The following is a 121,896-nucleotide window of genomic DNA, read 5'->3' as shown; positions in this document are numbered from 1 at the left end:
CCTAGTTTTCTTTTTGATTCCAAAACAGCAAGGCAAGAGTATTTCCATGTTAAGTAATCTAGTTGTTATATCATTTGTTCCGCCTACCTCTCGTGTGAGAACTACGTGTAAAGTATTACTCTCGTCTGTTGTGCCAGTAGAGATATTATTGTTAATGTTTGTAAGCTGTCTGATTTTGGGAGGTCTACAGTAATTATCTAACTGTACAAATTACACTCTTAACTTTATGTTCATCAACTGCAAGGAGAAAAATTAAACGACAAAAAAAATCACAAAATATATTTTTTATTTATTTTTTTGTTCTCTTTACATTTCTCTCGCTCTTTAGTTTTACATTAATACATAATTCTCGCTTTTAACGCACATTCAAACACGCATGCGTCCTTCAACAGCCGCTCTCCATAAACACAAGCACCAATAAGCTCACATACCCCCTTAACTCCTACGCACCTCACACAAAGTTCACACGATTCCCGCTACAGCAGGAGTTGATGAGTACGATGATTACATGGGCGCATGCTCCCTTAACGTGACCAGTCGTTTGAAAATATAATCATTATCATAAAATCTTTATTGGAAATTACAAGTTACAAGAAATATACGCCTTAGATTATAACGCAGTCGCGGTGGCATGTTGAAACTTGAAAAAAAAAAAAAAAATGATAATAATAATATGCATGAAAGCATATTTGACCTTTTTACAAGTTTCAGGATTTGGTCACAGTTCTGTGAGAAAAGAATAGTTTCTGGTACGCCTGATTATATTTGCAGACGGACAAAACCTGATTGAGAGTGCTGTAAATTATATAACACCAAAGACCGACCGCCACACAGAATGGTATCTCCAGACCCGTACTTGATGTGAAATACGTCAATATTTACATTAGCTCTTACATCTCAAGGAGTGGTCTCCCTTTTAACGACTGCCAGGTTACTCCACGTACAGCTATCTGATATACTACGGATTGACAAAAAACCTACTCAGATTCCAGTGTATATATAACTCATTATCAATGGACAAGTCCTTACTTTTTGTTCAGTTAGAATTCACACCAAGAAAGCGTTATTATCCCGTGATGAATTAGATATGGAAACCAGACATAAAGCTGGCGAGTTCATTAAGGTTCAAGCAGTTATTACACTTCTGAAACCTTTCCAGTTGACAGTTTACAAGCAGTTGGAAACCCTGTAAATAAGTATCGGCAGTATCCTTGCCGACATGCTGGGCTAGTCCTTTATGTTTCATACATGTAGTAGATATCCTTGTATCATGTAGTAGATATCCTTGTATCATGTACATGTAGTAAATATCCTTGTATCATGTACATGTAGTAGATATCCTTGTATCATGTACATGTAGTAGATATCCTTGTATCATGTAGTAAATATCCTTGTATCATGTATCATGTAGTAGATATCCATGTATCATGTAGTAAATATCCTTGTATCATGTATCATGTAGTAGATATCCATGTATCATGTAGTAAATATCCTTGTATCACGTACATGCAGTAGATATCCTTGTATCATGTAATATATATCCTTGTATCATGTACATGTAATAGATATCCTTGTATCACGTACATGTAATAGATATCCTTGTATCACGTACATGTAATAGATATCCTTGTATCACGTACATGTAATAGATATCCTTGTATCACGTACATGTAATAGATATCCTTGTATCACGTACATGTAATAGATATCATTGTATCATGTAGTAGATATCATTGTATGATGTACATGTAGTAGATATTCTTGTATCATGTACATGTAATAGATATCCTTGTATCATCTAGTAGATATCCTTGTATCATGTACATGTAGTAGATATCCTTGTATCATGTACATATAGTAGATATCCTTGTAGTACGTACATGTAATAGATATCATTGTATCATGTAATAGATATCATTGTATCATGTACATGTTATAGATATCCTTGTATCATCTAGTAGATATCCTTGTATCGTGTACATGTTATAGATATCCTTGTATCATGTAATAGATATCCTTGTATCATGTACATGTAGTAGATATCCTTGTATCATGTTCATGTAGTAGATATCCTTGTATCATGTACATGTTATAGATATCCTTGTATCATGTACATGTAGTAGATATCTTTGTATCATGTAGTAGATATCCTTGTATCATGTACATGTTATAGATATCCTTATATCATGTACATGTTATAGATATCCTTGTATCATGTACATGTTATAGATATCCTTGTATCATGTACATGTAGTAGATATCCTTGTATCATGTACATGTTGTAGATATCCTTGTATCGTGTAGTAGATATCCTTGTATCATGTACATGTTATAGATATCCTTGTATCATGTACATGTAGTAGATATCCTTGTATCATGTACATGTTATAGATATCCTTGTATCATGTAGTAAATATCCTTGTATCATGTACATGTAGTAGATATCCTTGTATCATGTACATATAGTAGATATCTTTGTATCATGTAGTAGATATCTTTGTATCATGTACATGTTATAGATATCCTTGTATCATGTACATATAGTAGATATCTTTGTATCATGTACATATAGTAGATATCTTTGTATCATGTACATATAGTAGATATCTTTGTATCATGTACATGTAGTAGATATCTTTGTATCATGTACATATAGTAGATATCTTTGTATCATGTAGTAGATATCTTTGTATCATGTACATGTTATAGATATCCTTGTATCAGTACATGTAGTAGACATCCTTGTATAATTTAATAGATATCCCTGTATCACGTACATGTAATAGATATCCTTGTATCATGTACATGTAATAGATATCACTGTATCATGTACATGTAATAGATATCACTGTATCATGTACATGTTGTAGATACAACTCTCTAACTTCACTACTGAAATACCTCCTATCTGTTCATTTGGTCCTAACCTTATTCTTGTAAATCCTGTAAAATTATCCTTGGACAGCTTGAATGCTATTTGTTGAATACCCAGCATTTCTTAAACTATTATTTTCCCCCTTCCCTGCATATCAGTCCTACCTATTTACTGAACAGATGCCATACCTGTCAATTTTTACCTGTGTCCAGCATGGCTGTGTCAGACCTCCAAGCTTTTCAGGGGCTCCCTCCCCACCCAAGCAGAATATACATGATTTGATGATTTGGAATTGATCTAGTCTGGTTGAACAAAAAAATGATTCAAATGTAGTTGTAAGGCCAAAGTATGTAAGATTATTGGCACCTTAATTGATGAAAAAGGACGTTTGCCAAAAGGAAAATGAACCAGTCATTTTTTGGAATCTTTAAGGCCAGGGGAAAACAATTCTACTAGGGATATTTACCCGTGGAAGGTTAGGAAACCCTGACAGTAGTCGATCTCACACATACGTGGCATGATTATATATCCGATATTATAATTAGTTAACTTTCTAATCAATAATTCAGTATAATTAATGACAAGATAACAATAGCTGTACAAACAAAACTTTCTGTGTGAAGACAGATTATGGAATGCCAATATTAAGTGAATTGACAGAGAGGTATGATCTACAAGAATGTATGCCGTAATATTTTCTTCATGAGTAGGAAGGGACCGATTAAAGTGTTTATTGTGATATCGTACAACTGTGGTCCCTTTAGTTGTTATTCTACAGTAGGTCTGAAAACATTCCTACACTTTTGTAAATCTGTAAATTTGAATTAACTGTGAATGGATGTATGGAAAATATTTGGACATGAACTGGATATGCCATTTCTTGAACTGAATGACTTAGTCCATATCTGATAAAAATCTACTACTTTTGAAAATCATCATTGATTTATCAGTGAGATTAACAATTAACTCTAGACAGACAGCACAATTTTACGTGAAGATTTCATTTGTTGTAAGCATATGATCAGTACCTTACGTTCAAGGACTACACTTTGAGAACTTGAGTACCTTGTATTCCTGGAACGTTCGACATATGCATGGTCCCTTGGAGTTAGCGGACTTTAAATGTACTGGGTAGTTACACTTCCTTAAAGTTAAGGATTTGCCACCTTTCTTAGGTAGATAAATTTTAGTATTGACCTCAAAAAATGTCAATAATTTTTTTGGAGTCAAACAGTATTCTTTTCCTCACTGTCGATATCCGCACCAACCCGCATTTAGCCACTGCTATGAGAGGTTAGTAACATCAATATGTGCCAGGCTTTCAGCACAGGATAGGACTGTCTGAAATTTTGTCAGAATTCAGATGTGAATGGACATATTTATATTGTGAGATATGTAAAACATCATTCACTTAAATCCTGACATGTCATTCACTAAATGCACAGATGTAATGTGCCTAATGCGTAAACATGTGTACCATCCGCACATATCCGAAACCTGTCTCTGATACATGTGTAACATATGTATAATACTGTGACATGTGTTAGCTCTCCACTTCATCCTCCGTTGTCTCTTGTTGCTGTTTCCATTTCTTGGCCATGGCCAGCAGTTTGAGGTTTGGCTGTGCTGCTTCCTCGTCTGGGAAGATGTAGTCATAATACTCCTCCCAGCCACCATCGGACTGAAAGACAAAAAAAAAAGTGAAATATTTTGACCGGCTCAAAACTGCAATAGACGAAGGTGGGATTATTACCAGGAATAGGCTTTTACTTATAATCAGAAAAATAAAGCATGAAAAAAGGTTGATCAGATGATTTCACAAGTCAGAAAGATTCCTCATAGTCCTACTCCAGATGAATCACATCATTCAAAATCGATAGATCCAAATTCTTAAATCTAAGGTTGTGTAAAATCTATTCTTAACTGAAATCAAATGCAATTACATATCAAATTAATTTTAAATCAACCCTTTTATAATCAAAGAAAACCTACAAACACCAGACCCCGTGGGTCGTGAACACTCACCCCGTCTTCCAGCTGGATCTTCCTGCGTTTTTTCACTTTCTGTGGCATTAACTTGCTGACCTTGACACGAGATTCGTCATCACCTTCTTCCTCCTGTCAATCAAAACAACAGGAATTGCTTTTTTATATTTTGCTCATATACATGTACAAAATTATGCAGTTCACTTCCAATGTCATATACTTTTTTTTTTACAGAATTTCACCCATGACTGATAATTTTCAAAAAAATAATCTCGAACACTTACAATTGTTAACTTTTTGTTAATTGAGCTGAAATTGCATAAAATTATATGAGCAATTGTTTTCTAATTCTTCAACTGCATTACCTCCCTTTTGGGTTATGTCAGAATGATAAGTGGATAGGATGTCATTTTAATTTTGACATCACTTTTTACCAAATGGACAGACTAAACGAGAAAAAGTCTTATTGTGTGAGATATTACTGTCTCATGAGAGCAAATGTAATCTTATATAACTGTGCACATAAAAAAAATGTTTTGAGCAAATTGAATTGTGAATATCTTCTTTAAAGACTTTTCTCTAGAAAAATCAAAATTTGCACCACATGATACACAGAAATTATTGCTGTTCTGAACATACTCCCTTCAAATCTTAAGCAGAAGAGCAAGGTTTTTCTTCTTTAATGTTTTCAATGAAAATCAGCTTTTTCTCACAAGATTTTAGAAATCTGTTCATAAACCATAACTGTTTAAATGCTTGTGTGTACTTGTCCTTTATTGAAGCACTTTTGTGACTTGGGTGACTAACCAGTAAAACTAACATGCAGACCGATTTTCCAGATTTTATTTTAAGACAGCATCTGGTTATTTTTACAATGAAATCTGCAGCATGCTTAAATGAGAGGCATGCAGTCCTAAGACCTAAGTTATTAGTTGTTTTGACTCACCTCAAATTGTGCCCAAGACTCGAGCAGCATTAGACGTTCCTCCTTCTCCCCAGAAGTTCGGAAGGCATTATTCGCATCTTTATAAACACCTCTAACGTTCTGTAGGCGCTGCTCCACCTCGTTAGTGCGCTCAAACTGGGCAAAGCTGATCCATACCTGGCAAAACATAAGTTGTGATGATATTGAAAGAGAGGTTGCGATAAAAACTGTGTACGATAACTGGACTTTTCTTCTTTTACAAGCATTGGTACAACCCTAAGGAAACTTTTCTGACATTCTTTACTTTGAATCGGATGTAACTTAACACGCTGCACCCTCACCAGCAGACAACGGTACAACACCCAGACATATCCCTACAGTACTTTTGTTTGACCCAGTTTTACCTTAACATGGTGTGTTCTCTCCAGCAAACGACGGTACAATGCCCTGGTACAATCCAGCTCCTCCTGCTCCACCTCAAAGTCTATGTAGGCCTTCCACAGGACTTCAGGCATGTCCAGTTTGGGCTGGTTGATGGCCAGTTCGTATACCGCTCGTGCACGATCAATGTCTCCGAGGATTGTCTCCAGCTCAGCATACTGTCAAAACAAAAAGCCATTAGTATAACTGTTGGACATCATATAAATCTGTTTCTGGTAAACTATGTATAAAATCACTGGTAAATAAACAGTGCATTAATATAACTATGAAATGGAGAAAGGCTATCAAGTAGTAAAAATATAAGTCAATGTGTGACAAAGAGGAGAAGTGGGTTTTGGTTTTGTATTGATAACATCCCATCAACAACAAAGGTCATCAGGAAGGCTTCCCCAGTGTGTGAGATGTATGTAGTGAATATGTGTGTTTGGGAGGCCGAGTTGTGAGATGTATGTAGTGAATATGTGTGTTTGGGAGGCCGAGTTGTGAGATGTATGTAGTGAATGTGTGTGTTTGGGAGGCCGAGTTGTGAGATGTATGTAGTGAATGTGTGTGTTTGGGAGGCCGAGTTGTGAGATGTATGTAGTGAATGTGTGTGTTTGGGAGGCCGAGTTGTGAGATGTATGTAGTGAATGTGTGTGTTTGGGAGGCCGAGTTGTGAGATGTATGTAGTGAATGTGTGTGTTTGGGAGGCCGAGTTGTGAGATGTATGTAGTGAATGTGTGTGTTTGGGAGGCCGAGTTGTGAGATGTATGTAGTGAATGTGTGTGTTTGGGAGGCCGAGTTGTGAGATGTATGTAGTGAATGTGTGTGTTTGGGATGCCGAGTTGTGAGATGTATGTAGTGAATGTGTGTGTTTGGGATGCCGAGTTGTGAGATGTATGTAGTGAATGTGTGTGTTTGGGAGGCCGAGTTGTGAGATGTATGTAGTGAATGTGTGTGTTTTGGAGGCCGAGTTGTGAGATGTATGTAGTGAATGTGTGTGTTTGGGAGGCCGAGTTGTGAGATGTATGTAGTGAATGTGTGTGTTTGGGAGGCCGAGTTCTGAGATGTATGAAGTGAATGTGTGTGTTTGGGAGGCCGAGTTGTGAGATGTATGTAGTGAATGTGTGTGTTTGGGAGGCCGAGTTGTGAGATGTATGTAGTGAATATGTGTGTTTGGGAGGCCGAGTTATGATTGTGTTTGTCTCTTTCTGACAGTATGTAACTGATGCTGGCTTTATAGTGATAAGTGAAACAGGGTGGATGAATAGGTAAAAGATTGGGATAGGTGATCAGTAAGTGGGATGGGTGAGTAAGGGTGGGGATGGGTGAGTAAGGGTGGGGATGGGTGAGTAAGGGTGGGGATGGGTGAGTAAGGGTGGGGATGGGCTAGTAAGGGTGGGGATGGATGAGTAAGGGTGGGGATGGGTGAGTAAGGGTTGGGATGGGTGATCAGTAAGGGTGGGGATAGATGAGTAAGGGTGGGGATGGGTGAGTAAGGGTGGGGATGGGTGAGTAAGGGTGGGGATAGGTGAGTAAGGGTGGGGATGGTTGAGTAAGGGTGGGGATGGGTGAGTAAGGGTGGGGATGGGTGAGTAAGGGTGGGGATAGATGAGTAAGGGTGGGGATGGGTGAGTAAGGGTGGGGATGGGTGAGTAAGGGTGGGGATAGATGAGTAAGGGTGGGGATGGGTGAGTAAGGGTGGGGATGGGTGAGTAAGGGTGGGGATGGGTGAGTAAGGGTGGGGATGGGTGAGTAAGGGTGGGAATGGGTGAGTAAGGGTGGGGATGGGTGAGTGAGTGTAGGGATTGGTGAGTGAGTGTAGGGATGGGTGAGTAAGGGTGGGGATGGGTGAGTGAGGGTAGGGATGGGTGAGTGAGTGTAGGGATTGGTGAGTAAGGGTGGGGATGGGTGAGTGAGGGTAGGGATTGGTTAGTGAGTGTAGGGATGGGTGAGTAAGGGTGGGGATGGGTGAGTGAGGGTAGGGATGGGTGAGTGAGTGTAGGGATTGGTGAGTAAGGGTGGGGATGGGTGAGTGAGGGTAGGGATTGGTGAGTAAGGGTGGGGATGGGTGAGTAAGATTGGGGATGGGCGAGAAGGAATGTAAGGATGGCTTAGGGAGGGAATGTGAAGGTGAGGGATAGGGGACAATGGCGGGGAAGTTGGGGGTTGTGGGGACAGAGAAGAGTTTGGACTGTTGGGATGGCTCAGTGAGGCAATTACAAACATTTTCATTAATACAGCAGATAATCCTTACCTTCATCCACGTTGTACAGTTTTCTGGTCCAAACTCCACAAATTTTTCATACAGAATCCTACATCTCTCAAACTCTCTGAGCTGAAGCTCTAGTTCAATGTAGCCTCGAAACAACTTATTTTTTGGACATTTTCCGATACTTGTACCCTGTAAGCATAAATCGTATTGTTAATTCCGAAAAAGAATTTTCATAAATGTCCTCAGTAGAACCCTTTGGAGAAATCAGAATGAAGCATTCCAATACCTACAGGATAGCCAACTAACATGATCCTGTGTATTAAGTACTGAATTCAAGCTTGTCATATTTTTCTGTTCAAACCTAAAAGTTAGGCTTTTTCTTTGACACAGAAAATCAAAATATGGCCTCTTAAACACTGGATTTGTTACTTACTAATACTCTTCTAGCTCCCTGTAAGTTTTTCTGTCGTATTTCAAACTGTGCGAAGAGAAGCCATATTTTGGCAAAAGTGAATTTTTTATGTGGCATGATGTCGAGACACGCTTTGTAGACTTCCCGCGTGCGGTCAAAGTCCTCCGCCTCCAACTCCTCAAACAGAGCGTAGTTTACCCAGAGATAGATGTACCGGCGCCAGTGACGCTTCTCCTGAAATGTAGAGTTTAAGATTGTGATTGAGAAATCAAACAACAATCTTCAATGACTGTTACACTTTCTCTTATAAGACCAAATAAAGGAAATTTACTGAAATGTTCTCAATATGTTATTTCAAACTCTTCATTTAGCTAATTACAAACTTTGTTTCCAATAATGACTATGAAATTCCAAAAATCTTCTCCATGGAACATGCTATTGTATGAATTCATATTAAATGTACCAAGAAAATATAAAACAATCTGTCTTAATCTTCCTGTACATCTATTAACACAATAATATTGAAAAAAACATTTATTTTTTTAATATCTAAATGCAAAACTCATTGAAGTCTTTTATAAGTTTGAATAAATATGCATGTAGTTCATCACTAGTTCTTTTAAACATTCAAAGAAGTGACTCAGGTAACATAGGTAGTACTACCACTGGAAAGACACCAGTTTATCTCAGGATTACTTCCCACCAGACTGGTACATATTTCTAAAGCTGTGTAGACTGTTTAAATTCTTTGTTTAACAACAAAGACTGTAGAATCACTCATAAACCTCTAACTCGGAGTGCAGTGCCCCCTGAGTAACAGGTTATTCCCTGAGTGCAGTGCCCCCTGAGTAACAGGTTATTCCCTGAGTGCAGTGCCCCCTGAGTAACAGGTTATTCCCTAAATGCAGTGCCCCCTGAGTAACAGCTAACTCTGAGTGCAGTGCCCCCCGAGTAACAGGCTATTCCTAAGGCTGTTTGTGGCGTTTGCTTGCTGACCTGTGAAGGAGGGATGTTGGCGATCGCTCTTTCAAATGTGTCGCGGGTTTGTTCTGTGTTGCCATCTGCCTCCATCAACCGGAGGTAGTCAAACCAGGCATCATAGTTGAGTGGGTTCTCTTTCACCTCCTGTAACAACACAATAGTTAAGTTAAGATTTGGTGGTATTTTCATTTTCAGTTTAACTATGATAAAATCTGTATTTTGAGTTTAATAGCCTTTGCTTGCTGATTTGAGAATGCTTGTATAGATGGAATATCAATTAAATTTTGTCATACAGCAGTGACATATACCGGTAACTTAATTATTTACCTCTTCATATTTGAACCTCCGTTTGCTGACAATAACGTCCTCAATAGCTGCCCGACTCCCAAAGCGTTTCTCGTGTATGGTGTAGCTTTTGTAGATCTCAGTACATAACTCCTTCGGGAGGTGATCAAGGGCATACTTATATATCACTCTCGCTCGCTCATGCTGAAAATCAACAGATCATGAAATATAGATTACCGTAAAAACTCGTGTAATTTGGGCACCAGTGTAATTTGCGCAGGTACTTTTTGGGGCTGAAAATGATGGAAAAAACTTCTATTCGTATATTTGCACATGAAAAATTTTGACCAAAAATGATGTCCAGGAGGTCCCGAAAACGATGTATGAAAATGACACTAACGCAGATTAGCACGAAATAATCTGATTATTTTGTATTTGTAATGAGGAAATAGCAAAATTGTGTCTTGTTTATTTTCTTTAAATCGACTGTATAAGAGGAAAAGCTACATGTACGTACAGTAAACCACTGTACTTTTTAGGTTATTTTAGGATGAATATTCTATGCAAGCATGTGAGTTGAACAGGGGTGATACTTCATGCAAGTGTGACTCTTTTAGTTCACAGGGAGGTGAATATATGAAGCATGTAGGACACATTAATATAGGAATATTCTAAGAGCCAGTCAGACACCTGGAGAGGACTGTCAGTAAAGTTTGTCAATCAAAGAGAATGAATTAATACACTATCGTTTAATAACCAAATCTAACATGACTAGAATTTCTATATTTCAAGAGGTCTTTGTGGAATAACTAATTTACTGGAATAGTCTTAAGACAAGAGGCCCAGGGGCCTTAACGGTCATCTGACTCTAAATTAAAACCCTTATATTATTGTAGTAGGCATTCTCTGTAGCAAGTATATAGTGGCACTGTTGGTCATGGTGGCCATCTTGGATATCTGACCGACCCAATAAATAATAACACTTGGTCTGGACCATCTAAGGATCATTTCTGGTAAGTTAGAGCTGAATCCCACCGGTGGAATTTGAGAAGAAGTTTGAAATAGGTGTTGTTCAGGAAAACCATGATTGCGCAATCATGTTACAAAATGGCCGCCATTGCTGCCATGCCAAAGTTTTTACAAGGCCGAAAAAAATAACAACACTTTGTTGGCACTCCTTCCTTAACATCTTCACCAATTTCGAGCTCAATAATGGCACCAGTGGAACTGGAGAAGAAGTTTAAAATGTGTTTTTTAAGACGGCGGATATGGCGGCCATCTTGCATTTCAGACCAATCTAAAAACTAACAACACTTGGTCGGGATCATCTCAGGAACATTTCAGGCAAGTTTCAGCCCAACAGCACTGGTGGAACTTGAGAAGAAGTTTAAAATGTGTTTATGAAGATGGTGGTTATGGTGGCCATCTTGGATTTCGGACCAACTCGAAAAATAACATCACTTGGTCAGGATCATATCAGGATCATTTCAGGCAAGTTTCAGCTCAATAGCACTGGTGGAACTGGAGAAGAAGTTTAAAATGTGTTTTTCAAGATGGCGGCCATGGTGGCCGTCTTGGATTTCGGACTGACCCGAAAAAAAACAACAGTTGGTCAGGATCATTTCAGGCAAGTTTCAGCTCAATAGCACTGGTGGAACTTGAGAAGAAGTTTAAAATGTGTTTTTCAAGATGGCGGCTATGGCGGCCATCTTGGATTTCAGACCGACCCGAAAAATAACAACACTTGGTCGGCATCATATCAGGATCATTTCAGGCAAGTTTCAGCTTAATAGCACTGGTGGAACTGGAGAAGAAGTTTAAAATGTGTTTTTCAAGATGGCGGCCACGGCGGCCATCTTGGATTTCGGACCGACCCGAAAAATAACAACACTTGGTCGGCATCATATCAGGATCATTTCAGGCAAGTTTCAGCTTAATAGCACTGGTGGAACTTGAGAAGAAGTTTAAAATGTGTTTTTTCAAGATGGCGGCTATGGCGGCCATCTTGGATTTTGGACTGACCCGAAAAATAACAACACTTGGTCAGGATCATATCAGGATCATTTCAGGCAAGTTTCAGCTCAATAGCACTGGTAGAACATGAGAAGAAGTTTAAAATGTGTTTTCAAAATGGCGGCTTTGGCGGCCATCTTGGATTTCGGACTGACCCGAAAAATAACAACACTTGGTCAGGGCCATCTCAGGATCATTTCAGGCAAGTTTCAGCTCAATCCCACTGGTGGAACTTGAGAAGAAGTTTGAAATGTGAAAAGTTAAGGCACGGCGGACGGCGCACGACGATGGACGAAGCATGATGACTATAGGTCATCCTGACCCTTCAGGTCAGATGACCTAAAAAGGCAACCTAATTTATATCACAAATGGCTGAATACTCGAGCTTAATTTTCAAAATGACAGTAACCTTCATGACAATGTCCCATGGGTGCCACAAAGCTAATAAATTGTGAATTCTGATCCTTCTATAGAAAGTGTCTGAAATTGACAGTGATACAATGGGAACTTGTTAACTTACCTCTTTTTGTCCCTCCTCAAATTTTGCAAAAGCAATCAAAAGATTCTCCTCCATGTTGTCTTCGCCAAAATATTCCACACCCCTCTCATAGATCCGCCGGGCACTATTAACGTACTGGTTTTTTTCTTCAAATTTGGCATATTTAATCCAGTTTTTCACTTCAGGGTGAACTATTACAAGTGGTCTCAGTCAAGGAGTTATTTATATTCTGATTGCCAGGTATCCAAGAAAAACTGTTATATCTAAATTTTATCTTCCTAATTTGTAATATTCTAACTAACATTGAGATTTATGAGGAACTGAATATTGTGTGTGGGGAAATACACAATAATCTAGGTAAATAGCAGATAATGTTTCTGAAACATGTATACCCATGTACCAGCTTTTGTTGAAATACAACTGAACACAAAATTTTGCCAAATTGAAAACATGACTAATGTTGAAAAAAATTGACTTCTATTCTGACTGCACATACACTAGTTACATGATTCCAAAACCACTGACATGCCAAATAACAGCATCCTATCATTCTTAACAAGTGCATGGTGAACTCTACAGAACTTCACAACCATTTGTGGGAGGATAAAGAGCCACACTATTTGCATCTGACAACTGGCATAAAAGTCTATTTATAAACATCCTTATGATTAAGTCTTTTCAGAAATATTCGAATGCTTATCGCATTTGACATGACAAGGTATTTCTGCTATACAAGCCTGTTACATATAACCACACAGTTCTCGTTTTCTCTTTTAATAACAGTATTTTTTTTTGTAATTTGTATGGCCAGGATAATCTACATGTATGACTTGTACAGTATGTAAGGATATATCGCTCATAGATCATTCTGGCTCGGTCGAGTTCCTTGTATCGCAGCTCAAAGTTGATGTACGAGTGCCATGCTTGTTCCTCCGGCTCCCACTCCATCCAACGCTCAAACACCTGACGACAACCTAGATGTGACGAACAAATTTTAACAAATCAGTTTTAGTGTTACAGAAATTGCAATTCATCTAATTTTGATTATAAAGGAATAACTTTATAAACCTAAGATTTTTGCGAATCTATTTCATTGCTTTATGTTTTTTTTCAATTCAAGATATGAATGCTATTGTTTTTAAATTATTTGTTTGGTCATTTTGGTACTGATAGCAGGGTTTAAAACAATCGTCAAGACACCAGGTTAATTAAAAGTTAGATTGTAGAAGATGAGAGATCAAGGTTATCACAAAGTAAAATGCCTCGTTTTCCCTGCACAAAGGAGTATTTTACTATATATTATTTTATCAGAATACTAAAATTCAAAATAGATTTATTTGCGATAAGATATAATCAATATTTAATTGTATGTTATAGATTTTTTTTTATCAAAAGACTTTTTTTCTTCAAATTTAAAATGTACTACCTACAGAAGTTTTATACTGTTCAATATTCCTTTACCTGCTACATTGCCCAGCATCTCCTCCATGTAAGTATATTTATACCAGAACTGGTTCATACGAGGTAGAATGATGATAGCACGGTCCCAAATATTCCTAGCATGATTCACTTGTCTTGCTCTGCAATATAATTTTTTAATTCCTAAAAACTTCACTTTTACAAAGTACTGCACTTTTACAAAGTGTTTTTAATCATGAGAAATATTACAAAAAATTGAAGAGTTATTTCTAAAACTCAATTTACATTTTATTTTATAAACAAAAGAGGTCTCATTTATTGAACTGTATTTGTTTAAAACATTATTTCCACTTACCAGTATTTTTAGGTTTTAATATTATTTACTCATTTATAATTCTGAATTTTAGTAATCAAAACTGTCATATCTCCTATTAATAATATTATACACATGCTTCATCATTTTATAAATTTCTCACCTCATTTCCATTTCAGCATATTTCAACCACACGGTAACAGTTCTGTGGTCTACATCCAGTGCTCTTTCCCACACAGAACGAGCCCTGAAAAAAACAGCCGAGATTCCACAATATCTTATCATTCTTGTTGGAACAGATTGATAAACACCATAGAAGGATTCCCTGTAGAAGTCCACGGGCATCTCAAAATTGAAATTATCTCCTCCATTTTATTTAAGTAATAAATTTTACATTAAATGGCAATGGCCTCTTTAATTTGACTTAGGTACACTTTTTGTAATGTGAAAAGACTCAATAGTAAGAATGACAATATGTAAAAACTCTATAATTCAGTGTTAAGTGATACAGAAGTTTAAATAAATGTCTTTTCCAATTCATTTGTTTTTCTTCGTGATTTGTAAAAAGTCTAAAAGATCTCATACGTTTAAAACATTTCATTAACCACCTAAATATGTCTGTGTTAGGGTTGTCTTTGTTACCTTTGTATTTCCTTCTGAGCCTCCTCCCACTGGGCATATTTGATCCAGTTGACCATCACTGATCTGTTCTTTCTGATGTTATCTTCAAACATCTAGTGTTTGAAAATATTAGAAATATTTTGTATGACAATAAACATTTCTAATTTCAAATTTAAAATCACAATTCAAGAACTTGAAAATACATATTTTTAACCATTTACTATTTATCATATATTTACTATTTATCATATTTTTTATCATTAACTGTTTATATCTATATTTGTTTTGTAAGATTTTGTTTTACTTACCTTCCTTTTCCTCATTTTATATGCCTTTAATTCATCTGGATCAGAAATCTTCTGTTTTGGAGGCTGTAAGAAGAAAAGGCTTATACATGGTATTAACTTTTGATTTTATCTATAAAATAATTAAAACATTATTTTTTACAATAAAAACACAAATAAGCATTTTGTTAAATTTCATATTTAGGAACATTAATGCTTCAAGATGTAAAACAAATTAAATGTTATAATTAAAGAACATTATCTTTGCTAGTGTACAGTAGAAGGAAGAATGTGATCACTGATGAGGTCAGTACAGTTTCTAGACGACTGATATGCCTTACCGGTGGGACAAGTTCCAGCTCTCTTTCCTTAGCTTCTCTCAGGAGCTGTTCAGCTGTTATTTGTACTGGTGCCGGCATTTTATTCTTAACCTAAAAATTAAAGAAAAATTCATGTAAAAAAGTTTCTATATTTTGTATACAAATTTTGATGATATAATTGAGTCATTGGATCTTCATACAGAATGAGCAAATAAACATGTTTAAGTCAAGGCCAGATAAGACTGAATATACATGCTACTGGCCATAGGTCCTAAAACCATTCAAATGCTTTGATTACAATATTTGTTTTCAAATTATTAAATATTCAGAGAAAAAATACAGGAATACAACTACACAAATACAAACATTAAACAAAAAAGGATATCAGTAAATGTTTTGTAACTTCTAAGGATTTTTGAGACTAGTTCTAGAGACATATATACAGAGATAAGTAACATCGCTATTTCCCAGTACAAGTGGTGGCTCCCTTTATTCGTGACCACTCAAGCATATCCCTTATCGAGAGCGCCTTGTCCCCTATCAAACACGCGAGCACAGGTAAATCAGGCTTTGCGCATGTGTGTATCGATGTACTGGAACTTATTCGACATGTTCTGGTTAATCCGCCATTACGTCAGACCAAAACATCGTCAATTTTAAATACACACAAAAAGCACATCGTTTTATTTAAGCCGCTATAAAGTTACCACATTAACCAAAAACTATCATACTTATGGGATATAGTCTTATAGTCCGTGCACATTGTTGTCATTTATCCGTATTTTCGAAAATCCACTGGGTCCTATTCGACATGTCCAAGTTTTGTAATTAAGCAGCCATTACGTCAGACCAAAACATCGTCAATTTTAAACGCACACAAAAAGCACCTCGTTTTATTTAAGCCACTACAAAAGTTACCACATTAACCCAAAACTATCATACTTATGGGATATAGTCTTCTTGATCATGCACATTGTTGTCATTTATCCGTATTTTTCGAAAATCCACTGGGTCCTATCGACATGTCCAAGTTTTGTAATTAAGCAGCCATTACGTCAGACCAAAACATCGTCAATTTTAAACGCACACAAAAAGCACATCGTTTTATCTAGGCCACCACAAAAGTTACCACATTAACCAAAAACTATCATACTTATGGAATATGGTCTTGTTTATCATGCACATTGTTGTCATTTATCTGTATTCTCGAAAACCCCATAGGGACTTTTCGAAAATTGGAGATTCCTGCCGTTCTTTCCTGCGGTGTGCTTGACTTTCCCTGCGGTGTGCTTGACTTTCATACTCAAAATACAAACACTTGGACAGCAAATTGTGATATATTTCATATTGATAACACTTCTGCACTTTGATATTAATAAAATTAAAGCACATAATTGGATCTTGGTGATGATTTCAAATAGAAATTATCGATAATTATGTGTGTGGTTTTCACGATTTCTCTAATATGGCCTCAAGTGAAGACTGAACCGAGCGACCGCAAAGGATTGTGGGAAGGTCAGGGGCCACTATGTTAACACAAGAGCAAATAGAGAGTTACCAATCTCTCTGTATATTTCATTTTCATTTCAACAAATTTTATTATACAAGATGTTATAGTACAAAGGGATTTGACAACAGGCTTTGCCTATATCAGTCTTCTCCCACATAAATGACATTTTGATAAAGTAACTGAACAATAGAACTATATAATTAGGGTTATTTGTAACACTTACACATACACTCATACACACATCATTGTAATAATTTAAGTAGTCATTCATAGTTTAATGGAATAATTTATAGTTAAAAAGTATCAAAAGTTCAGGAAATATTTTTATTTATATACATTATATATAGAAAATAGATAATTATACAAGACTTTGTAAAGCAAAAGCGCTTCACCTACCTGACGGTGAGAAAGAAGAGTATTTTATTGAACAATTATAATGATATACTCTGTATATATGTCTCTGCTAGTACTATTAATATAAAAGATGTTATATCAAGATCAACATTTTGAAAAGAACTTCAACTTGTCAATTTGCAGATTACGTGAAAAACACATATCTATAATCACAAATCTTAATTCATAGGTCTCTCTTTTAGAACTATTGAGAAATCACTTTTGGTGACATGATATTAACCGGAATAACACTTGAAGAAAATCGACAGAATAATGAACAAAGGGAGACAACTACAACAGAACAAACGTCAACTAACGTTTTATCAACAATGTTCTACATCGGCACATGGAAACAAAACCCTGAGATGACTGTCCTATTATTGCTTATTGTTGTTAATTTAACAAGTTTACTTCTATGCCATTATAACAATTGCTTTTTTCTTGTAATTAAAGAATTATTTCATCCAGAGTCAACAGAAAGCATTTGTTGCTGTCGTCCTGAATGTTTACCATTATCTGATGACTTTTCGAATAATTACATTTGTCCAGAAAATACGTACCTTTGCCACTTTCGGCATTTTCCTTTTTCCGTCGTCGTCAACCTCCATTGTTATTCTGTACTCTGCTACTTAGTTTTTCAAAAAAAGTAGAACGCCTGATTATTTTCAGCAATAAACCGGAACTGGCAGTACGGAAGTTGATACGGAGTGACGAATATTTTGGTTATAATATATTAAGACATTCTATAAAAAAGTCTCTTACTCAGCTGAATAGAGCATATTATTATAAAACTAAGGTATCTGATAAATTATAGATTTCATAGACAAATTATATTTTTTATACAAACGGAAGTTGTATTGTTGCTATGCAACTAGACTCACTAATGGCGGCAAAGTTGTAGTTTATCGCCGAGTGAGGGAATGTAAGTTCTTTTCAGACTGTTATTTTAATAGAAGGACCGCTGATTTGCATTATTTAAGTTTCATTTCAAATAGTTAGATGATTCATGTTTAAAACAGGCTAAAACGATCCATGATTTGAAATTAGCGGTGTTTTTTTAGGTATTGTTGGTAAACAACCGTCGAAAATTGATGTTTTTGGAACTAAAGATACATGGCATAGCATTGCATAAAATGATTAGTTGTATCAAGTTCTTACAATGAAAACAATTCACGGTATTGCTTATCATATATATGCACTTTTGAAAGCACGCTTCATTTAAACAAACGAGCACCTGTCAACTGTTTTTCTGCGTGATTTCCATGCCTGGAAAATTACACTAACTAAACAAGTTGTTTATAATTTGAAATTTGTAAATACTGATCATGATCGTCACTATTTAAAGAGTCTACTAGCTCCATTTCGCCCTTTTCATGAAAACCGTTTTGTTGTCTAAACAAGGAATATACAAAAGTCATTCATTTTGTTTGAAAACAAATTAATGTATAATAAATATTGATGTTCAACTTTTGGTTAGCATAAAAAAGCAGATCTTTATAAACATTAAAACTTCATAGTGTTTAAATTTTATTCTGAGTTTTTGTATTATCTAAAAATTAATTTAAATGTTTTCTTGTTTTTATTTGATTGTGTACAGAAATCTAAGGATGGCTACAACAATTGCCCCAGTGGATGGGCCTCCAGAGGTGGTGAATGCTCGTCGTACAGAATCACTTGATGCTCCACATATACTGAAACTTGTCCAAGGAAACACAGATGCTCTGTTTGGTAGAGTCAATGTTGTCAATTTGATGTAAGTTTCATATCAGTTAAATTTGTTGTCATACATTTCCTTGAAGTACATCGAATGTTAACTTTTTATAATAAAAGAAGCTAATTTCGAGAAACATAATGTAAAATTTGTATGTAATGTTAAGGAAGAGTTAACGTTTCTAGGCAATTTTATATCATAAGTATTATTGTTGTATGACTTCATTCAAATCACATGATTTCTTTTTTACGAATCTTTGAATTGTAAATGTTTTAGTGAGAAAGCAGTTTTGGCTGTCACATTATGTAATGATAAAGAAGATATCCTGGGCCATGCTGCATTCTTTGACTACCCTAACATTCCCGAGGTTGACCAAGCTAACTGGGAGACCTGGATGAAGAGCAGTTATGGCAATGAGAAGAGTACAGCTCTGAACACGCTCTTCATGCATTACTTTGTGGGCAAGTCAGACTATGCCCACGGATGCAGCAGAGAAATAATCAGGACAGCGTTCAATGCTGTACCTGATCTTCATTTCCTCTACCTGTTTGTACCAATGAAGACATACCCAGGTTGGTAACTTTGTTTACATATATAACAAAAAGAGTAAAAAATGTGTAACCACAGAGAGAAAATGTTTTCAGTAATTTTAAATATAAAAACTTACATTGTGTAACAGAAAACATAATTTAAAGAGAAGTGCAGAATAATGACATTACGTAAAACACACGAGGAAAACTAACATTGTATTATCATACAATAAGCCCACTCTCTAATTTGTATCAAAGATTATGTGTGGTATTTTGCAGAATCTGCTTTGGATGAGGTATTTAAGCAGCTTGATAAGAAGGAGGGAGTGAGTGATGGAGTGAGCGGGGCCTTGTTTGTGTGTCACAGACATGACCATGTACCGGTCCTGCATGTCAGAAAGGCCACGTACGTTTTATCTCGATCATATTTGAAAAAAAGTTCCAATGAAATATCAGATAACTACATTTGTAATTTTGAATAATAATAGTAAGCTTTGTCTCACAAAAAGAAAGGTTTACTAGGTAACCTTAAAATTCACCCACTGACAGAAATGTAATGATAAATTCATAATGTGTATGTGAATGTGTTAATATCATCATAGTTCATTTTTTAACAATTCAATTTGAGCGATGTTTAAGTCCTTGGCGTTTCTTTTGATCATTTCAGTGTGGAGGACCATGATGACCTTACTCCAATCTTCACTCGCCAAAGTGACATGTTGAGCATGACTTACGGAGACTATTTCCTGGCAGAGCTTGTGGAGGCTCAGGATGAGCACATGCAGTGCTTAGTAGCTGAGGTTAGCCAAATGATCTGACTGAAATTACTACAGTGTTTCTGAAAATGTCGCTCAATCCTTTGAGGAGATACAAAATCACAAAGAAAAAAAAAAGATGTGTATTTAGTTAAATTACAAGGCTGTCTTTATTTTCATGTAATGAGTATTTTCTTCATTTTTGCATCACTGGTAATCTGTTAACATCAAACATTGGAAGTCAAGTAATGTATTTTGCAATCTAATACATAATTAAAAGTCTAGCATTTTTTTTCATTTAACTCTTTGAATGCTCGGTAATAATTATCATCTCATTACAATCAAATGCCAACAGATTCTATTTGATTGTCTTGCAGTGAGTCCACCCTTTATATTTTGTATATGTGCATGTGGGCTTGTCACAGGATAAAAACAGTACTTAGAATATGATACAATGTTTTTATCAATTTGTGATTCATTATACTTTACATTTAAGGTTGAAGGAACAGCTATCGGATTTATGAGTATCAGTGATGATGTCAATGCTCCGTTGTTAAACGAATGCTTTGAGCTTGGACCATTCCACGGACTTTGTAAACCCCACCCAGAAGACAACTTGGTGCCCCCCAAAACTCCCACACCATCACCTCCTCCAGGTAAAATAACCCTCATGCCAATCAGACCTTTCATAATTAGAAAATAAAGTTGTAAAGTAACAAATTCCATGAGAAGTGGTAAATGAACTAGATGAATCAAATAGTCTGTCAGAGACTAAAACAATTTGTGACATTACATTTATTGACATCTGTCATAAATATCTCAAATTTAGAAAATTTCAAAATATGTTTTTTCTTTAAACATGCATTGATATATCTTATTGTACAGATAAATGTAATACACTTAAATAGACTAATGAAAAACAAGGTTGATATATAAGTAGAATATAACATTTCAGAAGAAGAACGACCATCTTCCAGAGGATCACAGAAATCTGGAGGATCAGGGAAACCTGAAGGAGAACCAAGTTCTGTTACAGAGGCCACCAAGAATGAGGGAACTGAAGTGTCTGCTTCAGAGAAAGTAGAGGGCAAGAAAACCAGCAGTCAGAACTCAAGTGGAAGGAGTTCTAGGGGTAAGTGGGAGGAGATGTAGGGGTAAGTGGGAGGAGATCTAGGGGTAAGTGGGAGGAGTTCTCTGGGTAAGTGGGAGGAGTTCTCTGGGTAAGTGGGAGGAGATGTAGGGGTAAGTGGGAGGAGATCTAGGGGTAAGTAGGAGGAGTTTTAGGGGTAAGTGGGAGGAGTCACTGGGTAAGTGGGAGGAGATGTAGGGGTAAGTGGGAGATGTAGGGGTAAGTGGGAGGAGATGTAGGGGTAAGTGGGAGGAGATGTAGGGGTAAGTGGGAGGAGACGTAGGGGAAAGTGGGAGGAGATCTAGGGGTAAGTGGGAGATGTAGGGGTAAGTGGGAGATGTAGGGGTAAGTGGGAGATGTAGGGGTAAGTAGGAGGAGATGTAGGGGTAAGTGGGAGGAGATGTAGGGGTAAGTGGGAGGAGTTCAAGTGTTAAGTGGGAGGAGCTCTAGGGGTATGGGAGGAGCTGTATGCATAGGTGGGAGAGGTAATAGGGGTGAGATCATGTGTCCTCAATTTCAAATGTTAATCAGTGTACCCTGGTCAACCCTTAAAAACGAATAGGTATAATGAGTATAAAACTTTCTTCTAACACAGCGGGTAGTACAAGTGCGGAAGACCCAGTTAAAGTTCAGCCTAAACTCAGTGACCCTCACATGCTCGAGAGCGCAACGTCTCTACTGAGTGACAGCGGAGAAGTTGCTAAGGAGATGGAAGAACGCACATCACAGGCGTCCAGTCGGAAAAGCTCTGTGAGAGAAGAGGTGAGACAAATATCCAATTATGGAATATTAATATTCTGGAAGAATACGTCTTGTGAATTGATTTTAAAGTTAAGACACCATTTTGGATGATTTAATGATAGGATCTTCCATGGTTCTTGTGTGTTTCAGTTTCTAAATGAAGGAACAGTTTATTTTCAGAAGATTTTTCAGATAAAACTAAAATGTAAATCTTTTGAAATTAGCATCCCCCCCCCCACACACACATTAAATTATTAAATGGAGTATTACAATTTCCAAAGGTCCAACAGGATAAGCCATAATGTATGTAGGTTTGCTGTGTTAAAGTATAAAATTGATAGTTTGGGGAAATTTTTTCTAAGAAATAAACTTGAAATTTGATCTTGTTCATCAGATATCTTCAAGACTTGCAGCACCGATTAAGCCGATTACACCTATGAACAGTTTGCCAAAACGCTTTGTGCCAACATACAAAGGGGAAATGAATGCTTTCAGCATACAGCTTTTCTGCATTGATGAAAGATATGAAATGAGGTAGATTTGTTTTGATATTATTGAAAAAATGAAAATCTATATCACGTTCAGCATATAAATGTGTTTTTTTTTTCAATCTATTGAAAGGAAATAAGGTTTTAGGTAAAATTGACAAACAATGTTTACAAATTGAAAATAACTTTTCCCTATACTGTTTATGTGCTGTATGAAAGAGATGTGTTATTTGTTGGAAATTGATAATTGAAACGAACATTTTCTGGTAAATTAATGTTTTGTTGTTGGATTTTTCTAAGATAATGACTTATTTTTTGTCAACCAGGTCATCCGATTTCTTGACCAAGGCATTCTCGCTGTTCCCAAATTTTGACTTTTGTGTGATTACTGTACCGCACCTTGTCCCAGAGTTTCCTCTCCTCCAAGGATTTGTGGTAAGCCAGAACGACCATCGGGGATTTTACAATTTCATCAAGTATCAAAATCTAATTGCCTGTGAAACCTGTAATATTAAAATACCTGATTCCCAAATATTAAAGTGTTTAAAAATATCTCCTGCTGACTTTAGCAATCTGAATCTTACATTGAAGAATGAAGTAGCAACTCAAGATTTGGGATATGTGATTTTAAATCTGAGTATCAAGTACAGTGTTATGATTGATATTGTGTATTATTTTTTGTTTCCAGAGGGTGACGCCGCGCTGTCCGAGTACTCTACCACAGGAGTTGTATGTTTTCCACAGATCAGGGCTAATGAAGTATGTGCCTACATTAAAAACTGTCCTTTTCCTCTTCTACCTGGCCGACACCCTTCACAGCCCTGACCCACTCTTTACCCCATGTCAGTCCACCCTAACCCCACCCTTCACAGCCCCGACCCGCTCCTTACCCCATGTCAGTCCACCCTAACCCCACCCTTCACAGCCCCGACCCGCTCCTTACCCCATGTCAGTCCACCCTAACCCCACCCTTCACAGCCCCGACCCGCTCCTTACCCCATGTCAGTCCACCCTAACCCCACCCTTCACAGCCCCGACCCGCTCCTTACCCCATGTCAGTCCACCCTAACCCCACCCTTCACAGCCCCGACCCACTCTTTACCCCATGTCAGTCCACCCTAACCTCACCCTTCACAGCCTCAACCTGCTCCTTACCCCATGTCAGTCCACCCTAACCCCACCCTTCACAGCCCCGACCCGCTCCTTACCCCATGTCAGTCCACCCTAACCCCACCCTTCACAGCCCCGACCCACTCTTTACCCCATGTCAGTCCACCCTAACCTCACCCTTCACAGCCCCGACCCGCTCCTTACCCCATGTCAGTCCACCCTAACCCCACCCTTCACAGCCCCGACCCGCTCCTTACCCCATGTTAGTCCACCCTAACCCCACCCTTCACAGCCCCGACCCGCTCCTTACCCCATGTTAGTCCACCCTAACCCCACCCTTCACAGCCCCGACCCGCTCCTTAACCCATGTCAGTCCACCCTAACCCCACCCTTCACAGCCCCAACCCGCTCCTTAACCCATGTCAGTCCACCCTAACCCCACCCTTCACAGCCTCAACCTGCTCCTTACCCCATGTCAGTCCACCCTAACCTCACCCTTCACAGCCTCAACCTGCTCCTTACCCCATGTCAGTCCACCCTAACCCCACCCTTCACAGCCCCGACCCGCTCCTTACCCCATGTCAGTCCACCCTAACCCCACCCTTCACAGCCCCGACCCGCTCCTTACCCCATGTTAGTCCACCCTAACCCCACCCTTCACAGCCCCGACCCGCTCCTTACCCCATGTCAGTCCACCCTAACCCCACCCTTCACAGCCTCAACCTGCTCCTTACCCCATGTCAGTCCACCCTAACCTCACCCTTCACAGCCTCAACCTGCTCCTTACCCCATGTCAGTCCACCCTAACCCCACCCTTCACAGCCCCGACCCACTCTTTACCCCATGTCAGTCCACCCTAACCCCACCCTTCACAGCCCCGACCCGCTCCTTACCCCATGTCAGTCCACCCTAACCCCACCCTTCACAGCCCCGACCCGCTCCTTACCCCATGTTAGTCCACCCTAACCCCACCCTTCACAGCCCCGACCCGCTCCTTACCCCATGTCAGTCCACCCTAACCCCACCCTTCACAGCCCCAACCCGCTCCTTACCCCATGTCAGTCCACCCTAACCCCACCCTTCACAGCCCCGACCCGCTCCTTACCCCATGTCAGTCCACCCTAACCCCACCCTTCACAGCCCCGACCCACTCCTTACCCCATGTCAGTCCACCCTAACCCCACCCTTCACAGCCCCGACCCGCTCCTTACCCCATGTCAGTCCACCCTAACCCCACCCTTCATCACCATCACTACCCTTGACCCCCTATTTTTACCCCCCTCCCCCTTATCCATCCTGGAATTATGTCCGTTGACCCTACCTTCTGCACACACTCCAATCCACTAATGCTGAAATTATTTACTAGACTACATCACAATGTGACGTGGCTTTTGATGTTAAGCTATTGTTTGATATTTCGGATACATATAGAAAGGTTTGACTACTATGTATATAATGCTGTTTAGGTTTTGTTTCATTTGTTGAAACTCTGGGATGGATTGATTATTATTTTTGGAAAAAAAATTGTAGTCTGATTAAGAATATTTTTCTTTCTTCTTATGCCTGGCTATCAAACTTTCCACAATAGACTTAGGATGGGCTCATCAATGTGTACTAGCTTGCAACAAGGGTTCAAAGTCTGTTGTATTTCAATTTCTGTGAATAGTTGACCATTCCTTTGATGGATAATTTCTGAATATCATATTTATATAACTTTTGATTTGGATTTGGCAGAGATTTCAATGTGCGACCAGTCTGTACAAAAGACACGGCTGGAGTGGAGAAATTGGTAAAGACTGTCAGCCTTCAGGAAAACCTGATGGCCGACCTAAAACAGTACAACCAGGCAAGGAGAGATGAGGTATGTATTCTTTTACCTTTTCTACATTGTAGTGGATTGAGCATTGCTTATAGCATCAATATTACACAGGGAATAAATTACATTTCAAGTACATTGTAAAACAGATGTCAGTTGAATTGAGAACAGTTTTGTGCAGGAAGAAGGATGTTTCATTTAAACTATTTATAATAAAATGTTTCTGCTGTCATTTTAAGTCCGAATAAACATACATTGTCTTCAATCATTTCTGTATGCTGCAGGCATTATTTCTCATTATCATTAAAAACAGTGTAATTTGTGGACCCACATGATAAGTAAAAGTATGTTGTGTGGTTTCAAAAAAGCAAAAATAAATTAAAAAAAACAAAACAAAAAAACAATCAAAACCTCCCATCCATATGATTATTTTGAAGACTGGAATATTTGACAAAAACATTTTGGGTGGCTTTTCACAAATGTTAAATTGCCATAGAATCTATTTTTAACTTTGAACTTTACTTGTATGACCTAGTTCTTGCAAACCAACATGGGAAAAGTAAGTACAGAAGCTTGCTGATTGGTTGATTGTAGCATTCATCATTGTAGTCATTGTTATGTTCACTGCAAAATGCAAAATTTTCACCTCATTTGATTTTCTCTTGAACCAAATAACAAATTCAAATCATATAAAATAAAGTACTTCAGTTACCATGCTGAAAAAGTTATTTAGGTGAATTCATCAAAAATATGCTATTTTGTTAAAGAAAAATTGGAAAGAAGATTTTACAGGTGAAAATTTTATGTTTTATGGTAACTTTAATAAACTGTGTATAATGTGTCCGTTTAATGCTTATTACCGTGGTATTTGTTCGTAAACTGAAATGATAAGGTGGTATTTGGAAGATTTATTTTTCTAACATTATGTTGTTATAAAGTGAAATATGGCAACATATATGTGGTATTATAGTACATAACAAAATTGGATACGTTGGTTCTGGCTGACTTCTAGCAATATTTCACAGTTTCAAAAAAATATTCAATTATGTAATTAATATCTGAGATTATTTTTGTACCACATTAAAATACTGTTTTTTTTTCTATATGTATTAGCAGTAAATTCATGTCATTGTGTATCTGAAGGATACTTCAAAGGACATCGAAACACAATGTGATTGGCTTGTAACATTTTCTTTAGCTATTGTATTTTGACAATTCTGTTTTGTAACAATATTGAAATCATGAACATATTGCTTAAAAATCAGCAAAAACTGACCTTTAAAAAACATAATTCTAAATTAGATATTTTAAAAATTAGCAACTAAACAAATATGTTGTGTGATTTTCAAGCTTTTGTTTACAGGAGGAAAAGGTATTTGTAATACTTTTTTTTTTTTAAATATTTGATTAAAACAATTTTCATTAAAGGCTGGCTTTTTTGAAACTGTCACATGTTTGAAATAAATTTCAAATGTGTGTATATTTAAACATAAAATTCCATAAAATTTCAAATTCAGTTTTTTTTTCACATACTGATGTTCAATATTTGTTTTATCTGGTACTTAAAACAAACAAAACATGCTATGAAGTATCATAAAAACATTTTTCAGATTAAAATCTGATTACAAACAAGATTTGTGATTGTATCTTCAGTAATTGTCATGAAGGATTGAAGTTTGAACATAACTTGTACATCATGTAATTTGGGGATCAATTACAGTCATTAGCCAGCAATAAGCCCACACCCGCCATCCATGTCTATTGCAGCAGTTCAATAAAAATGCTCCCTAATTCTATTCACTTGTCCAGCCTACCGACTACTTGAGTCCAGAGTTTTGTGTTGGGGGCCCTGGACTTATAACAGGTTAATTACAGTTTTATCATTATACAACTTGCTAAAAGTAGTTTGGTGAAATAAATGTAGAACAGCTTGATTGTTTTAGCGTGTGTTTGTCATAATATATTTCCTTTGTTTGTAGGATGGTATGGAGATTCAAGCATTTGTTGCTGAATGTCAGAATCAGATTGTTGGGATAGCTATTATAAGAAAGGAAGAGGTTTGTTAAACATTGACATTAAAAAAAATTCAACTGATGGAGAAAATGCATAAAAAATTAAAACTTAAATTACCCTTATTAAAATTCCTAGTTTTAGCTATTGTTTGGAATAAAGAACTTGAATTTGAGCCAAAAAAAACCCATGATATAAGCAATTCTGTTGAGGATTTCTGTTTTTAGATTTGTTCAATTTTGATAATTTTGGGAATAGAATAGCCTATAACTGATCAGACTCCATGATAACAATTTGTTGACATATTTGACAGGACATTGAGTATATCCGATCCCACTACAACATAGAAGACTTCATCTACTTCAACCATCACAAGCGAGAGGAACACGGCCATCTCCATCACTTTTCACTCAACCCCATCTTCTGTCACCTCTCAAAACACTTCATCAAGGTGAGCTGTTTATAGGACACACTCTCATTACTAGATTTATTTAGTTGTTTCTGTATATGTTGTTCAGAATGATTGACAGATTGGTATCACAGCACAATGGTTTGAATCCATCCAACAGTCAACTAAACAATTTTGATCTTGACATTTTGGAATGATCATATCAATGTTATTTATTGTGTCATGTTCTGATATTTATTATCTGAGTATTAAAGTTCATGGCGTACTGCAAAATAGATTTGATATGCAATTTCAGATTAAATGTTCAATATTACATCTATTTGTAAGAAATTTGGTCTGTAATCAACTAATTTCTGATGTCATCCAATGAATATAGTTTAAATGATTTACATACCTATTTATTAAACACTCAAACATTTTATCTCACTTTCGCTTGATAATTTACTGTTTACAGGAAATCCTGCGACAGGGCCACAAGACCTGTCTGTACTACCCGCTGTATCCGGCATTTACAGACAAACAGGTAGGTTTAACGGCCGATGTCACATGACTATTTAATTGATAAGGTGAATAAAAACAAATAGATCAATATAGCATTCATGTCATGTACTTTAAAATAAAATTTCTCAGTAAAAATATAGAATTCTTATCATTTATAAAGTTTATGTAATTTTAGCCATACATGACTTTGGACATGACAAGCTTGTTGAACTAAAGAAGACAAACAACTAAAGAATCAATTGAATTGAAATAGGCCGTTTATTTATTAAACGACAATTGAAATTAACTTGCAATACAAGTTGATATTTCAACTACATAAAATCAGCCGTATGTATTGAACTTTGGTCCAAGGTAGAGATACAACATTTTTGTTAATTTCCTTTTTTTTTTTTTTATAGATTTTGTTTTGTTGTTGTAGATTGTAGAGAAACACTCACTGGTGTGTTGTTTGAATGACATGGTACCTGTAAGATCCCGTCGACAAATCATCTACCCTGTGGAAAAACTCGGACCGAACGCTCCGTCTGAAAGGGTGTTGGCTGACAGGGAACCATACGCCCTCAACCACATCAACAGGAAACTGGTCATGGAGCCAAAGGTAGGGCCATGTTATCCCCTAAAATACTGGATCATAGATCAATAGAGAAGTCGTCATGTTGGAACATTTAACTTTATGTTAGTTTAGATCACATTTTGCAAATTGAAAATCTTTGAAACAGAAACTCTATTGAAAATAACTGCTATCAAACTAATTAATGTAATTTTAAATTGTGTGTGGTGTATTTGTGATATTGAACCACCAAATGCTGAAATCAGTGATTTCTAGATCATGTGATTCAATTGGCATATTAACTTGGTAACATTGAATTTTGGTATCTACAGTGTACTACTAGACTAATGTACCAGTTACCTAGAACACAGGAATCACCAATTTAGTTTTAAGTTTTACTTGAGATATCTATTTTATAACGACTGTTGTTGTTTAGTTTTTAAGTTTACTTGAGATACATTTACTTTATCAGAACTGTTGTTTAGTTTTTAAGTTTACTTGAGATACATTTACTTTATCAGAACTGTTGTTTAGTTTTTAAGTTTACTTGAGATACATTTACTTTATCAGAACTGTTGTTTAGTTTTTAAGTTTACTTGAGATACATTTACTTTATCAGAACTGTTGTTTAGTTTTTATGTTTACTTGAGATACATTTACTTTATCAGAACTGTTGTTTAGTTTTTATGTTTACTTGAGATACATTTACTTTATCAGAACTGTTGTATAGTTTTTAAGTTTACTTGAGATACATTTACTTTATCAGAACTGTTGTTTAGTTTTTAAGTTTACTTGAGATACATTTACTTTATCAGAACTGTTGTTTAGTTTTTATGTTTACTTGAGATGCATTTTCTTTATCAGAACTGTTGTTTAGTTTTTAAGTTTACTTTTAAATATTTACTTTATCAGAACTGTTGTTTAGTTTTTAAGTTTACTTTTAAATATTTACTTTATTAGGACTGTTGTTTAGTTTTTAAGTTTACTTTTAAATATTTACTTTATCAGAACTGTTGTGTAGTTTTAAAGTATACTTGAGATACATTTAATTTATCAGAACTGTTGTTTAGTTTTTAAGTTTACTTTTAAATATTTACTTTATTAGGACTGTTGTTTAGCTGTTAAGTTTACCTTAGATGTTTACTTTATGAGGACTGTTGTTTAGTTTTCAAGTTTACTTGAGATATCTACTCTATGAGGACTGTTGTTTAGCTGTTAAGTTTACTTTAGATATTTACTTTATGAGGACTGTTGTTGTTTTTGACTCACAGGTTACCATCAATGCCAGGGTTGTTGTTGTTGGAGCATCAAATGTCGGCATTGCATTCCTAGAAACACTCGCATACAGGTCAGTAATGCTTAATGCTTAACAGTTGATACAAAACTATAATGCTATTTTATTTTGTCAGAAACTGAATATAAAGATTTATGCCAATATCTTAAGTTGATAGTAAAGATTTTTTGACTGGTTAAAAATAACCTCTTTGACATTTTGTTCTGGATCAATTAATAAAAGAAAATAAATGTTTGTTTCAGCAAAAGTCATAGAAAAAGTTTTAAATGGAATATTTACAAAACTCTGTTATTGAAGTCACAATAGGGTTACAAGAAACATTAGAATTGGTTCTTGCTTTGTAAAGGTTGATATCTGTATTTTCCTTTACAGTCCCCACCTGAGGTTCCATAACCTAACTTTGATATCACCTCACGGCCTGCCGGGCGAGATGGCACCAGACGAGGTCCGTGATCAGATGCTGGGAAATAACTTCTGTTACAACCAAAACGAATTCTCAAAGACATCTCTTCGAACCTGGGTCAACGTCGTGTACGGGAAAATGACCTCCATCGACAGAAAGAAGAAAAATGTTATTGTGGAGAACAGTACGATGGTTCCTTATGACCATCTGATTCTGTGTACAGGGGAACAGTATCAGATTCCAGCCCCTACTGAGGCCAATGTTGACGAAGGAGCCACTAATGAAGATATCCCTAATTCCCCTGACAGGAGATTTATGAAGGCACAGCCCAAGAATTTGTTCCTCGTAAATGATGAATACGATGCTATGGTAGCACTTTATTGGATTGAAAACACCTTCCTTAAGTCATCTCGTATGTTTACACGTTTATATACTATACTAATATCTGTAGGGAGTAGCGCTTTCCTGGGTCTAAAACATCTTCGATAAATTATCTTCTGTGTTTTTTTTTATCTGATGTTAATATCGATCATCATATTAATTCCAGGTGTGAAGTCTATTTTTAATGAATACTTTGTGTTGAAATGAGAAAATGAAATAAGTAAATTTTGTGTACATTTTCTGGCGGTGTTACCCAAATGTTTACTTAAGTAAAAAAAATATATTCCCACAAAATCAATCATGAAAAGGATACCAGGTATTATTTTACTTACAGATTCATTCAAATTTAATGGATATCTTTGTTTAAGCCAAATGTATTAAATTCAAACCTATAATTTTCCAGGCAAGGTAATTGTCTATGGGGGGACGCTGGATGCCTACTGTTGTGTGCAGTCTCTCCTAACAATGGGTGTGACAGGAGATCGAATCGCTCTGGTGCGACCGGAACAAGCTTATCAGGTAACCACATGGGGCTCCAGGAACCAAAAGTAACTTTTTCTTCACAGCAATCAGCACCTTGTTGTATTTGATTATAATTAAATTAGATATTTTGATATTACACTACTGCCTCTGTTGTCTCCCCTTAGATCCCCAGGCACTGTGTACTCTAAGAGAGTTGAGAACGTCTTTCCAGCTAGTTTACTCAGCTGATAGAACAAAAACACATTTACTTCCTGGAAACAGAGAAATAGTGATCGTCTGGTTAATATTAGGAACCTTAATATGTATCATCAGTCCAGCCATTTTAGTCCAAGATATCCAAATCTCTCGTCCTCACACTTAACTCTTAACTTTACAGACAACGTGTTTCAATAATCCGACCCTTGATGAGACAATTATGAAGTCGATTCAGGAAGCAGGTGTCCAAGTGCATTCTGGGTACTATCTTGCCCAATGGAATGAGGATCTTAGTGAGATAAACGAGATAAAAACAGCGAGCTTCACGTCCAGTACCACACCACTAGTTTTGGAATGCGGGGTATGTGTACAAAATACAGTAATCTCCAGTTTTAAAGTCGTGTATGTTCATTAGTTGTTTATAGAAAATTTAATCAATCTTAATTGACCTTAATGTTTTAAATAAAAATGTTTAATTGGGTCAGAATTCATGGTTATACAATTATCTAAATGTTACAGTTTGATCTGATAGATGATATTTTATTTTTAATGATTTTTTAGATAGTTTTTTTCAATTTAGCAATATTTCTCTGTCTGTTTTGTAGGAAAGTTATATATAATTGTAACAAATTTTGATATTTCTGTTTCAGGCATTCTTTGCATATTACAAGGCTTCTGTAGACACAGACTCATTTAGAGGTAGGTAGATTTATGGTCATTTATTATACAGTTTAATGTGTTGTGAAAAAAAGCAAATAGTTGTGTTGAATCTGTGTTTTAACAATTCTGTACCATTTAGATCTTCGTACACTAATTTTTTTGGTTTTATTGAATTTGATATGTTAACATTTCAAAACTTTGTTGAATTGGATATGCATGTTTACATTCCAAATTTTGTTAAATAGAACATGTTTACATTTCAAAACTTTGCACAACACTGCTGACAGGGAATTATCTTGTCAAACTCTGAAAGGGAGACAACTCTTCAAGGCTCATATGTTGTGAAATATTTGTCAGGCTACAAATATTGTTAAAAATAAACATTTATATGCTTCGGACCGAATCAAAACAATTTAACTCTGTTTCAGCCATCAATGACGCTTGTCTGGTATACGATGGTAAACTTGTGATTGATGCTGCGTTCCACACCAACGATGTCGCTATCCGTGGTGCTGGTACACTGACCAAGTACCAGCGTAAATACCACGCCGAGCAGTGGACACACGCCAACTTCAACTCTAAAGAAGTCGGCATCCATGTAAGTAATGATCTACTCTAACTTCTGTGTGACAGCTTCTTACTTCTGTTTAATTTCTTACTTGGTGAATAAAAATGTTAATGTCAACACCATCAAGGCCATTATTTTCAGGGTTCTGTGTTGCACCATTTGAATTCCTTGAAAATAAGTTAATGACAAAATTGATGGTTAAACAATGAAATTTAGAAACTTTGAAAAAACAGCCTTTACAGTAAGTATATTGATTTCCCACTAGTATGGAGGGCTTTTCCTGGGAAAGAAGGGGGGGGGGGCTGTTCCATTCAATGATCCTGAAGTATTGCATTCACTGTATCGCTACCTTTTCGAGAAGCATAAGAGAGTAGAGAGGAGTATTTTGAGTTAGGAAGATAGCTTCTGTGGCTCTTAGTTCTGGAACCTTTCATTTTACACTGCTTGCTTTAAATTTATCGGAAGAAACGAGAATGTAATGTGAATCTGTTACCATCAGTAAAGATATATAGAGCTGCGATTTGCTATCTCTTTTAATGCCATCTATAAGTGTTTACCATGTTTGACCTGATCTGTTGCCATCCTCATCATTTGTTTTGATAAGATTAAGGTCAAGATCACTGTAACTAACAAAATATATATACATTGTACATATATGGAATAAAGTAAAAGGGTCCATGTGACGGTAAATAATTTTATTCGGTTTATAAAATAATGTACCTAATAAAATTCATAATCCCCTGAAGTACTAGGGAGACAGCAGATCAGTGTTCGACTATTTATTCCATTATACATATATGTATATATATCAATGTAATGATGGAGATGTCATGATAATCTGTTAGACTAGAAATTATACTTCATGGTAATTATTGAGTTGTTATAACGATCTGTTAGACTAGAAATTATACTTTATGGTAATTATTGAGTTGTTATAACGATCTGTTAGACTAGAAATCAAAATTGATGGTAATTATTGAGTTGTTATGACAATCTGTTAAACTAGAAATCTTACTTTATGGTAATTATTGAGTTGTCATGACAATCTGTTAAACTAGAAATCTTACTTTATGGTAATTATTGAGTTGTTATAACGATCTGTTAAACTAGAAATCTTACTTTATGGTAATTATTGAGTTGTCATGACAATCTGTTAAACTAGAAATCATACTTTAGTTTAATTATTGAGTTGTCATGACAATCTGTTAAACTAGAAATCTTACTTTATGGTAATTATTGAGTTGTTATAACGATCTGTTAAACTAGAAATCTTACTTTATGGTAATTATTGAGTTGTCATGACAATCTGTTAAACTAGAAATCATACTTTATGGTAATTATTGAGTTGTCATGACAATCTGTTGAACTAGAAATCATACTTTATGGTAATTATTGAGTTGTTATAACGATCTGTTAAACTAGAAATCATACTTTATGGTAATTATTGAGTTGTTATGACGATCTGTTAAACTAGAAATCTTACTTTATGGTAATTATTGAGTTGTCATGACAATCTGTTAAACTAGAAATCATACTTTATGGTAATTATTGAGATGTCATGACAATCGGTTAGACTAATTTCGATTAATACCAGGTTTTCCCACTAATGCATGGCTTGTCATGTTTTTATGGTTAGTGCTGGAGTTATCAAGAAATCAATGACAGAGCCCATTTGCTAGTGGGTTGATGTTTACTAGAACAGTGACATTTCTTATGTAAAGTAATACCCAGTGTCCCTTAGGAAAACTGGAAAATAGGAACATGGTGTTTGTAAGTGCTATCTGAAGCTTGATCCCTCAGGCCGAAACTGACCACATTTATTGAGCAATTCTTTTAGGAAGCTGTCTGGCTATTGTCAACCAATCGGATTCCATCGTTACTTTATTGTCAGTCTCCAAGCTTGTAAAATTTATATCCATATTAACGTTAGTATTAATAGCATTGTGGACCTTATTCTATAAATCTCTTTGTTTAAAGCACCGCCCCATTGGGACAAAGGGACTATCGAACGTTAATACCAAAGATACAAGCTTTGTATATAAGCTAAAGAGATCACGTTCACAGAACAATGAGTTAACATAGATAGTATTGCTTAACATATATAGACCTGTGTAATATGTCTGTTTTTATTGATACTTGTCCAGATCTATAAAAAGGATTCCCGCGAGTGTAACAAGACTGACGGAAGCGATTTTATCTTTTGATCATAATGATATAAATATGGAAGTCTGTAGTATTTTACTGTCAGAAACTATTAATTACGAAACCAAGATAAAAAAATGTTGATGGATGTTTTTGTTTGCATATTCACCTGTGCGAAGGAGAAAATTAATTGATTATTTTGTTGCCGTGTTGCTACATGGAATAAATGGTAAATATTTACATCATGTTTGACGGTAAATATTTACATCATGTTTGACGGCTGGTTAGTGATAGGTGCTGTCTGGCTCACGGTCACAGGTATTGCCAGAAGCTTTTTTTTAATAGATTCATTCATTTACCTTTTTTGTTTTAACTCTGATGAAATTGGACTAGAAGTAATCTTATGTCACCTATTGGCAACTACTGTAAAAAACATTGAATAAAATCAAGAGAAAAAGATAATGAAAGTTCATTTCTGTCAAATATCGGTTTTAAATTATTCGAACATCTAGCTTGATTTAACTTAATATCTAAAGGAAAATCCATGTACCCCCCCCCCCCCCTCCTCTTCCACTTTATTTTTATTTGAAATAAAATGCAATGAAGCTTGATTATCTCGAGCTCTGGTAAGTGAAAGACTCAAAGTAAATATGCAAAGGTTATCAATATGGAATAACATGACAAGGAGTTTTATTTCAATTAATAAATCTTTCATGTATGGAAAAGTAATGACTTCTATATAGTATCATGCAATAAGTCCATCAGCTTTGGTGATCATTAAAAAACTTGCTGGTCTATATTGAATTAGTTTTTCCAGTAATGGCCATATACATGCTTCAGCGATTGGATGAGTATGTCGTTATGGGTATTTTATGTTGCGACAAAAAACCAGTAAATCAGCAATGCACACTAGTGTAAATATCATCTTCTGGAAACATTATTGATGATCTTATATATAGTGTGACCCTGTGATCATCAGTAAAGAGTTCTCATGAAAATAGCACTAAACCAAATTACCAACCTTTTTTTTTTATATTTGGTAGCATTAACTCGACATGAAATTTGGTTTAGAATAAAAGTCATTATATCAAATGTAGCTCAAAGGGCATATAAAATGGAATGCAAATTGGTTATAGAGAGTCATTGAAAGTAAGGACCATTTTTCTGAAATACAAATAATACTGCAATTATGACCTTGTAACACTGCCATCCTGACCTTGTTATACTGTCTTCAGGACATTACTAAACTGCCATCAGTGCATTGTTATACTGTCATCATAACCTAGTAACACTGCTATCATGACCTTGTCATACTGCCATCATGACCTTGTCATACTGCCATCATGACCTTGTCATACTGCCATCATAACCTTATCATACTGCCATCATGACCTTGTCATACTGCCATCATGACCTTGTCATACTGCCATCATGACCTTGTTATACTGCCAACATGACCTTCAACTTGTAATACTGCCATCATGACCTTGCTATACTGCCATCATATCATTGTCATACTGCCATCATGACCTTGTCATACTGCCATCATGACCTTGTTATACTGCCATCATGACCTTGTTCTACTGCCATCATGAACTTGTTATACTGTCATCATGACCTTGTTATACTGCCATCATGGCCTTGTTATACTGCCATCATGGCCTTGTCATACTGCCATCACTACTTTGTTATACTGCCATCATGACCTTGTAACACTGCCATCATGGCCTTGTAATATTGCCATCATGACCTTGTAATATTGCCATCATGACCTTGTTATACTGTCATCATGACCTTGTTATACTGTCATCTTGACCTTGTTATACTGTCATCATGACCTTGTCATACTGCCATCATGGCCTTGTTATACTGCCATCATGACCTTGTTATACTGCCATCATGATCTTGTAATACTGCCATCATGACCTTGCTATACTGCCATCATATTGTCATACTGCCATCATGACCTTGTTATACTGTCATCATGACCTTGTCATACTGCCATCATGGCCTTGTTATACTGCCAACATGACCTTGTAATACTGCCATCATGACCTTGCTATACTGCCATCATATCATTGTCATACTGCCATCATGACCTTGTCATACTGCCATCATGAACTTGTTATACTGCCATCAGGACCTTGTCATACTGCCATCATGACCTTGTCATACTGTCATCATGACCTTGTTATACTGTCATCATGACCTTGTCATACTGCCATCATATCATTATACCCCCGCAACGAAGTTAGGGGGGTATACTGGGATCAGGTTGTCTGTCCGTACGTCCGTCCTTCAGTAGACGCATTTTGTACGGACGACTCCTCCTTAACTGATGGGCCAATTCTGATGAAACTTCATACAAATATTAATGATCATGTGTAGATGTGCATGCCACTTTATTTTTCTCAAAATTATGGTTTTTATGGCAACTGGTCACTATATTACTGGGTTATCTTAGTTAGCCTCTAATTAACAGTTCCAATTCACCATTGACTTGTGCAGATTGCGGGGGTATTAGTCAGCCATCCTGGCGACAGTTCTAGTTGTCATACTGCCATCATGACCTTGTTATACTGCCATCAGGACCTTGTTATACTGCCATCATGACCTTGTCATACTGTCATCATGACCTTGTCATACTGCCATCATGACCTTGTTATACTGCCACCAGGACCTTGTTATACTGCCATCATGACCTTGTTATACTGCCATCATGACCTTGTTATACTGTCATCATGACCTTGTTGAACTGTCATCAACTGACCAAGGTATTTTTAGTATTGTAAAAATAGTTTTATATTTCATATTCAGCAACAATTAAAAAAGGAAAAGTGAACTTTGAAATCTAAATTGGCAGTATGTGGTGTTATGAGGTGAAGAAGGGAATGTGTGTGTGTGTTACTTGATGAGAAAGGGAAAATTAGATGGAATTAGCCATGCAGATAACTATTGACAATGACAAATGATAAAGAAAATGGTTATAGGCTTGAATAAAGCACTAATTCATGTATCCTTATAATTAAAGATCAACCCATTTGTGAAATGTTTTTCTCACATCACAAAAGAGTCCTAACAGGAAATGTTTTCCTCACATCACAAAAGAGCTCTAAATCTGTTAGGCTTTGATATGATCTTTCAGGTACTCACAGGAAATTTTGTTGGACATATATGAACAGGAAGCTGGCTCTGTCTGTAAGGAATGTTTGGTTTCTATATAAATGTATTTCTATAGAGGTCTCCAGAGATCTGAGGTTTCCATAATTCTGATCTTGTTAATGTATACTTCCACTAAAATGTGATTAACCTAAAAAGGTTGCTAAGTGACATGTTATCCTTTAATGTACCTCTGGCTTAGTTAAATCACTGACCTAAAAGGATGATGTGGAACGACCGGGAGAACTTGATGGTATTAGTTTAGGGATAATCCATATTTAAGTTGATAGGGGAGATTGGTTATTTGTTACCAATCAAATATTTTTCTGGCTTTGAATAAATGTCTAATGATGTCAAGTGCTTTCATCATTCATCATAAATAAACATCAAAAAGTCTAAGTATAACCAGTAAATTCATCTCGGATAATCTCATTTCTATAAATGTTTGGATTTTGTATGAGTTTTTATTTGATGAGTAGGTGAGTATATATTTTTATGTATCATACAAAATCAGTTTTCTCTGGTCATTGTCCTGTTTGATATTCAATGTGTGCTGTTTCACTGTGTGAAAGGTCACAAGGTCATGATTTAGAATTTTGACACTTTTGTCACATGTTTTAACAAAATCCAAGCGTTCCATATACATGTGTGGATTAGAAACTTAGAACATCATCACAGAAACTTTTATCTTATTTCATGAAAACATCTTAAAAGACATAAAAGATATCAATGATCAAGTTTATTTCATTTTTTAAACAAAATACATGTAATCCTTTTGAAGTGACAATGGGTGTTGGCTGTGATGTAAGCAATACATTATCATTGTTATACTGTACAACAGCTGCAGCACTGGGATCAAAAATGAAAATCTTGCCAGTATGAACATTTCATAAATCCATTCATTGATGAAACAACAAATAAAGATATACAAATATAATCTGATAGGAATGGTATCACAATAGGTTAATGTCATGTAAATCATGATGTCATATTCATCAGTATCACTGATATTGGCTAGGCAGCGCCACACATGTTTACACGACACATGTGTCACACAAATCATGTCACATCACAAATTCGTCACACGTCACATGACACAAAACACACGTCACACATATAACACATGTCACATGACACACATGTCACATGACACACACCTTATGTAAAGTATGAAAATAATATATCATTAAAATAATGTTCAAGGGTTTCATGTCTTTTTAGCCCGGAGGTAGAACTAAGATATCAGGATTTAAGGGTGATGTGAGATTCCTTTTAATTGTTTCCTAACTTTAACTTTTCCCTTTGTACACAGGGGGCTATACTACTATAGCTAGGTAGAGAGGAGCTATCTGAATAAAACAACACTATTTATATCACTTTATTCAAATCTGAGAAGTCAATATTGTAAGCAGTGATATAAATTTTACATAAAGGTGAGATTTTTCTCCTTACATATTAATCAACATTATCAAATGATTACATTTTGAACTTCTCAAATTATTGTCATGGTGAAAGCAAATAAAGAAATAAGAAAATAGGAATAATTTAAGCAATTTGTACAAATGGTACAACCTATTGTTATTCCATAAACATTGACAATGGAGACAATCATTTATGTGTACAAATATCAGGAAATATTTATCAGCCTTCAAAAACTAAAATATTCAATCTGATATGTGTGGAAATTAAAAACACCGCAATTTATTTTGAAATGTCTGGACGGTATAATGAGTATTTCTAGTTTATGCTAAATATATTACATTGATTTCAAAAATAAATGTTTTACATCTGATATCCTGGATATGTTATAAAATCCCTCTGTGTATTTAAAACAATTTTCAATTTAAATCTTAAAGTGCTTGTAATATTAGAAATGTATCCTTAACTTGGGAACATCCATGCCTCAGGTTTTTATAGGAACTCATTACTTATCTTGTAATAAGCCTGGCATGTCTGGTAAAAAAGCGTATGTCCGGTAATAAGCTTATGTCCTGTAATAAGCCCATGCCTGGTAATAAGTCCCATGTCTGGTAATAAGATCATGTCTGGTAATAAGCTTATGTCTGGTGATAAGTCCATGTCAGGTAAAATAAGCCCATGTCCTGTAATAAGCCCATGCCTGGTAATAAGTCCCATGTCTGGTAATAAGCTTATGTCTGGTGATAAGTCCATGTCAGGTAAAATAAGCCCATGTCTGGTAATAAGCCCATGTCTGGTAATAAGCCCATGTCCTTAATAAGCCGTGGGTTAACGTATGGTAATAATCCAACCATCCATGTCTATTAATTGTTCATCAAAGCGCTAACAAATGCTTTTTCACTTTCCCCTATTTTGAGTAAAAAGGCTGTTTTAGTAAAAAGGCTGTTTTACACACCCATCTACTGGGATACAGGATGATTATATTAACATTTAATTTCTATAAGGTACAAAAAACGTAGCACAGAAACCCTGTATTAGATGTTGGGTTCCACAGAAGATAAATTTACCTGGTACTGAACCTTTGTTATTTCTCTACTTCACTCTAATATTTTTACAGACATGTTCACCAATTAAAATATAGAAAATGAAGAAATTCATGTATTTTGGTAAGCTTTCGACACACATAGGTATACTGCTCAACAACCCTGAGGTTGATGGTACTATAGATCTGACCTTTACGATATAAGGCCAGGGATGAACCCAACAATCAAGTAATGATTCCTTATATCCAGACATAATATCTATATATACATGTAAAATTACCATCTTCTAGTTTTGAAAAGATAGATATCATGATGGTATATAAGATAGAAAAATAAAAGTTTTTTTTTGAGAATTATTACTTTATATAGAAAATTTCATTTTGACTACTTGGTGTTGGTGTCTGTGCATTTTCTGGAATAGCCGATATCTTCCTCTCCGGTGAGTGACCATTACCAGTTCCTCTGTGTTTCCCAGCAGTTGACGACTTGGTCATATGGCTACGACTCGGATGATTGTTTCCAGTATAATACTCATCACTGCTGTTGTTAGAAATTGGCATACATTTCTGACATAACATCTTTCTTAATGCCATCTGATATTTGCTGTTACCTATTGCATACAAAAATGGATTCACTGTTGAGTTGGCATGACTTAACAAAATGGCTGCCAGGAGAAGCTCCATGGGATACGAACATTCTTTACAGAGTAGCGTTATTGAGTTCAGAATGTGGATTGGCAGCCAACAGATCACGAAAACACCGATCACAACAGCTAGCGATTTGGCTGCTTTTACTTCCTTCCTGAATTGTCTCTGTTTTTGTCGACCTTCTGACTCCTGAACGATTTCAAGTGCCGCGATTTTCGCCATGTGTTTTCTGACAATATAGAATATATAGGAATACAATACAAACATGATGAACAATGGTGTTAGCACAAATCCAAAGAAATTGAAGTACACCATGTAGGCCATGTCTATAACTAGTACAAAGGCACATACATTACCCGGGGTTGGACCAAGGTTCCACCCAAACACAGGTGTCAGTCCAATCAAAATGGCTGCCACCCATGTTATCAACACAATGTAGAGAGCCACACGTACGGTCATGTTTCGCTGGTAGAAAAACGGATTGTTGATAGCAATAAATCTTTCAGCCGCCACGGCCACAAGATTAAAAATAGATATTTGAGTAAACATAACAACAAGTGAGTTGATAAAAACGCATCCCATGAAATCTCGTGGCATTCCCTGGAAACTCAGTGCCGTCAGAGGTGCCACCATTATTCCTACGAGTAAATCGGCAAAGGCGAGACTCGCTATGAAGCAGTTTGTGACAGTTTGAAGACTTGGTGTCCTTTTAATGGCCACCAGGACGAGGCCATTTCCAGCCACCGCGGCCACACCGATGATTACCTCTAGAGAGATGTAAATCTTGGACGTCACATCCATAGCCAGTTGGAGGTGTTTTGTCTATGACAGATAGAATCTATTGTTGATCAGGAATTACACTATCAGAAACAGTGGAATCCATTTTTCAGCAAATAAGCCAACATGAATCAGAAAAATCTCATTTTAACCATCGAAATCTAAAGTTCATTTGTCAGTTGAACTGTTTAATTCTGAATCAAATTTTCTATAATCTATGAAAGTTTGTTTAAAATTCACTTAACTTCTAGCAAAGCAACATGTCTGTTTATAATGCAACAGCTTACATGATCTGTGTGAAGAATTGTCAAAAGTTAATTGAGAGATGAGTCCTCAAGTCCGATCGTAAAGATGATTGGTGCTGTCCAACATCAGGACCTACGCCTACATCATTTATTTTATTCTCATTGGAGGTTCAGTTTGGTGGAGTTGTGATATCATTGTAATGATTTCCAATGCAAGCTGTGCAGAAACTAAACATCATGTGGAATGACAATCCTGTGAAATTCTTCTCCTTGGGTTTACATGTAGTCTGGAATAGGAAATTACATATGATGAGAAATTGAATACAGGTTATGTAGTTTTATTGTAAGTAACACATGGTTTTTGGTGCAGGTTTAAACTGATGTTAGACAGTGCATGGAGATCCAGTGTTACATAGATTAGAAATACAAGCACTACCTCTTACTATAAGACAGGAAATGTTTGTGTGTACTTTCTTAAGGGGTTTAGAGCTTTCAAATTATTTCATGGGTACAAACTTTCATAGTTAGATGTGACAATAATGTAATGATAATACATACAACAATATTTATTGTATTTACATTTGTGTTTCCATAGCAACCACAAAAACAGCAAAAGTGTATACACAATGAATGCTTCGTTGTTATACAATATACACTGTATAATCGATGATTACAGTGAAAATACAAATCTACTTTTATTTTAGATAAATCTTAATAAAAAAACAACTTTATCCAAACCAGAACATCTTATTAAAATACAGGGAACAAATTATACCAAAATGGATTTTTTTTTTTTTTTTTTACAAAAGTGAGAAAAAAAAAATCATTTTCATTTTCAGCTCTAACTGCATCACAGCAAGACTTGAAAGCTCTGCAGCAGATATGGAAAAGAAATCTGAAAACTTGCCATTAATTTGAATCATGCTGCAGAAATAGAAAAAAAGCTTCATAATCAACTGTCACAGCTGGCATTGTAGTGGGAAATAATTAATTTCATATGATAAGGAGTCATTTCAATATTACTCATAATACGTTTGTATCAAGGTAAACAACCTGATTTCTGTCTTTAGGAAAACTCATTAGAATTCATCACAGGTGTTTCCTGATGCAGCCTGACCAAAGAGATGATCAGCCTCTGTACCAGATAGCCCTATAAGAACCGATAGTTTTAGATATTGGCTGGATATTGCTATATGTGTGGGATTACTCCCATAGAATGTTTATTGATTCAATTAAATTCTAACCTATTTATATGATACTAATTTAGATTACGTTGTATTTGAAGCGGTGATGAATTATTTATAAATTCACAATAATTACTGATCAATTGAGATATAGACACTATGTAGAGATAGTTCCGTACTTTATAATAGAATTAATTATCAATGACAGACTGAGGTCGGAATGTCCTCACACAGCATCTGTGTCATTTCTCCCGTGATACTAAACCTTTCTCGGATGGTGTCATTCACAAACAAATCAAGGTGGCATCTTAACTGCCAATCAATAAATATAGTGGGCTGTTGTAAAAGATAGTTGTCTCATTTTTACTTGAACTTTTAAGGAGGGCAAATTCATCAAAATATTAAGAGAGTGTTGATGTATGTTTGTCTGGAACTACTAAAAAAAAAAAAAAAAAAATTCATAAAAATAACAAGATAGCACGACTTATGATAACATTTCACCACTCTGGAAAAAATCCCATTATATCCACAAATCAGATTTTTTGTACTGCTCAAGGTTGAAGGTTAAGTGTATTTCAAAATTTCAACTAAGTGAGACTGAATTGTTTGTAGTTATAAAGGGTATTGATTTCTGTTAACCGACACATCAGTACTCAACAAGTGGAACTAGTGATGATTTATCTTTGTTAGGTTCTAATTGAAAAAAAAAATCAAGGAAAATATGATAATTGTGATTGATAGTCAGGCACGACAGGTAATAACTCCTTAAAACTAGAGGGATTGTTGGCATTGATGTAAACGAACGTGTTGATTGTAAATCACTCACAAAGTAGACAAAAATGAGTTCATAGGTTCGTTATAAGAGTCATTTATGCTTATGGTTTGGGTTTGTCAGATTTTAAAGGTTCAAAGCCTTGATTCAAACCCAAATACATCAAATAGTTTACTTGTTTATTGTTTAATTAGGGAGAAATATGTATCCAGATCATATTGATTTAGGTCAACACAAAATAAATTTAGGGAGGTGAACCATCAAGAGACTAATGAATCTATAAGCTGTGGGTTTTTGCTTCTGGTTCTGCAATATTAAGTACACTGTATTTGAATAATAAAAAAATATTAGTTATATTTCATCTGATGAAGAATTTCAGTGATATTTCATCTAGTAATGAATATCAGTTGAATTTCATCTTGTGAGGAATATTAGTTGAATGTCATCTGGGGGTGAATATCATTATATTTCATTTAGTAATGAATATCAGTTTTATTCTATCTGGTTAGGGATGTCAATTGAATATCATCTGGTGAGGATTATCTGTTGAGTTTCATCTATTGACAAATATAAGCTAACTTCATCAGTTGATGAATGTAAAGTTGAATTTCACCTGTCGATGAATAACATTTGAATTTGATTTGCTGATGAAAATTTGTTGAATTTCGTCTGTTGATGAATAAGTTGAAATTCATCTGTTGATAAATATTGGTTGAATTTCATCTGTTGATGAATATCAGTTGAATTTCATTTCATCTGTTGATGATAGCAGTTGAATTTCATCTGTTGATGATTATTGGTTGAATTTCAAATTTCATCTGTTAATGAATATTGTTTTTTGGGTTTTTTTTTTTTATGATACAAATATTTTATTCCCCCAGCATTATTAATATATATATATATACTTGTAGCATTGTCATTGTTATATATATATATATATATATATACTTGTAGCATTATCATTGTTATATATATATATATACTTGTAGCATTGTCATTGTTATATATATATATATATATATATATATATATACTTGTAGCATTGTCATTGTTATATATATATATATACTTGTAGCGTTGTCATTGTTATATAAATATATATACTTGTAGCGTTGTCATTGTTATGTATATATATACTTGTAGCATTGTCATTGTTATATATATATATACTTGTAGCATTTTCATTGTTATATATATATATATACTTGTAGCATTGTCATTGTTATATATATATATATACTTGTAGCGTTGTCATTGTTATATATATATATATACTTGTAGCGTTGTCATTGTTATATATATATATATACTTGTAGCGTTGTCATTGTTATGTATATATATACTTGTAGCATTGTCATTGTTATATATATATATACTTGTAGCATTGTCATTGTTATATATATATATATACTTGTAGCATTGTCATTGTTATATATATATATACTTGTAGCATTGTCATTGTTATATATATATATATACTTGTAGCGTTGTCATTGTTATGTATATATATATACTTGTAGCGTTGTCATTGTTATGTATATATATACTTGTAGCATTGTCATTGTTATATATATATATACTTGTAGCATTGTCATTGTTATATATATATATACTTGTAGCGTTGTCATTGTTATGTATATATATATACTTGTAGCGTTGTCATTGTTATGTATATATATACTTGTAGCGTTGTCATTGTTATGTATATATATACTTGTAGCATTGTCATTGTTATATATATATATACTTGTAGCATTGTCATTGTTATATATATATATATACTTGTAGCATTGTCATTGTTATATATATATATACTTGTAGCATTGTCATTGTTATATATATATATATACTTGTAGCGTTGTCATTGTTATGTATATATATACTTGTAGCATTGTCATTGTTATATATGCATACAGTATAATTAAATAGGGATTGCAATGGTTGGGGAGCCCTGGGTTCAACCTGTGAACAATGTTGTGTCCTCACGCAGGGGGTCTATATATAAAGATCTGAAATCATGCCAATAATGAATATTCAGAAACTATTACTCCTGTTTTATGTCGTTTGTTTTACTGTGTTTTCTGCAAATTTAAAACATTTGATCATGTGTGTGTTGATGTTTCATGTGTCTGTCTCCTGACTAGCTGTGACAACTGGTACCTGTTTAGATTGTTAATCAGGCTGTTTTTAAAGTCAACGGGACCACGTCAAGCCTTTAATTTCCTGCTGCAGAGCACTCCAGACAAAAAGCTGATTTGTGGCAGATGCTTTTTCATAGTTATGGAGAATTAATGACCATTCCAAGTTCGGCTTACTTGTCTGTCTCAGATTTTTCAGATTCACATTTTGTAATGAATTTGATCTTAGTTTATTGCTCTAAGAAACTATAGGTCAAATTGATTAGTCAGTTATAATGTTATCTTAACTCTTGATTAAACAACAACTAAAATTTTTAAAACTCTACTGAGAACTTAAGATTATTTTAAATTCTAACAGAAATAGTTTGACTGAACTGAAGTAATTTGACCATTTTAACAAACAGAAAATTGATTTCTTTTTGTAATAGAAAATTCATGACACAGTTTAAACACTATCTGCCTGTATATATATTTTATAGGGAGAAACCATATTGTAATGATTTTATAATAAATAGAAAATCTTATTTCAAACATTCTATGTAACATTCTAACAAAATACAGGAAATAAAAATTCATAAAAATCAGACAGAATTGATCAGTGAATACGTTACCTTGGTTTAAGTGACGATATCCAACTGATTTCTACTTTTCATTCATTGACTTGTCTGTAATGTAATAGTTGTTCAGCCGTAGCGAGTCGAGGATGGTAAACTTGTGTTGTAAAATGCCAGGCAGTACATATGTCATTGACGTCTGACCTGAGGATATGTTGGGTCATTACATACCCAGGTATGTACTTACCTGTCAATCAAATCTCCGCCCCAATCCTCCACCATTACAACTACTGCCACCGGCCTCGAGAGAAAACACCAAGCTTATAGACCAGTCAGAAACGTCCACCTAGACACTCGAGTTTTAGCTTCGTTAATCCAGCAGCCGCTAATCTGACTGTCCTGTTTATCCAGTTTTAAGGATAGATTCTATACTTGCCTATAATCTGACAATTCAGTCACTTTTGTTGGTAATCAGATGTAGATGGATGATCTATTGATGGAACTAGATCATCACATCATATAAGAATGATTGATTAATTTTCCATTTTTGTTGTGTAAATAAAATAAGACATTTGAGTGCTTGTTTACACTATCATCTAATACTGTTTTCTTATTTTTCTTATTTTGAAAAGAAATACTGATTAATGTTTATGGAAATAATTTTGTATTCTTCAAAGAGTGTTTCTTAAATTAATATTTTAGGGATCCAGTGTTTGATTTCAACCATAGAATAGATATGAAGGTCAAATAATAGATATTCTAGTGAAAGATGAAATAAACAAACAGATTCAACATATGATTTTGATACTTTACATTTAAATGATAACCTGATTATATATTTAGAATTTACGTCCTGACAATATCATATATAATGAATTGAACATATGTCACCATTTCAGTCAGTTAAATAAAACAGTTTTTTGTGTGATTTATATTCTAAAGCTGTACTTAACATTTTCAGGAAAAACTGGAAAAACATATTCTATCTATCAGGGGAATGTGTTACTCAATCTGTCAATGAGTCATTGTGTTGGTCCATACTGACTCATGTCGCTCATTACTGACTCGTGTTGGTCCCTATACTGACTCGACGAGAGGGAATTTCCCTTCAGTTCTGTTGGTATATCGCTTGACTTAGTAACTTGCTTGTCTGGTTTGACTCACTAATCACTGACTGTCAAGGTTATAAAAATCTGTGTTTGTATTAATAATGGGATGGTACGATGTAGGATAGATTTTTTAGGCGTCAGTTTTTTATCATTAAGTCATTTATTCTATGTGTTTACATTAGCAATATCTGATCCATTATTAACATGTCAACATGTAAAAAGATTGGGCTGTGGTAAATGTTTTTAAATTTGATTTTTTAAAACTGAACATTTTAAATTTACACTATAAATACCTTACACATTGCTGTGAATTGAGAAATGATACAAATGAACAAGATCAACTGCAGTCAGCCATTCAAAAGGATAATTTTTTTAATAATTAGCAAGACATAAAATCTTTCTGGCATTTAAATTTGTCAGACGTAAGGATTCACTCAGATTCTTTTCCATGTGATCAAAGAGTTCATGTTGCAGCTCAGTCATAAAATTTTGTATGTACTAGGATTGCAGTCTGACATATTTTATGACCAATGATCATGTATGGAAAGATTAATAAAGTTTATTTGATCCTTTCACCATTTTGGAAAATTTACCTCTTACATAATCAATCACAGAATTGGATACTGACAAAGATTATGGATGGCCCAAATTTTTGAATAACATTCGAGAAAAAGACTTCATCAACATGATTTTTATATCATTGTAAAGTGCCTATTTTGCTGACTATTTATATTCTGATTATTATAAGCATTTCCTGTACAGCACATGGCGAAACAGAGTAAAAGTTTCTTTTCTTTGACACCTTTTTTTGGGTGTTTTTATATATATAATCAAGCCAAGATATATTGTTTCCGATTTCATATTGCAATAACGGGTACTGGTGCTAACAATGCCTGTCCCGAACAATTATAATTCAATATATAATATCTACAGTGAATGGCTGAATTAAAACCATCAGAAGTGATGAACATTTACAGTATGTCACATGAAAAAACATGTAAAATTAAGCTTAATTTGACTCCTGCTTGGTGTGTTATTAGAAGGTTTTTTAGCATAGCGTATGTTTGTATCAGAAAGTCCCAGGGTGATGGAAGTCAGTGAGTCTGTATAGTACTGTAAACTTACCCGGTAATTAACAAATACGTTATATTCTGTAAGTCTAATTGATAATGGATTTTTGTTTCTGCAAATTAAAAAGTCTTCATGTAAACATTCTTCTGATAATTGAGCAAATTTAAGCTCCTGGTCAGGATGATATCAGACATGTTTTCATTTCTAATGATGTAATAGTGTTGCAGTATTTAATGTCCTCAATGATTTTCAGATGAAGTTCTTTATTGTCTTTGTTGATATTTAAGTTGCTGTGAATCATTATAGCTGGATGGAAAATGATTTCTCATTCATTAGACAAGTATTTTTCTGTCACTGCGAATCCCACTGGTATCTTAACCTGATATTCAGTGCAAAATGAGGTCATAATATTAATTATATCCAGTTGTCTTATCCAGTTGTCTTTCTGGTGCATTACTGAAAAGGGAGGTAATTCAGTCTAATCAAAGTATTTAGGTATAATGCTGGTTTCTATAATTTTTATACAATCTTATTACAATTACAACGTAGGTATGATGGATAGGTATGATGGATAGGTATCATGTATCTGTTTTTGATGGATTAATCTGAGAGTTTATATTGAAATCAGTAAATCTTGATTGCATACAGGTAAAAGATTCTTCTTAAGATATTGTGTTAGATTTATAAGAAATGATACTTGAGTACCTGTATTATTATAAGAATCTGTTAATTTCTGTAGATAACAATAGATAGAAAAGGTCAGTTTATAGATCGCATAAAGGTCAGCTATAATGCGAGAAACTGCTATTTACAATAAATAAGAACCAAAATGCGATGATTTTTTGTTGGAGGAAGAGAAATGGTATTGTTATTTCAGAATTTGAAATATAAAGATTAAGGTTTCAATTCTCAGTCAATTACGACCATTTGCTACTGTATTGAACTATTTAGAGTTATAATGGGTGGTGTACCAGTAATGGAGACCATTGTAATCGAGGATAATCAAACCTTATATTATAGCTTTTGTGACCAAATGAATGGTGTCTGTGTTAGAGTCATCTGACTGGCTGACCGTTGTCAAGGATCATCCCATATAGGCCATAGCGGATTTGTTTCATTTTGTGTTTACTAATGGGCCGTAGTATCCGAGATCCCAGCATCCAGGGATTCCCAGGTGAATTTCTAGTATTGGACTATTATTTGTCAATATTGGGGTTCCAGAATGTTTCACATGTCTGAAGAATATGATCTGAAATCCATTTCAGTACAATACTTGAAATGGAGACTGGTTAGCCAAGATTGATGATAACCAGTCAATTACTGTGATTCAGAAATTCATATAGATACTATGATACTAATATGACAAGCTGTCTATTGGAGAGGAATTTCGTCCGAATTTGTTGTACTTTGTAATAAATGTCATATACAATTTAAATGGGCTTCTACATAAATGTGCTTGAGAGGAGGATTTTCCAACTCAATTAATGCACACCAGGGCTATCTTCACGTGACTTTCTAAAGCAGATAAATCTCAAAATCAAAATTTATTACATGAAATTGTAACATATACAACATACATGTACATATATAATATTCGGGGGAAAAAACTGATAAAATGATAAGTACATAACGTACAGGTCCAGTCCTTAGTTACATGTATACTTCTGTACGTTCCTTATGATGATTTAACCATCTCTCCATCCTGTCCACTGTATACTTCTGTACGTTCCTCATGACGATTTAACCATCTCTCCATCCTGTCCACTGTGGACTTCTGTACGTTCCTTATGATGATTTAACCATCTCTCCATCCAGTCCACTGTATACTTCTGTACGTTCCTCATGACGATTTATCCTGTCCACTGTGGACTTCTGTATGTTCCTCATGACGATTCAACCATCTCTCCATCCTGTCCACTGTGGACTTCTGTACGTTCCTTATGACGATTTAACCATCTCTCCATCCTGTCCACTGTGGACTTCTGTATGTTCCTCATGACGATTCAACCATCTCTCCATCCTGTCCACTGTATACTTCTGTACGTTCCTCATGACGATTCAACCATCTCTCCATCCTGTCCACTGTGGACTTCTGTACGTTCCTCATGATGATTTAACCATCTCTCCATCCTGTCTACTGTATACTTCTGTACGTTCCTCATGACAATTTAACCATCTCTCCATCCTGTCCGCTGTGGACTTCTGTACGTTCCTCATGACGATTTAACCATCTCTCCATCCTGTCCACTGTGGACTTCTGTATGTTCCTCATGATGATTTAACCATCTCTCCATCCTGTCCACGGTGGACTTCTGTACGTTCCTCATGACGATTTAACCATCTCTCCATCCTGTCCACTGTGGATTATGGTTGGATTAAACACAAAGCCACATATATGTTTATCGTAAATTGTCCAGTCAATGTAGTTTTATTACCTGTAATGCTCATTAGCGCCCCTTGTTAAGTGTTTATCCACCGGTCAGTCACACTGTATCACATTTAATGAGGGTGAGAAGGGACACTCACTGATCAATACTTCCTGTAGCTTTAGGATATTGAAAATTTTGTGATATAATGTCCATATAATTTTGTCTCATTTCAGGAAAAAAAGAAAAGTTTCATGAAAAATAATTATAATGCAGTTATCACTTCTGGAATATCTATAAATTTATAAAGTATTTCTTTAAATTTATTATTTTGATGGCATATTAATGTATCTTAAAGACATGTAAGAATGTTTGTACAAGTAATTCTGAAATAGTAGATAATAATTTAATGTATCTAAAGGGAGCTAACGCTGATACAAATCTGAGGTATAGAGTGTAATGTAAAGTAGCATATATCCTTAACACAAATCCAAATATTGCATGTGTAATATTATGCATATATCTTAAGGGAAGATAACTCTTTCACAGACTACAGGTATACAGTGTGACAGGTAGCTCATACAAATTGTATACCATGACCCCAATTCTTTAAATTCAATACCATCAGTGTTTATAATGCTCTCACCATGTACATAAATCATCCACATTTTAATGTTCTGATTAAGATCTGTACGGAGTAAAGTATATGAACAGAAAAAAAAAACTTTCCATCTTTGTTGTCATTTTCACAGATAGCCAAGCAGGTATGAGTTTTAAAATACCTGTTACATTGTTAATGGGTATGTATTTTGCACTTGTAAAAATGTGAGCCGCTGATCTGACTTGGAATCCATTTCTAGGCATGCAGTAGAGTCACTCTCTTATCTACATTTTTGGGTAAACAAACTTTATTTCAAATAAAAAATAAATATTGAAATATTGTCTACACGTCTATATTTATTTGTTATTGATTTTAAAAACTTAAGCTGAAGAGGCAAGAGAGTATTTCTGTTTATATTTATGGAAAACATCTCTGAGTCACATTCATTTTATTCTAAGTGAAGAAAATTTATTATTATTATTCTTTCTCCAATCTCCACATTTTAAATGATTCGTAAACTATACACTTATGGTTGTATAGTTAAACAAGCACTTTGTATTTGCTGTTGTACAATGGAAATAATATCACAAGACTGTCAGTATTATTGGTGCATGCTGGGTATTGTACAATTTTTTTCACGAAAGCTCTATATTGCATCTGAACATTGTCCTTTGTCATTTTTTTCACATGGAAACATTTAAATTCATAGATATGCTAAAGATGAAAATTATAAGTCCATTGTATCAGTCACTTTGTATCACTATGCAATATCCTGTCAAGCTTGAAGATGACTAGGGTATATGATGATGTTACGTTTAATTTGATTGGCTATTTATATAGTGTACATTTAATCACCAAGAAGTTTTGTCATTTACTCATGAATGATAAGAAGCTCTAGCATGAGAGTTCTTTAGGGATTAACATCAATGCTATTTCACAAACAAATATCGAGATGCTGATTTACATGTTGAAGGCCGATATGATTCAATAGTTCTGATACAAATATAGTTTTAGTATTTAACGTGTGGGATGCCATTATGAAATTGTTACAGTGTATCTGTCATTCCATCAAGGAATTTCACTGTGTTTGATACATTTAAATTTACTTACATTTTTCTTACAATATAAACTACAGTCTGAAGATTAAAATGTTTTGATGGTACAGTACCATAAAATATCAAAATTAACCTTTAGAAATAGTGACAGAACGGGGTATCAAATTACTAAGATTATAACTTCTAATCAGGGGTTCCAGGATTTACCTGGGAAGTAACAGGTAGATTTTTTTTTCATATTGATGGGCTACTTTTTAGTCAATCAAATAAAACATTAAAATAGTATAGCAGAATTTTCAAGGATATGTTTGTTTTTCAGCTGTTAAAATTTGTTGGACTAATTAAGATACCAGTACATGTCCATTTTGTGGCAGATATACTTACGATGGACCTGTATCGTATGAAATTGTGTGTTTTTTAAATTTAATTTCTAGTGGTACATGTATATATATGTGGTTCATAAATTGTTTGATATTAGAAAAATTCATCAATAAAATATAAAAAGTTCTTTCTATAAATGCCCTGAAAACAATCTTATTGTATTTTTACAGCTGGCCACTGAAATGTTGCGGTTATTTGACCCTACAATGGAACCTCAATCGGCACCTCCAGAGGAAGCCCTCAACCTTATCCCCATCTACCGCAACCCAAAGATCCAAGGTGGACATTTACCGGGTGAGTTAGTTTTACAGTTAATAAGGTGGTCTCTCTAGACAGGTTTAATTGTAGTGACATGAGGGATGGTTTCCCTAGACAGGTTTTACTGAAGTGACCGAATGGGTGGTCTCTCTAGACAGGTTTTACTGAAGTGACAGAATGGGTGGTCTCGCTAGACAGGTTTTACTGAAGTGACAGAATGGTTAGTCTCGCTAGACAGGTTTTACTGAAGTGACAGAATGGTTGGTCTTGCTAGACAGGTTTTACTGAAGTGACAGAATGGTTGGTCTCTCCAGACAGGTTTTACTGAAGTGACAGAATGAGTGGTCTCTCCAGACAGGTTTTACTGAAGTGACAGAATGGGTGGTCTCTCGTAATAGGTTTAACTTTAGTGAAAGAATTGGTGGTCTCTCGGAATAGGTTTAACTTTAGTGAAAGAATGGGTGGTCTCTCTCGCCAGGTTTAACTGTAGTGACAGCATGGGTGGTTGCTAGCCAGGTTCTACTGAAGTGATAGAATGGTTAGTCTCGCTAGACAGGTTTTACTGAAGTGACATAATGGTTGGTCTCTCTAGACAGGTTTTACTGAAGTGACAGAATGAGTGGTCTCTCCAGACAGGTTCAACTGTAGTGACAGAATGGGTGGTCTCTTGTAATAGGTTTAACTTTAGTGAAAGAATGGGTGGTCTCTCTCGACAGGTTTAACTGTAGTGACAGCATGGGTGGTTGCTAGACAGGTTCTACTGAAGTGATAGAAAGGATGGTCTCTCTTAACAGGTTGCACTATTTTATGATGTACAGATTATAATGTGATTTTTTTTTCATTTGATTTGAGGTGGTTCAGCTGTTGTGAATGATTTTATGTGTAGTTCACTTGTCCTTAATTGTGACCTGTGGAATGTGGAAAGCTCCTGGTGACATGTTTTACTGAATTCAATCTTAAATCAGATATAATACCATATGTGGCTTTCATAAAAAAGAAAAAATTGAAAGTGATGTAATTACATGAATGCTGAATCATTAAACCTTCTAAAGCATTGAATCACTAGCTCTGTATATTAAGTACAGTAAATCAATTTTGTATGTATTGATTGTGCTTGTAAAACTAATTAACTGTTTTGAATGAATATCACTTCAAACCAAATTTTCTTGAAATATATTGTAAATGTGAAACAGGACAAAATCACTTTGACATTAACTGAGGTCCATGTAGAACTCTTGGTTCGTGGAGACTCTGAAGAATTAGCAAACGTCTTGTTTCCCGAGCTTCAGGAAATTGTTACACAATCATAAAAGCTGTGTAGGAAAATATACTGTTTCTTGCTTGGCATATTGATTAGTTTGTCAGCCACAAATGTGCAAGTTCAATGTCAGAAAGCCTTACATTGTCCACAGGGATGTGGTAACATAATCCTTACCTTGACCTGAACAAATGAATTGTTTTAGGCAAAATCAGTAATTAAATTCTAATATACAATAAAGTGGACATTCGTATGTGAGGTTCACTGCTAAAAGGAATATTTATGCCCTGAAACATAGTAAAGGGTTTTAAAGTCCTTCCTTTGGTCAGCGTTCCATCACTGTGGAGCTTCGGTATTTTATCAGCTTTGCTTGTGTTTTTAATTATCAGTAAGAAATGGTAGATGTCGTGTATTAGAAATTTTCTCATGACATTTTAATGGAATATTACTTGGTTTTCTGCATTTTTTTTTTTTACAATATTGTATGTTTATCAGGTATTTAATAATAAGTTTTAAATGAAATCAAATGTTAATTCTACTTGTCTAAGATTTCTACAAATCAGTTTTTCTCGCCTCATCAGTAAACTGTACATGAAAAAAATACTCAATCAGAGATATTTTAAATTTGATTTACCAACTGTTCATCAATCTATTAATTGTTGATAATTATGATAAACAGTAAACTGAATTCTACCTACAATAGACAGAATTTTTAGTCTGTATGTGAGTATGATGGCAAGCTGGTGGACAATACAGTCATGGTCCTTCACCTGCCCCATTGTATAAAGAGTTACTGCCCTTTGTTCATTCTATCCTCAACTCCCCTGATAGTAAAGGAGAATGTAAACACTTTATCTATGGCTGTGAGTCCCTCCATACAGATATCACATGGACCTCTCTACAGATTTAGTTCATAATTAAACCATAACATGGTAAGCTCTGGAGTATTATGTACACAATCCTCTCCTCACATTTAATTCACCATTTCCTCAGAGTGGGGAAACTACTGCTTCATTCAACCTTATCATTATTAGATCTAAGGGTGATAATTATCACACTTCATAACTAATGAAGTTAATTAATTAAATTGATAATTATCACACTTCATAACTAATGAAGTTAATTATTAAAATTGATAATTATCAAACTTCATAACTAATGAAGTTAATTATTAAAATTGATAATTATCACACTTTATAACTTATGAAGTTAATTATTAAAAATGATAATTATCAACACTTCATAACTAATGAAGTTAATTATTAAACAGCAATTGAAGTCAAACATAACCAAAAAGTGTTTATGAGACATTGGAGTTTATTTTGTGTTTTATTACTTGTTATATCACAATGTATTACAGGGGGCTACCATTATCTTCATGTGGCCAAACCAGGCCTGGACACGCCCCTTAGTAACCAGATGGCACAACCAGATTATGTAAGTACATTCCTTAATTAGTAACCAGATAGCACAACCAGTTTATGTAATTACACGCCCTTAGTACATTCCTTAATTAGTTACTAGATGGCACAAACAGATTATGTAATTACACGCCCTTAGTACATTCCTTAATTAGTTACTAGATGGCACAAACAGATTATGTAATTACACGCCCTTAGTACATTCCTTAATTAGTTACTAGATGGCACAAACAGATTATGTAATTACAAACCCTTAGTAACCAGATGGCACAACCAGATTATGTAATTACACGCCCTTAGTACATTCCTTAATTACTTACCAGATGGCACAACCAGATTATGTAATAACACGCCCTTAGTAACCAGATGGCAAAACCAGATTATGTAATTACACGCCCCTTAGTAACCAGATGGCACAGTCTAATTATCCTAAAAATTGATACATATAGCCTCGACCTGTAATTTTGTAAATTAACAATCAATTATAACACACACAAAAAAACAACAAAAAACAACGAACAAAAGAAAAGAAAAAAAAAAAAAAAAAAACACTAAAATAAAACAAGCAATCATAGAAGATTTCAAAATTTCAATTTTCAAAATATTGTTGAGTGTTTATACAAACCAAAGAAGGAACATCACAATTACTCCACTTTGTAACTGAAATAACAAAACAAAAGGGGGTTTTTAAGATTTAGATTTAGTCCAAATATTATTGAGATTTCTATGATTAGTATTATTGATGTAATTCCTTGTTTCCAGGGTAAAGAGTACATCACAGGAACGGTGGACGGAGATCCGGGATATTTCCGTCTCCACATCAACCAGTACAACAATATAGAGACCATCACAATTCTTTCAAAACAGGTGAGCAAACGTTTATCTGTTTTTAATAAAATATCTCATATTGACAGTACAGTTATCTGTATACATGTTTATTTTTTTGTTAAAAAAAGAAAATTCTCACAAAGATTTTAAGCCAAGATAAGGTAGCCCTGACCTGACCAATGTCTTGCTATGCTGAACCAAACAAAGCCATTAATCGAAAACTAAAACATATATCATCAGAAATTACTCCAATACTACAACTATAACTCAGCAGTAATTGTCACATTGGTTTATAATGGACTCAAGAGACAGCCCTGTAAACTACACAGATGACCACTACCACCGGTCTGTAATGGACTAGAGAGACAGTCCTGTAAACTATACAGACGACCTAGACCACCAGTCTGTAATGGACTAGAGAGATGGCCCTGTAAACTATACAGACGACCACTACCACCGGTCTGTAATGGACTAGAGAGACGGCCCTGTAAACTATACAGACGACCTAGACCACCGGTCTGTAATGGACTAGAGAGACGGCCCTGTAAACTATACAGACGACCTAGACCTCCGGTCTGTAATGGACTAGAGAGACGGCCCTGTAAACTATACAGACGACCACTACCACCGGTCTGTAATGGACTAGAGAGACGGCCCTGTAAACTATACAGACGACCTAGACCACCGGTCTGTAATGGACTAGAGAGACGGCCCTGTAAACTATACAGATGACCACTACCACCGGTCTGTAATGGACTAGAGAGACGGCCCTGTAAACTATACAGACAACCTAGACCCCCGGTCTGTAATGGACTAGAGAGACGGCCCTGTAAACTATACAGACGACCTAGACCACCGGTCTGTAATGGACTAGAGAGACGGCCCTGTAAACTATACAGACGACCACTACCACCGGTCTGTAATGGACTAGAGAGACAGCCCTGTAAACTATACAGACGACCATTACCACCGGTCTGTAATGGACTAGAGAGATGGCCCTGTAAACTATACAGACGACCTAGACCACCGGTCTGTAATGGACTAGAGAGACGGCCCTGTAAACTATACAGACGACCTAGACCACCGGTCTGTAATGGACTAGAGAGACGGCCCTGTAAACTATACAGACGACCTAGACCACCGGTCTGTAATGGACTAGAGAGATGGCCCTGTAAACTATACAGACAACCTAGACCCCCGGTCTGTAATGGACTAGAGAGACAGCCCTGTAAACTATACAGATGACCACTACCACCGGTCTGTAATGGACTAGAGAGACAGCCCTGTAAACTATACAGATGACCACTACCACCGGTCTGTAATGGACTAGAGAGACGGCCCTGTAAACTATACAGATGACCACTACCACCAGTCTGTAATGGACTAGAGAGACGGCCATGTAAACTATACAGACGACCTAGACCACCGGTCTGTAATGGACTAGAGAGACGGCCCTGTAAACTATACAGACGACCTAGACCACCGGTCTGTAATGGACTAGAGAGACAGCCCTGTAAACTATACAGACGACCTAGACCACTGGTCTGTAATGGACTAGAGAGACGGCCCTGTAAACTATACAGATGACCACTACCACCGGTCTGTAATGGACTAGAGAGACAGCCCTGTAAACTATACAGATGACCACTACCACCGGTCTGTAATGGACTAGAGAGACGGCCCTGTAAACTATACAGACGACCTAGACCCCCGGTCTGTAATGGACTAGAGAGACGGCCCTGTAAACTATACAGACGACCTAGACCCCCGGTCTGTAATGGACTAGAGAGACGGCCCTGTAAACTATACAGACGACCTAGACCACCGGTCTGTAATGGTCTAGAGAGACGGCCCTGTAAACTATACAGACGACCTAGACCACCGGTCTGTAATGGACTAGAGAGACGGCCCTGTAAACTATACAGACGACCTAGACCACCGGTCTGTAATGGACTAGAGAGACGGCCCTGTAAACTATACAGACGACCTAGACCACCGGTCTGTAATGGACTAGAGAGACGGCCCTGTAAACTATACAGACGACCTAGACCACCGGTCTGTAATGGACTAGAGAGACGGCCCTGTAAACTATACAGACGACCATTACCACCGGTCTGTAATGGACTAGAGAGACGGCCCTGTAAACTATACAGACGACCTAGACCACCGGTCTGTAATGGACTAGAGAGACGGCCCTGTAAACTATACAGACGACCTAGACCACCGGTCTGTAATGGACTAGAGAGATGGCCCTGTAAACTATACAGATGACCTAGACCCCCGGTCTGTAATGGACTAGAGAGACGGCCCTGTAAACTATACAGACGACCTAGACCACCGGTCTGTAATGGACTAGAGAGATGGCCCTGTAAACTATACAGACGACCACTACCACCGGTCTGTAATGGACTAGAGAGACGGCCCTGTAAACTATACAGACGACCTAGACCACCGGTCTGTAATGGACTAGAGAGACAGCCCTGTAAACTATACAGACGACCTAGACCACCGGTCTGTAATGGACTAGAGAGACAGCCCTGTAAACTATACAGACGACCTAGACCACCGGTCTGTAATGGACTAGAGAGACAGCCCTGTAAACTATACAGATGACCACTACCGCCGGTCTGTAATGGACTAGAGAGACGGCCCTGTAAACTATACAGACGACCTAGACCACCGGTCTGTAATGGACTAGAGAGACGGCCCTGTAAACTATACAAACAACATGGGCCAATGCGAAATGGGAGATTTAGAAAAGATATCAGCCTTTTGTTGACATTACTGTAAACAGTTTACCGTACTTTAGCTATTTCATCAGAATTGATCTACTATTCCATTATGTAAATGTAGGAGATTTCGTGACAAATTAATCTGCTAATGCTGAATTGGGTTAGAGAACCATCACGAAGGTACAATGGTGTATACGTTTACCTTTATAAATCTCTCCCATACATAGCAGCTGGTTTATTTCCACACATTCAAATTTTCTAACACCATACGAAAAATTAAACTTGTTTTAAGAACCTTTAGATTTTGGTAGTGTTGATATCTCAGAATCCATATGTTCGGCTAAAACATGAAATTTTGTATAATACCATTGTTTAAATCGGAATATTGGTCAAAGAAGGAAACTTAAATTTTGGTATATAAATATTTTTTAATAACTTTGATTTTTATTCAGTTTTAAATTGACATTTCTCCAGCTTGTCAGCCCTAAACTTACACACAGGTAGTGTCTGTTATTGTTTGTCAATTTACATGGCAATTTACATACTGAATGTTCATTGAAGCATCAGTACCGCTAAGTTGACTAAAGTAAATAATTTAAATTTTTTTGTTTGATGGTAATATCAATTACATTACTGTAATGATGAACAGAAATATTTATATCTTGTTTACAAAAGGTGATTATTTATCTTTGAATTAATTTTGATGGAAGTCTGATTTTTTATTTGAACAATTTTGCTAGGCTGAGTACCTGTGATAAGATCCAAACTGCTCTATTTAAGTGAACGGAACTGTGTGAAGATGTGTAATTAAAACAAATATTGATTAATGCATTAATTGGTAATTTATCATTATAACCATGTTCATTTCACATCCCTTGCAAATTAAACTTTATTGACATGACTTCCAGGCAGAAAAATGATGCTAAAAATATCTCATATAGATTTGTATTGCTTGTTGGAAAGAAAGGAGATGACATTATTTCTCTAGAGAAATGATCAAACCTCTTTGCCTATCATTTATCTTTTGACCGGATGTCAGCGACATCATAAAGCCGACAATGACTTTGCTGTCTCCCAGGAGAACAGTTAGGGTATAGATTATGATATATATAGCTTCCCTATCATCAGGATGTCGCTGTGTCATTATTAGATACTTTCCGATTGGTTAATTAGCCTATATATTTAGGATTTTCTATTAAATGTACACCAATCATTTTGTAAGTATCTTAAGTATGATACAGATTTAGGTCATTTTACCTAAAGTATAGATGTTAATAAGTGACATGAGGCAGTGTCAGATACTGTTTCCAGTTTAGAGTTTCAGAATGATAAACGTAATGATAATGGTACCTTTAAAATGTAATGGTGTCAAGTGTCTGTGTGAGATTTAATGAGTGGTTAGACCATTGTCAAGGGTGTATGTGAGATTTAATGAGTGGTCAGACTATTGTCAAGGGTGTGTGAGATTTAATGAGTGGTTAGACCATTGTCAAGGGTGTATGTGATTTAATGAGTGGTCAGACTATTGTCAAGGGTGTGTGAGATTTAATGAGTGGTTAGACCATTGTCAAGGGTGTATGTGAGATTTAATGAGTGGTCAGACTATTGTCAAGGGTGTGTGAGATTTAATGAGTGGTTAGACTATTGTCAAGGGTGTATGTGAGATTTAATGAGTGGTCAGACCATTGTCAAGGGTGTGTGAGATTTAATGAGTGGTTGGACCATTGTCAAGGGTGTGTGTGAGATTTAATGAGTGGTTAGACCATTGTCAAGGGTGTATGTGAGATTTAATGAGTGGTCAGACTATTGTCAAGGGTGTGTGAGATTTAATGAGTGGTTAGACTATTGTCAAGGGTGTATGTGAGATTTAATGAGTGGTCAGACCATTGTCAAGGGTGTGTGAGATTTAATGAGTGGTTGGACCATTGTCAAGGGTGTGTGTGAGATTTAATGAGTGGTTAGACCATTGTCAAGGGTGTATGTGAGATTTAATGAGTGGTTAGACTATTGTCAAGGGTGTATGTGAGATTTAATGAGTGGTTAGACTATTGTCAAGGGTGTGTGTGAGATTTAATGAGTGGTTAGACTATTGTCAAGGGTGTGTGTGAGATTTAATGAGTGGTTAGACTATTGTCAAGGGTGTGTGTGAGATTTAATGAGTGGTTGGACCATTGTCAAGGGTGTAAGTGAGATTTAATGAGTGGTTAGACTATTGTCAAGGGTGTATGTGAGATTTAATGAATGGTTAGACTATTGTCAAGGGTGTGTGTGAGATTTAATGAGTGGTCAGACCATTGTCAAGGGTGTGTGTGAGAATTAATGAGTAGTTAGACCATTGTCAAGGGTGTCCTGCTATTGTGTCCAGATTGGGGCATTTCAGTATGACAACACTATAAGATAGCCCTTTAGTTGCACAATCATATGTGGGTAACACCTTCTATCATTAAACAAAATCTCAGAGTGAGTGAGAATTTGCTTAATATCGAATTCCGTGCCAATTGCATGTAATTGTTTGCAAAGCCTTATCTGCTGATAGAACAATTGATTTAAGATGATTCAAATGCATTTTAAGAAATATTTTAAGTATCTTTTCGGTAAGATTACACTATAAAGTGATGTTTATTGGCCCTACCAACTGTACACACGTAAACACTGCCCTGAACAATATTCGTTGTTGCTAGGACCACAAAAACCCAAAGCCACATGTACATCATTAGGTAGTTCTTTAAATAAACAGAAGCTTTAAGTAAAGCTGAAACGTATCATGAAATGGGTTTTCTGTTTAATTTCCATGTCATGTTTAATCTGCTTTACCAACCACTTTCTTGCTATTATATATAGTTTGTTATATGTAGTTAAGATAACCATTTACTTTTATGTTTAATTCAGACAAAAAAAGATTTCATTGTAGGCTAATGTGATGGGCATTCTTTTTCTCCTGGAAAATGTCTATAGTTAATTAACTATTGATGTAAAAGGCTTTTTTCTTTTCGCAATCTTTAAAAGTCCAAAGAGACCAGTTTTAGCTTGCCATACCTTGCACATCATTTCATGATTGAAAATTTCACATCATTATCTTCGCAGCGATACGATACATGTATACAGACAAAGCTATCAGTATGTTTTGAGTTAAGTATCCGTAACAAAAAAAAAAAAAAAATAAAGAATAAAAAAGAATTAAAAAACCTAGGTTTAAAGATTTTTAAAGGAATTTCAAATAAACTTTTTCAACTAAAATGACATGAAAGGATGATCAGAAATTTTTTGCCTATTTCCTACCTAGCTTTTATAGGTCTAGATCTAATTTTTGATGTGGATGCAATCAGCCTCCGTAGCTGCTGTTTAGTTTTCTCCTGATTAAGGATCAATGTATCTTTTATGTTCCTGGTGATACAACATACCTGACTGAGCTCTCTAAGTCTGAAATTACATCAATAACACAAAGCAGTTTAAACATTAGTCCCCAATTAAGAAGTTAAAAAATATCTTTAAATGTCCATGTTTTGGCCTTGGTATGTTAACATGACAATATTTTGATGTATTGACAGAGATTTTTGTCCTTGGTGTGTTAACATGACAATATTTTGATGTAGTGACAGAGGTTTTTGTCCTTGGTGTGTTAACATGACAATATTTTGATGTATTGACAGAGGTTTTTGTTCTTGGTATGTTAACATGACAATATGTTGATGTATTGACAGAGGTTTTTGTCCTTGGTATGTTAACATGACAATATTTTGATGTATTGACAGAGGTTTTTGTCCTTGGCGTGTTAACATGACAATATTTTGATGTTTTGACAGAGGTTTTTGTCCTTTGCTTTTTTTCTTGTTTTTTGACCTAGGTCGACATAAATGTAAAGTTGATACTTTATTTTCCAGCCGATTCCAAGCAGCAATTTCAACTGCCTGTACGGCCTACATGAAAGAAGCCTCAACAACTTGATCTCCAGGTTTAACGAGGGCTTGATTAAAGATTTCATCAGGTGTGTATTAGATCGGAGACTTGGATAGAAAATTTGGGCAGAAAATAGAGAGCTTTATTGTTTTAACATCGGATAAAAGTTAAACTTATCATAAGAATTGTATTTTGTTAATGAATTATTAAAACAATTTTTTTGATATATACATATTGCTTTTTAGAATAATTTATTGAAACCTTATAACTTAAACACTAAACAATCATATGTCAGCTATCATTAATCTGTTTACAAATGAATTTTAACAGATACAGTGGAACCTCTATAAACCGAACATGCATGGGACATTGATATTTGTTCGGTTTACAGAGGGTTCGGTTTGGAGAAGTTGGTCAAAATAACCGGTCGAGTTCCGAATATAATTGGTCGGACGATGTTAGATTGTACCCGATTACAAACCGACACTAGGCCTACTATACGCACATAGATAATTTGGTTTGTCTGAAGAATATGAATATCATGAAAGTAAATCAATGCATATATTACAGATTATATAAGAAATTAAAATGACTAACTGTAGTTTTATATAGTTTTATACATTTACTGCACTTCACGATCGACCTGCATTCTGTTGCTTCGCCATGTGGTGGGGCCTAATACGGGATATTTAATGATTTTACAAAAAACGGAAATCGAATGATATGATAGTGTGTGAAGATGTCTTGCTTCAATATGAATTACAATTGATCACTTGATACCGGTGGTATTCCCGATATCGGTATTGTCTTAAAAAATAAACATCGGACACTGGCATCATTTCAGTGTGTATAGTTATGACCCTGCAAGAACACCCCTTTTTGGGCCTCATTTAGATTAGAGCTCCTAGCTCTACTTGTATTGCGAAGATTAACATGGAATCTGCTGCGCTTCGATGACGTGTGGCATTGTTTCATAATTAGTATTAATTACCGTGTTGATTATACACTACAATCATAACGCCCCTCAGGGTATTTATTGGATTACCTGTACAAATCACCTACATGTAAACGTACGTCCCGATCGAGACACAATTTGGCTTCACACAATACCCGTCACAGTTGTTGTTTCACGGTTGACTAGCCTGACCTCGTGTCATAATCGCTCAGGTAAGGCCGGTTTTCAGAAGTAATTTTTGGTATACTTTATCAGGAACCGGAGACAAAATCGGTCCGGTGTTCGGAATTCAGAGGGATCGGTATTTGGAAGTTTTTAAATACCATAATAAAGAAGGACCGATTCCGTACAATAACAATTCGTTCGGTATTAAGAGGTGTTCGGTTTTTAGAAGGTTCGGTTTTCGGAAGTTGCACTGTACATATAAATTTATTAATCCAGCCCCCATCTATCATTTGTTTCACTATCAAATCATTGAGCATTGTACAGGTCACAATTAAGGGCCTTTTTCCAAGTTCTCCTTCTAATCCACAAACGAGCCATTTTCACTGGAGATGAAGATGGATGGCTTATTCAGTTTTAATAATGCTTATGAATATGTTACAGCTGTTTCATGGAGAAATGGTGCCTGGCCGTTTATCACGACAGATTTGCAGATTTCCGTGATGAAGTCCGTGAACTCCTTATCACAAGTCCAGTAAGTAATACATACGGACTTAGATTTACAGGAATTTAATATCTCTCTGACCATGTATTAAATCATATAACAATATGTTCGTAACTGAGTGTTATTCTTGTTTTGAGGTAATTAAATCTTGCTTATACATTGTACTCCAATTAACATTTCTGTTCAGGAGCAACAGCCTGGTCTTTAACATCCTAAAAATATACATTTTCAATTTTAATCTTCTGTGTAGCTATTTTTGTGTTTATAACACTGGTTGATTATATATAAATGGTGGTGTGATCGTTTTCAGGGTCCGGGACAGGAGTCCGTGGAGGAGCGTGTCCGACAAGTTGTGGACGAGGATGTAGCTGTAAGTATAATTATACAGTTACAAACTTGGAATGAGGGAAACATTAATATTTATTTCCCATTAATGAGTACGACAGGATATTGGTATAATCAGTGGAAAACTGACAGATTTTCTTTTGTTCATTGGGATAGAATAGATTACTTTTTGAAGAAAGCTGTAGACTTGGTAGTGTAATCTGACATCTCATTACGCTACAGTTGACAAATATATGAAGAAAGCGCTATTTAAGGTTTTGCTCAATTCAATCTAACTGCAGTTATTTTACTGTTATCTGGTAATTATTGCTTACAAAACTGATATTGAAAGCATGCTTCAATAAAAATAAAGGAAAACAAAGCAGTGTATGTTCTACCTATAATAGCTTCATTTTAATCAGAACAGAAATCACCTGACTTCGATGCAGCAAATTGAAAGCATCATTCTGATTGGTCATCAATAAGAGGACAGCTTTTGCCAAATTACTAATATTTTAGTATCTTGTACATTATGTATACCCGGTATGTATTGAGATAATGAACCTTTCACCTTAAACAGCGATTATAATGTATAATATAAACCTTTGTATTTTAGATGAACGAGAGTCAGAAAGGTGAACTGTTGGAGATGTACAGAACTAGTGGAGCGAAGCGTGCTGTGGAGACCAGGCTTCTCAGCTTCATCAGCTACAACTACTACCATCTACCCATGTATGCCAAACCTGGCATGGTGTAAAATCTGGTGAAACACGAAAGGCCTTAGGGAGAATAAAAGTCAACATAGTTTCAATCAACTTTTAATGTAGTGTGAAAACGAGAAGAAAATTACAAACAAGAAATAAAACAAACATTAAAAGTTGAAATATTTTTCTCATGAGATGACACAGAGTGAAGCAGGAAATTGCTGTTAGCAGTTTGTAAAACATTGGTGATGGATGTGTCGAAGCAAAGAAAATAAAAATCATCACTAGTTTTGTATCCATTATCAACTAGGAATTGACTTAATAACCACACAATAACAAGAATTATAACTGGTTGGACAAAATGTCAACAAAACTGACAAAAAGTCATCAACTTGTGTAGCCTGAATTCTGCAATACATGTATATGTCAACACTATTTCAACTGACATTTTATGTTTTCTTATGTCTAATCTCATCCTGTTTGACATGAAGTTTGAAAATCTTTCTCAATTTGATGAATTTATAAAGTGATCTTTTTTTTATTATGTTGATATAAATATACATGAGCACACATCACAGAAATTAACATAATTTAATATTCTGAGAAGAAAAAGACGATTTATTTACATACATAGATATTTTGTTGATAACTTGAACAATAGAGTGTATTGTATCAGTCATCATTGAATAATGGAAGAATCAGTAATGACTCGATATGTCGATGGAATTTTTACGATGAGATTTGAAAACATTTCAAAGTCGTAAAAATATTCATGAAATCGATCAATGTACAGTATAATTATATGTATATATTTATTATGTAACTCTGACATCCGTCCCACACAGAGCTGTGATAAGTATTTACCGGATGGTAGTAAAAAAGGTGATAATGTACCGTTCTTTGTCAGAAATTACAGTTCTTACACATCCTTGGATTTATAATTAAATGAAGCAAACTGATAAATATATTTTCTCTAAGTTTAAAGAACAGTGTAGTACGCTGTGTTTTTCTGTATTATCTGTTGAAATAAAATATCACAAATTGTTTTCTGCATTGTTTTTATCTAACACTGGCAGGAGGCCATCTTATGTTAGGACACTCCGCCATCTACTTTACTTGTCCTCAACCTCAACAGCTTCTTCTCATTAACCAATACTAGTCTGTCTTTTAACAAGTTGATCAGAATTCAGTGTATAAAGTCACTGCATGTATGTACCATGACTTGATCTAAGGGTTGGGTCAGATGATTGTGAAATAATTTCAAGATTAAGAGGATTTGACCCTTGTGGCATTGAATGTGGTCAACTTGATTTATTTCAGGTTAAATGGTAGAAAGTTTGCCATGTCATAAATCAAAATGTCTATCTTAAAAAACTGCATGCGTTGGAGTTCTGTTCCTTTACCATTGTAATTAGCTGGGGCTAGGGCTATGGATTTTGTTGAAATAATGTCTGAGGACAAATTGATGAATTAAAAAAAAAAAAATAGAATTATTATTTTAGTTGAAACCACTGATTAAACCCAATGTCACATGGTCACAATTAGGCTTAATACCAGAAATCACGATTCTAGACTTTGTGGTTATTTAGGAGTGTAAAAAACTACAGATTAGTAACAACTAGGAATTGTTGACCTCATTTATTTTGAAAAAATATCTAAACTAAGCAAGGTAGGGTAAATTCATCCTTACACAAGATGATACAATTTAGAAAGAAAATTATGTTTTACATGAAATGGCCTTTAATGTCATTTTAAGTTCTTTTGTTTTCAGTTTTGAGTAAATAAACATATACAAATTAAGGGATATCATGGTATCTGAGCGGTCGACTTACAATGGTATACCTGGTCAGCGTTTCCAGTTAAGGGGAGATAACACTTACGTCTTAACGGCGAAAATAGCGGAAAATGTGTAAAAGGCTTTGACAAATCCTTAAACAGCCAACTGTTTACTTTTGAAATGACTTTTAAAACTACAATATAATATATAGTACAGTGAACATAAGGTCGTAAGTAAGAGCTTAATTGAATTTCGACAGACAAACTAAAACAGACATACAAAGATAACTTGAGATACATACCAAACTATAGTGGATAAGTAAGGACGCGGTACTGTTACTAAATAGCAAATTAAAAAAAAACCAAGTGTAATGTTTATATATGCTGATGTAGCAAATGGAAAAAGTGTCCAGAATATATACACGAATACAGCGTGAATCCAAAATTCATCGTATATTGTGAGCATGATTTAAAGCCAACGGTATTAGGATCTAAGGAGGTGCAACATAAAGTAATAGATATAATTATATATAATGTATAACATAAAATAAGTGTTTAACAAATTTTCAAGAAAAGAAATCAAGGAGCGAAGAATCAATATTAAGGAGGTCGAGAAGCTGAAGCTTAAAAAAGACCGACGACTGATATAAAAGAAATCCGGCCATGCAAGCAATTTAAATAAGGAAAAAAACAATATTTAAACGGTTTGATCAGAAAACGGAAGTATCTAAAGGCGTAGACGGAAAGAACATATATAAATGAATAAATAGATAAACATAAAAAAAACAAAAAAACATGGTCGTAAAAGTAAGGCAGCAGACGAGTTTTGTTTCGCCAATCAGATACGTGATATAGTATAGTCAATGAAATACAGTAAGTTTATTCCATCGGATATAGCGGAACGTATTTAAAACAACAAGGTAATATTGAAACGATACCTCAAAACCTGATACAACGATTACAAAATAGGAACAGGTATAGATGCACCTTTAAAAAAGTTCAAAGGTCATAATACCAGGTGTCCTGGGAGAGTAAGCTCTTCTCCAACGACGAAAACCGCCATGTAATTCTAGTTCAAATTCAGGCGATTCCACGTTCTCAAAACTAGAAACAAGGCAATGGAACTATCATACACATCAGCACGTGCGATTTCGTGTCACACAACTGATAGACTATTTCTCAATGATATCGTTATATATACGAGTATACGTTCCTTTTTGTATTCTTAAAGCGATAAAACGTTTACAGTTTTAATTTCTAAACTAAATCATATCCTGTCTATTTGACTTCATTTTATCGGAGGAGCTTTTTGTTGTGAACGTGACAGAACAAATGTTTACGAAGAATTTTTATGACGGTCGCCATGGAAACGAAAATATTAAGGACATCAAAAAAATTAAACGTGGATACTAAATACATTTCAATATCTTCAAGGTGACTTTAACACGTGAAACAGGAGTGTATGCCATGTTCTGTGTAAAAAAACCTATGTTTGAGTTCTCCGGTTCTCCAAACGATTAGGAGCCAAAATCAGGTTATACAATATTAACTACCCGGGCCAGTGGATTAATACCACCACAACACGGTCCAAAAGCTTAATACTTAATGGTCATCCACACGACAAAGTGTTTACATGTAGTTAACCACACAAACACCAATACTGTACATTACAGGGCTTACATGTACACTAACTTCCGGTTTGGCGGGTAGAGGTGAGATTTATCTTATCTCTTCTACCCAACACGTGGCTAGGATACACGGCGGAGATCAGGTATGCAAAACGTTAATATTGGTGTTACATTCAATGTTTTTAAGTTGTAGGACATGTTGATTGCCCGTTATGATAGTATACCACATACGATTCGGGTTATCGTTATCAGGTGAGTTAATGTATCGTAGGTAAATACCTGTGTATACACCGAGTCTTTTTTTACCGAGTCTGGATGGTGTCTACAACAGAGGACAGACCCTACACAATACACCCACACAGTAGTGTAATACTGGGGTATACGATCACAGTCTTCTAGACAAATTGTTTGGGTGGATTTAGACCCATAAGGCTGTGTACGCCTCGTGTCACCACCTCATCTACTGCCTCAGGCCAAATCTTTCCTCTTTTTTTTTTTGTTTGTGTGGTACCATATGACCAGGTGACCTCCCCTTATATAAGGCTATCGCAGGTGACCTCGAGCTCTCTTCCCTATGTAATGAGACTAACCCAAACCGCACTCCCTTCTCTGTACTGTGGCTACCTCAACCCCCAGCTCCCTCCCCCACCCCTATGGCTTGTTGGTACCTCGAACCCAATTTCATCAATATCCCTTTAACTTTTAGAATTCCAGTAATTTGATATTACTGTAGAAATGTATTGTAAAATTCGAGCAAAATTCCTTAACTTTTCCCCTTACATTCTATATCATTCTTTCCTATGGAAAAAGTTAAGTAATTAAAGTTAAGGAACACTGTCTACAAATAAAACGTACTAGTTATTTACCGAGATAAAGAAAATATACCAATTACTAGTTTTACACAAACCAAACATTTCTATTTTTATGCGCCTTGGTACAAATGCTGTTAAAGTGTGGGCCCAATGACAGGTTATGAGATAAGGTTACCCCCAGGTACTAGATATATAGAAATACCTGTTGTAATTACTGGTGGGATGGTTAATTCAAGGAGATGGGGTGACTTGTTAAAATCATTTGCCATTCAGATCGCCATTTCTGGAGGTTAACAAGATCCCAGTTACTAACTGAGACAATCATTTGCAAAGAGACGAACATTGATTTACAGAGTGTTAGAGCTGTTGACGAGGAACAACAGAGAAGGGAGTTGTTCTGGATTGTGTCCTTGTGTTAGAGGTATTGACGAGGAACAACAGAGAGGGGAGTTGTTCTGGAATTTGTCCTTGTGTTAGAGCTGTTGACGAGGAACAACAGAGAAGGGAGTTGTTCTGGATTGTGTCCTTGTGTTAGAGGTGTTGATAAGGAACAACAGAGAGGGGAGTTGTTCTGGATTGTGTCCTTGTGTTAGAGGTGTTGACGATGAACAACAGAGAAGGGAGTTGTTCTGGATTGTGTCCTTGTGTTAGAGGTGTTGACGAGGAACAACAGAGAGGGGAGTTGTTCTGGACTTTGTCCTTGTGTTAGAGGCGTTGACGAGGAACAACAGAGAGGGGAGTTGTTCTGGACTTTGTCCTTGTGTTAGAGGCGTTGACGAGGAACAACAGAGAGGGGAGTTGTTCTGGACTTTGTCCTTGTGTTAGAGGCGTTGACGAGGAACAACAGAGAGGGGAGTTGTTCCTGATTGTGTCCTTGTGTTAGAGGTGTTGACGAGGAACAACAGAGAGGGGAGTTGTTCCTGATTGTGTCCTTGTGTTAGAGGTGTTGACGAGGAACAACAGAGAAGGGAGTTGTTCTGGATTGTGTCCTTGTGTTAAAGGTGTTGACGAGGAACAACAGAGAGGAGAGTTGTTCTTGATTGTGTGTTGTGTTAGAGGTGTTGACGAGGAACAACAGAGAGGGGAGTTGTTTCTGATCGTGTGTTGTGTTAGAGGCGTTGACGAGGAACAACAGAGAGGGGAATTGTTCTGGATTGTGTCCTTGTGTTAGAGGTGTTGACGATGAACAACAGAGAGGAGAGTTGTTCTGGATTGTGTCCTTGTGTTAGAGGCGTTGACGAGGAACAACAGAGAAGGGAGTTGTTCTGGATTGTGTCCTTGTGTTAGAGGCGTTGACGAGGAACAACAGAGAGGGGAGTTGTTCTGGAATTTGTCCTTGTGTTAGAGGTATTAATGAGGAAGATTGGTATCTGGTAACCACCATCTTCTATATTACTGGTAATACTGGAAATATCGTAAAACCATTTTTGGGAGAATGTTGTGATTATATAGATGCGTGTTGATGTTACCATTGATACTATGCTCCATGATCGTGGTAAAAATGATTGAAAAAACCCCAAAAAAGTAATAAAAAAAAAGCAACAATAACGAAGCTTTAAAAGATATGCATATTAGACCCTTGAGTGCTGTTTCGCAGAAAATAAAGGAACAAGTGGCTTAGGAAGTCTGGGATTTAAAGTATGATAGCGTCGGCAATATGAGAATCCTTCTCAAGTTGTTAGAGGAGCTGCAGTTGGTACTTTATATTGTACATAACTAATTACTCTAATATACAAGTGGTTGGTGTTATCGTATCCTATTACTTTCTAACAGATGTTTAACGTAAGATTACCTCATGATAAGTATATCAATCACTATACACGTATATTAATACTATATAGTGAGGGGCGACTGACGTCGACAGAAATAATTAGAAGACAATTTGATTAAAGATTACATCAAAGGGGCTTTCCTTCGTTCGAACGCCAGAAGTGTGTTGTACATTAATCTATAATAGTTATGAATAAAAGCAGCTTGCACTCATATTTATGATTAATTGTGACGGAATAAATATCATATTTGTACTGAAAATCTTCAGCCACGCCTCCTACGCTTCATTTAGATATCACGTGACACCATCAGATCGCTAAAAATTGCACCAGTCCGCAAAATACCATTTTTGTTGTGATTATAATTATGCATTTTAATCAGGAATATAATTTTATTAATGTCTCATTTGAAAAGATACATCAACTTATTCAGCTTGCATTCAATCTTAACTTTGTTTCGTTTTTAACTTCATATCTGCATTTTGCACTTACCGCTATACATTGACCAATCACATACTTCATCTGTATGGAACGCCAAATTAACATATATTCAATTAATTGAACCTATCTTCAAATAATTGAAGATAGGTTTAATTCAATTAAAGATACATTTGTATGTTTAATTCAATTAGAGATCGGTTCAATTCAATTAGAGATAGGTAGAATTCAATTAAAGATAGGTTCATTTAAATTGAAGATATGTACAATTCTTTTAAAGATAGGTTTAAATAAGACTAATTGAAGCTATCTTCAATTGATTTGAACCTATCTCTAATTGAATTATACCTATCTCTAATTGAATTATACCTATCTCTAATTGAATTGAACCTATCTCTAATTGATTTGAACCTATCTCTAATTGAATTATACCTATCTCTAATTGAATTGAACATATCTCTAATTGATTTGAACCTATCTCTAATTGAATTATACCGATCTCTAATTGAATTATACCTATCTCTAATTGAATTGAACCTATATATCTTCAAATACAATAGGGGAGTAAAGTAACACCTTAAATTGCTGAGTATTGGTCACTTTCTGACACAAGAATATCTTTAAATATGTAGGAACAGCAATAGTCACTAATTGCATCTGAACTGTGGAATATAGTTTAAGACATAGGGACTTTAAATTGTTACGTTTGCCTCAAGGTCGCTTCATCAGTATTATCAGAGGTTTGGTCCGGTTATGTAATCTGCTGTATTGAACGTGTACACGTAACATGATATAGTTATTGTGCACTAAATATCAAACCACACAAAACTACACGTGTGTAAACGTACATATGTTTCAGGCGAGCGACCTAACAAGGACGGCCCCCTCCAGCTCATACTTCTAGTTACTCTCTGTACACATAACGATGAAGCTGCTGATTCTCCTCGTGTGTGTAGCCTCTGGGATCACATGTGTAAGGTCACAGCCCAAGGACAACTATGTAGAGGCCCTTCTAGACAAATACGGCACCAATGGTGTAGTATCAAAAGAAGGATTTTATGAACTCAGCGCTAAACTAGGACTGGACCCTTCCTATGTCGCAGACGGGAGCCACGTGTAACACATCTATAGATAGCACGTGTACACGTGTGGTGAGTGTGCAAGTAGAAAACGGACAGATTAACATGAACGTATACAAATAATGTTCGTTAAATTTGCTTCTATTATTGCTTGAAATGAAAATCGCCAAATGTTAATGTGTCAACAGGTTAAGTTTAATCTGTCCATGGGTATCAAATCCAGCTTTGTCTTCAGGTTGCGTGTTGGTGTAAGGGGAGGAGTTCACATCTGGCCTCTAATCATGTATCTTTGGAAAGTATTCGGCTATTTAACCACTTCCATGTCCGTTTATGATTTTGCTCAAACTCTTTCCCAAACATAATTTAGTAACATTGGTTTTTGCATGATATAATAATGTTTACCTACTTCTCGTGCAGCTAACAAAGCTTTCCTAAAATGTTTCTTTTGTTCCCGTGTGACTTATAACAGAGCCACAGAGCGTTGCTGCTACATAGATTCCGGATTTTCTTAATCATAAAATCAGAATAACCTGTTCACGATTTGGTACTCAAACTATCATTCTGGAATTGAGATGATATTACCAGGGGATAAAAACGGAACACGAGACAATGACAACGGGGGAATAATGATATTTATTTGCTATTAAAGAATTCCCCCCCCCCCCCCCCCCCCCAACTGAAATATGATTTCACTGGGCAAAATATTAAAAGTACTGTTTTGTATAAAGAAGGATTAATGCTGATGTCATCCGGAGTAGATTTGTTCTGGTCGTGTTCCATAGTGTTGAGTGGTAACGTCAGTGTGGCGTTGGTGCACTTTGGGACTAATCTGTGTTTACTCTCCTACTTTCTCAATTTCATGATTTCCTCAGGTTACTGGGCTAGTTTATATGTTGAAATGACTTTCATTATCAACTGACCACTGCATTATATCTTTTTGTCATTTCCAATTATCCAGCACCCTTGATCCAGATGAGCCTCTTCTTTGAACGGCAAGTCAATGTGTTAGACGTGTGTCATGATACATCCGGCTACTCGCATACCTACTAGAGGGTTTCTAAAGACAGTATATTGACACTGTTATTTGATAGAAAGTTGTAATAAGATAATTTAACGTTTTATTTTTAACATTTAACATTTATTTTTTATTGTCAAGCTCGTGACAAGACTGCTTATATAATAGGACGTGTTACACCGATGCCATTTTATTTGTACTCTCTCCAAGGCCACAGTTAAAATGTTACTTTACTGGTGTTAGGTTGTACATGCTAATCATATTAAAGGCCATTCTAATGCCTACTGACATTGTATGATAACATTGACATTATGAGATACACTATATTGAATAGATATGTATTGATTAGGATGTATTGAAGGTTTAAGCGTTAATACGTCGACAGTTTGGATGTGTCGCACAAACAACTCGATATTGTATGTCTAGATTTTTATATCTTTGTTTACATTTCCAAACTTTGAGCCCCTGTTATCGCTGAAGAGTCCTAGAAGGGCAGCACAGCTGTGTTTTAAAACAGCAACAGCTGTATGATAACAGTTAAATAGGGTTTCTTTTATTATAAAACATATTCTTTATCTGTCACTAGGTTCACATTGTAAAGTGTTATCGATCCTATACTATCTTTTTGTTGGTATCATGGCTTTAATACTGTACAAAGGATTTCATATTCTGTAAAGAGTTGTCAATATTAAGATTTTGTATAGCATTTTTATAATGTTTTTAGATAGGGATATAAGTTTCCGACAAGAAGACGTGACTGGCCATTGTAGTACTGATGGTTTTCAGTAGAAATGAGGAAAACATACATACAAGTCTCAAACTGGATTAGACCTAGATTTGTATGGCGGGTGTCGCCGTGAACTAGATTTGTATGGCGGGTGTCGCCGTGAACTAGATTTGTATGGCGGGTGTCGCCGTGAACTAGATTTGTATGGCGGGTGTCGTCGTGAACTAGATTTGTATGGCGGTTGTCGTCCATTTGACCTATATTTGTATGGCGGTTGTCGTCCATTTGACCTATATTTGTATGGCGGTTGTCGTCCATTTGACCTATATTTGTATGGCGGTTGTCGTCCATTTGACCTATACAGTGTATTTGTATGGCGGTTGTCGTCCATTTGACCTATATTTGTATGGCGGGTGTTGTCCATTTGACCTAGATTGGTATGGCGGGTGTCGTCGATTTGACCTTGATTTGTATGGCGGGTGTCGTCGTGACCTAGATTTGTATGGCGGGTTGATTTGACCTAGATTTGTATGGCGGATGTCATCGATCTGACCTAGATTTGTATGGCGGGTTTCGCCATGACCTATATTTGTATGACGGATGTCGTCGTGACCTAGATTTGTATGGCGGGTGTCGTCGATAAAACAGAAGACGCTCATCCTACCGGACCACCTGGTTATATTACCCATTTCAAGGATCGCCGTCCAGATCTTGCTTCACATCACTCCCTCGTTTTAATGATTTTAAGTTAGAATTTTGGTTCCGTATTACATCGGTAATCTCTCTTGATTTCTACCTCAAGTATCAATGAAGAGCCCAAGAAGGACGGAATAGCGATATGATGGAGTTTGTATATTATTTATTGCGTATTATATGGTATCTACTACTAAATTCATATCCTAAAGCTCTTTTGAAGTCTGAATAATCCGTTGATATCTCAATTTATTATAACATAATAAATAAATAAATAGATAAAATAAATAAATAAATAAGTGTTGAGTATTATATTTATCGATAATAACTATATACAGTTAACTACAGTGCTGAAGACTTTAAAATGATATAGATGTAAGTCTTATTGTGCCACGAGGAAGGGTATTGGAAACTCAACATACAGTGCTGAAGATTTTAAAAATATATAAGTCTCATTTTGTGTTGAGGAAGGGTATTGGATTTTCGTGGAATCGATAACACAATATAACAGTGGCACCTCTTTGAGAAAACCCGTTATTTGCGTTTTACTACAGTTTGCTGTGTAATTATATATAATCTAAACCTATCTTTGGTTTGATTTAAACATTTTATTGCAAAGAATGCAGCGGATATCAATCACAGAACATTTTTAATATGATTTTAACCTCCTGAATTTTGAGTAAATACCATAAACCTCGATTCGTTAAAAAAGTTGAGGGACGTCAACGTGCCAATATCACAAGAAAAATCGAAATTGTTTTTTATATGTTATAGCATCGCACGAAAAAGATGGTCGTCCTGGTTTAGTGTTATAAATCTATGACGTAAAATCATTTTTTTTTTTTTTTTTTTTTTTTAGTTTTCAGTAACTTTATTATCAACAAAATATCAAAACAAATTTGAAAAAAATACATATATTAAATATACGACTTTATACATATCGACACGATAATATCACACTGTATCAGTGAACACATTGCCATTTGATCAGACATCTACAAATATTTGTACAGTGTACTTATATTTACATTATAAATATATATAAACACCACGAGTTCATACAAAACTACATACGATATTTATACAACAAATATTAATGCCTTGAATATACAGTATATCTTTTAACTCCATCAATTCATATCAACACAAACATGCTTCATGAATAGAGTCATACTTTCACGCATTTATAGCATATTTTGTATTATTGAAGTGCATTTTTTTTTTTTACATTTGTACAATTTCTAGATTATGCGGGTTTACTTTCTAATCATCCATACCGGTAACCATACATATACTCTTAATCTAACACGCAACACGAAACATACATACTTCGAGAGTATTCTACCTATATGCTACATATTAGTGTACAATATAACACTTCATGTCAATGAATTACAAAGGGGAGACATTGGTCGAACAGTACCAAATACAACTTAAATTTGCGAAATGCTGAATTGTCCGTATATGGTATGGTCCAGATTTCTTTTTTCTTTTTTTTTTTAGATCCTTGTTTTATTTTTTTTTTCAAACAAACATTTTATTCACTCAGATTTATAGCAATACACATTACATTACGTAAAATCATTTCAATTCATTTAATTTAATCAAAAATGAGTTACAACTAAATGTCTCTTCTCTTCAGAGGGCTATTTAAAAAGAAATTAAAGCTTTTCTAGCCAATACAAAGTTACAAACAGCGACAATATTTTGAAATAATTTGTTTGCTAATGGAAAAGCGTGTAGGATTAACTTATATAAATCCTTTTTTATATTTTTCAAATAAATTTAATCATTTGTTCGTCTGTTGCTTCTTCATCTATAAAATACAATGTCACATATAGCACATTGTAGCATATCGCTACTTTGTCTAAGACTATACCAATGTTGTTATTTAGGTGTGTATATAGGTTACACAACGAGTGGCTGTTGTATATGGTATTTCTTTAACTCGAGTTACTTATTTTTCAAAAGTTACAAAAACATTTTTCAAAAGTTGCAAAAAACATTCACTAAAGCTCGTGTTTTTGAAACTTTTGAAAAGTAACTAACTCGAGTGAAAGAAATAACATATACAACAACCACGAGTTTGTGTGACCTGTTTCTACCACAATATCTAAAAAAGCTATTCTGAGGTAGAAATAATATTCTTTTATTTTTATTTATTTCATTACGCATGAATGACTTTTTTCCCTACAGTGTTTGGGGTATGAGGATATCTTCCTAACGTACTCCAGATCGGCAGGCCTGAACAGTACCAGTTTGAGCGATTCTCTGTCCGCCATTGTCTACTCCGTCCAGGATAGCCACTGCCATCACCTGGTGGAGGAGGGAGAGGTGGAGGAGAAGGGTGAGACGCCCAGTTCAGCTGAAGGTAAGAAATCTTATCTATTGATTAGTTTCCATCATTCTAACTTCTTGATGATCTATCTGAATCACATTAAATTTCAACTAACATTGATTTGTCTTGAGAGACCTGTGTTAACAGCGAATTATGACTATGATGAGAATTCAATTAATAGAACGCACAACTTGTGAATGTAAACTAGGTATTTTTTCGATATAAGGAAAGGGAAAAGGTACAAGATAGTAATCTAGTAATAACAACCCACACCAATTATGAATTCATTACGAATATTGAAGTTGTGGCAAATATTTTATCAATAATAAATTTGACTTGAATATATACACAATTTTGTGTATATAAAATGAACTAAAAACGCATTCAGTTAATTGCATTCTCACACAGTGTCCATTTCATGAACTCCATCAATCACAGTAAAGACGATTAATCGAATGTTAAACATGTTCCTGATATCTACACTTCCATAGATAAACAAATCATCCTATTTTTACTTGTAATTTAACTACATCAGAAACTTTAACTTTGCAATTACCTGAAGATAATTCATTTGTCAGTTGCAGTGACAAATTCTTCAAAAAGAAAATTAACCACTTCCATGAAGTTTCAGGGGAAGGGGAAGGATCTATTATCCAAGATATTCCGCAAATGCATATTTTTTACAGTTAACCATAAAATTACACTCTATATATCATGACAGTATGAACTTTTACTACCATTTTTACTATACAGCATGGGGGTTCGGCATTATATCAGCATCCGTCATAGTTTTTATCTCCAACATTGGAGTGTTCTTCAAGCCGTGTATGAAAACTGCCGGATTCCAGCGGATCATGTATTTCTGTGTAGCTCTGGCTGTTGGGACACTTGGGGCTACAGGACTTCTAGTTCTTATTCCAGAGGTAACACACTTGCTATGAAACATAAAACAGTACAGGATTTAATCTATATCTCTTTCACTGACATGCAAACGAAACAATTTAAACATGCCACACATAAAATTATATATCGTATTTTATCTACAGTTCTATTTTCAGGAAATATAAATTAAGCTGTTTGCTTATGAATTCCGCAACAATTTAACGCAATTAAAACGATATTCAGTTCACGAGAGATCACAAGTCCGATGAACCCTACAGAACACAATGTTTTGACCATTCTTTGTTCCAGTCTCTGGGTATAGCAGGTGACGACGGTCCAGTCCCGCAATACAAGTGGAAACTGATCACCGCCATTGGTGGGATCTATGTGTTTTATCTTATAGAGCGATGTATCAGTTGGAGAGCAAAACTCAAGAAAAAGGTAAACGTTCATTTAATTAGAGGTTGTTGTCAGGTATAAAAGGTAAACGTTCATTTAATCAGTAAGGGGTTGTTGTCAGGTGATTAAGCATATACTGTATCTATTGCTAAATTCTTATTCAAAAGTACTATTCACACATCGGTCATATTTGCTATCTTTTGTTTCTTCTCCAGAAATAAACATTGTCGCTGAAAGTCCTGGAAAATAAAAAAAACAATAATCCCTTAAAATGGAAAACCAATCAAGCAATCAATCAGTCTGTCAGTCAGTTAGTCAGTCAGTCAATTCTTCATACTTCGATGTGTATATATCTTATTCAATTGAAGCATAAAAGATTTTCAGAGCACATGTATTATCGAAATAGAACCTTAACATGTATATGTATTTAACTACATGTAGTTGTTCTATTTGATTTGAATATTCATTTGTAGAACAAAGAAATCAGTTTGTCGGAAAGCGAGACATTACAAAACAACAATGTCCATAGCCATTCCCATGGGGATGATGGGGGCGTGGCGACGGTGGCTTGGACCCTCCTCCTCGGTGACGCCCTACACAACTTTTCAGATGGCCTCGCGATGGGAGCTGCCTACACCGAGAACGTGGCTTTAGGAATCAGTGTGTCGCTAGCAGTTCTCACCGAGGAACTGCCACACGAGCTAGGTATGTATGTGAGAATGAAAATTTACGCGTTTATTTTTATTGAATTGAGAAGTTTTATAAGATGGGAACTTGTGCAATAAAACCGACAAGCTTCTTTGTTTATAACTGTATTTTAGTTATGAAATATCCCCGAAATCGTTCTACAAACGGCTTTCAACGTATCACTTACATTGTATGAAATTGGCGAGAATGAACGTGAAGTTTAAGTATAGGTTTTGGGTAGAATAAAAGGATGATAATGATGATGATGATGATGATGATGATGATGTCTTCTTTTTAAACGTTTGATACTATCTCCCAGTAAGACGACTTTCTACATTAATAGCAATGCGTCTAACTTCAACAATTTTCTGAGAGTACATAAATTGTACATTTAACACGTTATAGTGCAATGCTCTGTATGGGATTGATGTACTTAAACCATGGCAGTGGAAGACATATTGCACTTGTCACTGGCTAATTTTACGGAAATGTTTTGAATTATATGCATTTTAGAAGCCAAATAGCTGTCATCACTTTTCACAGCTTTGATAAATACGAATGATATTTTCCACAGGTGACATAGCTATTCTATTGCATTCCGGAATGACAATAAAACGGGCTTTGTTTCTCAACTTCCTGGCAGCTGTCGTGATATATCTGGGACTGATAATAGGGATCGTGGTGGGAGAGAATACAGATGCAAATACCTATATATTTGCCTTCGCTGGGGGTCTCTTCGTGTACATAGCCCTCGCTGATATGGTAAGTGACAGTAAACTTTGGTCATGTGCTGTAAAGGATTTTGGTGCCGTGGCTCGACTCTACCAACTATTTGAAGCAATATGAATGTAGCGGTATTTTTGCTTGAATTTTGAAACCAACTATCTATTTTTTAGCCCATCAACATCAGATGGTAGACTATTGAAATTACCATTCGTCCGTGGACCGTCACTATAACTATTTCTTGAGTACTGGGGAAATATTCTCGAACTTCACGTGTAGGCTCCTCTTGGTGAATAGTTGAGTCCATTCAATCTTGAGTCCGACTGGAAAAACAATGGTCGATAGGTCGCCATCTTGGAATTTGACAGTTCAAGTTATTTATCGAAAAGCAGTCGAGGGGTATTTTTCGAACGTGAACTGTTGGTACCCCAAAATTTCAGTTTGATCAGGAAAACAAAATTGCCGACAGGCAGTCATCTTAGACCTGACAGTTGAAGTTCGTGATCTCTATTTCTCAGAAATTTTCTCTTCATCTTATCTAATCTTAATTTTATTTAATAATTAAAGGTGAGTCGGTGGCAATGATCTTTGTTAACATATAATGTGCATAAATGACATGGCAGATGACAAGTATCATAATCAATAGATGATGATGATGATGATGATTTTTTTGTTATTTTCATTTTGTTTCTTTTGCAGATTCCAGAGATGAATAATCAGGCAATGGACGCAGAAAAACTAGGCCAGGACAGTACTGGTATTGTGTTTTTCCTACAGAATCTTGGTCTTCTCGTCGGCTTCGCTATTGTGATTCTGATAGCAACGTTGGGTGGTAATATCGCTGTATAAGTACAGTTTTAATGTAGGTACAGCTATTTTATAAAACACACCAAACATGTAGGTACAGATTTTGTATATGAAATATCAAAACCTTTGCCCAAAACGTCACAAAGGACTATACAAAAAATATATGTTCGGTATAAGTTTTCTGATGACGAATAATGCCACCATGCTACTTGGACTCATTATTGATGTTATGGAGACAAAAGTGTGTGAATTCACACACATAATAGGGCGCAAATCAGTTCTACAAGATAACAGGTGCTTTTGCTCAATATCTTGCTGCAGTATTGTACATTTTTTATATCGTATATATATACATTTTGAATATAAGAGATAAGTGTGTAAATCTAGACATGTATACTATGTATGCAAATTTAAAAGCGGTCTTCAAAGAAACAGCAACGCTCAGGGATTTAAAGTTTGTCAATAGAAAAAAAGTAACAGTAACCCTCAGGTATTTAAAAACCGTCAATATGGCAAAGTGACAGCAACCCTCATGGATTTAAAGTCCGTCAATATGGCAAAGTGACAGCAACCCTCAGGAATTTAAAGTCCGTCAATGTAGCAAAGTGACAGCAACCCTCAGGGATTTAAAGTCCGTCAATATGGCAAAGTAACAGTAACCCTCAGGTATTTAAAGCCCGTCAATATGGCAAAGTGACAGCAACCCTCAGGGATTTAAAGTCCGTCAATATGGCAAAGTGACAGCAACCCTCAGGGATTGAAAGTCATTTGATAGAACAAAGTGACAGTAAACCTCATGGATATAGAACTTGCCGTCCAGTTATCTCCAATTATTGTACAAAATACGGAAATATCGTAAATGTCTCCCAGCATTTATCCTTCTTACGACAGTTTATTATCATCAAACCCTTAATACTGAGCGCATTTGACATTGATGAATTTCGCAGATATAACTCGCTTGCTTGGTAAAATTATATATTTTTGTACATGTAAAAATTATGATTCAAAGATAATCTAATAATACTGTATATCACTTATATTTCGCGAGAATTCGTGAATTCAAATCCTTTGCGATTTTTAGTACGAAAATAGCATCCTTTAATGGCAGCTAAGCTATCGTTTATCCATATATGAGCGGAGGCCGTGACTCTAATAGTTCATCATTCGGAAATTTAAAGTCATTATTAGATCAGCTTTCGCAAAATCATGTAATCACGAATGTCTGAAGTTGTACGCTCACTAAATAAAATATAATGTTTTTTTACTGTAAATATTTTATGAATTTCATTTCTTAATCATAAAGCGTATGTAAGTGTGACCTAGTTCACGAGTATTAAGTTTCGTCCAACCACGCCTCTTAACATTTTGTAATTTACACTTCTACACATAATATAGGTTTAAGCTAGAATATAGGCTATGTCTTATTATGTTCTTAGATGAAGAACAGTAGCACAGATACCGATTAATAATGTGCTTGGTAAATTAGTGTTAATTTGTGTAGAGCGAAACTCCTAAACGTGAGAGGTAAAAAGGTCTTGAGTTCAGTAGATTTTGTATATTGATTAATTCTTTTACACTTAGGTATGTTTAAGAGAAAATTGAAATTCGTAAAAGAGACATTGAATTTTACAGTAAATGATTTCTCTTGTTGATGCAAAGATACACCATTCAAATTCCTGTCTTTATATATTACCATACTCGCGAAAAATTCAATTTATACACTGGTCGTGGTACTTTTATTTTGTGTTTATATTTACCATGGTGCTCGCTATTAATACTACTATACACGTAGTTAAATTTCATGGTGCTAATATTTTGTGGTTGTCCAAGACGGAACTAGTTCGAAGGTAGTAATTTTCGCACAACCATGCCTCGTGAAGATTATACAATACACTTATACATTTCGCTGGGTGTTCATGGGTAACTATGGGTATCTATGGGGTATAGATGGGTATCTATGGGTATCTTTGGGTATATATGGGTATTGTTTATCAACTGACCGCGAATATAGCGAGATTTAATCCCCGCGAATATTACTAACCATACAGTATTTACATTGTATATATATTGTACTATTTTATGTTTAACATGCCAAATCACATCATTCCTCTTAGTGAATATCATAAATAGCATACAACATTATTATATACATATGCTGGTGTAGCCATTTACAGAGAATTGTGGCATTTTCCCTTCCTTATATTGAATTGGTCATTTTTTTTTAAATTGCATTTTTTTTTTCTCCAAAATGTCTAGATATTGAGAAAATTAGCATGGAAAGGCATAGAAATATTTTGCAAGAGTAAATGGTGGCGTAAAAATCACTCGTGTCAATTTTCATTACAATCGGCTCATTATCATTACCGTAAATCCTTATAACGCTTTGCTGAAGTCCTGGCTAAAGTATACGCCTATATTAAAGTTATTTTAAAGCAGATGTAAATACTAAAAGTTTTATCTCATCTCAAACCAATATTGACTTAATGAGAACTTAATTGATCTTCCTTCATTTAGGCATATTCATTTACACTCTGGTTTTTTTAATCTGTAAAATATTCCCGAAATAGGTACTTTGTCTTGTAGCATAAAGTTTGATATACAGGTCAATTATGTAGTAGCTTGGAAAGACATGTCCACAACTAAGGCTTTTATGATAATCCAATAGTATTGTATTAAAACTTCAACAATACTTACATTGGTACATTTAGCTCTCCTTCAGTTTACATGTCGCTATTCTTTGTTTTTAGGTTTTAGTAAGTTTTACAGTATTACTACAGAAATCGAGTGTCGTTAGGTTTCCTTTTCAAATGTTCTTTTCTTAGGATATATGTATATCTTTTCCACACCCTTGGTCATGGCGATATGGAAGGATGGTCATTTACAACGTAATCAATCCGTAATGAAATAAAACTCACAAATCATAACATTGGTATTTAAACAGTTAACCTGTCAGTATTCCTTTTTCTCTCCCACAAGTCACAGATTTTATCCCATTTTACTTATTCAAGATATCACTGTCATCACGTATAATGTGATATCTCTGTCGACAACTAGCTATATGGTATGCCAAGCTCCTACCTCGAGGACGTGACAAATCACCAACCCTCGAGATGACATTGTCCAACCCTCGGGATGATATTGTCCAACCCTCGGGATGATATTGTCCAACCCTCGGGATGATATTGTCCAATCCTCGGGACGTTATCGTCCAACCGTCGGGATGATATTGTCCAACCGTCGGGATGATATTATCCAACCCTCGGGATGATAATCTTGATTGTCTAACCCATGGCTCTGATTGGCTAATCTGAGGCAGAGGCGGGGAAGATTCTCTTAGTCTCCTTTTTCACCAGATTGTATTAATCTTTGTCAAAGAGAACACTGGCAAACATGATTCCTTAGTGGTTTTGAGCACGCTAGTCCAATCTATCATCCACCAGGTATATCACAACGTGTCATCGTATATTCCTAGGTTGTAGACACGAATGAGTTTGGAAGTGGATAATGAGGCTGTGATTAAATACACCAAAGATGAATATATATGGCTTTTTATAACGTTAAAATGAAAATGAATATGATGTCATTGTGTTTCTTATAAAAGAAAGACTTATTCATACAGTTATCAGTAATTTTGTCAATTTTTATATGCTTTTCGTTGTTACGTGCATGTTCTTTTGTTTTTGTTTCTTATATTTGTAATTCAATTCTGACGAAATCCTATATTCTTAAAATTTGGCAGTGATCATTTTGTAATGTAATGAATGTTAAACATGACTGTTGACAACACGTTATCATATGTTAACATGTAGACATAATCATTTTAACGTGTTTGTCGTGTGAGTACACCTGATGAAGGTTTGACATGACTGCGTCGCCTTATTTTAACGTTTTTTGTCATGTGAGTACACCTGATGAAGGTTTGACATGACTGCGTCGCCTTATTTTAACGTTATTGTCGTGTGAGTACACCTGATGAAGGTTTGACATGACTGCACCGCCTTATTTTAACTTTATTGTCGTGTGAGTACCCCTGATGAAGGTTTGACTGCGTCGCCTTATTTTAACGTTTTTGTCGTGTGAGTACACCTGATGAAGGTTTGACATGACTGCGTCGCCTTATTTTAACGTTTTGTCTTGTGAGTACACCTGATGAAGGTTTGACATGACTGCGTCGCCTTATTTTAACGTTTTTGTCGTGTGAGTACACCTGATGAAGGTTTGACATGACTGCGTCGCCTTATTTTAACTTAATTGTCGTGTGAGTACACCTGATGAAGTTTTGACATGACTGTGTCGCCTTATTTTAACTTTATTGTCGTGTGAGTACACCTGAAGGTTTGAAAGCACTGTGTCGCCTTATTTTAACGTTTTTGTCGTGTGAGTACACCTGATGAAGGTTTGACTGTGTCGCCTTATTTTAACGTTTTTGTCGTGTGAGTACACCTGATGAAGGTTTGACATGACTGCGTCGCCTTATTTTAACGTTTTTGTCGTGTGAGTACACCTGATGAAGGTTTGACTGTGTCGCCTTATTTTAACGTTTTTGTCGTGTGAGTACAACTGATGAAGGTTTGACATGACTGCGTCGCCTTATTTTAACGTTTTTGTCGTGTGAGTACACCTGATGAAGGTTTGACTGCGTCGCCTTATTTTAACGTTATTGTCGTGTGAGTACACCTGATGAAGGTTTGACATGACTGCGTCGCCTTATTTTAACGTTATTGTCGTGTGAGTACACCTGATGAAGGTTTGACATGACTGCGTCGCCTTATTTTAACGTTTTTGTCGTGTGAGTACACCTGATGAAGGTTTGACTGCGTCGCCTTATTTTAACGTTTTTGTCGTGTGAGTACATCTGATGAAGGTTTGACATGACTGCGTCGCCTTATTTTAACGTTTTTGTCGTGTGAGTACATCTGATGAAGGTTTGACATGAGTGTGCGTTCCCTCTTTTTATTGAAAGCTTTACGTCATGTCTTGCTTGGTAATTATAAAAAAAATTCTGCGAATAAAATATGAAGCATGTACAAGGCAACTTAGTGACATACAATTGTACATAATTTTTTTAATTGCCATAAAACGCCATAATTGTGGCATGTTATCGGTCATTGTATTGTTTTCGTTGTCTCATTTGCTATCTGCTTTACGTGTAATGCATTTAAACTAGAGAAATTCATGTTTCCAGTTCCAACTTCATGCGAAATAAAATTAAAAAAAGTTTGATCCTTTTGGGTCAAGATTTTTGATATGTGTGATTTTGTTTTATTTACTGTATCATCCCGTTGCTATTTCGCCGACAAAGAATAATTGATAAAAAGAATAGACTGTTGTCTATTTGTAAAGGTTACGTACTTTTTTTTTTACGATTTCACAAAAATTTTATTCAATAAAGAAAAGGATTTAACAACAGGCATATGCCTATATAAGTTATCTCCTTGTAACAAAGTGTATATACATATATAATTATATAAAATTGCTAATTTAATAGAATTAAGTAATTCCAATGCAATAAAGATATTACTTAGTACATATATAATATAATATGGTATGAATATGTAATTTGAGTAGTAAGGACAATTCTATGATTATTATTAATAAAAGTTGGCCTGTCTTAAATGTATTTTCAATTTGTATAAATTTTGGAAGATTTAGAATACATTATCCAAGACATAATCCATCCACCCATGGGATACAGACCTAAAAAGTCCATACTGGCTTACTAGCCATTGGTCATCCACCCATGAGTTTTTGGATTAAGTTATGGATACTATATTCAGTCATGGACAAACATATTGTAGAATGTGGAAGAAAAGAAATTTAGTAAAATGGTATTAGTGGACTGATATTGTCCTTACTTATTTCATAATCAATTGATTTGATTCCGAGCTATGTAATATTTCATATTTAATACTTGGAATATATTATTATAATATGTTAAGTATTACAAATTTCATGCCAATCAGAAAAAAGGGGGGAGGGGTAGGTGACCATATATAGGGCTTAATAAGGAAAGAAAGAGATTGCAGATCGCAGAACAATAATGGGGTTTAATCTATAGTAAATATCTATTGGTGGCTCTAATGAACTCAATGACATTATCAAATATATTTAAGTTAGTTAGTTTATTACAAGTTTCACTACAAGTTTCACAGCCAGACAAAAATATATTTAAATTATAATGATTATGATTTAAATTGAATAATTTTTCTCTTAGTATTCTTCGGGGTTCCTCATATTTACTACAAGTTAAGAAAAAAATGTTCTACTGTTTCATGGGCGTTTCCACATGTACATACTGGAGATTCAGAAAGATGATCTCTGTGTAAGTCAGAGTTAAGATTACTCACATTATTTCTTAATTGACAAAGAAGTATATTGTTTTTCCTGGTACCAGCATTAAAATAGGCATAATTAATATTTTCGAATCTGATGTCACTTAAATGCATATTTAAAAGTTTTTTAAACTGATAAATTGATGTAATACTGGTAAGGTCACACATTGCTGCAAGTTCATTATAATCTTTTAATGTGGCTGGAATAAAACTTTTTGCGTAGATATTGGTTCTGCATAATGGAACTTTAACGTACTTTACGTTTGAGCTTTTAACTAAAGTAGACATTCTGTCATGGTCCACTCTTATAGTTTGTATGTACGCTTTAACTTTTAATTTTATTAGCGATGTTTATCATGGGGCTGTTGCTTTTTCTATTGGTCGGTATATATAGTATAATTAGAAGTTCCCCAATAGGTGACAGTTGTTTATCATGCTAATCTAACGCGAGTTATTTAATTTTCATATATAGAATGGACACGAGCTTTGGAACATGTTCATCTCATAACTTTTTACCTACAACAGTTCCGAGTTCAAATTCTCCCAATGTAGCAACTAAATACTGTGCGACGAATCACTGTAAGACAAAATATGGCTCATAATGAAAGAAAATGCATAATGGTTTTTAGATGATGTCTTACATAATATATTTGTAAATCATATTATTTACGAAATGAAATACTAATAGGCAAATAATTATGTCTGCGTGTAACAGAACACTGTCTTCGATACAGATCAAAACACTATTGCTATACTTATGGTATTATAGAAAGTCTCGCTTGTGCTCGCTTCTCAAATCCAACAGTGAACTGTTTTTCAGAACCTGAATTTGTATTGAGAACAACATTAATAAATTAAAGTAGATTTCAGATTTGTTTTATTAATAAAGTCCAAGCAATTGTAAATAAATGTTAACAGGGTTGATATGTTCTTGCGTGTTAATAACTACGAAAAAGGTTTGTTAATAATATCACATGTAATTATTGAGCAATTTACTTTTAAACACAAACGTTAAAAGCCGACAGAAAAGCAATGCGTATGCCTCGCTCACGAGGCAAACGCTAATATCCGATCGCCTAAATCGCTCGGATTCAAACAATTTCTCATTGATAACGAAACATTGCACCCTTTGCCTTGCATCACAGAACCATTAATGCGTGTGTCATCTCGGGTCAGATGCTTTAAATTAGAGTTGTAAGCCTTTTTGATATTTCTATACAAGAATGATAATATGTGATTCCAAACGGAGATTTGACATTTGACTTTCTCACTGGTGGGACGTTATACTTCCTTGTACAGTATACTTGTCTCAGGCATGGTGACTTAACAAGGATGTATATATAATGTACTCGTTTATCAACCATTTTCACATTTGACATTGGGCCATTGCATAATACTAATGATATGGGAATGTTCAAGAGAGCTGTAGTCACAATTAATTTGATTCACTGATAAGTGTGTATTTGTATTCGAATAAAATATTGTTTCAAATAAATCCGATGAAAATGTATTTCGATATTATATACGGTGTTTAAAAATCTATACAAAAAGATATTGGCAAGGTTTCCCTTGAGAAATGTCAAGGAGAATATGACCTGGTATCCCGGAAGGGTAAACGTCTTTTGCTTCTTTGACGACATCTCTCATGTAAATCAAGACTAAGCAACAATCTCGGAATAAAAACTAGGGTAGTGACAACGGAACAACCAGGCATATCAACCACCACAGAACTAGGTTAGTGACAACAGAACCACCAGGTATATCAACAACCACAGAACTAAGGTAGTGACAACGAGACAACCAGGTATATCAACCACCACAGAACTAGGGTAGTGACAACGGAACCACCATGTATATCAACAACAATAGGAAAAGGGTAGTGACAACGGAACCACTAGGTATATCAACAACCACAGAACTAAGGTAGTGACAACGAGACAACCAGGTATATCAACAACCACAGAACTAGGGTAGTGACAACGGAACCACCAGGTATATCAACAACCACAGAACTAAGGTAGTGACATCGGAACCACCAGGTATATCAACAACCACAGAACTAGGGTAGTGACATCGGAACCACCATGTATATCAACAACCACAGAACTAGGGTAGTGACAACGAGACAACCAGGTATATCAACCACCACAGAACTAGGGTAGTGACAACGGAACCACCATGTATATCAACAACCACAGAACTAGGGTAGTGACAACGGAACCACCAGGTATATCAACAACCACAGAACTAGGGTAGTGACAACGGAACCACCAGGTATATCAACAACCACAGAACTAAGGTAGTGACATCGGAACCACCATGTATATCAACAACCAGAGAACTAGGTTAGTGACAACAGAACCACCAGGTATATCAACAACCACAGAACTAGGGTAGTGACAACGGAACAACCCGGTATATCAACAACCACAGAACTAGGGTAACGACAACGGAACAACCAGGTATATCAACAACCACAGAACTAGGGTAGTGACAAAGGAACCACCATGTATATCAACAACCACAGAACTAAGGTAGTGACAACGGAACCACCAGGTATATCAACAACCACAGAACCAAGGTAGTGACAAAGGAACCACCATGTATATCAACAACCACAGAACTAGGTTAGTAACAACGGAACCACCCGGTAAATCAACAACCACAGAACTAGGTTAGTGACAACGGAACCACCAGGTATATCATCACCACAGAACTAGGGTAGTGACAACGGAACCACCAGGTATATCAACAACCACAGAACTAGGGTAGGGACAACGGATCCACCAGGTATATCAACAACCACAGAACTAGGTTAGTGACAACAGAACAACCAGGTATATCAACAACCACAGAACTAGGGTAGTGACAACGGAACCACCAGGTATATATATAACAACATAACTAGGGTAGTGACAACCAAACCACTAATTATATCAACAACCACAGAACTAGGGTAGTGACAACGGAAGCACTAGGTATATCAACAACCACAGAACTAGGGTAGTGACAACGGAACCACCAGGTATATCAACAACCACAGAACTAAGGTAGTGATAACGGAACCACTAGGTTTATCATCAACCACAGAACTAGGGAAGTAACAAAGGAACTACCAGGTATATCAACAAGCACAGAACTAGGTAGTGACAACGGAACCACCATGTATATCAACAACCACAGAACTAGGGTAGTGACAACGGAACCACCAGGTATATCAACAACCACAGAACTAGGGTAGTGACATCGGAACCACCATGTATATCAACAACCACAGAACTAGGGTAGTGACAACAGAACCACCAGGTATATCAACAACCACAGAACTAGGGTAGTGACAACGGAACCACCAGGTATATCAACAACCACAGAACTAGGGTAGTGACAAAGGAACCACCATGTATATCAACAACCACAGAACTAAGGTAGTGACAAAGGAACCACCATGTATATCAACAACCACAGAACTAGGGTAGTAACAACGGAACCACCCGGTATATCAACAACCACAGAACTAGGGTAGTGACAACGGAACCACCAGGTATATCAACAACCACAGAACTAGGGTAGTGACAACGGAACAACCAGGTATATCAACAACCACAGAACTAGGGAAGTGACAACGGAACCACCATGTATATCAACAACCACAGAACTAGGGTAGTGACAACGGAACCACCAGGTTTATATATAACAACAGAACTAGGGTAGTGACAACGGAACCACCAGATATATCAACAACCACAGAACTAGGGTAGTGACAACGGAACAACCCGGTATATCAACAACCACAGAACTAGGGTAGTGACAACGGAACCACCAGGTATATCAACAACCACAGAACTAGGGTAGCGACATAAGAACCACCATGTATATCAACCACAGAACTATTTTAGTGACATTTTAACCTCTAGGCGTATCAACAACCATATAACTTGATATTACAAGGGCAAATCGTTCAAAATGCAAATATAAGTAAAATCCGTGTTAAATCACATTCTCAAAAGGAGATCGATGGTAACAACAGGTCTGATTCGACTACTCAAAAATGTAAAAAAAAATAATCTAGGTCAACCAATTCCGAAAGCAGATGCTACTCATTTGCCTTACAGGAACCTTTAAGACCACGAACATTAATTTATGTGGTAGGAGTGTGCAAAATTCTGTCAAGGATCTGGAAATAAAGCAAGGAGAAAAATGCTAAGAGTATAAGCTGTTAAATGAAAATGTGTATGTGTTTGTTGCTTTTTTTTTTATACATTTGTGTATAACCCTCATGTATGATTTATCGTAACACTATAGAATGAGTTTACCAAACTGCATTTAAAAAATAGGAAAATGTTTTTGAAATAATTTTTACTGTTCCTCAATTCAAAAGAGTTCCTAAGAAATGGCTACACAGCTACTCACAGTATTCGTATTCATAAACCCGCAACGTAGGAGGGAAATGAAAGTGTTACAAAGCAAACGAGGTAACAGTTTGAACAAACCACGTGCCAAATCCGCAATACAATGTATAAAGATGGAGTAAAGTAAGGTTTTACATTTCGTGTGAGGACATTTTTCTTTTCAATGTCGTATGCATACCTCGCAAACTAAAGCTATGTGTTATGATATTATGACTGGTAAAAATGAATGTGGACGTGACGTGATATAAACTTCGTGAAAAAGTAAGACGTCAAGGTTAACAGTTACGTGGAATAATTACAACGAACGGTTTACTTATACATTCGAATGATATAAGAAAGAATACATATATAACAAACAGTTTCGAGCTGATGCTTTTACTTGTAAACTGTTGCTGTCCCGCGAAGATGATGCTCAAGCCAGTTGTATATTTTGCTATTCTAATTGCATGTGTTCATTCACAGCCCAATGACAACTATGTAGAAGCCCTTCTAAGCAAATACGGCACCAATGGTGTAGTATCAAAAGAAGGATTTTATGAACTCAGCGCTAAACTAGGACTGGACCCTTCCTACGTCGCCGACGGGAGCGCGTGTAACACATCTATAGATAGCACGTGTACACGTGTGGTAAGCATGTGTATTAATTTTAAAGTAAATGTACACGTGTGGAAAGTAGGTGAATTCATTCATTTTCAAAGTAAATGTACACGTGCGGCTTCAAAGTAAATAAATGCGTGTGGGAAATGTATGGATGCACATGCGCATGCATTCATATAATTTTCCTTATACAAAAAGATGATTTCATGACTTTTTAATCGACATCAGAAAATAATTCCCAAAATCCATAGCCACATAACATATACACTGTCTATAAATATTGTGTCTTAACTGTTGTTTTGTCTACAGTCATATAGTCTTTGCTGTTGTTTTGACATTAGAAGTATGCCTTATTGTGCCTTTGCTGTTGTTTTGCCTTTACTGTTGTTTTGCCTATATATATTGTGCATTTACTGTTGTTTTGCCTCTAAATGTCGTACCTTTACTGTTGTTTTGTCTATAAATATTGTGCCTTTATTGTTGTTTTGCCTATAAATATTGTGTCTTTATTGTTGTTTTGCCTCTAAATATTGTACCTTTATTGTTATTTTGCCTATAAATATTGTGCCTTTACTGTTGTTTTACCTGTAAATGTTGTGCCTTTACTGTTGTTTTGCCTTTAAATATTGTGCCTTTATTGTTGTTTTGCCTATTAAAAGTGTGCCTTTACTGTTGTTTTACCTATAAATGTTGTGCCTTTACTGTTGCTTTGCCTATAAATATTGTGCCTTTAGTTTTGCTTTGCTATAAATATTGTGCCTTTACTAGTGTTTTGATTATAACAAATATTATGCCTCTAGTGTTGTTTTGCCTTTGAATATTGTACTGTTACTGTTGTCTTTGTGCATTGTATGGTTTGTATAAGAAAATTGAATTTAATGATGTAGATGGATATTTTCTTATTATTTTCCCACAGTGTTTAGGGTATGAGGATATCTTCCTAACGTACTCCAGGTCGGCTGGTCTGAACAATACCAGTTTGACCGATTCTCTGTCTGCCATTGTCTATTCTGTCCAAGATGATAACTGCCGCCATGCAGTTGAAGATACGGAAACAGGGGAGGCCGAGAAACCAAGTTCTGTTGAAGGTTAGAAAAGCGGTTACGTTTTTTTTTCTTTTTTGATAATTTTTTTTTTTGAAAAATACAACTACAGTGTATCTTCTAGTAATTTGCAAGAAATTCCAGTCGTCCTTTTTGAATTGCTAATTGAAAAATTCAAATATTTACATTACATCCGATCAAACCAATAGTGTTGTATCTTTATTTCCTAAAAAAACATCCAATATATAACAGAAAATATTAGGAACGAGGCAAACAAAAATAGAAATATGCATTATAGAGGAAAGTCGTCTTTTTGTTTAAATAAACGAGGCAATACAATAATATCAAATAGATAACACTGGGACAAGGTATGTGTATGTGACTACGGTATTTAATAAAACAAATGAAGGCGATGGCTGTGTCTTTTTTCGATCCTTTGAATAGTGTCTGTCAGTACTCGGACGTACACAATACGGCACGTGACCGAGAAACCTGATATAAGTACATGTCAAGCCAATAGAACAGCCTTATATACCGATGACAACCAACAAAGTACATATACAACATTCATATTAACTTTCAGCATGGGGGTTCGGCATTATATCAGCATCCGTCATTGTTTTTATCTCCAACATTGGAGTGTTCTTCAAGCCGTGTATGAAAACTGCCGGATTCCAGCGGATCATGTATTTCTGTGTAGCTCTGGCTGTTGGGACACTTGGGGGTACAGGACTTCTAGTTCTTATTCCGGAGGTAACACTAAATATTATATCGGAAAATGGCAAAAACCTCTTTATAAATGTTTGATAAAAAGTCAAACTAGACATAAACAACAATAAAATGACCATGATATACTGCTTTTTCAGCAATCATTGAACAACGACACTCAAAATTTTAGCACTTCCATAAAAACGTAGAGTTAGATACAGTAGAGCCAAAACTAAATTAAACTTATTTAAGCAATTGTTTCACCCTTCTAGGACTCGTTGGCGATGCTGAATACCTTAACTCATTTATCAATTTTAGCTCTCTGTTGAAGACAGATACGTTTAGTTCGATTTGTCTAACGGCATTAGTGATTGCATTTAATTCACGTTTTATAGCTTTGCGTAAAAACCCTAATATGTTAAGCAATATTTTGCGTTTTTTCTATTTCCAGTCTCTGGGCATCACTGGCGAGGATAGCCCTATCCCTCACTACAAGAAGAAACTGATCACCGCCATTGGTGGGATCTACGTTTTCTTCCTAGTAGAACAGTGCATCAACTGGAGGGCAAGCAACAAGAAAAAGGTTACTTATTAGCAAACTACTGCTTTTGTTCGCTTTGTTCCGTCATCTGTTTGTTGAAATTATTTGCAATGGATTTATGAATTCTCAATTAAAAAAAAGAAACGCGATCAACGGAAAATGAAGTTTAGGAAAGGAAAGAGATTTCAAGTGTTAAAGCGACCATATCTGTAAATTTCATACTCATTAAACAGTGATTTCTTCTTTTAACTGGTGTAATGGGAATAGGAAATAGCGGTACCCAAGTCTATACCTAAACATTGTTATATATTTATACATCTGGACCCAGTTGTTCAAAATTTGATTAGCTTAATCGCTTGATTAGGGAAAATCTCATTTCTCCTTTACTTCAAAACCCGAGTGGGTGTATTCCTCAAAATAGGCAGGTATGGAGAGGCTGATGAGTGTCTTAGTTTCATAAACTTTTATCAAATTAGTTTAAACAGAATTAATTTTATCAGGCTTTTAAGATTGTTATCAAATTGTGATAAGCCTAATCAATTTTTGAACAACTGGGCCTTGTATGTGTACGAGTTTTAAACAACTGTTGACCTCGGTTGATGATTGTAAGTAATGTCATTTTGAACTTTTCTCCAGGCCATTCTCTTATACGAATATGTTGCAGTTTTGTCATATTATAAAGCAGTTATCGACATGTTTTCATGTGAATACGATGACATTCGGCCTCGGGAAATATCATTTTCTCGAATTGATAAATCATCATACTTACCTGAAAACATGTCGATATTTGTATAACGTCGCGAAACTTACGCGTTATTACGCGAAGCGGGTTATAGAAGACGTTGAAATGGTTTCCGACTATCAGATACTGACTGTAAAGATGGAGGGCAAGAACAAAGATTTTTTCAGTCCAGAATTGTGCAGTTCATTGAGAATCAACAATGCAACAACGTATATATCCTAGAACGTATTTCCTTCTTGTTTAACACAGTCGTTTCAAATACTTGCTTAGAACAACTCTATCTACTATTTATTACTAAGAAACTCTTGGGATAGGCAAAGCTCAAAATACACTTTCACTAAACTGTCGTGCTTCATGTCGGTACTCCTCAAAAGTAGCCGACATGTCTTACATATATACATGTACAGTTTCGCGATATAACGCGTTAGTTTCACGTGATGCCAGTAGGATCACGATAGACACGAAATGTCCTAAATTGTCGGTCGAGTCTGTTAGCATCTGGGACACTACATAAGACAGTGCTAGTACGCTTTACAGTTGCCAATCGTCTGATGAAGGTGATAGTGTAGTCATCGAAACGTCAAACTCTTAAATATCACATTGGTCGTGTCATATCACTTCTCTCATGTTTACATTACCAACCCGAAGAAAATGTTCCAGAAGACCTACCGAACTGGAATGATAATCTTTTGCACAAATAGGTATTTAGAAAATACGATTGCTGACACTTTTCATTTACGTAATTTAGGGGAAATCTTGGGTTACATTATTTCTCTTTAGATATTATGTCTGATTTTCCATCAGTTAATTTACAGTTGTAGTCGCTTTAAAATAAGACCAGTTGGTTTTTCAAAGTCGTCGAGAAGACACGGAAGAAAAACTCTCAGTCAAGATGGGCTACCACAATAGTTTCCTAGCTCTTACGATAGCATGCTGCGGGATATAGCAGGTTTGATTATTGTCTCCAGTCGTTGTTCAAACAACCCGATTGTGCGGGAACCCCACACCAGCGGACAGTTAATGCAAGCATGTTGTGGGATATAGAAGTTTGTCTTCTGATCTAAAAACCAAAACATCTATAAAATTATCAATTATTCTGTACCAGTCAAGAACGTGCACTTTGAGGTATTATACTCTCAGATTTTATGCAATGAATAGTCACGTTCAACCAGATTCTTGCCAGTGCATGCTTCATCGACAGATATCTGCAACGAGAACAAGCGTCTTGTTGCACGAGTCTCTACATAAATGTATTGAGAAATAGGTCTACTTATCCTCATACTAATAAATCATAATGTTCTGTCATCAAGTTGGCTCGATTTGTTATTTTCTTGCATTGAAACGTTTGAAGAAAATTACTGATTGCTAATAATTTTATTTGTAGAGTAAGGAGGTTGAATTATCAGACGTGAAGTCGTTACAGAGCAAACCCTCTAATGATAGTGCTCATGGTCATTCACATCGGGCCGAGGGAGAAGTGGCGACGGTGGCTTGGACCCTCCTCCTCGGTGACGCCCTACACAACGTTTCGGATGGTCTCGCCATGGGAGCTGCCTACACGGAGAGTGTGGCTTTAGGAATCAGTGTGTCATTAGCCATTCTCAGTGAAGAATTACCACACGAGTTGGGTATGCAATAGACTATATAGAAAAGTTACATTTGGCATATTGATGTTTTTGTTGTATTCATAATTAAAGGATGTTTTCAGTGATTCAAATCAGTTGCCCCCAACCATTTGAAGGATTAAAAAAAGACTCCAGAAAATATGTATTTTCATGAAACGGTAAGGATGTCGTTTGTGTAGTATTTTATAACGGACTATAACTTTCACCATGATTTGTTTTTTTTGCGATTCTATCAAATTATGAAACAATAGCAAAAATTAGAACCCAATTAAGCAGAGCCCCTTACAATAGTAACCGTTTTAGGAATCTAGGGAGCGTAGAGGTAGCAATGTACAGTAAAATTGCCAAATTTTGAAAAAATAACGCACATGTTTTAAATATGTAGACATGGCCAGTTAACCCTACATATTAACTATACTAAAGACTAGTATATATTTGTGTATTTGTAATCTATACAACATTTACAATTGTGATACAGCTGTGAAGGATAGGTAGACTTATTTTTTCTATGTTTTCTGAAACCTATTTGAAATATTAAATATTTCTGTTTTTGACAATATGTTAATCATTAAGTTTTTCTGGTATATTACTTTGTTTGCTTAAAAACATTTTTTGCTGCAAGTGAAACTAAATTTCCGGTAAAAACATGCTTTCGGATTTTTTTTTTCCAAATGTGAAGCCTGTATATACTACTTCATAATTTATATACCAATTACAGTATACATTTATTTTTTGTGCATTTTTGTTTCACATTGTACAGTGTAAAGGAAGATTTGTGACGATTAAGTCATGTTAAAACTAGACGTGTCAGTACATAGATATGCCAGTGTAGTAGAAGATTTGTGAAGCTCGGCTAGCTAATATACAAATACGATTTCGTTTTGTTTTTTTTTAAATTTTACTGTCATGTTCCACAGGTGACATCGCCATCTTGTTACATTCTGGAATGACAATTAAGCGAGCGTTGTTCCTCAACTTCCTGGCTGCGGTGACAATATACGTCGGACTAGTAATAGGAATTATTATAGGGGAGAACACGGACGCCAACACGTTCATATTTGCTTTCGCTGGGGGTTTGTTTATCTATATAGCCCTCGCCGATATGGTAAGTGAATACGATGTTTGATATTTTTTAATACAATTTCTGGTATTCATTACAATTGGTGACTTTAATGCTACAGAATCTCACTCGTGTACCTAATACTTTTATCAATTACAAACTTCAAAAATAACAAAACAAAACATTTACGTACGCACCACGAGTGAGGTATATATTTTTTTTTCTTACAGAAAATAAAGTTAAATATTATGTGTTATGTATACGACTAACGGCGTATTTTGTTACATTTTGTTGTTTGGTAGAGTATGAACCTCTCTAGAGATGGGATAAAGTGTGTGAAGTCTAAATCTTATTAGTGAATAGATACTTACAGTAAGGAATTTTTTATTTTAATAGATTCCAGAGATGAGCAATCAGGCCATTATAGCTGGAAAAATAGGACAAGACAGTACTCGCATGGTGTTCTTCCTACAGAATCTGGGTCTTCTCGTCGGCTTCGCTATTGTGATTCTGGTAGCAACGTTTGGTGGTAATATCGCTACATAAACAGTCTATTTACAAGTACTGTCAAATTTGATGTGTGAAACATCAGAGGAGTTTCTTTACATCGGCAGAAAAGTGTAATAAATCAGCTGGGGGTCACTGATTTGTTCCCCAGAACTCAATATGGAGCACATCACTTCTTGCACAATTAAGATTGTGAAATAGCTCAAAACGGTTTTCGAAGTTGTGGATGTAAGGCAGTTTTCCTGTTCATGTTTTCCCTGTGGTTTTATGACTCTAAACATTTAACTGTAAACAGAATTTTATACTTGTATCGATGACATCAATTTATAAATTATTTGAAAAAGATCATAATCCCTGTTAGATCTGGATGAAGAATTTAAATAAATGGAATAATCAGCAGTCAGTGTCTTCTCATATTTCACAATCGAAATTAGTGTGTCCGTTCAGGCGGAGCTATTGACAAGGTATGGCATTTCAGTGTGGTAGCGCTATACGTATGCCATCGTATGGATCCCGTCGTTTGTGGATAAAATATTGGGACTTAAGCCTTACAAACATAATAAGTTAGATAATAAGTATAGTCATGAACACGTATTGTATGTTTAATTCGTACACGGACCATTTCATGAATAAAGAAATACATCAATGTTAAAGAGAGTACCTGTACAACGGGTTAAAAAAGCCAAAATACTCCAGTGATACTTTGATGTAGCGGGGTATAGGACGATTGAATGACAAGCTTACAAGCAAACAGGCCATGTTACTGGGTCAATGATGTTATATTATGACACGTGTTAAGGAGCATATTTAGTTACAATTATGTTTACGTGCATTCATTCTCATGCCTTCAGGGTCGCCGACGACATGGCATAGCTGATGGTACGTGTGTCTGTACGTACAAACATATGCCCAGGAATTAATGAAAAACGCAGTCCGAATATAATAATTTTATGTTTTACGTTATAAAGATCTCCATAATAGAGTGTAAAATGATGATATGTATTTTAAGCAGATTGTTGAAAAGATAAAGATATAGAATTATATTGTAGCGTCACGCTGAAACAACACTGATAATCCAATTGCGTGCGGGTTTATTTCGTGTGTATTTTTAGACCAGTTACATTTTCAGTGAGTTCGGTTCTTTTGATTCCATTTTTGTTGTTTATCCGCAAAATGAACAACCATCGAAAATGGTACAGATGTACCACGAAAGTTGGACCCCGCGAAAATACCTGACTTTGTCATCTAAATGAAACAGATTCGGTGTTGTGAATTTCATTTTATTATTTCCGTCACACGTGCATCATGCTTTTTTCGTAAATACCCTTTAAGGAAATAGTTAATTCCATATCGGTAAAATGGTATGAATGGTCATTACTCAACATGTACGATTTACCAAGGCTTTCACTAAATATCATTACACCTATTACATCTGTTTTACTATTTCAAATAGCTTAAATATTACAATGAATTAAACAGACAGTTCATCTGATTTATAAGTATAGTTAGTACACATACGTGTGTAGAAGTATCACATCAATTTCAAACAATACAATTATCAGATAAAGTACATTTACATGAACCTATCCCAACAATGGGCCAAAGGTACTGCGTGGAGTCTAATGAAATGCAACGTAATTAATTAACTCCATAATCCGATCGTACAATATAACTATAATATAATGAAAAGATATACATTTGAAATTATATTAAGTGAAAAAAAAGCCAAAGCCTACAAGCGTTTATCTATAAAAATGGTAAAATATTCTCTATAAAAAATATTCTGATCTAAATATAATAATATGGATTGTTCAGTAAGAATAATCTTTACAGTGTAGTTTATAGCACATACAAAATAATTTGTACTGGACTCACAAATAGATATGTCGGTGTCCGTTTTTGTCAGTGGACGGTCTGACTCTCTTTGGCGACGAAGACCACACGGAGACTTGAAACTAAAAAGAGGCATTTTTTTATGCATTCACACTAAGACTTACATGTACATAATACTATAGTATACATACGTCACGTGACATGAACAGCACACAAGTAATTTTTTTTAAAAAACCCCTAAAAATGACACTTTACCTAGGTAATTGAACTTTATTATTTCACAACATCTGTCTATATAATTGAGCTCAAAATTTACATCGGACTTAACTGTTAACTATTATTATGACAGATTTGAAGATAACTTAATGTTTAATTGTCAAACACGAACATAGCCCTGCATTTTTTGTACTTTTTCTAAAAATGGACCTTCCCGTAACTTGAAGTTTAGATGATAACTTTACCGGCTCCCGATTTTTCTGAAATTGTGACCATCATTACTCAACATAATATGATTGCAAAATATTTTTGGTGAACAAGAATCGTAAGTGGGTGTACCACTTCCGTAAAATATTGACATAGCTAAAACTGTGTCTCAAAATTTGAACATTTTTTTGTCTTGAAGACTGTGTTACAATAGATAGTCTTTTTGGACAAAAGAGTAAACCTTGTCGCACACCATATCATAAGGCCCTTGGACCTTAAGAATTTGTCTAAAACTGCTACAAATAGCACCTGGGTTTAGTTAAATTGGTTCGAGGGGGGAAATCCATTGTTCCTGTTAGATGTCCTTTTTTGAGGGTTTACACAGGAAGAATGGTGTTCCCTTCACAGAAATTGTGAAACGGACTGTAATTTTGTCTGAGGCGCTTTTTCAATATTTGTTCACCTCCGAAAACGAAGACAAACAGAACCCTTGAAAACAACCTTTACAAAATAAGTATGTGTGAGTAATGATGAAAGAAAAACACATACGATGATTTCTAATTTCTAAAATAAATTTATTATTAAAAATTCAAGTATAATACTGGATTAAATATTGACACGATACATATCACAATATTTATAAAAGAGCATTAATTAACTGCAAATGGATCCTTCGTGAAGAATTTCAGGCTTATCCATGCTGTCATGATACATACAAATGAGCTTTTCACACTGTCACACATATAAAATCCCATGTAGACAGTTCCCATGATCAGTCCAATTGATCACCACGATTCTCAAGCTTCCAGTGCCGGTTGAACTTTTGCTCCGTTTCCGATGATTTTCTGTAAGAATTTCCTCGGTCTGAACTTTCTTGTTTTATCCTTTTGACATGCCTGACTAGGTTTCAGTTTTGTCTTACATACCGATGAGAAACACAGCAGTCCGTCACCAACAGTGGTACATCTGCTCCAATTGTCGGCCATATTGGTCAAGAAATTCAAGTTACATTGTCCAAGTCCCCGTTTAGCCTCAAACAGCTCCACTGGACATCTGTGTAGACTTTTCTCGTCTATACCACTAATGTCCGCCGGGACAAACTTCAAACTCGGTAAATTCTGTGGGGTTTCGTTCATCATGATTCGCTGTATATGTATATATCCGTGAGCAAGAAAAACGTGTCAACAGAAGCTTGGAGATCAGTATAATTGATCTGTATCCAGGAAGTAATTACCCATAACGTCACGACACCTATGACGTCAGACAAGTTATGACGTCACAACAATATAGCTGGTCGATCCACGGTTAGACCGTGGTTCACCCACAATCGTCGTGGTATCATCGGCGGTTCTTTATTTCTTCAAATATTGATTTTCAATATACAATGCACCTTTGACCATCTTAAATAACTTGTATCAACTGAGTTTGCTCTTCATTCATACAGCAGTACGTTATACCAGGGTATTATTCCACCGGGGTATTTTTCTCTATGATACACCGTTTTTATGGTGTTCCGTTAGGGCCAAATTTCCAATATGCAGCTCCTTCGACCTAAACGCGAAGGAGCGAAGGAGTGAAAACACGATGGCAAAGGAGCGAAGAAGTGAATTTCCATCGCTCCTTTGCCATCTTGTTTTCTCTCCTTCGCCATCGTGTTTTCGCTCCTTCGCGTTTAGATCGAAGGTTTGGCCCTAACGGAACACCATATTTTTACATGACGAATCTACTTCATGGTTATAGACAAATACTCATCAGTGTTTAGCCTCGATAAAAAAAAACAAGTGTTTAACATAAAGAATCTGGAGTTATTGTGTGTAACGTTTAGATATCTAATACGGATTCTCACTTTAGGGGATTACTGGGAATAAAAGATCATCGTTGTCATGAATTTGAGTTTCAATTTTGAAGCGTATAAAGCATACATGTATAAAAAAAAAACACAAGACAATATGATGCCGTGACTCGACACGTTCGCGGTCAGTCGAATGAGAGCATGTTCGTTCTTCTCGGTCAATGCATCCATTGCAGAATGCTTTCTGCTCAAGGCGAGTGTGTGTAGTAGTAAAGTTCAATTTTTAAAGTGCAATACAACATACGTTACATGTATAATGTATGCACACAGTGTAAGAAAGTTCACATGTTGGTGAAGGACATTCACTAGAGCACTATCACTAGTACTGTTTATGGGATTTTTGAAACGAGATTTAGAATAATATTATGCATGTTTTATATATATTTTTAGATAAAGCAGACATGGTTGTAGTTTGAATAGTGCTACTACTGTAGTTTGCATTATGTTATATAATAATAATAATTAAAAAAAAATAATAAAATAATATAAAACACAACCTGTCGAGTGCCCACAGGAATCAAACTCCGGTAACCAGTCCGATAGCCTATATATATACGGCTCTGAACCAAAAACGTGAACATGTTCCACCAACTGAATGACAGACAGCTGGGCCGTTTTCATATTTGCGGTCCAAGCGGTTTTGGACCAGTGATTTTTCGTTTATGAAATAAGGACGGACCTGATGCGCTTTGTCACGTTCTCAAACGACCTTTGACAAAGACTTTCAAGGCCTGTTTTAACATCTACAGGTTCGTCAAGATATATGTTTGAAATATTACATTTAAAAACTAACGGACCGGTTTGTCCTCATAAGCAAAATACTCCTGATTTAACACTTCTAAAACATTTACCTAACGCGGGCGTTTCTGTTTATACCAGTAGATATCATATGGTTTTCGGGGAATGAAATATGTTTTTATGTAAAATGTATATTGCGGAACTTTATTCCGCAAAATTACTCCCAGATCACATGACATTTTAATTTTATTAAAGTTCCATCTGACCAGGAATATGTCTCCTTCTTCTGACAGTAATGCCCGGCGTAAACTTGTGGATGAGGCAGCAGTTCAATTCTTGCAATTTTGTGGGAGTTATTGCCCTTTGACCAGACTCCAACAATTTTTGTAGAGTCTGTTCTGAAGCTTTTTAATGAAATTTATAACAGATTAACCGAGTTCAATAGTGTCTCTTTTCTCTGAAAATGCACAATTATTTGTGAATGCCCATTCCCAGATGACCAGAGTGTGACCTGTAAGCTTGATCATGATCTACAGTACTTCACACTTTGTCTCAAACATCTGCAAGTGGATGCAGGATTCAGTTCACATTTTCTATAAATAAACATTGACCCACACACCTGAAAACATCCGACACCATTTTTTTATAATGCTGCTTGGAAACCACAATATTCAACTGAATATTGCCTTTGTGTAGTTATCATGATCTTGGTGTTTACAATGCAGCAATAACTGTATAATAAAGTTTGATCAAAACATGCCCAGATTTCTTGAAGTTAGTTGAATGATAATCGTGACATGGTGAGACAGAACAGAAAATGTATCACTTTCATACTCCCTTATAAAGACGGAGCTATTAGCATAAGTATTGAGGCACAGTTGCAGGATACCTTTTAGAAAACAAAATATAAATCCAAATATAGATGTAAAAACATTTTAATGCGAAAGACAATGTAGGTTTTCAGGCAAAATAAACAAAGACCTCTATTTGCTATCTCAGTACTCGAAAATCTTAAAGGTTGCTATTTCTAATAGTGCAAATCTACAACATTTTATCAAAAGTTTGATGCAAAAATAAATTTTAATTTCAGCATGTATCAGTATCGTTTTTTTCTCCCTTTTCTTGGAATTTTTTTCTGTCCTGGAAAATAATCTTTACAATATTCATACCTTAAAGATTTAAATTACAATTTACGTTCAAGCAAATACACTCATGGTCAAAATATCTGCCAAACTATTTTGATAAGAAAAAAGAGAATTTGTTTATTTGGCCTGGAGATTTTTATCATTAATCTATGAACACGATACCATTCAAGATTCTGCAGGAAACTCACGGTCTGGCACAAGAACTTGTCGTATGTTAAAATTTATTCGCGTCTGGCTGAGATACTTTGACATAAGGTCCCAATCATCACTAAACAGCCTTTCTACAATTTGTCTGTCTGCTGTAGATACACCACTGTCTGAATGACAACTCTCTGAGTCCAACATAGAAACATCTGATATATCAAAACAAGTGTGATTTCTCTCCTCATTAGTCTCCATTATTCTGGGAACGGCATGATAAACAAGTCTTGCTGATGCACTCATGACACAGATGTCTCCACTCCGCAAGAACACAGCACTTGGCTCAGTCTCCTTTGTCTCTCCACCTATCAGAAAGATGGCATCTTGGCCGAAACTGAAAATTCAAAATAATGATGTTGGGCGTATACTCACTAACAATTAAAATTTCAATGCAAAAGGTTATTTTCAGGTAAGCATAAATTTTGATCAAAACAATCAGTCGATGAATGGTTTACCCTTTAACAGACTATATTATAGGTACAGAATACAGAATAACAGTGGAAAAAAATTCACATCATTTGTAGACAGAAAATACAGTTTAATATCTCCCTGCCAATGACACAAATTGTTTCCCTTAGACTGCAGGTATTTAAATAAACAGATTATCTGCCCTTAGACAGTAGACCAAGAATACAGTTTCTCTCCCTTAGACTGCAGGTAAAGGATACAGGTTATCTCCCTTTAGAGTGTAGGTAAATAATACAAGTTATCTCCCCTTAGACCGTAGGCAAAGAATACATGTATCTCCCTTTAGACTGTAGGTAAAACAAGAGGCCCATGGGGCCTTTATCGCTCACCTGGTTTGATTTGACCAAATGTCAAAATAACGTTCATGTTCAATTTGTTTTGTTTCTCAACATCAAACAATGCTATATATGGTTATAGTGTGGGGATCCTAACTGCTCTAAGGTTACAACATGCATTCATAACTTTATGACTAGTAGTGATTTAAAGGAATTACATCTACTTCCCCTATTGAGCCCCACCCCTTTGGCACCATGGGGGTCAAAGTCACCATTTATGCAAAATCTGTTTCCCTTCCCCAAGGATGTTTCTGACCAAATTGGGATCAAATCCATTTAAAACTTTATGACTAGGAGCGATTTAAAGGTATTATCTCTATTTCCCCTATTGGGCCCCGCCCCTTTGGCCCCTTGGGGGTCAGAGTCACCATTTATGCAAAATCTGTTCCTCTTCCCCCAAGGAAGTTTCTGACTTAATCAAGTTCAAATCCATTCATACCTTTACTACTAGTAGCGATTTAAACGAATTGCCTCAATTTCCCTATTGGGCCCCGCCACTCCGGCCCCTTGAGGGTCAGAGTCACCATTTATTCAAAATCTATTCCCCTTCCCCCAAGGATGTTTCTGACCAAATTGGATTCAAATCCATTCATAACTTTATGACTAGTAGCGATTTAAAGGAATTACATTTATTTCCCCTATTGAGACCCACCCCTTTGGCCCGGGTCAGAGTCACCATTTATGCAAAATCTGTTCTCCTTCCTCAAAACATGTTTCTGACCAAATTGGGTTCAAATCGATCATAACTTTATGACAAGTAGCGATTTAGAGGAATTACCTCTATTTCCCATATTTGGCCCCGCTCCTTTGCCCCCTTTAGGGTCAGAGTCACCATTTATGCAAAATCTGTTCCCATTCTGCCAAGGATGTTTCTGGCCAAATTTGGTCAAAATCCATTCATAACTTTTTGACTAGTAGCGATTTGAAGCAAATGTTGACGGACGGACGGACGGACGGACGACGGACGCCGCACCATGGCATAAGCTCACCGGACCTTCGGTCCAGGTGAGCTAAAAAGCATACATGTTATATTGCCTTTAGAGTTTATGTAAAAGAATATACAGTGGAACTTCGTTAACTCGAAGTCGACGGGACCACGAAAACACTTCGAGTTATCCGAGTGTTCGAATTAAGCGAGTTATCGTTTTTGGTGAAAAGTTTGGTCAATATTTGTCAACATTATATAATCATTATAACTTCGCTCTGTCGCTCATCAGTTTAGTGTGAAGACTGGTCAATACATGTAAATATATATGTAATGTTTCGTTAGGTCACTTGTAATTTGGTGTAGTTTTGCCGGTATACAGTCACGATAAAGTTTCTTTCACTAAGTCACTTCAATAACGATCTGATGTGCAAGTCATGTTTGCAAAAGGTAAACGATAAAACGGAATTCGACAAAATAACAAGTTATTAATGTCAAAACAAATAACCGTTTAAGTTTAACACAGATTGCATACAAAACGTAACAGAACCATTACCTTTTATTGGACATATATAAAATACTGTTTGATCGGCCTACTTACTTTTTATTGATAACCACGCCATGTGTATTAGCACCGGAAGTTGGGCTGCGCATGTGCGTATAAAATGTTACTGTAACTGAGTTGGCGTTTTATCCGATTTAATAGACAGCACTGACCGTTACAGTTGTACTCTGAACACCTCGGCAGTAATTACGCTATTGTTTCAGCAGTTTAAAGATTTAATAGGCGCCGGTGACTGTGTCATTTCTACACCTGTAAAAACATCAGCCGGGTAGATCTACCGGTGTGTCAGAGATTAGTTCCGCTTGAGCGAACGGGTAGATGAGTTGTTGACTATCGTGTGTACTGATATCGGCGACCGCCTTGGGAAATTACCTGATGTAAGTAAAGCAGTACTTTTTATCACCAAGACTTGTTGTTATAAGATTCAACGGACAATTTCTTTTATGAATTTATGAAACACTTATAATAGCATGTAGGTTAGTAGTGCCGATATGTTCAGTATTACAAACGGAATTTAGCTCTTAAAAAATGTCGGCGTTTGCCACCGATGGACGAAAATTATACTTCGAGTTATTCGAACATTTCAAGTAGGATTTTTATTGTTGGGACCAAATGTTTACTTCGTATTATCCGAGTTTTTCGAGTTATCCGAATTCGAATTATCCGAGTTTTTTTTACTAAGATAAAGAGAGAATTCGGTCGGGACCGGCGAGGTACTTTGAGTTAAGCGGGGTATTCGAGTTATCCGAGTTCGAGTTAACGAAGTTCCACTGTAGATTATCACCCTTAAGATGGAATATAGATTATCTCCCTTACACTGTAGGTAAAGAATACTGGTAAATTACTGTTTATTTCCTTTAGAATGTAGATAAACAAACAATGATTATCTTCGTGAAGACAGAAGGTCAAAGAATACGGGTTATATCCCTTTGACTAGGAAATAAACGTACATCCCTTTAAGACTGCAGGTAAAACAATACAGGTTATCTCCCTTTAGACTGCAGATGTAGGTTATATCCTTTTGAGTGTAAACAGATTATCTCTAAGGACTGTAGGTACATGCGATCAAATTCATTTGACACATGTTTAAACTGTAGTCAAACCTTTTCAGAAACAATTGACATGACATGAATTATAACCCTATCTACTTTTTTTTTCCATTTTTTAAACACCAAAACATAATCTTTTATTAATAAACAGGTTCAATGAGATCTGGAGTGATGGATACACTACAATATGTGGTACCTCACCCATGTCAATTACTGGCTCATTAGTTAACTTTGTCCCAACAATAATATTCATAACTTTTACTATTCCCCGTATAAATATTTTATACAAGATATTGGATGTATCAAAGTAAGGCTATGATAGACTTTCTGTTACCTGAAGGATATAAGCGGAGCAGAATGGTCGAACTCGGAGTGATCTGTATGACCACTGAGAGACGAGTCGAGATGGTAGTAGTTGAGGACAGCAGCCTCTGGGGAGAACTTAGGGTATCCTATGGCACTGGCTACGTATCGACCCAGGCGTGACATATCTTCTTGAAATGGAGCTTTGCTGTCTTTGTAGTATTTCTGATAAATAAACAAGTGAAGAGCACTATCAGTCCCTTTGTGTAAACATGCTTCTATACTGAAATATATTTATTGATTGATTAATCCATTCTATACATATCATGGCGATATCGCATCTCAACTTGTCCAATATATCTCTTACAATATCTGTTAATAATTTCTAATGTTGACAGTTCATAAACTGATGTTTAAATGAGATGCTGGATAAAGATCCCTGCATGGTTTCTAGAGTGTTCTCTAGGATAACCATGGAAAAATTAATGTTTTTAGAGTTGGATAGCTATATATATAGACAGTTACAGACTGGAACTAGAACTGTCGCCAGGATGGCTGACTAATACCCTCGCAATCTGAACGAGTCAATGGTGAATTGGAACTTTTAATTAGAGGCTAACTAAGATAACTAAGTAATATAGTGACCAGTTGCCATAGCAACCATAATTTTGAGAAAAAGAAAGTGAGATGCACATCTACACATGGTCCTCTATATTTGTGTGAAGTTTCATTGAAATCGGCCCTTCAGTTTAGGAGTTGTCCGCACAAACTTAAAGTTATGGTTCTCATCAGAAAACCTGTTTATAGTGACCAGTTGCCATAGCAACCATAATTTTGAGAAAAAGAGAGTGACATGTACATCTACACATGGTCCTCTATATTTGTGTTAAGTTTCATTGAAATCGGTCCTTCGGTTAAGGAGGAGTTGTCCGCACAAACTGAAAGTTATGGTTCTTATCGGAAAACCTGTTTATAATGACCAGTTGCCATAGCAACCATAATTTTGAAAAAAAATAAGTGGCATGCACATCTACACATGATCATTAATATGTGTGTGAAGTTTCATTGGAATCGGCCCTTCTGTTTAGGAGTTGTCCTGACAAAATGTGTCTACAGACAAACAGATGGACGTCCGACGGACAGACAAACTGATTCCAGTATACGCCCCTTACTTCGTTTTAGGGGTATAAATACAATGAATGATACAAAATACAGAATAAAGAGTTAGTTCTCTTTATTCACATGAGTGAGTAACCATGCAGAGATAAAATAAAGAGTTACCTACCTTTGTTCCCCAGTGGTAGTGATATCCCATGGTTACCCAGCGTAGCTTCATCATCAGACATTCCTTATTGGTAATATCATCTCTAAAAAAAAGATCTAATTTTGTATAAAGGAGTAGGAAGCAGAATATCATCAATTCCGCAACAAAAGAAGAGTATTTCTCAAAACTGATAATTTAAAAAATGGTCTGTGTTAAAAGTCACTATCTGTACTAGGGAAAACCAATGTGTGACGTTCATAATTTTTCTCTAGAAGACTAATGAGGGTGTTCCCACTCCCTACAATGAACAATGCAGTTGTCATTACTCATGGTTGGAGATACACATTTGTATTGTTCTGTAGACAGGACAAGAGGCCCAGAGGGCCTGTATCGCTCACCTGGATTTCATGAGATATGAAACAAGAATGATGATTAAGTATATTGTCACTGGTATTGCTATGTCAATATATCATAGGCATTTTATATGGGTATGTGAGGTTTTTCTGCCAAAAATGCATTAATCCATGAAATGAAATTGACTTTTGGCGCAACCCCAGATGCTACCACACAAATGTGAGCGATATCCATTGTTTAGTTTCAGAAAAGAAGTTGTTTAAACCAATTGACCCCTTTTGACCCCGCCCTCTGCACCCCGCCCTCTGCACCCTGGGGTCAGTTCCTTCCGTTATAAAATTTTGAATCCCTAACCAAAAGGATGCTACCAGTCAAATATGAGCTGTTTCATAGAAGTTGTTCATATCAATTTAGCCAAATTGACCCTCTTTGGCCCCACCCCTAAGTCCCCTGGGGGGGGGTCAACCCCAAAATTTGTACAATTTTGAATCCCAACCCCATGACCATGCTACCATACAAATGTGAGTGATATATCCATTGCTTAGTTTCAGAGAAGAAGTTGTTTATATCAATTCTGCCAAAATGACCCCTTTTGGCCCCGCCTCTTAGCTCCCCGGGGGTCAGCTCTGTCATTTATACAGTTTTGAATCCCTACCCCGGGGGTTGAAGCAGGCAAATATGAGCGATATCCATAGCTTAGTTTCAGAGAAGAAGTTGTTTATATCAATTTAGCCAAATTGACCCCTTTTGGCCCCGCCCCTCAGGCCCCAGGTAGGTCGGCCCCACCATTTGTACAATTTTGAATCCTGGCCCCAAAGGGATGCTCACAGTCAAATACGAGCAATATCTATTGCTTGATTTCAGAGGAGAAGTTGTTCATATCAATATAGCCAAATTGACCCTTCTTGGCCCCGCCCCTCAGGCCCCCGTGGGGTCAGCCTTACCATTTGTACAATTTTGAATCCCCACCCCATACTGATGCTACCAGGCAAATATGAGCAATATCCATTGCTCGGTTTCAGAGGAGAAGTTGTTTATATCAATATAGCCCAATTGACCACATTTGGCCCCGCCCCTCAGGCCCCCGCGGGGTCAGCCTCACCATTTGTACAATTTTGAATCCCCATCTCATAGTGATGCTACCAGGCAAATATGAGCAATATCCATTGCTTGGTTTCAGAGAAGAAGTTGTTGATATAAATATAGGTATATTGACCCATTTTGGCCCCGCCCTCAGGCCCCCAGGGGGTCAGCCCCACCATTTGTACAATTTTGAATCCTCACCCCATAGTGATGCTACCAGGCAAATAGGAGCGATATCCTTTGCTTGGTTTCAGAGAAGAAGTCGTTTATATTAATATAGCCAAATTGACCCCTTTTGGCCCCGCCCCTCCGACCCCTGGGGGTCAGCCCCACCATTTGTACAATTTTGAGTCCACACCCCATAGGGATGCTTCTGACAAAATTTCGTCAAATTCTGATCAGTGGTTATGAAGAAGAAGTCAATTGTTGACGGACGGACGGACGACGGACGACGGACGACAGACGACGGACGGACGGACGACGGACGACGGACGCAACGGTATGGCATAAGCTCACCTTGGTCCTTCGGACCAGGTGAGCTAATAACAAGCGAGGTTTGGACTTTGCACAAAAAAGAATTCCATCCAGGGGAGATAACTCCCCTGATATTTTCACTGTAAAAATTTTTACCGACATTTTTCCAAATATTTTTATTTATCTATAATGCTTACTTATGTTTTTCTACAGACGAGTTCCAAATGTTGACATCGCCAACATCCATGTAAGCATCAAGGTTTCTGACATTAGGCTGGCATGGATAATCCTTTAAACAGCGCGATACCCAGTACCTTTGATGGCCATTCTCAAATGGGTTGACTATGAACAGAAAACCTGAAATAAAAGAAAGATATAAAAATGTATTATTAACTAAAAACTGAATGTTCATATAGAATGCTGGTACTGACCGCGGTGTAGAAATCTATTATTTCCAAAACATATCCTACTATGCCTAACTTTCCCTATTTGGGAGGAAGAATTCCTGATTTTTTACCCATAATTTAAACATATGAAACATCAATAAAACTTCTTTGTTGTTCATTATCTTATTTTAAGATGTACTTGGTCCAATGGAATAAGAAGGATTCACATATTTGAACATTGATATTTTTACTTATCCTCTCCTCATTTCTTCTCCAATTTTGAGAAAGTAATTATATTCAATTTTAGTTACACGTTTTTTGGATTCAATAAAAAAAAAGAAATATATTTCTTCCTTTGTTATATGTGGTTATATATATAACATTTCAACAGCCTTTTACTTATATCCAAGCTTTACTAATTACTGAAGTCCCATTTTACTTATATTCAAGCTGTACTAATTACTGAAGTCCCATTTTACTATATTCAAGCTGTACTAATTACTGAAGTCCCATTTTACTTATATTCAAGCTGTACTAATTACTGAAGTCCCATTTTACTTATATTCAAGCTGTACTAATTACTGAAGTCCCATTTTACTATATTCAAGCTGTACTAATTACTGAAGTCCCATTTTACTTATATCCAAGCTTTACTAATTACTGAAGTCCCATTTTACTTATATCCAAGCTGTACTAATTACTGAAGTCCCATTTTACTTATATCCAAGCTGTACTAATTACTGAATTTGTTGTTGGATATTTTTAATTACCTGGGTTAGATTTGAGGCAATATCCTTTCCATTTACAGACAGGTTTCAAACCAGTTAGAAGGTGATCCGGCTCTTCCAGTTTAAACTCTTCCACCTAAATGATAAACGATGCACAATATTACAATTGTAAACAGAGGTTTCCTTCGATATCCCATAAATCAGGGATTTTGTAAACCCTTGATAGTATGTTCTTTTCGACTCCCTAACATTGAAGGAAACATGCCTATTTTTTTATGTGATTTGACATTTAGATTTCTGATCAAGACTGATTCTTTGACTCATGAAATTGTTAAAATTCAAAAGTAATATTGAAGCAAGCCTGCACTATACATGTTATTTAAATTAAGTCATATTAACTTACAACATGCAAATAACTTATATTTGGCATGATGTTTATATATATAGTGATTCATGACTAAATAAATGTGACTCTAAATTTGGATAATTTCAGTAATAAAGCTATACCTGAACTTGTATAAAATAGGTAAGTTTGTATATTATATTAATAGGTCTGTGGTTTTCTCAAACCTGTTTAAAGTGGTGATTTTTTTAATTAGTGTTACTATTATATAAATATAAATCATAATTCAATAAAGTGAGCTGAAAAGAACGTTGTGATATATAATGTCTGATTTGATGAGTGTTGCTTTGGTTTTTATATTATTAATTGTGATGACTTTTAATTGGATGATTTTAACAGAAAGGATACTGAGTATAGGTTCCACTGTGCTGTGATGTCTGGAATCGGTAATTATACAAGTCTTTATTTGATTGTATACGTATATCTGTAGTTAAAAGGTATGTTTCGTGTAATGTGGTCCATAGGGACATGTTCAGTCTTTATATATAGATATTTCTGGCTGTTTTTTTAATTTAACAGGTTGGGGATTTCACTATTATAGTGGGTATTCCACTATAATAGCTATATATAGCTATATAAACAGTAGCAAATTGAAGCATTTCCGCCAGAAAAGGTATGAGTGACCTAAAGCGAGAGTTGTGGTTGGTAGGTGCATGATCCATGTGCTTGTGAATTGGTTGTTACAATATATCTTCAATACAAGAGATCCCAGAGGGATCTTGGCGCCCACCACTGAAGGATCTTTATAGGTTCCATGTCAGATTGATCTTTTCTCTTTTTTTCCCTTCCTCTTACTAATCTGTATAAATTGAGAAACATCCCTCCAGTGCTTTTTAAACAAGGGAAACTTATATATGAAATTTGAGATAATGGTTGTCTGTCGACAATGTTTTCAGATTGGTCCAAAAATGCAATACAACTGACCAAGGAGAACCTACATATGAAATTTGAGAAAGATCCCTTCAGTACTTCCTCAGAAATAGCGATAACAAACTTTAATGGTCAAAATCCAAGATGGCTGCCTGTCGGCCATCTTGTTTTCCGATCGGTCCCAAAATACAATATGCATAACAAGGCACCAAAGGGAACCTACATATGAAATTTGAGAAAGATCCCTTCAGTAATTCCTCAGAAATAGCGATAACAAACTTCAATTGTCAAAATCCAAGATGGCTGCCTGTCGGCCATCTTGTTTTCCGATCAATCCCAAAATGCAATATGCATAACAAGGCACCAAAGGGTACCTACATATGAAATTTGAGAAAGACCCCTTCAGTAATTCCTCAGAAATAGCGATAACAAACTTCAATTGTCAAAATCCAAGATGGCTGCCTGTCGGCCATCTTGTTTTCCGATCAATCCCAAAAAGCAATATGCATAACAAGGCACCAAAGGGTACCTACATATAAAATTTGAGAAAGATCCCTTCAGTACTTCCTCAGATATAGCGATAACAAACTTCAATTGTCAAAATCCAAGATGGCTGCCTGTCGGCCATCTTGTTTTCCGATCGGTCCCAAAATGCAATATGCATAACTAGGCACCAAAGGGAACCTACATATGAAATTTGAGAAAGATCCCTTCAGTACTTTCTCAGAAATAGCGATAACAAACTTTAATTGTCAAAATCCAAGATGACTGCCTGTCGGCCATCTTGTTTTCCGATCGGTCCCAAAATGCAATATGCATAACTAGGCACCAAAGGGAACCTACATATGAAATTTGAGAAAGATCCCTTCAGTACTTCCTCAGAAATAGCGATAACAAACTTCAATTGTCAAAATCCAAGATGGCTGCCTGTCGGCCATCTTGTTTTTCGATCGGTCCCAAAATGCAATATGCATAACTAGGCACCAAAGGGAACCTACATATGAAATTTGAGAAGGATCCCTTCTATGCTTTCTCAGAAATAGCGATAACAAACTTCAATTGTCAAAATCCAAGATGGATGCCTGTCGGCCATCTTGTTTTCCGATCGGTCCCAAAATGCAATATGCATAACTAGGCACCAAGGGGAACCTACATATGAAATTTGAGAAAGATCCCATCAGTAGTTTCTCAGAAATAGCGATAACAAGAATTGTTTACGGACGGAGGGACGGACGGACGGACCACGGACCACGGACGCAGGGCGATTTGAATAGCCCACCATCTGATGATGGTGGGCTAAAAATCAAAATGTCACCTGTGCATTTTTCTGTAAAATCACTGTTTTTCTTTCTCTATACTAACTGAATGGAACAAAGGGAAGTAACTCTAATAGATAAAAATGATGGTTATCATCTCCCAAGTTGAAAAAAAAAAGGGAAAAAATGTTGTGTTACTACTCCACTTCCGGTTGCAGCGGCTCTTTTTGGATTGGGAAAATTACGGGAAAGTATATACATTATGTTGTGACGTTCATATTAATTACTCGTAGATGTTAAGATGAATGGCGAAGAATTACGCTTTTAAACCTCGCTTGAATCAATGGCATACTTAATAATGATTAAGTTTAATTCTTAGATGGATTAAACAGTGATGTCCATCATGTTTCTTGATAAACCACAACGAGATTCCCTATATATAAGACTCCTGGATATTATGTACACTCCCCCAGTTTATTTTGGTTCCTAAATTTTTAAATTGTACTCAATTTACTACTTTTTTCTCTCTCTGTGTAATATTAAACTGATCTGTATCCTGATTAGAGATCTGGCAACTTTCTTTGGAAGAAACTCGTCTCGGAAAGTTAATTTGCTCCTGATGAATTGGTCTTCCTTATCTGTTCCGGTGACTTGTTGAATCGCACGTTAATATTATATACTTTGTACAAGCATTTCACTATCGACCAATTTAAAACATTCAACCTCTTTATTGCTATCAGAATCAAGCTTGCATTAGGTTTCCTCTCATAATCACTTCAACCAATTCAACCAGCATGACTATTATTGTGTGGTCTATATTGCTCATAAATGACGATCCAATCGGAAGTATTCTACTTTGATTTTAAGTATTGAATGTAAAAACAATCAGATTTCACTTTTCAATTCCAATTGGAAAATCCGAGACTACAACAATATTTGATGGCCGAGGGCCACCTTTATCAACCTAGTGACTTTCCAGTGTTGAATCAAATAGAGTGTATACAAGTTATCTCCCCTAGCAAAAACCAGGAAGCAACAATTTGCACAGAAAATATAAAATAGTTCGGAATACACAGGAATAAAACAGGTCATTGGGAATGATTTAAGCTGTTTTTCTATAAATTATCTAAATTCAAAAAATGTCTTCAAACATAAAAGCGTGAATCATATTACTTAATCACAAACAAATACTTCACGGAAGGAGAAAAGATTGTCTAGTGTGTTATAAGCAATTTTTGGGGAAAATTATTTCCGGTTCCATCCTGAACTCATTGGGATTTATCGTTGAATCAGCAAAATTTGTTCCCCTCCCCCCCCACGAAAAAAATAAAGTTGTTCTAGCGAAATTTGTTGGTGGTTGGTGACAGAATAAGGTAACTGTTTCACAGCACCTAAAAAACCTACTACGTGTACCTACTAACAGTAACTCTCGCTTTTGTCACGTATACTTTTTCTGGTGGAAATGCTTTGATTTGCTACTGTTTATATAGCTATTATACATATAATTATAGTGTAATACCACTATAATAGTGAAATCAGGACTTCTCCCCGACCTGATTAAAGGACTCACACAACTAATATATATAAATCAGCTAAACAGCTGGTGTTTCACCTGAACCAAGTCCTTGAGGAATATGTGTTTCTTAGGTTTGTAGCTGTTTAAATAACATATCAAATGGGTACTTTCTATATACGAGAATAAAGAGTAGGGTCTTGAGGTTTGGAAAATCAAAAATATACACTCCTTCTGAAAATAGACTGACGTAGGATTCGAGGTGTAAAAGGGCAGTAATTCCCCAGGTGAGTGTACCTTGTGTAAATTTTTTTCCTTGTCAAAATCAATGACGTCAGAGACATCGAGCGGACGATCTCGCCTTTTGTACTTCTTAAAGATTGGTTTGAAATTGTCTACTTCGTCGGGTCCAGATTCTTCTTCGGCGTATGTGGCCATAACGGACTGAAACGTCTCTGTCACAATATTTCACCACGGGTTATACAATTACAGCCCGGTACAGTCTGGTACCGCCCGGCAATGCCCGGGGAAATTCAGACACTATAATATATGGATAGAGGGTAGCTTAATCAATAATATGATAAGAAAATGGCGAAAATATCAATATTTGACAGAGCTATGGCTTCGTGAAATGAGCGATCTCGTAACCTAACGTTCGATTGTAAGATGGATGGATGGATGGATGAATAAAAAAGTGGTGAAAAAATATCAAGCCCAGGCTTAAGTATGAGATCGTTTGGACGTTTGGTTAATTGTTTTGTTATAACAAAAGCAAAGGTTGCTATCATTTACAGGAGAACATGCTTGAAAATAGTATGCATTTTACGAGTATGAAATTGCATATGTCGTAACATATAGGCTACATAATTATTATTTGCATTTTCTGGACCGCCCGGTACACATATACCACTCGTGCTTTCGGAATTCATTTCTATTCATACAGCATTAAAACATCTATATTTTATTTTTAATATGGTCCGAAAATGGCAAACAATATATCAAAAATTTAAAGGGAAATTGTCTACGTGAAAATTAAATCAGAATTAATGCCAAACCCAATGTCTCTATTATTTTGTGTAATTAATGTTACAAACATTTGTTGTTTGAGTATTTCTATTATTATCATCATCATTATCATGTAATTGTTTACTAAATTTGGGACACTGATAGATAGAAATGGTAAGGAAGCGTATTTCGAGCATCAATGGCCTTTTTGGGAAATTTGGTGGCCCTAAAAAGGGCCGTTTGAAGGATGTCCTTAAAGACACCGGTTCACAGCTCTACGTATGCTGTGAAAGAACTTCTGGTTCCCAGATCTGTTCAGGTGGACCCCATCAGCAGAAAACAGTGATTTCGCCATAAAATTATGGTGCCAATAATCAAACATGCCTTGGTTGGCCATTGTCTTCAGGAGGTAATTGACGGTCTGCTTTTTCCGGTGATAAGCTGTAGACGTCATATTCCGGGGTTTGTGGCAGGGAAACAGGGAACCTACGATAACATGTGGGACCCCAAGGGATCTGATGTAGATGGCTAGTTCTTGGATCTCCGCCGCGATACATTGCCCTGAACTCTTGGACGAGATGTCGCTGGAGTCGACTTGTAGGAATACAATATCTGGATTCATCTGTGTGATCATGTAGCTGTCTTTGAGTTTGGTATCACTGATCTGTCTCCCTTCAACTCCGTGGATAGTCATCTGGCACCCTGGGAGTTGGTAGAAATCTTCTGTCATGGTCCAGTCTTCGAGTCTTCTGGCGAAGCTGTGGCCGAGTACAAGTGCAGTCTTCATACTTGATTTGATGTCTGTATACGTTTTGGTGCGATTTTTATATACTATCTGCATAAGGTATACGAGGTTTTTATTGGCTAAAGTCCTCGGCTGAAATTACCAATTCGCCAGACTCCTTGTCGCCAAAAAAATGCTCAGAGGTGCCGATGTCGTTTGGTCGCGGGTCTCAAGTTGATTGTTAAGAAAACAAAAAAAGGTGACACATACACAGGTAATGATTGTTAAGAAAAGAAAAAAGGTGACACCTGCACAGATCATGATTGTTAAGAAAACAAAAAAAGTTGACACATACACGGATCATAAAACAATAAGATATATTATATACAGCTATTGTAACGAGATGAAAGGTGACTTTTGATAAATGTTTACATTTCGAATATTTGTTTAAGTTTTTTTATCTGTTTGATTTCCTGTTTTCATGTTATACCCGGGATAATCATGCCTATATCCTTATTTAACAAATTCAGTTGATATATTTCAATATATATAGTGATATTGATAAACTATAACAGTTTACTCAATTTGAAAAGTACATATCTTGAATATTATGTCCTTTGAACTGTGACTTAGTTATTTATGTGTTTATACGTAATGTAAAGAAAATGATAAAAATAGAGCCATACATAATATTTTTGGCGGAATTCTTCCCGCCTATATATGGATATAGTGATGCTGATATTTTGCATCATAACGGTATTGTAGGAAATACGACATGAACATTGTGTCTGACACAAATATTAAACTAGAATGTTTAATAATCTATTTTCAATGATAGAATGTCAATGTATAGATTTATATGATCATACTTAATACAATAAACTGCAAAATGTGACTTTAAGGGATTTTCATGCTTATAACCTATTTGATACTTTAAACATGTATAGATCCCTATAGAGTGATATATAAGAACAGTTTAATAAAGCTATTTCTGTACAAATATTATATCATGGCATGTGAAAGGCAAGTGGGTTTTATGCATAATATTGGACATGTTGATAATTATGTACTTTTATGTATTTTAAATGTGTGACACTTAAATGAAATTTAACTATTGTATAAACAGGAATTATTTCCATAATATAAATGATATATTGGGGGGGGGGGGGGGGGGGGGGGGGGGGGGGGGGGGGCACTTTATATGAATTCTAATCAAAGGATTTTTTGTAAGTAATTTAAAGTACAAAAACCCCTCGGACATTACTCCATTTGGACAAAAGCCCCTTCTATATAATTTTAGTTGATACATTTTAATAAATCTGTATTAAAAAAACCAGAAACTGTATATATGTTGTTGTTGCTAATCTATGAAATTTGGGGAACAAGTGTGTGGAAAATGAAAGTCAATGGATGAATGTCAGAGTAGCAAGTAACATTATATGTCTGTGCATTAAACTTCGTAATTTATTTTTCAAACTATATCTTTCTATATGCTGGAGTCACTTATACATATATGTATATGTAGCAGCTTGAGCTTATGTAATAGTTAATAAAATTATGAAACCTTTATTGATGCACTTAATTCAACTTAATTTAACCATTGCTAAAACACTTTCGATTTAAAAAAAAAAAATATTAAGGGGCCTTTGTCCACATTTTGATCAGTGTGAAGGAGCTTTTGCCCTAAGGGCTTTTGTTCTAGAGACCAATGGCCGATGGGGCCTATAGTCTGTTCTTACTTTTCATGAAA

The 121,896-nt window shown here is 35.8% G+C and overlaps 6 protein-coding genes and 1 long non-coding RNA gene across 7 annotated transcripts; 3 read left to right on the top strand and 4 right to left on the bottom strand.

Annotated features, from left to right (window-relative positions):
• Window positions 1-265: 265 nt before the first annotated feature.
• LOC117323115 (crooked neck-like protein 1) lies at window positions 266-18,152 on the bottom strand. Its single transcript, XM_033878128.1, has 16 exons — window positions 18,032-18,152; window positions 15,590-15,679; window positions 15,273-15,335; window positions 14,986-15,077; window positions 14,507-14,590; window positions 14,073-14,191; window positions 13,463-13,585; window positions 12,633-12,811; window positions 10,142-10,303; window positions 9,830-9,958; window positions 8,855-9,067; window positions 8,464-8,610; window positions 6,191-6,385; window positions 5,808-5,963; window positions 4,901-4,993; window positions 266-4,556 (listed from the first exon to the last, which is right to left on the bottom strand). The coding sequence occupies exons 1-16, from the start codon at window positions 18,077-18,079 to the stop codon at window positions 4,419-4,421; spliced, it is 2,031 nt and encodes a 676-aa protein (XP_033734019.1). The 5' UTR covers window positions 18,080-18,152; the 3' UTR covers window positions 266-4,418.
• A 184-nt stretch (window positions 18,153-18,336) lies between these two features.
• LOC117323113 (cilia- and flagella-associated protein 61-like) lies at window positions 18,337-67,957 on the top strand. The gene is made up of 29 exons (XM_033878126.1): window positions 18,337-18,393; window positions 19,069-19,224; window positions 19,459-19,754; window positions 19,992-20,118; window positions 20,380-20,512; window positions 20,964-21,123; window positions 21,423-21,599; window positions 22,192-22,358; window positions 22,732-22,871; window positions 23,152-23,260; window positions 23,514-23,584; window positions 25,670-25,796; window positions 27,731-27,808; window positions 28,075-28,212; window positions 28,625-28,693; window positions 29,090-29,269; window positions 30,493-30,569; window positions 30,888-31,330; window positions 31,703-31,818; window positions 32,159-32,338; window positions 32,628-32,676; window positions 33,066-33,235; window positions 54,039-54,162; window positions 56,745-56,821; window positions 57,568-57,672; window positions 64,247-64,350; window positions 65,824-65,914; window positions 66,195-66,254; window positions 66,825-67,957. The coding sequence occupies exons 2-29, from the start codon at window positions 19,079-19,081 to the stop codon at window positions 66,963-66,965; spliced, it is 3,855 nt and encodes a 1,284-aa protein (XP_033734017.1). The 5' UTR covers window positions 18,337-18,393; window positions 19,069-19,078; the 3' UTR covers window positions 66,966-67,957.
• On the bottom strand, window positions 39,226-47,593 carry LOC117323114 (adenosine receptor A1-like). The gene is made up of 2 exons (XM_033878127.1): window positions 47,343-47,593; window positions 39,226-42,924 (listed from the first exon to the last, which is right to left on the bottom strand). The coding sequence occupies exon 2, from the start codon at window positions 42,414-42,416 to the stop codon at window positions 41,325-41,327; it is 1,092 nt and encodes a 363-aa protein (XP_033734018.1). The 5' UTR covers window positions 42,417-42,924; window positions 47,343-47,593; the 3' UTR covers window positions 39,226-41,324.
• A 2,403-nt stretch (window positions 67,958-70,360) lies between the features above and the next one.
• LOC117323111 (zinc transporter ZIP14-like) lies at window positions 70,361-85,122 on the top strand. The gene is made up of 8 exons (XM_033878125.1): window positions 70,361-70,459; window positions 74,195-74,486; window positions 79,046-79,220; window positions 79,941-80,110; window positions 80,379-80,510; window positions 80,942-81,173; window positions 81,730-81,917; window positions 82,578-85,122. The coding sequence occupies exons 2-8, from the start codon at window positions 74,430-74,432 to the stop codon at window positions 82,725-82,727; spliced, it is 1,104 nt and encodes a 367-aa protein (XP_033734016.1). The 5' UTR covers window positions 70,361-70,459; window positions 74,195-74,429; the 3' UTR covers window positions 82,728-85,122.
• Window positions 85,123-85,650: 528 nt separating this feature from the next.
• Window positions 85,651-87,592, bottom strand: LOC117323112. Its single transcript, XR_004531651.1, has 2 exons — window positions 86,832-87,592; window positions 85,651-86,771 (listed from the first exon to the last, which is right to left on the bottom strand). It is a non-coding gene; the product is annotated as an uncharacterized LOC117323112 (long non-coding RNA).
• A 5,190-nt stretch (window positions 87,593-92,782) lies between these two features.
• Window positions 92,783-100,646, top strand: LOC117323110 (zinc transporter ZIP8-like). Its single transcript, XM_033878123.1, has 7 exons — window positions 92,783-94,053; window positions 94,940-95,111; window positions 95,650-95,819; window positions 96,226-96,357; window positions 98,442-98,685; window positions 99,600-99,787; window positions 100,139-100,646. The coding sequence occupies exons 1-7, from the start codon at window positions 93,796-93,798 to the stop codon at window positions 100,286-100,288; spliced, it is 1,314 nt and encodes a 437-aa protein (XP_033734014.1). The 5' UTR covers window positions 92,783-93,795; the 3' UTR covers window positions 100,289-100,646.
• A 5,691-nt stretch (window positions 100,647-106,337) lies between these two features.
• On the bottom strand, window positions 106,338-118,917 carry LOC117323109 (nucleic acid dioxygenase ALKBH1-like). Its single transcript, XM_033878122.1, has 6 exons — window positions 118,715-118,917; window positions 114,418-114,511; window positions 113,459-113,618; window positions 111,372-111,453; window positions 110,118-110,311; window positions 106,338-106,775 (listed from the first exon to the last, which is right to left on the bottom strand). The coding sequence occupies exons 1-6, from the start codon at window positions 118,853-118,855 to the stop codon at window positions 106,406-106,408; spliced, it is 1,041 nt and encodes a 346-aa protein (XP_033734013.1). The 5' UTR covers window positions 118,856-118,917; the 3' UTR covers window positions 106,338-106,405.
• Between the last annotated feature and the right edge of the window lie 2,979 nt (window positions 118,918-121,896).

The sequence above is a fragment of the Pecten maximus genome, chromosome 3 (assembly GCF_902652985.1).
Source record: "Pecten maximus chromosome 3, xPecMax1.1, whole genome shotgun sequence".
NCBI classification, from domain to species: Eukaryota; Metazoa; Mollusca; class Bivalvia; order Pectinida; family Pectinidae; genus Pecten; species Pecten maximus.
Note: the sequence above shows the minus strand (reverse complement) of the source record. Positions and strands in the feature narration are given on the sequence as shown.

Coding starts and splice junctions, on each gene's coding strand:
- LOC117323114 (XM_033878127.1), bottom strand. CDS start 42,416: ATGGATGTGACGTCCAAGATTTACATCTCTCTAGAGGTAATCATCGGT.
- LOC117323109 (XM_033878122.1), bottom strand. CDS start 118,855: ATGGCCACATACGCCGAAGAAGAATCTGGACCCGACGAAGTAGACAAT. Junction 113,619..114,417: donor TTGCCTCAAATCTAACCCAG/GTAATTAAAAAT, acceptor CTTTTATTTCAG/GTTTTCTGTTCATAGTCAAC. Junction 106,776..110,117: donor GCTCCGCTTATATCCTTCAG/GTAACAGAAAGT, acceptor TTGAATTTTCAG/TTTCGGCCAAGATGCCATCT.
- LOC117323110 (XM_033878123.1), top strand. CDS start 93,796: ATGCTTTTACTTGTAAACTGTTGCTGTCCCGCGAAGATGATGCTCAAG. Junction 94,054..94,939: donor ATAGCACGTGTACACGTGTG/GTAAGCATGTGT, acceptor ATTTTCCCACAG/TGTTTAGGGTATGAGGATAT. Junction 96,358..98,441: donor GGGCAAGCAACAAGAAAAAG/GTTACTTATTAG, acceptor TTTTATTTGTAG/AGTAAGGAGGTTGAATTATC.
- LOC117323111 (XM_033878125.1), top strand. CDS start 74,430: ATGTCGCAGACGGGAGCCACGTGTAACACATCTATAGATAGCACGTGT. Junction 74,487..79,045: donor ATAGCACGTGTACACGTGTG/GTGAGTGTGCAA, acceptor TTTTCCCTACAG/TGTTTGGGGTATGAGGATAT. Junction 80,511..80,941: donor GAGCAAAACTCAAGAAAAAG/GTAAACGTTCAT, acceptor ATTCATTTGTAG/AACAAAGAAATCAGTTTGTC.
- LOC117323115 (XM_033878128.1), bottom strand. CDS start 18,079: ATGGAGGTTGACGACGACGGAAAAAGGAAAATGCCGAAAGTGGCAAAG. Junction 9,959..10,141: donor GGAGGTTCAAATATGAAGAG/GTAAATAATTAA, acceptor GTGTTGTTACAG/GAGGTGAAAGAGAACCCACT. Junction 8,611..8,854: donor AGGGAGCTAGAAGAGTATTA/GTAAGTAACAAA, acceptor TTATGCTTACAG/GGTACAAGTATCGGAAAATG.
- LOC117323113 (XM_033878126.1), top strand. CDS start 19,079: ATGGCTACAACAATTGCCCCAGTGGATGGGCCTCCAGAGGTGGTGAAT. Junction 20,513..20,963: donor TGCAGTGCTTAGTAGCTGAG/GTTAGCCAAATG, acceptor TTTACATTTAAG/GTTGAAGGAACAGCTATCGG. Junction 31,819..32,158: donor GACCGGAACAAGCTTATCAG/GTAACCACATGG, acceptor TTAACTTTACAG/ACAACGTGTTTCAATAATCC.